Source organism: Mercurialis annua, linkage group LG7 (genome assembly GCF_937616625.2).
Source record: "Mercurialis annua linkage group LG7, ddMerAnnu1.2, whole genome shotgun sequence".
NCBI lineage: Eukaryota > Viridiplantae > Streptophyta > Magnoliopsida > Malpighiales > Euphorbiaceae > Mercurialis > Mercurialis annua.
The window spans coordinates 46,489,442-46,629,960 of NC_065576.1; the positions used below are offsets into that span (position 1 = coordinate 46,489,442).

General features: G+C 31.3%; 17 protein-coding genes and 1 long non-coding RNA gene across 27 annotated transcripts in view; 7 read left to right on the plus strand and 11 right to left on the minus strand.

The window, feature by feature from the left end:
• Positions 1 to 15,450: 15,450 nt before the first annotated feature.
• Positions 15,451 to 22,193, minus strand: LOC126655858 (acyltransferase GLAUCE). Its single transcript, XM_050350196.2, has 2 exons — positions 21,639 to 22,193; positions 15,451 to 16,543 (listed from the first exon to the last, which is right to left on the minus strand). Exons 1-2 carry the CDS (start codon positions 22,080 to 22,082, stop codon positions 15,656 to 15,658), a joined length of 1,332 nt encoding a protein of 443 aa, XP_050206153.1. The 5' UTR covers positions 22,083 to 22,193; the 3' UTR covers positions 15,451 to 15,655.
• An 8,365-nt stretch (positions 22,194 to 30,558) lies between these two features.
• Positions 30,559 to 33,607, minus strand: LOC126655862 (uncharacterized). The gene is made up of 3 exons (XM_050350203.2): positions 33,060 to 33,607; positions 31,975 to 32,374; positions 30,559 to 31,112 (listed from the first exon to the last, which is right to left on the minus strand). Exons 1-2 carry the CDS (start codon positions 33,494 to 33,496, stop codon positions 32,110 to 32,112), a joined length of 702 nt encoding a protein of 233 aa, XP_050206160.1. The 5' UTR covers positions 33,497 to 33,607; the 3' UTR covers positions 30,559 to 31,112; positions 31,975 to 32,109.
• A 1,053-nt stretch (positions 33,608 to 34,660) lies between these two features.
• LOC126655861 (uncharacterized) lies at positions 34,661 to 37,604 on the plus strand. Of its 2 annotated transcripts, XM_050350202.1 has the most exons (8): positions 34,661 to 34,835; positions 34,924 to 34,995; positions 35,581 to 35,692; positions 35,778 to 35,945; positions 36,538 to 36,669; positions 36,754 to 36,835; positions 36,922 to 37,032; positions 37,141 to 37,604. In XM_050350202.1, exons 2-8 carry the CDS (start codon positions 34,935 to 34,937, stop codon positions 37,213 to 37,215), a joined length of 741 nt encoding a protein of 246 aa, XP_050206159.1. In that variant the 5' UTR covers positions 34,661 to 34,835; positions 34,924 to 34,934; the 3' UTR covers positions 37,216 to 37,604. The 2 variants fall into 2 exon arrangements, with proteins under 2 accessions (XP_050206159.1, XP_050206158.1); XM_050350201.2 differs by having other exon boundaries at positions 34,662 to 34,995.
• A 417-nt stretch (positions 37,605 to 38,021) lies between these two features.
• On the plus strand, positions 38,022 to 40,786 carry LOC126655860 (phosphoglycolate phosphatase 1A, chloroplastic-like). Its single transcript, XM_050350200.2, has 10 exons — positions 38,022 to 38,355; positions 38,463 to 38,530; positions 38,612 to 38,704; positions 38,945 to 39,016; positions 39,152 to 39,223; positions 39,406 to 39,465; positions 39,661 to 39,811; positions 40,111 to 40,210; positions 40,361 to 40,464; positions 40,547 to 40,786. The coding sequence occupies exons 1-10, from the start codon at positions 38,094 to 38,096 to the stop codon at positions 40,651 to 40,653; spliced, it is 1,089 nt and encodes a 362-aa protein (XP_050206157.1). The 5' UTR covers positions 38,022 to 38,093; the 3' UTR covers positions 40,654 to 40,786.
• A 725-nt stretch (positions 40,787 to 41,511) lies between these two features.
• LOC126655859 (CMP-sialic acid transporter 2-like) lies at positions 41,512 to 48,214 on the plus strand. 3 transcript variants are annotated; one of them, XM_050350199.2, is made up of 14 exons: positions 41,512 to 41,787; positions 41,873 to 41,989; positions 42,954 to 43,010; positions 43,330 to 43,407; positions 43,583 to 43,627; positions 44,020 to 44,079; positions 44,189 to 44,311; positions 44,426 to 44,503; positions 44,747 to 44,816; positions 45,404 to 45,511; positions 46,126 to 46,259; positions 46,407 to 46,565; positions 46,631 to 46,679; positions 46,772 to 48,214. In XM_050350199.2, the coding sequence occupies exons 1-13, from the start codon at positions 41,623 to 41,625 to the stop codon at positions 46,634 to 46,636; spliced, it is 1,200 nt and encodes a 399-aa protein (XP_050206156.1). In that variant the 5' UTR covers positions 41,512 to 41,622; the 3' UTR covers positions 46,637 to 46,679; positions 46,772 to 48,214. The 3 variants fall into 3 exon arrangements, with proteins under 3 accessions (XP_050206156.1, XP_055959690.1, XP_050206155.1); XM_050350198.2 differs by having other exon boundaries at positions 41,514 to 41,787; positions 46,407 to 46,486; XM_056103715.1 differs by lacking the exon at positions 45,404 to 45,511 and having other exon boundaries at positions 41,513 to 41,787; positions 46,407 to 46,486.
• Positions 48,215 to 51,705: 3,491 nt separating this feature from the next.
• LOC126655631 (probable E3 ubiquitin-protein ligase ARI8) lies at positions 51,706 to 59,106 on the plus strand. Its single transcript, XM_050349873.2, has 15 exons — positions 51,706 to 52,154; positions 52,363 to 52,487; positions 52,570 to 52,675; positions 52,797 to 52,887; positions 54,066 to 54,238; positions 55,351 to 55,455; positions 55,586 to 55,674; positions 55,837 to 55,944; positions 56,115 to 56,205; positions 56,302 to 56,391; positions 57,453 to 57,500; positions 57,699 to 57,770; positions 57,873 to 57,972; positions 58,047 to 58,173; positions 58,377 to 59,106. Exons 1-15 carry the CDS (start codon positions 51,981 to 51,983, stop codon positions 58,645 to 58,647), a joined length of 1,770 nt encoding a protein of 589 aa, XP_050205830.1. The 5' UTR covers positions 51,706 to 51,980; the 3' UTR covers positions 58,648 to 59,106.
• Positions 59,107 to 59,494: 388 nt separating this feature from the next.
• Positions 59,495 to 66,341, minus strand: LOC126656308 (gamma-tubulin complex component 2). 3 transcript variants are annotated; one of them, XM_050350844.2, is made up of 23 exons: positions 66,113 to 66,339; positions 65,893 to 65,998; positions 65,553 to 65,739; positions 65,324 to 65,379; positions 65,186 to 65,231; positions 64,869 to 65,006; positions 64,388 to 64,519; positions 63,646 to 63,729; positions 63,466 to 63,564; positions 63,260 to 63,351; positions 62,871 to 62,943; positions 62,649 to 62,801; positions 62,433 to 62,552; positions 62,246 to 62,299; positions 62,013 to 62,096; positions 61,845 to 61,919; positions 61,630 to 61,758; positions 61,299 to 61,424; positions 61,113 to 61,220; positions 60,568 to 60,630; positions 60,363 to 60,437; positions 59,842 to 60,035; positions 59,495 to 59,752 (listed from the first exon to the last, which is right to left on the minus strand). In XM_050350844.2, exons 3-23 carry the CDS (start codon positions 65,646 to 65,648, stop codon positions 59,629 to 59,631), a joined length of 2,121 nt encoding a protein of 706 aa, XP_050206801.1. In that variant the 5' UTR covers positions 65,649 to 65,739; positions 65,893 to 65,998; positions 66,113 to 66,339; the 3' UTR covers positions 59,495 to 59,628. The 3 variants fall into 3 exon arrangements, with proteins under 3 accessions (XP_050206801.1, XP_050206800.1, XP_050206802.1); XM_050350843.2 differs by having other exon boundaries at positions 65,186 to 65,234; XM_050350845.2 differs by lacking the exons at positions 59,495 to 59,752; positions 59,842 to 60,035 and adding an exon at positions 60,071 to 60,280 and having other exon boundaries at positions 65,186 to 65,234; positions 66,113 to 66,341.
• Positions 66,342 to 67,741: 1,400 nt separating this feature from the next.
• On the minus strand, positions 67,742 to 71,736 carry LOC126655260 (putative metallophosphoesterase At3g03305). Its single transcript, XM_050349367.2, has 4 exons — positions 71,213 to 71,736; positions 70,193 to 70,434; positions 68,337 to 69,911; positions 67,742 to 67,930 (listed from the first exon to the last, which is right to left on the minus strand). The coding sequence occupies exons 1-4, from the start codon at positions 71,505 to 71,507 to the stop codon at positions 67,814 to 67,816; spliced, it is 2,229 nt and encodes a 742-aa protein (XP_050205324.1). The 5' UTR covers positions 71,508 to 71,736; the 3' UTR covers positions 67,742 to 67,813.
• Positions 71,713 to 73,438, plus strand: LOC126655262 (ycf20-like protein). 2 transcript variants are annotated; one of them, XM_050349369.2, is made up of 4 exons: positions 71,713 to 71,815; positions 72,039 to 72,112; positions 72,191 to 72,378; positions 72,937 to 73,438. In XM_050349369.2, exons 3-4 carry the CDS (start codon positions 72,194 to 72,196, stop codon positions 73,370 to 73,372), a joined length of 621 nt encoding a protein of 206 aa, XP_050205326.1. In that variant the 5' UTR covers positions 71,713 to 71,815; positions 72,039 to 72,112; positions 72,191 to 72,193; the 3' UTR covers positions 73,373 to 73,438. The 2 variants fall into 2 exon arrangements, with proteins under 2 accessions (XP_050205326.1, XP_050205327.1); XM_050349370.1 differs by having other exon boundaries at positions 71,731 to 71,815; positions 72,940 to 73,438.
• A 168-nt stretch (positions 73,439 to 73,606) lies between these two features.
• LOC126655261 (protein FAR1-RELATED SEQUENCE 7-like) lies at positions 73,607 to 75,799 on the minus strand. Its single transcript, XM_050349368.2, has 3 exons — positions 75,678 to 75,799; positions 74,369 to 74,955; positions 73,607 to 74,006 (listed from the first exon to the last, which is right to left on the minus strand). Coding segments are annotated over exons 1-3 (807 nt in total). The 5' UTR covers positions 75,679 to 75,799; the 3' UTR covers positions 73,607 to 73,787.
• A 4,235-nt stretch (positions 75,800 to 80,034) lies between these two features.
• Positions 80,035 to 85,255, minus strand: LOC126654893 (AP2-like ethylene-responsive transcription factor BBM). Its single transcript, XM_050348890.1, has 9 exons — positions 84,789 to 85,255; positions 84,039 to 84,660; positions 83,819 to 83,901; positions 83,472 to 83,480; positions 83,286 to 83,374; positions 82,970 to 83,043; positions 82,845 to 82,895; positions 81,575 to 81,651; positions 80,035 to 81,109 (listed from the first exon to the last, which is right to left on the minus strand). Exons 1-9 carry the CDS (start codon positions 85,027 to 85,029, stop codon positions 80,301 to 80,303), a joined length of 2,055 nt encoding a protein of 684 aa, XP_050204847.1. The 5' UTR covers positions 85,030 to 85,255; the 3' UTR covers positions 80,035 to 80,300.
• Positions 85,256 to 95,786: 10,531 nt separating this feature from the next.
• LOC126657320 (phospholipase A(1) LCAT3) lies at positions 95,787 to 99,975 on the minus strand. Its single transcript, XM_050351989.2, has 11 exons — positions 99,611 to 99,975; positions 99,049 to 99,140; positions 98,788 to 98,915; positions 98,482 to 98,617; positions 98,345 to 98,396; positions 97,986 to 98,086; positions 97,689 to 97,868; positions 97,250 to 97,407; positions 96,729 to 96,783; positions 96,421 to 96,474; positions 95,787 to 96,117 (listed from the first exon to the last, which is right to left on the minus strand). Exons 1-11 carry the CDS (start codon positions 99,828 to 99,830, stop codon positions 95,938 to 95,940), a joined length of 1,356 nt encoding a protein of 451 aa, XP_050207946.1. The 5' UTR covers positions 99,831 to 99,975; the 3' UTR covers positions 95,787 to 95,937.
• A 736-nt stretch (positions 99,976 to 100,711) lies between these two features.
• LOC126655953 (TMV resistance protein N-like) lies at positions 100,712 to 106,099 on the minus strand. Its single transcript, XM_050350367.2, has 5 exons — positions 105,476 to 106,099; positions 103,104 to 104,217; positions 102,731 to 103,009; positions 101,639 to 102,616; positions 100,712 to 101,546 (listed from the first exon to the last, which is right to left on the minus strand). The coding sequence occupies exons 1-5, from the start codon at positions 105,937 to 105,939 to the stop codon at positions 100,923 to 100,925; spliced, it is 3,459 nt and encodes a 1,152-aa protein (XP_050206324.1). The 5' UTR covers positions 105,940 to 106,099; the 3' UTR covers positions 100,712 to 100,922.
• Positions 106,100 to 113,255: 7,156 nt separating this feature from the next.
• LOC126655258 (TMV resistance protein N-like) lies at positions 113,256 to 118,819 on the minus strand. 2 transcript variants are annotated; one of them, XM_050349363.2, is made up of 5 exons: positions 118,307 to 118,819; positions 116,079 to 117,180; positions 115,715 to 115,990; positions 114,666 to 115,628; positions 113,256 to 114,004 (listed from the first exon to the last, which is right to left on the minus strand). In XM_050349363.2, exons 1-5 carry the CDS (start codon positions 118,777 to 118,779, stop codon positions 113,396 to 113,398), a joined length of 3,423 nt encoding a protein of 1,140 aa, XP_050205320.1. In that variant the 5' UTR covers positions 118,780 to 118,819; the 3' UTR covers positions 113,256 to 113,395. The 2 variants fall into 2 exon arrangements, with proteins under 2 accessions (XP_050205320.1, XP_050205321.1); XM_050349364.2 differs by lacking the exon at positions 118,307 to 118,819 and adding an exon at positions 117,435 to 117,628.
• Positions 118,820 to 119,704: 885 nt separating this feature from the next.
• On the minus strand, positions 119,705 to 121,327 carry LOC126655259 (60S ribosomal protein L38). The gene is made up of 3 exons (XM_050349365.1): positions 121,169 to 121,327; positions 120,276 to 120,459; positions 119,705 to 119,929 (listed from the first exon to the last, which is right to left on the minus strand). The coding sequence occupies exons 1-3, from the start codon at positions 121,310 to 121,312 to the stop codon at positions 119,907 to 119,909; spliced, it is 351 nt and encodes a 116-aa protein (XP_050205322.1). The 5' UTR covers positions 121,313 to 121,327; the 3' UTR covers positions 119,705 to 119,906.
• A 678-nt stretch (positions 121,328 to 122,005) lies between these two features.
• LOC126657358 (agamous-like MADS-box protein AGL103) lies at positions 122,006 to 122,870 on the minus strand. Its single transcript, XM_050352031.2, has one exon. The coding sequence runs from the start codon at positions 122,663 to 122,665 to the stop codon at positions 122,039 to 122,041; it is 627 nt and encodes a 208-aa protein (XP_050207988.1). The 5' UTR covers positions 122,666 to 122,870; the 3' UTR covers positions 122,006 to 122,038.
• Positions 122,871 to 127,577: 4,707 nt separating this feature from the next.
• On the plus strand, positions 127,578 to 136,321 carry LOC130014458 (endoribonuclease Dicer homolog 2-like). The gene is made up of 22 exons (XM_050352156.2): positions 127,578 to 127,853; positions 127,922 to 128,099; positions 128,198 to 128,311; positions 128,847 to 128,981; positions 129,333 to 129,417; positions 129,518 to 129,582; positions 129,953 to 130,093; positions 130,200 to 130,328; positions 130,412 to 130,541; positions 130,629 to 130,743; positions 131,307 to 131,505; positions 131,618 to 131,778; positions 131,948 to 132,166; positions 132,294 to 132,517; positions 132,622 to 132,899; positions 132,999 to 133,417; positions 133,518 to 133,621; positions 133,821 to 134,017; positions 134,096 to 134,305; positions 134,820 to 135,230; positions 135,332 to 135,610; positions 135,889 to 136,321. The coding sequence occupies exons 1-22, from the start codon at positions 127,795 to 127,797 to the stop codon at positions 136,231 to 136,233; spliced, it is 4,197 nt and encodes a 1,398-aa protein (XP_050208113.1). The 5' UTR covers positions 127,578 to 127,794; the 3' UTR covers positions 136,234 to 136,321.
• A 733-nt stretch (positions 136,322 to 137,054) lies between these two features.
• LOC126657465 (uncharacterized) overlaps positions 137,055 to 140,519 on the plus strand; it is a 4,478-nt gene continuing 1,013 nt past the window's right edge. Inside the window, exons 1-5 of one of the 3 annotated variants that reach the window (XR_007633336.2) lie at positions 137,055 to 137,205; positions 137,634 to 137,694; positions 138,441 to 138,545; positions 138,810 to 138,918; positions 139,114 to 140,519. The exon at positions 139,114 to 140,519 is cut by the window's right edge and continues 1,013 nt beyond it. This is a non-coding gene — a long non-coding RNA (uncharacterized LOC126657465). Of the gene's footprint in view, positions 137,206 to 137,633; positions 137,695 to 138,440; positions 138,546 to 138,809 lie in introns of all 3 variants that reach the window. The other 2 variants (XR_007633335.2, XR_007633334.2) reach the window with 2 other exon arrangements.

The window sequence follows — 140,519 nt, forward strand, 5'->3', positions numbered from 1 at the left end:
AACCTCTTTTCATTAAGAAAAAAAGTTTAAAATAGTTCTTCATTTTTAACCTAAACTAATTAGAGATTAATTAGAAATGGATCTCTAAATGAAGGACTATTTTAAACTTTTTTTCAAATAAAAAGAGGTTAATTTAGTGCCTCGGATTAGAGGTGAAACATAAACACATACGTCAGGGTATAAATGAACTTTTTCCTAGGTCAGGGTATAAACAAAAAAAAAGTTCAAGGTGGGTGATTTTTAAGTAATTAAGTCTTCAAAGAATACAAAAATACAAATAAAGAGTTATAATAATTAATGTTAAAAAATTTTAAAAAAGAATAATTTAATAAAAATATTTATAAATTTAGATATATTTATTTTTTTAATTTATATAAAAAAGAGCTAAATCGACAATTAATTCAAAATAGAGAGAGTCATATATTTAAAACTTCACCTAGGGACTCGGTTTATCTAAGACCGGCCCTAATTGAATGCAATGGTTTTATGAAACTTTGGTCTTTTTCTATAATGAAACTGAAGTTTTCATGTCATTGTCGGCCATGATTTTGGCTATAGTGACTATGAGGAATTCGAGTACCAGCCTATGCTTTTGTCCAACTAATTTTTTAAAAGCAAATCAATCCTCGTAATACTTAGTCCAAATCCAACTAAATTAATCAACATTTGTATATTTTTAAACTAAATAGAAATGAAATTTAAGAAATAGTTTTTTTCGGTTTAATACATAATTTGACTCCTAAACTTGTATCTTTTTATTCATCTAACCTCTAAACTTAATGTCTTATCTATCAGACATCTGAACTTATTAATAATTCTATTTGACCTCTAAAATTAATAAATAAATAAACGTAGAATCTTTCCGTTTCCACATGACACTTAAAACACTCTATACAACTGCGTACAAAGAGATCCAATGTTTATTTATTTGTCAAGTTTGGGGATTAAATAGGATTATTTAATAAACTTAGAGATTCGATAGATTAGACGTTAAGTTTAGAAATTAGATGAGTAAAATGGTACAAATTCTAGGGTCGAACTATGTATGAAGCCCTTTTTTTCAAACCTTCAATTCTTGGTTTATCTTAGAATTTAATTAAAATATTAGGTACAAAATCACAACCAGACTTAAATATTTAATTTTTATATCACTTTAAATAGATACATGTTAATTGCAGTTTTACCATCATTTTAATGAGCTGTTATAACTTGATTAGTTTAATTTACAGATGATATAATAGACTCGGTCTCTTGAATCGAATTTATCAGGTTGACTCGATTTTTCTATTACATTTGTTTTTTTTATATCCTCATTTGGAGTGACTTATTGGACTCCAGTCACTCCACTACCTAATCAAAATAGATAAACAGAAATACTAATCACAAGACGTAGATGAGTTGGTAAGGCGTTTTTCTAATTTAAATGAGGTCGTGGGTTCGAACCGTACTCATGTATGTAGCCGTTTAAAATTTTGGGCCAGAATTTGCATCCCGCAAAGAACCTACACGGTTCGAGTGGGAATTAGTCTGAATATAAAAGATTTAAAGGTGTCATAGTTAACACCTGCTCAGAAAATCTCATAGACCCTGTACCAAAAAAATAGATAAATAGAAATAGTATTATATTTTTTTTTTATGGATACAGAAATACTAATTTTATTCTTTGTTGTATAATTTTATCTGTTTTTATTTTATGTTAAGAATTAATACTAATAATCATTTTATCTAATGAATAATCAAATAGTTTTATTTTTTCAAATTTATTTTTATTTCAAAAGGTAATTAATTTTTTTAAAATAAATGATTAATAATATTAAGGATGTCTAAATAACTAATTTAAAATAATGAAAATCAATAGAAATAATCAATTTATTTACTAATTTTAGTCTTTGTTTGTATCTTTATGAAAATGAAAAAATATTTAATTTTGTTCTAATACTTTAAAACCCCCGACCTTTTAGCCCCTTTTCAATCTTACCCTGACATTGAAAACGTATCAATTTTACCCTATTTTACATTTTTGTGTTTCAATTGTATCCTGAAATATTAAATTAATGTCTTTTTCATTTGGAAAAAATATAAAAACATTCTCCATGTCTAGCATATATTAATTGTATATTTTTAAAATTTATTTAAATTTAGTTAAATTAATTAAGAATTTAAATTAATGTTAATTTGATTATGGTTTTTAGTTAGTTTTTAAAAATAAAGTATTTATTTGTATTTTTTTAAATAAAAAAAATTAATTTCATCTTTAGATTTAGTTAATTGAATGATTTCATCATTTAAGTGAAAGAATTAACAAAAATTAAAAAATTAGAGTACAATTGAAAACAGGAAATTTAGAAATGGGTAAAATTGAAAATTTTTTAACGTCGGAATAGAAATTAAAAAAAGTCTAAAGATGAAGAATTTTTGAGTGATTAGCCTTTAATTGTCTATGATACACGAGCTGTAGATAGGAGGGTTGTTTGGGAGCACATTACAACCCTAATTTAAAATAGCTGAGTTCAAGCAATAAAACCTTTTTTCTTTATCTCTTTCAAAAAAATATATTCTTTATTCCACGTATCAAATTATTTGCTCAACTTGATGCAATTCATACTTGATATGATAGTTTGTTCTTTTATTTCTAATGAGAAGGCAATAGTTTGTTCCTCATATTTCTTAGATAAAATATTCCTACTTGTAAAGCAGGCCATAGGCTGGGTGAGTCCATGAAGCGGTCCGGAACCGACCTGATCAAATCCGGTTCGGAATCGGTCAAATCCGGAACCGGACTAAACCGGCCCTAAACCGCCGGTTTTAAATTTGTTGAATCATGAACCGGCGATTTCAGGTCGAAATCGGCGGTTCAAGGGTCGAATCCGTTGATAAAAAATATATATTATATATTTAAAATATATATTATATATTTAAAATATAATATATTATTTTTGCAATAAAATATATGTTATATTTGTTTTAGTTAAATTTTTGGTTAATATTTTATTTTAAAAAAATATTATTTTCTTATAATACTATTTCCGTGAGTTATTTTATTGTTAAATTATATTTTTTTGTAATTAAATTTTAATTTTATTCTCAGTTTTTTTAAACCATCCTAAACCGAAACCGGTACCGGAACCGTCCGGTTTTGAACCGCCATGGAACCGTCTCTTAGACGGTTCTAGACCGGTTCCATTTTTTCTTGAACCGCGAAACCGTCGGATTATGAACCGTGGCCACCTCTAACTACTTGAGAGAATCTATCTCCTTTGATTTTAAAAGGACACAATTTGATTAATGCTAATACTTAATACTTTGAAAATGAGTGAGCATTAACTACTCCATCAGTTGAGGGTATTCAGAACTTAACTAAATTTGTTTCAATTCAATTTGGTTATTTTAATTTGGTTTTATTAAAAGTTAACTAAATTTTCTATGTTCAAAACTGAACCGGGCTAGAAAAAAGAATTTATCGGTTCAATTTAATTTTTAAACAACTTACAATTAATGGCTAAAGTAGCACATTTACTTCACTTAACCAATATTTTACGTTTGGAGAATGTGTCGAAAACTTAGCTTTTCGGACACAAAACTCTTAAAATAACACTATTACGCCTCGTATTCATATCCAAGTGTCTAATTTTTCCAAATCCGTCGTATCTTTGCTACCTAGGTGGATATTATTATGAGATTAGACTGAAGTAGAAGAATCATAAATACATCATTCGAATGAATGAAATTTGTCATCAAATATTTTTTGTATAATTGAAACTGCCCTCAAGACCGGGCTTAGAACATATGAGGCACTGGGCGATTTTTTTAAGGCTCCTTATAAAAATATCAGTTTTCGTCGAATTGTTTTTAAAAAAATACGTTCATTTTATTTTTTTCACAAAAATATACTCTCTTTTCATATAATTTTTTTTATAAAGATATACTTTTGTTAAATAATTGGTACATTTTAAGTGGATCGTCGATAGATTTTTGATAAAGTTTTATAGATTTTTAAAAATGTATTTTTGCAAAAATAAAATTGAAAAGACATATTTAGCGTAATTTTTTTTATTTAAAAGCTTAATACATAAAGATTAACCTTAAACAATCTAAAATATGTAAATTATTTGTTGTCTCTTAGGAATTAGTACTACAGTTTTATTAATTTTTAAAATAAAAATTACAAAACTAATTTATTAAAAGAATTAATATACAATAAATATTAGAACATCTATCCTTAAAATAATCAATAAATATATATATTATCTAAATCTTTAATAGTATTATATTTATTTTTTTCAATGGATCCCATAAAATTATGGGGGCCCTGCGCCATTGTGGTTGGATGCTCGCCCAGTGTCCCCATTGATTTAGCTTTTCAGTGAAAGAAAAAAAAAGGATAATTTTAAAGTTATTCCACTTAAGTTTATACTTCTGTCTCTCAAAATAAAAAAATTTCTATTTCTAGACACAACACCTCAGTCTTAAACAACTTGTAGCAAAAATTCCCCCAAAACAGCTTCTCCACAAATGTCACAGTTAGATTATGTTTGATTTGGTTGGGTGAGGGACGTTAGATTTAGTTAGATTAGGTTGGTTTGATTTTTGTTATTGATTTTAGAGGTTTTTTGGGCATTTTTAAGAAAATAAAGGGTCTGGGGTGGTTTTTTGGGCATTAATTTATGCAAATGAGGTTTAGTTGATCATTAGGTAAATATTAGAGGGTTTAGCGGCCGATTTTAAAGCTCAGGAGGTTTGGTGATAGGAGGCCCTAAGTTAGAGTGCCATAGGTAATTAATAGCCAATAGGTGATATAGGTAAGAAACTTTTGAGCTTTTTCATTGTATTTAAATACATTTTATTCTAATCAACATGGTGACTGTATAAAAACACTATTTGAGTTTGATTCTTAAAGTGATTTGATCTTTCAAAGAATATATCCATTTTATATTATTATTTTTCAAAAATCAATGTTAAATATTGTTTAAAATAAAATAAATCTGATTTTTGATTGGTTAAATCATTACAAAATAATTGTATTCAAATGTTTTATTTTTAATTTTTAATTTTATCTTATAGCATGTGCTTATTCTTTTAAAAATAATAATACGGAATCCAAAAATATTATTGAAAAAATAATTCATATATATTTTAAATCTTCTATAAAAATCAATGAAAATTAGTAAATATATTGAAATAATTTATAAATATTTCATTGATTTTATGTATTCAAGTATAGTTTTTTTAATTTATAGTATTAATTTTTAAAAACTCGCATTTATTTATTTAAGAGAGAAGGTTTCTCAAATCTAAAACTAAATATTTTAAGAATTTACATTTCTTGAATTGTTAAACTGCCCGATTTAGAGTTTAGCTTAACACACTAATATAGAATTTAAACTAATTATTTTTTATTTAATTAAATCAAATATATTTATGTATCTTTAATTTTCATATTTAATCACCTAATAATCAAGTTTATGGCTAATTTACCGGTTAGTAACAACTTTTTATTCAAACATATATATATATATATATATATATATATATATATATATATATATATATATATATATATATTTAACCCTTAATTTTTTAATGATTACAAATTGACCTAAAAAAATTTAAAAAATCTTAGACATAGTTCTTTAAATCTCTAAAAATGTCAAATCAACTCGTGAAACTAACTACATTATGTACGACGTTGTTGAAATCAAGTTGTGAAGCAAGTAGCTAGAGTAGGCTCTCTTTTGAAAAAGAAACTAAATAATGGTGAAGGAATTTTTTGAAAAAGAAATCAAATTGTGAAGCAAGTAGGCATAGGCCACTAAGGCCACTATAGAGGCCTCATTTTTATATGGGTTTAATATTATAGTACTAAATTTTTTAAATGTTTTATTAATTCTTATTATAATAGATGTGATTTTTGTTTTAAAATTTAATCAGATTTTAATAATTAGGAAATAAATTTCAAAAGGCCTTTTTTGTGATAGGTGTTGTAACTTAAATAAAAAAAATTAATTAAACTCTTTAGCAAAGTAATATATAGTTTACATAATATTAGGGCCTAATCTATCTATTAATCTATCTAATAAAAAAAAGTAACTTGCACTATGTATATTTTTATTTTATTTTATTTATAAAAATATATTTTTTATAAAAAAGAACATTATAAAAATTACTAAAAATCTATAAAATATTTATCAAAAATCTACCAAAAATCTATTAAAAATTTACCAATAATTTATCGAGAGTGTTCTTTTGTAAACATATAGTGAAAAATAACTTATTATTATGACGAGTTTATTTTTACGAACAATTTTATAAAAATAAATTTTTTATGAAATATTTTTTCCATTTTAAAATAGTTGTCGCTTTAGGGAAAAAAAATTATATAATACTTGTCACTTTATAATACTAAAAAAGTATTTATTGCTGTTTTTACATATATATCCCTCACTCATTCATTGAAAGAAGGCTTAATTACTTAAAAACCACCCACCTTGAATTTTTTTTTCGTTTATACGCTGATCTAGGAAAAAATTCATTTATACCCTGACGTATGTATTTATGTTTCATCTCTACCCCGAGTAACTAAACTAACCTCTTTTCATTAAGAAAAAAAGTTTAAAATAGTTCTTCATTTTTAACCTAAACTAATTAGAGATTAATTAGAAATGGATCTCTAAATGAAGGACTATTTTAAACTTTTTTTCAAATAAAAAGAGGTTAATTTAGTGCCTCGGATTAGAGGTGAAACATAAACACATACGTCAGGGTATAAATGAACTTTTTCCTAGGTCAGGGTATAAACAAAAAAAAAGTTCAAGGTGGGTGATTTTTAAGTAATTAAGTCTTCAAAGAATACAAAAATACAAATAAAGAGTTATAATAATTAATGTTAAAAAATTTTAAAAAAGAATAATTTAATAAAAATATTTATAAATTTAGATATATTTATTTTTTTAATTTATATAAAAAAGAGCTAAATCGACAATTAATTCAAAATAGAGAGAGTCATATATTTAAAACTTCACCTAGGGACTCGGTTTATCTAAGACCGGCCCTAATTGAATGCAATGGTTTTATGAAACTTTGGTCTTTTTCTATAATGAAACTGAAGTTTTCATGTCATTGTCGGCCATGATTTTGGCTATAGTGACTATGAGGAATTCGAGTACCAGCCTATGCTTTTGTCCAACTAATTTTTTAAAAGCAAATCAATCCTCGTAATACTTAGTCCAAATCCAACTAAATTAATCAACATTTGTATATTTTTAAACTAAATAGAAATGAAATTTAAGAAATAGTTTTTTTCGGTTTAATACATAATTTGACTCCTAAACTTGTATCTTTTTATTCATCTAACCTCTAAACTTAATGTCTTATCTATCAGACATCTGAACTTATTAATAATTCTATTTGACCTCTAAAATTAATAAATAAATAAACGTAGAATCTTTCCGTTTCCACATGACACTTAAAACACTCTATACAACTGCGTACAAAGAGATCCAATGTTTATTTATTTGTCAAGTTTGGGGATTAAATAGGATTATTTAATAAACTTAGAGATTCGATAGATTAGACGTTAAGTTTAGAAATTAGATGAGTAAAATGGTACAAATTCTAGGGTCGAACTATGTATGAAGCCCTTTTTTTCAAACCTTCAATTCTTGGTTTATCTTAGAATTTAATTAAAATATTAGGTACAAAATCACAACCAGACTTAAATATTTAATTTTTATATCACTTTAAATAGATACATGTTAATTGCAGTTTTACCATCATTTTAATGAGCTGTTATAACTTGATTAGTTTAATTTACAGATGATATAATAGACTCGGTCTCTTGAATCGAATTTATCAGGTTGACTCGATTTTTCTATTACATTTGTTTTTTTTATATCCTCATTTGGAGTGACTTATTGGACTCCAGTCACTCCACTACCTAATCAAAATAGATAAACAGAAATACTAATCACAAGACGTAGATGAGTTGGTAAGGCGTTTTTCTAATTTAAATGAGGTCGTGGGTTCGAACCGTACTCATGTATGTAGCCGTTTAAAATTTTGGGCCAGAATTTGCATCCCGCAAAGAACCTACACGGTTCGAGTGGGAATTAGTCTGAATATAAAAGATTTAAAGGTGTCATAGTTAACACCTGCTCAGAAAATCTCATAGACCCTGTACCAAAAAAATAGATAAATAGAAATAGTATTATATTTTTTTTTTATGGATACAGAAATACTAATTTTATTCTTTGTTGTATAATTTTATCTGTTTTTATTTTATGTTAAGAATTAATACTAATAATCATTTTATCTAATGAATAATCAAATAGTTTTATTTTTTCAAATTTATTTTTATTTCAAAAGGTAATTAATTTTTTTAAAATAAATGATTAATAATATTAAGGATGTCTAAATAACTAATTTAAAATAATGAAAATCAATAGAAATAATCAATTTATTTACTAATTTTAGTCTTTGTTTGTATCTTTATGAAAATGAAAAAATATTTAATTTTGTTCTAATACTTTAAAACCCCCGACCTTTTAGCCCCTTTTCAATCTTACCCTGACATTGAAAACGTATCAATTTTACCCTATTTTACATTTTTGTGTTTCAATTGTATCCTGAAATATTAAATTAATGTCTTTTTCATTTGGAAAAAATATAAAAACATTCTCCATGTCTAGCATATATTAATTGTATATTTTTAAAATTTATTTAAATTTAGTTAAATTAATTAAGAATTTAAATTAATGTTAATTTGATTATGGTTTTTAGTTAGTTTTTAAAAATAAAGTATTTATTTGTATTTTTTTAAATAAAAAAAATTAATTTCATCTTTAGATTTAGTTAATTGAATGATTTCATCATTTAAGTGAAAGAATTAACAAAAATTAAAAAATTAGAGTACAATTGAAAACAGGAAATTTAGAAATGGGTAAAATTGAAAATTTTTTAACGTCGGAATAGAAATTAAAAAAAGTCTAAAGATGAAGAATTTTTGAGTGATTAGCCTTTAATTGTCTATGATACACGAGCTGTAGATAGGAGGGTTGTTTGGGAGCACATTACAACCCTAATTTAAAATAGCTGAGTTCAAGCAATAAAACCTTTTTTCTTTATCTCTTTCAAAAAAATATATTCTTTATTCCACGTATCAAATTATTTGCTCAACTTGATGCAATTCATACTTGATATGATAGTTTGTTCTTTTATTTCTAATGAGAAGGCAATAGTTTGTTCCTCATATTTCTTAGATAAAATATTCCTACTTGTAAAGCAGGCCATAGGCTGGGTGAGTCCATGAAGCGGTCCGGAACCGACCTGATCAAATCCGGTTCGGAATCGGTCAAATCCGGAACCGGACTAAACCGGCCCTAAACCGCCGGTTTTAAATTTGTTGAATCATGAACCGGCGATTTCAGGTCGAAATCGGCGGTTCAAGGGTCGAATCCGTTGATAAAAAATATATATTATATATTTAAAATATATATTATATATTTAAAATATAATATATTATTTTTGCAATAAAATATATGTTATATTTGTTTTAGTTAAATTTTTGGTTAATATTTTATTTTAAAAAAATATTATTTTCTTATAATACTATTTCCGTGAGTTATTTTATTGTTAAATTATATTTTTTTGTAATTAAATTTTAATTTTATTCTCAGTTTTTTTAAACCATCCTAAACCGAAACCGGTACCGGAACCGTCCGGTTTTGAACCGCCATGGAACCGTCTCTTAGACGGTTCTAGACCGGTTCCATTTTTTCTTGAACCGCGAAACCGTCGGATTATGAACCGTGGCCACCTCTAACTACTTGAGAGAATCTATCTCCTTTGATTTTAAAAGGACACAATTTGATTAATGCTAATACTTAATACTTTGAAAATGAGTGAGCATTAACTACTCCATCAGTTGAGGGTATTCAGAACTTAACTAAATTTGTTTCAATTCAATTTGGTTATTTTAATTTGGTTTTATTAAAAGTTAACTAAATTTTCTATGTTCAAAACTGAACCGGGCTAGAAAAAAGAATTTATCGGTTCAATTTAATTTTTAAACAACTTACAATTAATGGCTAAAGTAGCACATTTACTTCACTTAACCAATATTTTACGTTTGGAGAATGTGTCGAAAACTTAGCTTTTCGGACACAAAACTCTTAAAATAACACTATTACGCCTCGTATTCATATCCAAGTGTCTAATTTTTCCAAATCCGTCGTATCTTTGCTACCTAGGTGGATATTATTATGAGATTAGACTGAAGTAGAAGAATCATAAATACATCATTCGAATGAATGAAATTTGTCATCAAATATTTTTTGTATAATTGAAACTGCCCTCAAGACCGGGCTTAGAACATATGAGGCACTGGGCGATTTTTTTAAGGCTCCTTATAAAAATATCAGTTTTCGTCGAATTGTTTTTAAAAAAATACGTTCATTTTATTTTTTTCACAAAAATATACTCTCTTTTCATATAATTTTTTTTATAAAGATATACTTTTGTTAAATAATTGGTACATTTTAAGTGGATCGTCGATAGATTTTTGATAAAGTTTTATAGATTTTTAAAAATGTATTTTTGCAAAAATAAAATTGAAAAGACATATTTAGCGTAATTTTTTTTATTTAAAAGCTTAATACATAAAGATTAACCTTAAACAATCTAAAATATGTAAATTATTTGTTGTCTCTTAGGAATTAGTACTACAGTTTTATTAATTTTTAAAATAAAAATTACAAAACTAATTTATTAAAAGAATTAATATACAATAAATATTAGAACATCTATCCTTAAAATAATCAATAAATATATATATTATCTAAATCTTTAATAGTATTATATTTATTTTTTTCAATGGATCCCATAAAATTATGGGGGCCCTGCGCCATTGTGGTTGGATGCTCGCCCAGTGTCCCCATTGATTTAGCTTTTCAGTGAAAGAAAAAAAAAGGATAATTTTAAAGTTATTCCACTTAAGTTTATACTTCTGTCTCTCAAAATAAAAAAATTTCTATTTCTAGACACAACACCTCAGTCTTAAACAACTTGTAGCAAAAATTCCCCCAAAACAGCTTCTCCACAAATGTCACAGTCCTCTTTTTTGTTTCCTTTTAGAAAATTGTACCAATCACAATTTTTTATTTCTTTATTTATATTTCAATATATTAAAATCATTTATTTTGGACTACTTTGGATAAACATACTTAATTAGAAATATTTATCAAAAATCAAATCAAACTTTTTTGACTTTTTAGAGTTCATTGAGAAAAAAGATATTTATTAAAATTAAAATACAATTCACGAAATTAAATACTTTGTTAATTAAAAGAAAGTTTGTTTGAGGGAATTTGACCTCTAAAAAAATTAAATAAATGACTACAGTTGAAATCTATGTATTGAAATTAGATGAAAATTGACATTTTTGATAGATTTAGGTATAAAAAAAATTCGGAAACATTAGTTATTTTTAGTGATGAGGTCTTGGTGTTTGTAAACTCACTTTATTACTTTAGTATCTAAATTATTATTACTTTAAAATTTAGAAATGTATCAACTAGTGTTTCGTTCTCAGTCGCCAATAAGGATGAGCAACGGTCAGTTCGGTAAAAATTTCGGTCACCGAACCGTATTAACCAAATTATATCAAAACCGTATTAACCAAACCGAAATATTACGGTTCGGTTCGGTCGAAAACCGTAATATTTTTTGTATGGTTTTTAGAAAGAAAACAAATACAGTTTTTTAAAAAATAAATAAAAAAATGAAAAAATTTAACCTAGAGAGTACATGTGCTTTAAATTAAATCTATATTTATCGTTTTTTATTATAAAATTATAAAATTAAACAAGTTTAATATATAAATGTGAATATATGAAAGTTTAAAACAACGTAATTTTAAAATACGGTCGGTTCGGTTATTACGGTTATTTTTTTGTAAAAACCGTAAACCGAACCGAATAGTCAAAATTATAAAAATTCGGACCGTAACTGAACCATATTTCCAAATTATATTTCGGTTTGATTAATTCGGTTCGGTTCGGTTTGGTTATTCGGTTTTAACCGTTTAATCTCACCCCTAGTCGCCAATATTAAAAAAAACGATAGATATAAGCATATTTGGGTCCCTATATTTGTTCTGTTTTTTAAATTAAATTTGTACAGTTCAATTTTTCAATATCGAGTTATTCTACTTTTAACTTTATTAATATTAGATTTTTTTCGTCACAACAAGTATTAACGGTGTCAATTCCATCCCGATGTTGAAAAGTTGTCAATTTTATCCACTTTTGAATTTTCCGTTTGCAATTGTAGCCCAAATTTTTAATTTTTGGTAATTTTTTTATTTATATGATGAAATTATGCAATTAACTAAGTCTAAAGATGATATTAATTTTTTTTATTCAAAATGTACAAATAAGTCCTTTATTTTTAAAAACTAACTAAAAACCATAATCAAATTAACACTAATTTAAATTCTTAATTAATTTAACTAAATTTAAATAAATTTTAAAAACATACAATTAATATATGCTAGACATGGAGAATGTTTTTAAAATTTTTCCAAATGAAAAAGACGTTAATTTAATACTTCAGGGTACAATTGAAATATAAAAAAATAAAATCGGGTAAAATTGACAAATCTTCAACGTCAGGGTAGAATTGAAAAGGGGCTAAAAGGTCGGGGGTTTTAAGACATTAGGCCTATATAAAATTAGGAATACATTTTTTATTGATCACAACTTTATCCCTTTTATCAAATTTAATCCAACGTTTAAATTTATACATTTTCATCTTTTTTAAAAACGGAAGGTTCAAGGTAGATATTATAAAGATAAACGTCTAAGTATATAGTTATATTAAAAGCACTATTAAACCGAATAATCCATCTACTATATGAAACAACAATATAAATATAAGATTCAAAAAAATAAAAAAAAAAGATGAATTCAAGTGGGGAGAATTTTCGATACTATTTTCATTTTTTGAACTTTTATTTCAGCTGGTTCCGCTGCAAACATGCTTCAACAATGTGATCAGAATTTTGATTCATCGAAAATCTGAATTTAAACATCGAATAAGGGTTAAAGAATTTTAATCTAACTAAAAATTAACAGAATGAATCTGATGAGTTTACATCATTCATAAATTTTCAAAACATAGCTAATTTTCAGCGAATTTTGATCTAACTAAAAAATTTCAGCGAATTTTGATCTTACAAAAAATTTGAATTTTATTTCAAACCTATTTATGGTGTACCTCTAATAATTAGGAACATCATTGCTAATGTATATCACGTACATCCACAATGAAATGTTCTCAGTAGGTGGATAATTTAAATTAAAACATACAGTTGATGGACGGAACTGTAAAAAAATGTTTGGATCGATTTGATAAATAATGAAGTAGGGATTTAAAAAGACAGAATAATCCTTTATATTCACTGTTGTCAATTTTTTAATTATATGTGCAATTTGAACGTAAATTGCAATTATGTTTAAAATTTTATTTTTTTTGAATTCAAATTCTTGTGTCTACTATCATTTACTATCAAGTTTTAAAGATCAATGATATTAAAAAACTAAATTTTTTCAACTTTTTGAAAATTTTTAGAAACCTTCAAAAAGTTGTAAATCTATTCAAATTGCCTTATTCGCTGAAAATCTATCCAATTTTTCAAAGTTAATTGGCTATTTTTTAAATCGAGTTATCCAAATCATGTGGATCCCAATTAATAATTCTTTTTCTTTTTAGTTTTAAAAAAGCTTCATACATTCAATTGTTATTGTAGGCATAATTAAATCATTGTTGAAAAAATCAATAGATTTATTAAATTTGGATAAATTTACAATTTTTAAAAGATTTGAATATATTTTCAAAAAGTCGATTAAGGCTTATCTTTTTGACATCATCAAGCTAATTTTAAAAATATTGTCCAATTTTTAAAAATAATTATTATACAAAGTTCTGTCGTAATTGATAAAAGACATAAATATTTAGATTACAAAAAAAATTTGACTCAAAAAAGTACAAAAATATTTTATGTATCAATATCTATGATCAAAATAACAGATATATCTTTAAATACAAATAGATAATATGATTTGTCAACTTTATAATTGTGATAAATATATCCAATTCTCATTTTAAATCTATTTTAATTATCTTAATATTTCATGATTTGGTTTGATTTTATGAATGACTTTTTGACCTTTTATTTTAATTTAAAAAGGTAATGTGTGTTTTAATAAGAACTATGTTCTAAAATAAAATTAAAATAAGAGTTGAATATATTTATTGTAAATTATAAAATTAACGGATCAGATAAATTATAAATTATTTTTAAATATATATTTGCCATTTTGATTAAAAAAATGTGGATACATAAAACTAGTGTACCTAAAAACAATATAAAACTCCAATATAAATCCATATCTTTAATTTTAGTTAGTTACGTTTATGTAAATTGATCTTTAAATGCATGATGAAAATGGGTAGATAATGGAGTTGTCAAATTCAAGAATTTGTTCTAATTTTCCTTAGTGTAGTACAAATGAATAAAAGTTATAATATAATTCAAGTGAATAAAGATAAAAGAATAATTAAGAATATTATGTCGGATTAAAATATCACATGGGAAATTCAAAGAATACATGAATTTAAAATTAGTAATAGTTAAAGTATAATTTTGCACATTAAATTTTTATTGGATACTCAATTTTACATAAAAGAAATATAAATCCAATTTAATACATACTCATTTTCTCCCATTTATTATCACTTTTTATTTTCACACATATTTTTTTTGATGATCTATTTTCACACATATTATAAAAATACATTATATATTATAGATATATTTCCGTTTACACCCCTCATTCTTATATGATATAGAGAAATGTATCATTAATTTGACTCATTAAATATTTATATATTACACAAATTAATATTAAAATAAAATAAAATGTTAATAACATAAAAATGACATTTTTTTTTGCGACATCAAAATATATATATAAAAAATGACAATTAAAATGAGATAGAGGGAGTAATTTACTATTGTATGGGTTCTTTAACAATACAAACATAAGTTATTATGTGGTAAGTGAGCCATAAATGTAGTTAAGTAAGCTAAAAATTATTATGTCATAAATGCTAAGTTCTCTATCAAAATGTATATATAGTTCATTTTGTATCAAATTAGACATTAATTTATGTTTAATTTACTCATTAAACTTTTATCAATTATGTAATATTGGTTGAAAATTGGACGATCATGAGCAAACAAATTGTTTTATTTGAGACAATCTCGAGCAATCTTAGCTAGTTAATGTTTGCATATGATCAACTTAATTTTGCAAGAGCAAATGTGAGGGAAAACATACATTGGTGTATAAGTTTATACATATCTTTATATTGATCGAAAAGTTTCAGATAATATTCATAAATAAGATACACAATATATGTAAGTCAATAAATATTTATTACATTGACATAATATATAAATAAAATTCTCTCCAAATTGACCAACCTCGAACCTTTCTTTATTGTCACATTATCACAATAATTAATACAAATGTATAAGCATATACATATTTATAGTGTCACTTATTATATGTGCAGATGCAAGAAAAATTGAGATATTTCAAGCTGATAAAAACTTGCGGAAGAGTGTTTGAAACTTGTTCATTTGCTTAGTAGGCAAGGCAACTAAAACATTGACACCATTTTTGTCAATTGTATCTGGAAAAAATAAGATGATGTCCTTTCTATGATACACCAAAGGACAACTATACTTAGGGCAACCCCATGGATACTCCACTTCCTCAAACCCTAATTTCCACCACGACGATACTAAAAACTCCCCATTTGGAAATCCTTTGTTTATCTCACCCCAATCGATCACGGATTTTGCATACTCGTCATTCATTCTATTCGCACCTTCAGAAACCATCTCCACCAATCTCGAAAGTGGCGCTTCTTCGAACTCTCTACACTTAGCACTTGCATAAGCGGTCAACACCGCGTTTCCGGTATATGAATCTGGTAACGGAGGAATCAATCTTGACCTAATATTCACCGCGTAAAGAAGTGTTGATACCCTTTCGAGATTTTGATCATCGTCATACGATAAGGCCTTGCACCTCCAAACATGAGCCGTTACCGCATTAAATCCGGAAACCCTAGCACCGGCATTGGTCTTGGCTCTCTCTTTGAGACTAGTAACGTCCTTGGAGGTTAGCCGAAAAAACTCGAAGTCGAGGGCTTCTTTGCTGACATCAAAGAGTACTGGAGCACTTGATTCTTGACCTAGGGTAGGGTTGAGCTTGAGAAGCTCTGGATGGGGAAAAGTAACCCGTGGAGGTGACCGAGCCGCCAGGAGCTGGCGGTCGTTACATGGATTGACCGCTAAAGGCTTGTCGGCAGCCATAGCCGCTAAGTTTTCTAAGAAGATTTTGAAGCTTATTCCATCAAATGTAGCATGGTTGTTTGATACTCCCATAGCGAACCCTCCACATTTAAATGATGTTACCTATATATATCCATCATTTATTCATACATAGTTTGATAATTATAATAGGCAATTTTTTAATGTTGGATTGTGATATTATAATTTATTTTAATACTGAAACAATATACAAAATTCAATTTGTGATTTCAGATTTTCAATTTTACATAAGATGGAATTATGATAAAATCATGGGATGTAGATGGACAGATTTCATCGCACATATAACTATTAATTATCTAATTAGTCAATTTTCAACACATTAGAAGGAAAAAACTTTCAACATAGATTTATTTTGACCTTTCAATTTGAAACAAATGGTCAAATAAGCTCAATTTTGAATAATAACACTTTGAAAATAGGCGTTATGGCTCATTCAACCTTTATCTGCAAATGTACTAAAAATTTATTGTTGACTCGATTCCAATTCCTCCATTCATTTTTTGCCACCTCAGCAAAAGGGTAAAATGAGTTAAATTAAGTAACTTGTGAGTGTTTTTGTTAAAAACTATAAGTTTATCCTCAATTAATATTTTACGCCAAATTAAGAGAGCAAAATAAATCTTTGTTGAAAAAACTAATGTATTGAACTATTAAATTAGACAAACAATTTAAATTAAGATTTAATCACTAAAAAATTCTCGATCTTTTAACCTTTTTTCAGTTGCACCCTGACGTTACAATTTTGTCCAATTCACCAAAATTCGCACCTTTATTTTCCAATTTCACTCTACACAACTAAATTGATCCTTTTTCACTTGGAAAATATCAATTTGATCCTTTACTTTTATTGTAATTTTTAAAAAGAACTTAATATTATAAAAAAAAATGAAAAACCCTCTTCTCCATAAATAAAAAAATTAATAATAAATTTTTATTTACCGCCACACTTCTTCGACCTTACTGCCTTTTTTTGACTTCGATGTATATTCAAAATAATTAATATTTTCTTATTAATGAATTAATATACGCAAAAGTTTAATTAATTTTATTAATTTTAAATAATTTTTTTGTAATAAAATTTATCTTTTAAAATAAAATTTCGTTTTAAAAAATTTGTTTATCTTCCTCGTGATGAACCTGAAGACGAGTTCGTCACGAGAAAAACGAACAAGATCTGGTTCGACTTCCTCGTGCCGAACGGGTTCGTCACGAGAAAGACGAACGGGTTGTCGATTTTATTTTTAAATTAATTACATATATTTTACTAAATAATTTATATTAATTAAAAATTTGAATATATTAATTGTTTTGAATATATGTTGGAGTCGGAAAAAAAGGTGCCGATGTCGAAAGCGTGTGGCGGTGAAATTTAATTTGATTTTATATATTTAAATGAAAATTAAATAAAATTGTATTATTAATTTTGAATTTGTGGGGAAAAAGACTTTTTTTTATTTATTTTATAACATTAAATGCTTTTTAGAAAATAAATAATAAATGAAGGACGAAATTGGTATTTTGTTTAGTGAAAAGGGATCAAATAGTTTTTAAGGTGGAATTGGAGTTCAAAGGTGCGAATTTGGATAAATTGGACAAAATTACAGCGTCGGCATGCAACTGAAAAAGGGGTTAAAAGGTGGAGGTTTTTTTGGGGATTAAACCTTAATTTAAGCATATTGATTCAACTTTTATAGGGACAAAAAATTTAGTAGATGACTAAAAATTATAAAAAATCTTATTAATAATATTAAATTTTCTATAGACCGAGTTCAGGAACCAGGGAACTAGTCGGTATTAAAATTTTAAATTATAATCCCTCCGTCCCATTTTATTTGTCCTATTTTCTATTTTTTCATGTTCCAAAACGATTGTTACAATTTGATTAAGAGTGTTCATTTTAAGTATTGATTGTGTAATGTCATATTTACAACAAGTTCATGAGTATTTACAATAGAAAATTTTTAACTATCACTTAATTTTTTACTATTAATTTTTCCATATGATTAATGCAACATTGATTTTATTGAACAAATGACATGCTGTAATAATTGCGTGGAATATTTTTTCTTTGAATATATACACATACCATCCTCTTTTAATATTTGGACAGAGTTTATTGATTAATGTGTATAATGGACAAGTGTGTTTGACTACTCCATATTTTCAATATAAAAATTTATACTATTTTATTACATAAAAATGATCTTTCATGATATTTAATGCTATTTTCACTACATGGAGTACATTTATTTTTTTCCAATATATAAATGCACTCTCTCCGTCTCATAAAAATAGAAAAAATAGGCATTTTTTTGTTTCCATAAATATAACCATATTTATTAATAATTTAGAATAAAATTATTAAACTACCTTCATAATTTTATTGCATCAGTATTAAATGCAATAACATCATAATACTTCACTCTTAAAAAAAATTAAAAGGCATTATAGAAATACTTGAATATATCAACCATAATTAATGATTTTTTAATTCTCGTAAAACCACTACTTTTCTATCGTTATGAGACGGAGAGAGTAAATCATAACTCAATAACCAAAAAAATATGATGAAGGGTATAAAAAAAATGTATCAATTTTTTTTAATATGTATAAAAATAGAAATAGGACGAACACAATGGGACGGAGGGATTATATCTTTTGATTAAATGTTTTCTAAATTAAACTGTCTTTTTTAGTCCATAAACTCAGAAAATACGTGTCTTCGCGTCATTTGATAGATCATTATTAGAAATTCCATTAGTTATTTAGCATATTTTTAACAAGTGTTTGCTATTTTTGGAGCGTCAATGGCACATTCTTAAAAAAGGACTTAATACTTTTTTTATAAGTTTAGGGACCAAAAAATAAAAAAAAAATTAATTGATAAAAATGTATAGTTTAAGGACCTAATAATAAATTTATTTTTTAATTTAAATTATAAAGGTTTAAATAGCAAGTTAAATTAGGTATTTAAGTCATGAGGTTGATTATACTTTAATTTAATTTTGGGTTATTTCCATAAAAAATCACGACCTTTACACAGAGTTTTCATTTTAATCACAACTTTTAAAAGTTGGCATTTAAAGACTATACTTTTCATTTTATTTCAAATCTATCATAAAATTAAAATCCGTTGTATTTTTTCTGACGAAAAATCACTGATTCTACATACTCTAACCGAAAGATAATAATATTTGATGTCGATTTATAATTTAGATTTTTGATTAATAGTTTAATGAATTTAGTTAAAAAAAATATACTAAAATGATAGATTTTCTTAAAAAAATGTCATAGTTTTGTATGGCAATTTTTAAAGATCGTGATTAAAATAAAATTTCGTGTAAAGTTCGTGATTTTTTAGGGAATTAACCCTTTAATTTTTTTAGAGCAAATTACTATAACACCCCTCATATTTGACATAATTCACAATTTAGTCCCTCTTGTTTGAAAATTGAACTATATAGGCCCTCACTTTTATTTTTGTCAACGATTTAGTCCTTCTGTCCATTTTGGATGTTAGTCAACGAAGTCAACAAAACTATATGGTCCCCCACATTTCTTTTTGTCAACGATTTCACCCCTCACTTTTATTTTTGTCAACGATTTCGTCCTTCAGATTTGATAATTAATTTACCTACAAATCCTTTGACTTTGCTGACTAACACTAAAAATGGATGGAGGGAATAAAATGTTAACGAAGTCAAAATGAAGAGTCACATAGTTTAGTTTTTAAATAAGAAGGATTAAAGTGTGAATTATATCAAATGTGGGGGATTTCATAGTAGTTTGCTCATTTTTTTATGATCACGAAATTAATTTCTGTTAAAAACAAAGCGGTACTCCAATGCGAGGTTACCACGTGTGCATGGCCATAGCAAATAAATGGAGAACATGTACGTTGCAATCTCTCATAAAAGTTTTGATTTACGTAACACCCATTTTAATAAATGGAAATACGTGGCTATCTCTCAATTTTTAGTAATCATACAAAAATTAAATAAAATTTTGTATCCATTTCAGAAGAATTTAAAAGATAATTGACTTAAGTGACAATATGCCCCCTAAACTTGTAAGCAATATGCAATTAACACATAAATTAACTTGGTGGGTAAATCAGTACACGAACTTGGTGATTATGGGCAATTTGCCCCATTTTGGCAATTGGCCCCTTTAATTTGTAAGTTAATTGTATCTTAAACTGGCAATTTGCCTCATAAACTTATAAGTTAATTTGCCAAAATGGGCTAATTGCCCATAATCACCAAGTTCGTGTATTGATTTGCCAATAAAGTTAATTTATGTGTTAATTGTCCATTACTTACAAGTTGAAGGGATAAATTGCTACTTAATTCAAAAATAATTGATTCTCAAGATACCTAAACTGTCATTAATTCAATTTAATGATGAAACTCTATTGTTTTATTTTAGTTATTAATTTTTAGAAATTCACTTTTAACATGAGATTTTCCGGTGAAAAATGCATGCATAACAATTAATATTTGCTTACTTTTATATGAAAATTTATGAGGTATGCATAATCTCATTCAACCGGAATACTAATGTATATATGATAAATTTCAAGCAAAAATAAGTAAAACATATTGCCATGTATGTATTTTTTGTCCGGATATCTGATGTTGAAATGAAATTAGAGTGTAATAATTAAAATGAAATGAATTAAAATTTGATCACCAAAATAACATACAGTAATAATTTAAAGGCTTAATGTTTTAAAAAAATCTCTGACTTTTCATTCTTTTTTCAATTCTACCCTAGTGTTGCAAATCAGTCGATTTTACCCTATTTTGTATTTTTTCATTTCAATTGTACCTTAAAACATAAAATTGACCTTTTTTTATTTGGCAAAAATTCTCTAAATTGATCCTTTTTGCATTAGATTAACTTTTTATATTAAATTGACCATTTTTGAAGAATTCTTTTGAACTTTTGACAAGTAAATAAAGGTCAATTTTATGCTTTATGGTACAATTGAGATTAAAAAATGCGAAATGGGATAAATTGACAAATTTTCAACGTCGGGGTAGGATTGAAAAGAGAATGAAATGTCGGGTTTTTTTAAGACATTAAGCTTAATTTGAATACCATAAAAATCAATTACCCAAATTTGATGTATATATTTCGCAAACTATAGTTAGTTTCAACAAAAAATAATTACCTGAATAATGCATAGGGGTTGATCATCCTTGTCAAGGATATCCAAACTCTTGGCAACTAGCTGCTCAAATGCAGGATTAGGATAAACCAAGTCTCCAATCTCTTCCAGTGTACATTCACTAGAAGCCACCACAAAACCAGCTCCGGCGCCGTTACAGTACAACTCTAAACGACCAGTTAGATGGTTCGTCTTCAGTCTTCCGGCCAAGAAGTCATAAGGAAATAATAGCAATTTCTCGATAGCACATTTGAGTATCTCGGGTACAACACGAGGGGGATAATCTTTATGGGACGCGAAAAAGTGAAGTGTTTGGACGTGGAAGTTGAGCACTTGGTCGATGTTCGATAAAAACATCGATTTTTTCTTCACATTTTGAGGCGGAAAAACTAGACAAGCATCTTTGATACTGACCTTTAGATTTTCGAGAAGATGAGGGGGTTTCATTATTATATATATCGCGATGTTTTTTTTCGTTTTAGGGTTTGAGTTGAACAAGCTACGTATATATAATAGGTGACATACATTATATGGTTAGTTATAAGTTTTATATATATGTGTGTGGGTATTAATGATTATGGATAGGCCAAATCGTCAAAAAAGGACACACCGTTTATAAAAGTTTTATAAAAATCCAAACCAATTTTATCTAATTTGTCCTAAAACGCATGATTTTGTTTCAATTTTGTTCAATTATGTAATTTTGCTCATGTGACGCTTACATGGCGCTGATGTGGTATGTCACATGAGTAAAATTGTGTAATTGGACAAAATTGAAACAAAATATATGTTTCAGTACAAATTGGATAAAATTAAAAAAATTGGACTTATAAAATTTTATGAATAACCCTTTTTGGTAGTTGGCCTTATGGATATTGAGCACTTGTGGTGAAAGCTTTGTATACGTAGAGGAAGGTTTAATGAGTGGGGAGGGGAAGCCACTAGATGTAGGTAGAAGTTGATGTTAATTAAAAGCAAAATGAATGTATATTCGATCTATTGAAGTTTGACTTATTATACTCCATTTGTTAGTGCCAGTGTAAATTCGAAGTTTAATTCGGAGTATTAATTAAACTTCCAATTTAAAAATTATATTAAAGAGTTTTTCAGTTTTGTGATACCATACATTAAATTTTCGATTGATCACCCATTAATTACGAAAAATAATAGGATTAATATCAGTGAAATATCAAACATTTGCGGGTTTTGTCAGTTATAACCAAATCTTTTAAAATCGGCTAGTTTAGCCCATTTTGAGATATTTGAAACATTTTCTAGCTATTCATGAAGAAAACCAAAATATTTATCATTCGTGAATAGGCAAAATTAGCCGATTTTAATTGATTTCTATAAGAGTTTTCAAATATCCCATATCATTCAAAACCATTTGTTAGTGCCAGTGTCGGCCCAGTAGAGTGCTTTCGCCGTTGATGTTCTTTGATAACTTTAGTAGTTGATGAATTCGTCGAGTTATATTATTTGTCAAGACTTTTATTTGAAAATTCTTTCAATTAAAGTTTTCTATTTCTTTTACATAGGATGGGGAGCGATGAAAATACAAGTAACTTTGTAAGTTGTGTGAGTTTTCTGTTGTTAGTTTAAGTGTTTAACCCATTCATGAATGACAATTTTTTTAATTTTATTTATGAATGGCTAGAAAAGATTTCGAATATCCCAAAATGGGTTAAACTAGCTGATTTTGAAAGGTTTGGTTAAAATTGACAAAACTCGCAAACGTTTAGTAATTTATTAGAATTAACTCAAAATAATATTGTATACTATACTAATTGATCATTTTATTTTGCATACATCACATTTCATCAACATCTAAATATTAATTTAACATTTTTAATTCTTTATATTTATATGATTGAAAAACATAAATAATTAGCCAAATGACTAAAAAAGGTCAAATTTTATAAAAGTTTCACAAACGTCCAAACCTTGTTATTTTATCCAATTTGTCCTGAAACGCATGATTTTGTTTCAATTTTATCTAACTACACAATTTTTCTTATGTGGCGCTGATGTGTGACATGTCACATCAGCGCCATGTAGGCGCAATTGAAACGAAATCATGCGTTTCAGGAGAAATTTGATGAAATTGAAAAAATTTAGACTATTGTGAAATTTTCATGAAAGGTTTGGCTTTTCTGATCATTTGATCTAAATAATTATTATCTTCTTTTCTCATTTATTTATATTCATTAATTATAACTAATATGTCATAATATAATTTAGTTTTGAGCAAATTACTTAAAGGTCCCTGAAGTATATCATAATTAATAATTTGGTACCCCTTGTTTCAAAAGTCTACTTAATGGTCCCTCAGTTTTAATTCCGTTAACTGAGAGATCCTTCTATTAATTTGAGGGACCAAATCATTTAACAGATTAAAACTCGGGGACTAAATTGTTTAAAAGTGAGGGACCAAATCGTTTAATAAAATTAAAAGTGAGGGACCAAATTGTTCATAAAATTAAAGGTGGAATATTAAATCGTTTGAAAATAAGTGTCGAAATTAACGGAGGGACCTAATAGTTAACAGAATTAAAACTGAGGAACCATTAAATAGATTTTTGAAACAAGAGGTACCAAACTGTTAATTATAGTATACCTCAGAGACCTTAGCGTAATTTACTCTTTAGTTTTACTATAATATAAATAGTAAATGTAATAAGTACATTAATTACATTAATGATATATGTATATTTTAATATTTTATTAAAAAGATAAATTGAAAATTATAATACAAATAAGGAGATATGAAACAATTTTTTATTTTTTTTTAATAAAAAATATATCAAAATTACAGTTTTTTTTGAACAAAGGGTCAACGCAGCCCCCTGAACTTGTGACACGGGGTCATCTAGCCCAATTTATACTTTTTTGAGCAACTAACCCCAAAATTCTTTATTTTTGGGTCAAATAATCCAATAATTTATATTTTTATTTTAAAAAACAAATTTAGGATAATTATTTCGCAACAATTAGGGAAGTATTTAATTATTTTTTTGCATCTCTCACCTCCGATTTGTATTTTACGCGTTTTAAAAATATAATTATGGGTTACTTGACCCGAAAATGAAGAGTTTTGGGGTTAGTTGCTCAAAAAAATATAAATTGGATTAGATGATCCCGTGACACAAATTTAAGGGGTGCGTTGACCCTTTGTTCATTTTTTTTTGTCAAAGATAGCCTACTCTAATTGTTATTGACATCAAAATTACATATACTTTTTTTTTATACAAAAGCACAAAGCAAACAAAAACAACTAAATAGATCATCACTTTTTGATTCGATATAACAATATTGTATGTATCATGTCAAAAGAAATGTATATCAGTGAAAACAAATTTTCAACAATAGCTTAACTTCATAATATCATAAAAGTGATTTAAAGTAACTAATAAAAGAAATAAAAACAAAATCACATTTTTAACCTAAATTCCTAAACTCATAAGAAGCACTCCAGAAAATGATAAACTCATTATGACACACAATAAAATATACTAGTACATTAAGACAATAAATACGCAATAACGATAAAATTATATTATTATGTTTTGCCAATTCATCTATTTTTATTAAAATTTATAAATGTAGTACGTAGTATTACTAATTATATTTATTTTATATTAAAAATAAATTATAAGATGACATACTAGTTTTAATTAAAACATAATAATTGAGAAAAAAAAGTTATTTTTCTATTTTATGTATATATTATTATCTTATCAGATTTGGAGAATACATATATTTTTTTTATTACTGAAGAATACATATATAGTGGTATAATGTGTAAAATGCCAAAATAAAATGATCGATTAGTATAATATGTCAAACCAAATGGAGTATGCAGTATGTTATTTTTCTTAATTAACGACTGACTATCGAAAATTTAACGGAATGATATTTTAGTATAATATCTCAAAACAAATAGATATTTCATTGTAATTTTTTAAATATCAAGGTCTAACTAGTATAATATGTCAAGTTACAGGGATTGAAAGTAATTATCTCATTTGTACATTTATAACCATGACTAAATTGATATAAATATTTTTAAAAATATTTTTAACAGTTCGGTCAGTCAATTTTGCAAGTCTGACAATTATGAATCTTTTTATTATAACATAACTATTATAATAGTAATATACAACTTTTAAAAAATTAAATAGATAATTTCTTAAAAATTGTTGATTTTTTTCAGTTATGGACTAATTTACAGTATCATAAAAATAAATTATCAAACTAAAAAATATATTATTTTTATCAATCAATTTCTTTATTTTTTTTACTTATTACTTGAATATAAATGATCATAATTTACAAAAGGTCTAATCACTTAAAACTCCCTCACATTTAACCCTTTTTACAAATATATCCCGACGTAGTAATTTCTTCAGAGTTATCCTAATTTGTATTTTTATGTTTCAACTGTACCCTAAAGCATTAAATTGACCTCTTTTCACTTGAAAAAAATTTAAAGTAATCCTTCATTTTTTAGTCTATATTTCAATTAGACTTTAATATTATTAATAATATAAAAAATAAAAAAATATTTTAAACCATTTTATAACTAAAAAGAAGTCTATTTAATGCTTTGGGGTACAATTGAAACATAAAAGGGCAAATTAAGGTAAAATTGAAGAAATTCATACGTCAGGATATATTTGCAAAAAGAGTTAAAAGTGAGAGGGTTTTGAGTGATTAAGCCTTTAGAAAATTGATGTACCATAATACCAAAGCTATTTTTTTAAGAATATTTTTCTCAATTTGATCATAAATATGAATAGATAAATTATTTTTCCTTAATTAAATGACTATCAATGACACATTTATTATCAGCAAGAAGAAGAGGGAGCATCATTTATGTAGTAGAAGTAGTTGAGTTACTAACTTTTCATACAGAAGTTCTATGACTTTTGGTAGTGATGTTAGTTTACAACTTCTTTCATGTGATTAATGCATCAAACTAGCTAGTTGGGGGTGAACATCTTGTCGGCATCAAATCGAATTAACCGAATTATATTGCCTCTTTAGCCGAACCGATCAAATGAACTAAACTAACCGAATTATTAAAATTTTAAAATACAAAAACCGAACTGATCGATTTAGTCGATTAATTTGGTTAATTGATATAAATACAAAGAGTAATTATAAAAAAAAACAATTTATTAATTCGATTAACCAAATTTTAAAAACTCTTAACCGTGAATTGCTTCACTTTCTTGATTTAAAACGAAAATGAACTAAAAAGGTTCATAAACCAAATCAAACCGACCAAAATATCAAATTAACCGAAATCCTTAACCAAATTTACTGAACTAGATTAATTAATTCAGTTAATTCAATTTCGGCTAATATTTTCTCAACTAGAGAACAACTACAACATGCAGAATTATACATAAGAATGGAAACCTAGAATTAGCGGCTGTATAAATTTGGTTTATGTGGTTTATAAATTTTTGAGAGCTCATTTTTTAGTCAGCTAATATTCGAAAAAAAACTTTTAGATTGTCAATATTGCACCAAAAATACTATCTCGTCCAAAGTTCATACCCACATAACCCATATATGAACAACCTTACCTAAAATTGCTCTTTGATGGGGTTTCTATTTCATCCCCCATTTCTTATTCCATGTCTTAAGCTAAAGACAATTTCGTAACACAGCTCATATTAGGTATTCATTGAAAACTCTAGTTTGACAAATTTATATTAGAGTAAATGTTAATGTCATGGGGATATTAGGACAATTTTTATGAGTTGAAAAATATGAACACTCGTTATGTTGCACAATTTTATAAACTGTGGTTCAAATTAGATCCATTGTTCTAAGAGATAGTAATAGCTAGGATTGTAGGAGAGCTAGTGGTCGATGCTGATTATAGTTATTAGTGCCATAAAGTTAGGTTCAACCACATATTTTCAATGCTAATTATGATATACCTACTACCAATTTCTATCTGCATATAAATTGCATTGGCAACCTCAACATTTAGCCACACTAGATGGTGACTAGAGGGCCCGAGGGTTGTGAAAGAGTTGGTCTATTTGTGAGTTATTTGAGATTTGCTCGAAAAATTTGAATCGGGCTCAAATATTAATTACAGAAGCTCACGAGACTCGCAAACCTACACGAATCTCTTATCCAAATAAAAATAATAATTTACCTTTTTACCTTATTGGTGTTTTATACCTTTAAATTTAGAGATTATTTTCCAAATATATGTTTTGGATAAAGTATTTACAACATTTTAACCCATCTTTTCCTTTTATCCTACGTTACCCATCTTTTCCTCTTACCCTCTTATCTTTTCCTCTTCTCTGTTCTCTCTCTTCTTTTCTTCTTTTTCATTTGATTTTCAGTTTATCTCCTCCGATTATTTTTCCGTTTGTCTTTTCTGTTCATCTTTCCGGTCGCGCTTCCGTTCGTCTATTTCCGATGGATTTCTCGTCGTTTCCGACCGTTTATTTGTTCGTATTTTCCATTCGCGCTAGTCCGTTCGTCTCTTCCGTTCGTGCAATGGATTTCTCGACTCGTTTTTATATTTGTGTATTTTTTTTAGTTTTTTGTAATGATTTGAATTTTTTGTAAATAAATTATTGTAGATCTATAATTTTTTGTTTATAAAATTGTTCTATTATTCATATAATTATTTATTTTGTCTTCTCTTATTCATAGATTTATTTATTGCTACTGATTTTGTAAAGAAAAAATTGATTTATGGTGCATTTGTAGTAACTTTACAATATATTTACGTTTTAGTGTATTTTTGGTGTATTTATAGTGTATTTCTGCCGTATTTAGTATATTTATGGTGCATTTACAATATTTATGGTGTATTTGCAGTGTTTATGGTGTATTTGCAGTGTTTCATGGTGTAAACCACAAAAAACACTACAAAATGCCATAAATACACTACTTATACATTATATATACACTACTTATACACTATATATACACTACTTATACACTATATATACACTATTTATACACTATTTATACACTAATCTTACACTATATAAACACCATAAAAACACTATATATACACTACTATTACACTATAAAAAAAAAAAAAAAAATTCCAGAAAAAAATCTATAAAAAATAAAAATTAACACTATATATGCACTATATATACACTAATCTTACACTATATAAAAAAACTGTCGGTCGGTTCGGTCGACCGAACCGAAAAACCGAAAACCGAAATTGGAAACCAAAAAAAAGATATTTTTAAAATTAAAAAAACAAAAAGGTATTTTTCGTAAATAAAAAAAGATAAAAAAGAAAAATCAAAACTTGGCAGGTAAAGGTGTAAATAAGTTATCAAAACATGTATTTCAGGAAATTACCACTTAAATTTATGTGTATCATAATAATGGGTTGAATTTCATATTTTATAGTGAAAAAAGGCCTAATTACTTAAAAACACCCAATCTTAAACTTTTTTTTCGTTTATGCCCCCGACATAGAAAAAATTACCTATTTTGGGTTTTTCGTTTTCACCTCTACCCCAACTAACAATTGATAATTTAAATACTTTAAGGATAAAAATATTAATAACAACTAAATAAAAGGGTTATACCATATCTTTTTTTTATTTGGAACAATACAAAAAAGTCCATCTTTAGAAATATTCAAATAAATCCTACTTAATTGTTCTTACAAATTTTATTAAAGAATTATTTTAAAAAAAAAAAAAATTCCGACATAGCATCATACTCCTACTCCGATTACAACCCGTCACTAATTTTTTTCGGTCCTCATGCTCCTACTGCTCTTCCTCTTTCATAGAAGGAGAAGGAGTTCATACTTTTCCGTGAAGAAAATCGAAAAAAAATTAAAATATTTTATTTTACGCAAACTTTATTTTTTTTGCGGTTTTAGATTTAAAAAAATTATTGATAATCAATATAATTTAAATAAGTATTATTAAGGAAGAAGGTGTTTTTGTATAATTAATAATATTAACATCTAATTAGAATATATGCTAAAAATGAAGGACCAATTTAATCTTTTTTCAGATGAAAAAAGATCAATTTAGTACTTCGGAGGTAGAGATGAAAACGAAAAACCCAAAATAGGGTACAATTGAAATTTTTCCTAAGTCGGTGTATAAACAAAAAAAGTTCAAGGTGGAGTATTTTTAAGTAATTAGACCGTAAAAAAATTAAATGCTTCAAATATGATAATGTTTTAATAGTTATTCTTGTTCTCTGTTGAACTCAAGTAGTTTAGATGTCATACGAGCTCAAACTTAAAAATTTAAGTTCATTCATTTTCGAGTTCAAATTTGTATCACACATTCGAGCTAGAGCTCAAAGTTGGCATAATTCGGACTCGACTCAGCTCAACTCATTTACACCCCATGACTCCAACTGATTCATAAATTATGAATCTTATTTTCCCTAGCTAGTAATTTCCAACTTAAAGGGTGTGTTAAAAGAGTTGGTTGCTCCATTTAATAAAAGGCTTCAAATGCAAGCATTCAACATCAGCACCGTCCTCTTATTCACATCCTACACTTATTGCACACTACATAAGTTATGATCATTTTCCTCAAAAGCTCTCTTTCCTTGGTGAGGGAGCCAAACCTTTAACCTACAGTATGAAGCTCTAGTTTCGAATTCTACACTAAATAGGATTTTTTTAGATTCGGAAGTGTAAATTTTTCAAACCGAACCGGTCAGCTCGGTCAGTTTTTCAGTTATTTTGGTTCGGTTTACATTAAAACTGAACTGTATTTTTTAATGTCCAAAACCGACCGACAACAAACATTAATTTTTTTTTATAATATCCAACCAAACCAAATTTGTTGGTTCAGTTCGATTCGTTCGGTTTTTGCACACTCCTTACCGACACACTCATAAGGGAAGTACCAAACTTACACAATTGCACAGAGCAGAGGAGATATATCACAACGAGTTCTATTATAAATTTAGAGTTCAAAAATTTGCAGCATAACATTCTTGTAGATACATATATGGCCATGTTTGGTTCATAAAATGGAATAGCATGGAATAAAATAGCTATTCCATGAGGAATGGAATATCTATTTCTTTACTTTTTGAGAGGAGTAGTTATTCCACAAAATCATGGAATAGCAATTTCATGGAGTTACTATTCCATGAACCAAAGTGGGGAATAAATATGCAATACGGAATAGCTATTCTATTCCGGGCCTATTCCATGAACCAAACATGGCCTATGATATATCATAAGCCAGATATGTAAGTATCAAATTAGAGTTGCTACCTCTCTAGCAAAGCTTCTTCAAACATCAGCCAAATCAACTCATCGCTCTCCCACTTTATTAACAATAGCATTAATAAATAAGACCTATTTTCTTCAATTTCTTTTATTTTTTTCCTCTTTTTTGATTCAGACCACAAGAAGTTAATTCCTCCGTTTTTGATGCATAGTCCAGAATCTATCATTGACATGTCTGTATTATGTACATCTCAATCCTGAAAACCAAAACCAAAAATAAAATTTCTAACCACATAGAAAACACTTTCCTTCGTTGCATACACGTCGAACAACTAATATGATGCAGCATTGAAATTCAAGTTACTTTTCTATAATTAATCAATAACTACTTTGTAATTTTGATAACCGTTCAATCTTGAATAGAAAAAAACATTTTCAAAATCATAGAAATCAGATCATGCAAGCCCTTGGGTTACTAGTTATAAATGAATAGACATGAGCTTATTTGCAGAATATTTGCAATCCTTATGACGAAGTCAATACACTCCATTATGCATATTAGGCAATGATTGTATCAGTAAACTAGGAAGTACTCTCATATGAACTAAAAAAATATATCAATGACACATGACAAGCACCATATATCAAGTCATTCAATTGCTAATTCGTACCCATACTTCACCGTTGCACCGTGATTTAGGCTGAGCTGGACTTCATCTATAAGCTACATGTACATGTATATGTCTACAAATTTTCTCTATGCTCCTTGTAAAAGGTGAAGTAACAGACCAATTTGTTTGAACTTCATTTCTTGGTTTATATTCAGGAAATGTGGCGTAGAATTGTCAAGTTTAGATCATCATACCAACATTTGCAAGGGAAAAACCCGAAACAAAGTGAATTAACTCTAAAAACCAGACCAACAAGCAAAAAGCCATTCTGTGTCACCTTATTATTAAGCCTCAAGGGCCAGCAAATTATAGGACATGGGATGAACAAATCATTGTTCTTATTTTAATGAACTAACATGCAAGTTTAAAGGAAATTAATTAGGAATGCATTCAGTTCATAGCAAATAACTCATAAAAGAGTATAGAAGATGCCTTATAAATTGAGTACCTTAAGCACGCACAAGATGTTGCCATTCCAAGGCATAGCTCTAACTTTCAAACATCTTCCCATCAGGATTCACTAGATTCACCACCAGCAGAAACCACGCATGCTTATCAAGAGTATAAACAGCAGTCGAGAACCTTATAAAGCTATATCCCCATTCATCTGAACTTTAGCAATATTTTCTTTTCGCGCAGCTCTCCTTTTGGTCTGGATTTGGTGCACAAATTCTCTGACAATCACATGTAGCTTCGGAGCAACCACACTCGGTGAAGAGACATTCAGCCCTGCTTTTCTCAGAGCTTGTGCCATATACGTTTCAGCCTTTTGAAAATGAGGCGGACAGAGAGCAGGGACAATTGAGCTCAACACTATCTTCCCACAGAGGACACGCCTTCCCTGTACACTGAAATACAAAAGCTACTTCCACTTAAACTACAAGAATGATGTGTGACACTGATAACATTCTTTGACTTATGAAATGTGTTATTTAAGTTACCAAACTTTTTTTATCAGCAATCAATAGAGACACAAGAATAAGCTGCATGTTACAATGTACAATCGAGTTCATGTAGAAAGATGTTAAAACATCAATTATTCAGCAACAGTCGATCATCCACAATCGAAACAAAATCAGATTACGGACAAAAACATCATTCCAAATTGATAGAAAAATCAAATTCTACACAATTAATTTAAGGAATGCCAGAAAGTTCCACACTTGAAGCCTCAGTATTAAAAAAAGGTAGTAATAAATTCTCAATTACATATAGGCTTCTGCATTGTGGATCTTAAAGTTCCAAATAGGGAAAATGTATAGAAACATGTCTCCCCATATCATCATAACTACTTCACTCAATCAATGTTTTCTGTTTTGGAAACATGTCGGACACTTGGTGTTATGGACATGAAACTTCAATTTTAACACAAGAAACCTTAAAATAAGGTCGTCTCTCCATGTCCGTATCCAAGTGTCCTGTTTTCCGTGTCCATACTACCTCCTAGCAACCAAGAACTTTATAGAACAACACAATACAAACTCGACTGATTAAAAAAAACATAAATAAAATATTAAAGATTAAAATAACAACCTTTTAGCGACGAAAGTGCAGCCTTTATACAATTTTTGTTCAGAATCAAGAAGAATATGAGAATAACAAAATTTCGTCAATGCCATTGGTGTCTCTTCACACCCATTAACCTCGCATTTCCTAATCCCTAATTGATCATCAAACCCTAATTTCCCATTATTCAAATCCCCAAAACCATTATTTTTATTATTATTATTATTCTCTTTGAAAGGGCTTTTACCATACTTCCAATAATACTCCTTATACTTAGTTCTAAGCTCCTCCATTAATGCCCAGTAGTGAGTTCTGTAAATCTTACTGAGTTGCTTCAGTCTGCGGGATCGGCGAGTCACGAGTTCTTCGTGAGTTAAATGGGACGATGATGACAGTGCGACGTCTATTGATGAGCCGTCCATTGTTATCGGCTCCGATGGAGGTTGCGGTGGCGCGTTGGCCATTGACTGAGTTAATAATTACTGTGTGTGTGAGTTGACACAGCGAGTTTTTGGGGATTTTTGATTTTAAGAGAGGAAATTTGAAAATAGTGGGTGATACTTTTCAAAATTTTAAAAAACTTCCCCAACAGATGATATGTGTTTGCAATTTAGTCCTCTTATTTTAACTTTATTTCATCTGGCATTGTTTTCTATTGATAATTTAACACTGTTTTTTATTCCTTTTTTTGAAAAATAAAACTTATTTAAAATACTATAAATACACCCCAAAACATCAGCAAAAAATAAAAAAAATACCGAAAATGGTATTTTTAAAATTAAAAAGATAATTTAAAAATAAAAAAAATATGAGTAGTAATTATTTATAAAAGATGAGTAATCTTATAATTATTTTTCAAATATATGATATTTGTTTTGAGTAAAATTACTAATGAATTAAGCAGGAGTTGTTAAATCAGCCATTACAAATTGATGGATCAAACATATGATATTTTAAGAAGAGTTTCATATAACGGTTGTGTCATGTCATTTTTATAACAAGCTAATGAGTATTTGCGATAAAAAAACTTTAATTATTTTTTATTTTTTATCATTAAATATTTGACTAACGACTCATTAATTTATTGCACAAATGACATGGCACAATTAAAAATGGATCTCCTCAAGTTCAAAATTTTCTCCATTTTTTTTAAGTTTACTTAAATAGATGACATATAAGTAAAATGATATCTAATATAATAATTTTTTTATCATTTTACTTATGTGTCATCCATCTAAATGGACTTAAGAAAATTAAGTAATTTGAACTTGATTTCCGGTACAACCGTTCTGTTATATAATTACTCCCTCGGTTCATAATATTTGTTATATTTAAAAAAAATTATTGGTCCATAATATTTATCACTTTATAATATTAAAAAGGCATTAATTGTTATTTTTTTATGTTTCTCTCATTAACTTATGGAAAGAATATAATAAATAAATAAAAATAATAATTATAAATATAAATAAATTTTAATGTATAAATTAAAATATATTAATTGTTTTATATTTTTATATAAAATTAAATGCGATAAAGATTATAAACCGAAAAAATTATTTTTAGACTTATCCCTCAAAGCTATACATAGTTGACAAAACTAATCAAATCACGAGTGCTTAAAAAATTTACATAAATTATTCAATTTCTAAAAGTAGAAACTCTCAATTAATTCGGTTGCTTCTTTTGCTTTGAACTTGATGAAAATCGTACACTTTTTTGGAACAGACAGTCTGAATCATTAACCAGACACAAAAAATTAAAGAAGAAGTTTGAATTATCGAACAGAACCAGTCTGATTAGGTAAGCTTCTAGTTCAAACAAAATCACAACACCACACCACCATTACAAAACTAAACAAAAAAAAACTAAGTACTTTTTCATGTCCTAGTATCAATCAAAATGAGAAAAAGAAAAGTTGTCCATGATGATAATATCATCATAGATCTCGACTGTTCTTCAGGTGACCCAATTCTTTACAATTTCTGCTATTCTTTTTACCCATTTTAGAGCTTGTTATTTTAAATTTTGAAATAATATTAAAAATTATAGCATTACCCAACTTAAAATTTACATTTTGTCAATTTTATTGATGTTGTAAACTTTCTGTACAAGTTTACCCATCTTAGAAAAAAATTCATGGATCTTCCACTATTGCTGAGTTTTATAGTCTTGAGGTGTTGTTTTTTGATAATTCTAAACCTTAAAGACTCTGCCTTCTTTTAATGGCTATATATTACAGTTTACAGTCTTGTTTTGTTTTATTGCTTTCTTTTGTTTCAAGAACAAGGTTTTGCTGTCTAAAAAGATGGAAGCTTTATATGACTATTATAATTTATAAATTGTAGGCCACAATTGGTATTGCATTTAACCTGTCTAGCATGGATATGGACACGGCGAAATGGTGTTAATTTAAGGTTTTCTGTGTAAAGATTGATGTTTTGTGTCCGAAATTTTTCGAGATGTTTTCATAATGGGAAATGTTGATTGAATGAAGTCATGCTACTTAGCATTTATATATATACACTGTTGTGCTGTGCTCTTTCAGGGGACAGTGTAGTTCAGCCTTCCAAACAGCGTAGTCGAAGAAAGAGGATTGTTAAACAACCGGATAAAGCGAAGGGAAAGCTGAACTCTACAGTATTTGACTTCCACTTTAAGTAAGTCGGTATCTTCAGTTACGAGACTGGCTAGTCTTTTACTTTTGTTTATGATGTTTCCAGATTATCTCTTTGGAATGTGCAGATATTTGTGGAGCAACTTCCCGGAAGAAAAGAGGACGATCTTCACATACTTTGAATGCATATGGTTTTATTACTACATGACTGCATCGTCAAATGAAAATGTGCTCACTTGGATCAGGGATAAGCACATTTTTTCAAAGAAATATGTTATTGTTCCCATTGTTTACTGGTATATATTTTCCTGTTTGCAGTTTTCTTGGCCACTTGACATCTTTAGTTTGTTGCCGTCAAGAGTTATTAGAAAAATTCATGTCAATGAGATCTCCGTCTCTCTAAACAGTTTAAGCTTTTCAGGTTGTTATATCCTTTGACATGGTACCTATCAAAAGTCCGGAGTTTGAATCCTAATATCTATGATTGGTTAAGTACATTAGCACAAATTATCCATGCTTTACACTTGTTAAGCATTCACTTGTGAGCTATGTAGCACGGACACAGAGAATAAGTGTTATTTTAAGATTTTCTATGTTAAATATGAAGATTTGTGCCCGTAATGCCAAGTTTCCAACACGTTTCCTAAACAGAAAACACTGATTGAATAAAGCATATGTACTACTTAGCTGTGAGACATGTCAAAGACGATAAAATGAAACCAATGAGCTTTGGCTCAGTGATATTGGAGTTGTGTACAGAGCTGTAAGATTGCAAGCTCGAAATTTTGCAGGAGCCCGGAAAAAAGAAAAAGAGCCTAAGCTTATAGGTTGATTGTTTATCTGGTAATGACATTAGACTTTAATGTTTGATATGTTTCTCATCATTAGGAGCCATTGGAACCTCTTGATCTTATGCAACTTTGGTGAGAGTTTAGATTCGGTGAACGAAACTCCTTGTATGCTGTTACTGGACTCGCTTCAAAAGGCAGGGCCAAGGAGGCTTGAACCAGCAATAAGGAGGTATGTACTAAACTTTTGTCCAATTCGCTGTTTAGTTTAAATATAAGTGTTAAATTGAGAATTTAAAGCATTTTTCTTCGCCAGGTTTGTATTGGATATTTTCAGATCTGAGGGTAGGCCTGAAAGTAAGAAGGCAATTTCAAAGATTCCGTTGTTGGTGCCCAAGGTGACTACAACACAACACTCGGATAATTTCTAGATACAAGTCCTTGGGTGTTTGCTTATGTATGTCTTTCTATTATATCATTTCAGGTGCCGCAACAGAGAAACAGTGTCGACTGTGGTAACTATGTTCTTTACTTCATAAATTTGTTTGTGAACGAAGCTCCTCCGAACTTTAGCATGAAGGATTACCCTTATTTTGTACGCTACTGCTGTTTCCATCATGTTTGCTTAATGAAGCTTGGTTTTTTTAGTAAATCCCGGATTGAATATTCAAGAATTGAGTGCTTTTTTTTGTCTAAAATGCAGATGAAAGATGACTGGTTTGATCTTGAAGGTTTTGCACACTTTTGTGAGAAACTGAAACCCCTCGAGGGGGTATAAAATATTGAAGTTCATACCAGGAAGAATTTATTGCTACCGTAGATGGTCGCACATTTATTATACAAAATTACCATGAAAATCAAAGTGGAAGAAATGGGAATAGTTCATAATCTTATATTTGTTGTACAAGAGTTCGAAGTGCAGTTGAGTGTTATGATCATATATGCTGGAAGAGTTTGTAGCTAGAAGATTTTAGTGCATTATATAAAGCACATCAGTTCTTGAATTTGACAGCATAATTAAGTTTACAGAAGCTAGAGGAAATTTGATCGTGTTGAACTTCATTAGAAAGGTATTGAGCAGAAATGTATAATAGTTATTAGGCAGGACAGACATGTATGAATTTTATTTGTCATTCTTGAATTGAAAAGAAAGAAAATGTTGAAGCACCTTTTATTTCTTATATTGAAGTTACTCTCCTGCTCAAATTCCTGAGAAGGTGGGTTAATATTAGGGTGTAACCGAGTTGAGCCAGTTCGCGAGCTACTCATAATTGACTCGATTAATATCGAGTCGAGCTGAAGCTCAAGCTAGTTGAGTTTGAGCATAAAAATATTCAGTTTGATAAGTTTACGGGCCTTATTGAATACTTATTACCGATTATCAAGTCGAGTTTGAGTCTCAATTATTCTACCGAATTTGAGATCAAGATCCTAAAATGAGACTCGATCGAGTTTGAATCGAATTGGATGATGAAGAAGACAAGTCCTTCCAATTCCATCCACACAAACTACCCTGTCAGCAACATCCAATACAGACAACAGCTGACCCACACAACCCTTCAAACCCATAACCACCTCAAACTAACAAACTAAAACCATGCCCACAAACTGAACTCTTTAGAACAAAAAAAAGATCACAGCCAAATTACCAGAGAGATGCTAAGCAGAAGAGCTCTAGCCTCTTCCTCAGTATTAGCACCAGCTATTGTTTCCTCATCCATTCCCAAATTCTTGGGCCTTAAAAAAATTTCATTTAATTCATACTCCTCACCAAATATCAAATGGAGCCTTCATTTTAAGCTAAATTATAGTAAAAGTAGAAGTATTTCAAGAATGGAGACTAGAGCCTCTGCTCAGCCTTTGAAGAATGCTGATGAGCTTATTGACTCTGTTGAGACTTTTATCTTTGATTGTGATGGTGAAATAACCAAAAAGATCCCTTCTTTTTTGGAAATTTGAGTCCTTGGATTTGTTCTGTTTAATTGGTGTTTGATGAATTGATGATTTTTTTTTGGTTTTTTGTAGGTGTTATATGGAAAGGAGATAAATTGATTGATGGAGTCCCTGCAACTCTTGATATGCTTCGTTCAAGGGTTTGTTTGTTTATAAATTTATTTTTTCATGGATGAATTTTGATTTTTTTTAATTTTGGATCCTCAATTGTTATTTGGCAGGGCAAAAGATTGGTTTTTGTAACTAATAACTCCACAAAGTCCAGGAAACAATATGGTAAGAAGTTTGAGACACTTGGTCTAACAGTCAATGAGGTTAGTTTTGATTTGCCATTTTTTACAGTCATCTGTTTTCGTTTACACTTTAGCATTTCAATTACTGTCGAGTCAATCCAAAACCCTTAAATTGCTTAGATTAGAAGTCGGTATTGATTACATTTGGGATCAACTAATCGATTTACGACCCTATACGTGAAAGACGGTCATGCTTGTTTTGTTTTCGGATTCTAGTGAGCTCATGTTGAATTAGACTAAATTGCTATGTAAATGTTTCAGGAGGAGATTTTCGCATCATCTTTTGCAGCTGCTGCGTATTTGAAGTCGATTGATTTCCCAAAAGAGAAAAAGGTGAGCAGCTTTTACTATTCGTAGAAGTTAAATTACAGATGTGTTACTGGAATAATCAGTCGATTATTATGCTTATATTGTTGTTAAATGGTTGGAAGTGGCCGATGAAGGACTGATAAATTGGCGTGAATTTAGGTTTATGTAATAGGCGAAGAAGGAATCTTGAAGGAGCTTGATCTAGCTGGATTTCAGTACATTGGTGGACCAGTAAGTATGAGTTCTAATTCCTATTATGTTGCCATTTTATGTGCTAAGGAGGTATAAGACATTATTAACTTAATGCATTGGTGATGAGTTTATTGAGCCTGTAGTTTTGTTTTCTGTGAGTGTGACCGAAACTTTAGCACACCCGGAATATGATTTGTTAATGTTATTCTATACATATGCAGGGAGATGGTGATAAAAAGATTGAATTGAAACCTGGGTTTCTGATGGAGCATGATAAGGATGTAAAACTTCTATACTTGCTTCATTGTATTTTTTCTGGTCACATTTTTCCTATTCTCTCCCGGAACCTGGCAGGCACTTTATTTGGTTTTCGTAAAAAAAAAATATCACAGCTAGACCGGAAATTGAAGGGGGAAATGTACTTTATCTTCCCAAAAGTTTAAGCATGGTAAAGAAGTTTCTTTTTTGTCATTCAGGTTGGCGCAGTTGTGGTTGGATTTGATCGTTATTTCAACTACTACAAAGTCCAGTATGGAACGCTATGCGTGAGGGAAAATCCTGGATGTCTCTTCATTGCTACAAATCGTGATGCTGTCACTCATCTCACGGATGCTCAGGAATGGGCAGGTACTCATTTATCCTGCCTAGGCAATCTTTATTTGACATACCATTATCTCTCTCAAACAAATACTATCATCTTTGAAAATCAAAATTCAGCAGTAGAAAAACTGGCATTTTTGCAAATACAATTGCATGCACAAGGAGATAAGAGATCATTCCTATATCTTATTCATCTTGTCGCTAAAAGTTTGAAATTAAATGTAATTCTAAAATAATAGTGAGAACATTTCGCTGGCTTCGCAGACATCATTTTCCCTTAAAATTCTTCCTCGGTTAGCTGTAATCTGTGTTTATGTTTATTTCAGGTGGTGGTTCCATGGTTGGTGCTCTCGTTGGATCAACTCAGCGGGAACCTCTGGTTGTGGGAAAGCCCTCGACTTTCATGATGGATTATTTAGCAGACGAGTATGATATATTCCTTATTTATATTTTGTCCTCTCTTCTCCTCTTAAAATCGAGCTGTTCACGTATGCTGCATTGTTTGCTTAGTCATGGTGAACTGATTTTTTTATTTTCCGGAATGTAATGCTGAACGTTCCGCTTGATGAATTGCAGATTTGGGATTCTCAAGTCACAGATATGCATGGTCGGGGATCGATTAGATACTGATATTCTGTTCGGACAAAATGGCGGTTGCAAAACTCTTCTCGTTCTCTCAGGTAAGTAGCCAACTGCAGCATAACTTGTGAATCTGTAAACTCGAGTCTGTCTGCCGCTGATTGAGTGTTTTGTTCTTCACAGGTGTGACTTCCTTGTCAATGCTTCAGAGCCCTAACAACTCCATTCAACCAGACTTCTACACAAACAAAATTTCTGATTTTCTTTCTCTGAAAGCTGCAACTGTATGAACATTCATGAACAGTCTCTCATATTTTTACACAGTCGAAAGCAAGTTCAATTCATGTTTATGCTTTCTTGTAGAATAAGTGAGTACATGTATGTTTTATCTGCTATAATTGCTACAATGGCAGTTCTGTTTCATTTCTCGGAACCTATTTTCTATGTAGTCTTTCAGAAATGTTCTCGGAAATAAAAAAAAAGGCGCTGTAATAAAGCACTCGACAAGTTTTCGCGCAACATAAGGGAATACCAATGAAATTCATTTGCTCATCATTAAGAACATTTTTCCAAGAATGTGTAAATTACTTAACTTTATGTTAGAATTTAGAAATCAAATGAACTGATTAGTTCATTTCATTTTTCCGAAAAACAACAAAAAAATTACTAACTTGCTGTAAATACTGACTATTTCTGCTGTTCTTCAGGAAAGCAAAGAACAAATTTTTGTTTACACCCAAATTTGACTTATGATTAATTGATAAATTTTCGTATTAATAATTTTAAATATCATGTCTACCCATGATTAAGTATCATTTAAAGGTTATTAATTTATGGCTATCTTTGGCAAAAAAAATAACAAATAAAATTATTAATACGAATCAACTGAAAATTATTATGGTTTGAGCGTCTGAGCGTAATAATTTTATTTATTAATACGAATCAACTGTTAACAAATAAAATTATTATGGTTTTTATTAGAGCAAATTACGCTGAGCGTCTGAGAGGTATATTATAGTTAACAGTTTGATATTTTTTATTTTAAAAGTTTATTTAATGATTTTCAGTTGGTTCGAAATTAACAAAACTAAAATTGAGAAACCAATAAATAAACTTTTAAAATAATGATATACGTCAAAGACCTAATTTAGTCTTTTTATTACTGTTATGTTAACTGAAACGTCTCTCTCTGATTCTGATCAAACCAAACCAAACCAAACCATTTTTGATCCCTGTGATCGTCGCCGGAGAGGTTAAAAATGATAGAATGCACCGTCTGTCACTCACAAATATCACCGCCGTCGACAGCCAGCTCAAAATCCATTGTAAGAGCATATGATAGACATAAAAATGAAGTTTCTTCCAAAACGAGAGCACTTAACATTCTATTAGTTCTCGGAGATTGCATCTTCGTTGGTCTTCAGGTATATTTTATTTTCTTTCATTTTGATCTTTTGAATTTGTGTTTTTAGCTGGTTTTGCTGATTTGGATTGGATTTTGTTGATCAGCCTGTGTTGGTTTATATGTCAAAAGTGGATGGGCAATTCAATTTTAGTCCTGTTAGTGTGAATTTCTTGACTGATGCTGCTAAAGTTGTTTTTGCTCTTCTCATGCTCTGTATCCAGGTAATCCAATCCACCTACTTCTAGGGCTGTAAACGTGCCGCTCACAAGCGGTTCGGTGTTTGGCTTGATAAGAGTTCGGCTTGAGCTCGTTGTTAGTTTAATTTTTAAATGAACGAGGCCGAGCTCTAATTTATGTTTATTGAATTAAACGAATTGAGTTTGAATTTAGTGTCGTTCGGTTAGATTATGTTTATGTTTGGCTGGCTTATGTTCATATTCAGCTCGTATATGAGCTTGCAAGCTGGCTCGATTAGGAGCTCGTGAGCTAGTTTGTATATCAGCTCAATTACGAGCTTGTGAACGGACTCGCATGGAAGTAAAACTACATAGTTTTTAGTAAAATAATCGAGCTTGGTTCGTGTTTGTTTGTTTAGATGCTAAACAAATTTGGTTCGTGTGCGTTGATTTAAATGCTAAATGGGCTCGAGCTCAGTTTGTTTAGCGCCTAAAGGAAGGAGTTCGAGCTCGGCTCGTTTAGCATCTAAACAAACAAGAGCTGAGCCCGAGCCGAACATGAATATTATAAAATTTAAATGAATTGATCTCAAACTCGGTATTCAAAGCTCGGACAAACCGAGCCGAACATGAACACCTCATTCATGTATTGAGCCGAACATGAACACCTCATTCATGTATCGAGCCAAACATGAACACCTCGTTCATGTAACGAGCTGAACATGAACTTTTCAAAAGCCTGGTTCGGCTCGGTTTGTTTACCGCCCTACCTACTTCCCTCTTTTTTTCTTCCTTTCATCAAAATTTATGCCTTTTCTTTTCCATATTCCACAATGCAGTGCACCATAAAAAAAAAGTTGCATTCTTTCTTTGTTTTTCTTTTTGGGTAACTGAAACTATCTCCAATGCTTTCCATTAACATGTGCAAGTCACTATCGTTTTGTGGTTATTGTTTTAGGTAATCTAGTGATGATCTTTTTAATACTTATCTTGTTCTGCTGATAAATAGGCCAGATGTAAAAAGACCGGGGGCAAACCTCTTCTCTCTGTTTCTACCTTTATACAGGTAAGAAATTGGTTGGGATATATATCGGCATTTCACTTATTGTTCATTGATTTTGCAAATGATAATAGTTGGAACTCTTTTTGAAATTTAACTTCGAATTGTTATTAGATGGTAGCGTTATTTCAATATGCCTTTTTGTCGCTTGATGGTGCTTTGCACATCTGCATGATAAACTAACTTCTGTTGTGTTGCTTCTTTTGTTGAATTGTGTTCTGTCGTAAATGGTGTTCATTGATTTTGAATGTTCCCAGAGTATTATGCATTTTGAGCATAGTAAAATTTTCTGAATTCAAGATATTCTTGCTTTTCCCTGCCGCAGGCTGCTAGAAACAATGTGCTTCTTGCTGTTCCAGCTTTCCTCTATGCTATTAATAACTATTTGAAGTTTATTATGCAGGTAATAGATTTTGTTTAAATTTTCATATGTGTTCTTATCATGATAATTTATTATTTACTTCTTCGGGATAGAGCTGCGTTTTTGTTTTTCAGCCACATTCACTTGAATTTTTGATTGGCCGCTTGCAGGACAGTTCTTTCTGGCATTTCTAATTTTACTGCTTTTTACTCTGCAGCTGTACTTCAATCCTGCAACAGTGAAGATGCTAAGCAATTTGAAGGTACTTTACAGCATGGCACAGATACGGAATATTTGGATCTCAACTTCATAGGCAGGGATTACTTTTATGACTTGTCAAATGCATTATATGCTTTCAACCATAGCTATTATTTATGAGAAATATTTACTTGTGCTTTCGTTGTGCGAGAATTCTTCCATAGGCTAGGTTATGATTCATGTCATTTATTTTTGCAATAGAGTCTGGTCTGGGCTTATTTGATACCGTCTTTAAGTAGGATTTGGAAGAAACTGATATTACTAAGATGCAATTGTCTTTTTGCTAAGTATATCTACTTCTCTTTGCAGACTGAGAAAAATCTACTTGATATTCTATTTTTGAAGCTTTCCTTGTTAAGTCCTTGATGACCACATTTCATTGTGGATGTCGTTCAGGTTTTGGTAATCGCTGTCTTGTTGAAAACAATTATGAAGCGACAATTTTCAATCATTCAGGTATAGGTCGAAATTCTGAGGAGAATTATTGGCTGGAACTTGACATCATCAGAAGTTATGTGTATAGCCAACCTTCTTTTTGATCTACTAATTTATTATTTTGCAACAGTGGGAGGCTCTTGCTTTATTGCTCATTGGAATTAGTGTGAATCAGCTGCGATATCTACCTGAGGGTTCCAACGCCATGAGTCTCTCAGTTGCAACAGGGGCATACTTGTATACCCTAATTTTTGTAAGTGCCTTGTCAAGTTTTATATATATTTGTATTTCTTGCCATCAGCAGTATTCTTAAGGATTGTGCTGCAGAATATGATGCAAAGAAACTCATTTTTTGGACTTAATGCAGGTGACTGTTCCATCATTAGCTTCAGTCTACAATGAGTATGCTATGAAGAGTCAATTTGAGACCAGCATTTACCTTCAGGTGATTTCTTGTACTATGTGATCCTGTCTATGTTTTCTCCTGAGATCTATGTCTTTGGTAGCTGCTCAACTTGAAGGAAATTGAATTTATGTGACGTCTCCATGGTTATTATTAATTTTGAGTTTGATTCTGTGCGGCTTTAGATTGCTCTCATGTCCTTTAGCAATAAACTTAGTACCATAGAAACTTATGTTATTTTGCTTTTGAAAGCTCTTTTTACCATTTAATAAACTCTTTATGCAGAACCTCTTTCTTTGTGGTTATGGTGCAATATTTAACTTCCTAGCTATCCTAGTAACTGCCATTTTCAAAGGTATGAATTTGTAGTTCGCTATTTTACAAATGTTGCTAATTATTGTGAACCATCCACTGGCTTAAAACTTTAGTTCATGGCGTCTCTTGATTTGAAATCTTCTTAGTCTTAAGTTGGCTATGATAATCCGGCGAGTTTCTTTATTGTTTATGAGATTTATGCATTGTCATTTTATTGTTGCCTATGGCAGTCATGAAACGTCCTGCATTTGATCATTATGGTATTTTATTTAATGATTTGTGGATTGTTTTCTGTTAAAACTGATTCACAACTTAAGCCACGTGTCTATGGTTTAGTTGTCGATAATTCTCCTGTGCTCTTAGAATCCTATCGTAATCAAATCAACTTAGCTGGGGAAGATATCTGTATGATATCATCCAAGTGTTGAAATTACAAAATGGGATCGTGTTGGGGTATATATTTATTTTCTTACAGCTTATTTTCTGAGCTTGTAAATGGGTTGTTAATAGAAATTACTGCTGAATGTAGCGTATTATGTAATTTCAATGATGTATGCTATATCTGTAGATGATTTATTTGTATGCCGGTTTGATTTCTTGCTGAAGTTTCTACTTATATGCTTTTAGGATCTAGCAGCTTGGATATCCTGCAAGGACACTCAAAGGCTACCATGCTTTTGATATGCAACAATGCAGCACAAGGAATATTATCTTCGTTCTTTTTTAAATATGCAGGTGATTGTGCCATGTTCAACTTTCTTTTTGCCTTATTTATTATGATATCTTTGTTATCAAGTGTCAATATATTTAATTTTTCTAATTGCTAAGTTTCTTTCCAATTTTTATTGGTGATTTGTACTTGTAGCAGAAACATTTGAGAGAAATGGTGAGGTAGAGTTATCTATACATTTGAAATCAATAGAATAGAGTAACAAAGATGCCTACATTACTGACGGCTAAAGAATGGAACACTTGAACTGATACACCTCCTCTAATTACTATGTTTGTTTTGAGGTGATAGTTGTGAGTCTTGTGACGGTTTTTGAGGATATAGTAATCGGAGTTTTAAAATTTATTCTCCTTGTTAAATATGTAAGGAGCTGGATGCAACTGTGTCTTTGTAACTTGGTAATGATAAATAGGATTAAAATGAAAAAAGAATGGGAAAAACAAAAAGGTGGTGGAAGTCTTCTGCAGATCAACTGTAGAAGTCTCCATGGTCATCAGCTGCTAGATTTTTATTTTTTCATTAAATAGCTGACGAAAAATGCTTAAAAACTGGAAGAAGTTGATAGAATGGCCTCGACGAGCATTTTGGCTTCATCTTAAGATCTGACTTTTTCTTGCAGACACAATTTTGAAGAAGTACTCATCGACTGTAGCAACAATTTTTACCGCAATAGCATCCGCTGCACTTTTTGGCCACACCCTGACTATGAATTTTGTTTTAGGAATCTCTATTGTGTTCATCTCCATGCACCAGGTAACGGTCAGGCTTCCCTCTATTGCCCTACGTCATTATATTACACACTTTTCTCAACGTTTACATATAAATTGATAGCAAAAGAGATGCTACTTTATTCTTTGAGAATTGGCATATTTGAAATTTCTTTGTCAACTTTGTATCCAGTTTTTTTCACCACTTTCAAAGGTTAAGGACGAAGAACCAAATGGCGGTTTAGAGACGATGGATGGTCGAAACAATCGCAGGTTACTGCTGTCTTCTTGCTTCCATCCATTTCTCATTTCAAACAATCCCCTGATTATGTTGTCTTATGTGTGTCCTGCAGTGAGTTTTAAATTAACTTTGAGAAAATTCCGTGATTGACTAAAATCTGATCCGTACTTTTCCAGGTCTAAAGATGCAGCCTTCATAAATATGACGGTTGGAGCAAATGAGGATGTAAGATCTTTCTTTTTACTGCCTACTATTTATCTGTGTATGACTTTGATTGGTTCAAACATGTTCGAAAAGGTCATATTTGTTTTCTTCAGGCTAGTCACCGAGTTGAACATGACGATAAAGCTCCGCTCCTTCCTGTCTAATGCACACTACTGGTTATCGAAACTGAGAAGGATTACCAGCACACTTACCATAACACAGTAGAGTAATAATGTAAAAAGATAACACTATAGAACACCAACTCTTTGGATCCAGCATCAGAGGCGGAGGCCATGGATGGATCTCCGCTGCTTCTGTCACGGGAGAAACTACAAATTATACTCATCTGCATACCTGCTAGAGAAGCTATATGTATATATATATATATATATATATATATATATATATATTGTTACTGTTTCTTTTTAAGAAGGTAGCTGATCATATTAGATCACTATGCAAAACATCCAGAATAAAAACCTGAGGGGTTGGAGAAAAATTATTGCACGCAACTGTTGCGCCATGTCATTCGTGCAACAAACCGATAGTGCGTTAGCCATGTGGAAAAAATCATAATAAAAAAATTAATAAATGAAAGATTCCCTATTGCAAATGCTCATTGGCTTGTTGTAATTATGACATGGCACAACCAATGCATGGGATAAACACTCGGAGTTGGAACCACCGAATAAGAACAGCCATAGACCTAGTTGCTCTAGCAAAGATATGAGCTACTTGATTCGCTAACCTACAAACAAAAGCAAACCTACATGAAGTTAAAGCTTTAAATAGAGACTGACAATACACTACCGGACCAAATAAAAGAAGTGTCAACGTTCGAACCCTGTAAAGTTCGAACAAGCAACTAAGAGTCGGATTCGATAAGAACATCAGCACAATCCATATGCTTAAGCCAACTTAAAACCTCCTGTCCCGCATACTACGTCCTTTGCGGATTTAACGGACCACAAATTATGCAATTTTTAGCTTCAACCACTTGACCTGCAGAATCACGCAAAACACCGCCAAAACCTATTGCAGTAAATGGCTGTATAATTACGGTATCCATCATACATTTAAGCCATCCTGTATCCGGAGGTGTCCATTTCTTAGTCGTATGAGCCTTGCCACTGTCAGAATGAGTCAAACCTGGAAGTTTCATACATTGACATTGAGAAATTAGAGACCTGCTGATATGCATAATCTGAGTTATGAGATATGAATATTGTGCCAAGTCAATTTGTTCCGACGTTGCCAAAACACAGAAGCAATGACAGCAACCTTGTTCGCCCTCTCATTCTCGTACACATCATTGTGTTGGATAGTTATACAATATAATCGTTGCGCCATGTCATTCGTGCAACAAAAAATTGTCTGTTATGTGGAAAATTGAATGATAAAAAAACAAGCAATAATTAGAAGATTCTCTATCGTAAATGCTCATTGACTTGATGTAAAAATGACGTGCCGCTAAACACTCCATTTTGTTACTTAATACAGGTTGTACAACTCTTTTATTTATGTAAATGTCTCGGATGTCCTTACTAAAATATTCATTAGTTGTGCGGCACATGCATCTATAATTGCCACGTTAGGTGGGTTAAATAAGATGGGTTAAAAAAGAGGTTTATATAGCATTAATTTGATGGCTGAATACATAATTTGACCTATGAACTTCTATCCTTTTACCCATCTAATCTATAAATTTAACGTCTTACCTATTAAACTCTTGAACTTGATAATACATAAACATTGAACCTCTCCGTACACAATTTCTTTTACAATGTTTCAAGTGATATGTGGACACGAAGGAGTTCAATATTTATGTATTTATCAAGTTCAAGGGTCAAATCGGATTATTTAACAAGTTCAGAGATTCGATAGGTGAGACGTTAAGTTTAGGGGTTAAATGGGTACAAAGGTACAAGTTCAGGGGTCAAACTATGTATTAAGTCTTAATTTGGCATAGAGACATGTCATGCAAATTGCAATCGGTGAATGATTCACAATATATGTAGTGATCTAGATTTATATAAAAAAAATCTCGGTAATACACTGGCATTCTCATGAGAAAATGAGAATCCTGAGATAGAGGTGTATTGTTGGTTTTTTGAAAGTTCAAGGATTGGATAAACAGAAATTTGAAAATACAAAAATCTACCGAATAAAAAGTTTAACTCATAAATTCAAACTTATTTTATCATTTTCCACGTGATAATTGTAACGGCAATTGAACATACGCGTACATATTCAATTCCAGAAGAACCTACTAAATCAGATCCGTGAAGTATAGAGACCTATTGAATATAAAACTTTTAAAAAGGACCAAATAAATAAAATTATAAAAATACAGAGGTCTCAAAGTGCATTTGGCTTTTTAATTTGGCTTAATTACTTAAAAACCACTCACCTTGGACTTTTTTTTCGTTTATACCCTGACCTAGGAAAAATTCATTTATACCCTGACGTATGTGTTTATGTTTCACCTCTACCCGGGGCACTTAATTAACCTCTTTTTATTTAAAAAAAAGTTTAAAATAATTCTTCATTTTTAACCTAAGCTAATTAGAATTTAATTAGAAATGAATTTTTCTCTAAATGAAGGACTATTTTAAACTTTTTTCTAAATGAAAAGAGGTTAATTTAGTGTCCCGGGGTAGAGATGAAACATAAACACATACGTCAGGGTATAAATGAATTTTTTCCTAGGTCAGGGTATAAACGAAAAAAAAGTTCAAGATGGGTGGTTTTTAAGTATTTAAGCCATTTAATTTTTGTATTCATTCGAATGACATATTATAATGAGACGAGGAATAATACTTTTTGAGAAGTTGTAACTTTTTAGTGTATTTATCCCAACAAAACGAGGCCTTATATCTTATTTTTGTTACATATAATGGCTTTAATTTATTTCTTCACTCCAGTGTTAAAAAAGTCGGACCGGATAGGACCGGCCGGTCGTATTGCTTAAATCGGAAACCGGCCAGTGGTCCGAACCAAAAACTGCAAAAAACTTAGAATTGAAGTTGAACTGAATTGGATCGAATCGAACCAAAAAATTATATTGAACTGGTGATTGAATCGGTGGTTAAACTGGTGAATCGTTGGTCGAATTGTATAAGAAAACTAGCAACATAAATCGCTAAATACCTATCTATCGCTAGTTTTATATTTTTTTAAATTTAAAAAATTCACTGAATTGTTGAAGCAACTGTTGAACGGATTGAACCGAAAACTGATGGACTCGCCGGTTTGGCCACGTGGTTCGGTTTTTAAAACAATGCTTTTAACATAAAATTTCTTTGGTTTAGGGTATATGTTTTCATTCTTAAAAAATGAATAATAGTTTCTTCCAACATCAACTTTCTTTCATTCCTTTCCCATCTTTCTTTACATTTCGTATCAAACCCAAATGAATTGACTTTTACTTTGTCAAATAATTAAGTAATTTATTTATTAATAACAAAAATGAAAGTCTCACGGTTTTTAATTTACTCCTTTTTATCCTTTTTTATAACAAAATAGCCGAATGTGACTAGAGCTGCTCAATGAGTAAGAAATTTGCTTGGCCGGTCCAAATCCGGTTTGCTTGAGTCGGATTTGAACTTTTCATTTTTTTTGTTCAGACCGAGTTTCTTCTTTAATCAAAGATAGAACTACAGTAGATTAATTGTTAACGGCCGTTAATAAAATTAGTTAGTACTATTATATATTTATTTATGTACAATTTTATTTTTTATTTTTAATTAAAATTCAATATAGGTCATTTTATATCACACCTAATTATTGTATGTCCTTATATATTACAACTAATTTTTTTATATACACATTAATATTTTTATAGATCCTTAACGTTGGGTACAAACTCGTACAAATTCAATTCATGTTCCAAAATTAAATAATAAAGCTAGACTTAAATTTCTATGTAAAAAATAAGAGTGGATTGAATGCGGCCCGTACTAGTCTAATATCCGCCTATGATCAAGTATAAGGACAAAGTAGTTCTGTGTGAACTCAACCCATATTCCTAATCCAATAAATAATAGATACTTTAACTAACAAAATTTATATGACCGATCACTCTTCATTAGATTTTCGATATACTAATAGATATTCGATATGCTAAACTACATTCCCAATTTTCCACGGGTCATCCATGCCCTTAAAAAAGCTCAGGCTTATGAGCTCTCCATATTACCGGTCGTAATTAAAAAGATTCACAAAAGAAACCAAACACTACAAGAAATATTAGAATCATACTATAAAATATAAATAATTAGTTCCATCCAATTTCTTACCGACAAAAAAAAACTTTAGATCCAAATTAAAACAACTTTAATAAATGTTTTCAATTCCAAATTTTTGGTTGTAAAAAGTAAAATAGAAGGTATGTTACCATCTCAAATGAATAAGAAGTGTTAAAATGAACGAGAAAGTATGTCTAATTGAACATTGTAGGATTTATTTTAATGAAAATGAAATGGATTTTTCATTTCAAAGTCATGAAAATGTGGCTTTAATAACAAATTAATTAATTTATAGATTATATTATTCTCCGAACAACAATTGATAAGACAAAACAATATTTATTGTTTTGACAAAATTATTTAATCCATATCTATTTCTTTTTATCAATAATCAAAGATAATTTTGTTAAAATACTTTTTTTGAAAGTATTTAAAATATTCTCTTTACGTGTTAATGTTTTATCCGTATTTTTATAATTGCTATGTTAGGTAGTACAAAAAGACAAGTTAAAAAAGATGATTTATATAGAATTATTCAGTTTTATATCTGTCAGTTATTTATTGTTGTTCTGACAATAGCATCATATTTATTTTATTTTATTAAATATAGATATATTTAAACAAAAATATATTTTTCTATTTTCTAATAATAATATAAAAAATCTTTATATTTTTAAATTTCTACTAAATATTAATTTATTTAGATTGCAATTTTTTTTATTATTATTGTAGAAAAAAATAATATTATATCTTCATAACTTATTAATTAATTAAACAAAAAACAAAAGCATTGCCACCTCTCTCTCTCTATCACTTTCCACTTTCATTTCAGGAAAGTCTCTCATTTCTCTGCATTTCTCCCATTTCCCATTTTACCCTTCTTCTTCCTTTTTTTTCCCTCTCTAATTTACTATCCTACCCTCAGCTATATCATTCACCTGAACAAACATTTCTAACCGATTCATCCATCTGATCATTTGTTTTTGTTTTTGTGTTTGATAATTTTATATATCAATCAATTTATAAGAAGTTAGGGTTTTAATTTGTTTTTATAGAATCAAAAACCGCCTCAAAAATGGACTCGGAGGATGAGTTTGATATGCAAGACGCCGCCGCTGAATCCGCCGAGGACGATTTCTACAGCGGCGGAGATGACGCCTTTGACAGCGATGACGCCGATGTTGCTGATTATGAATTCATCGATAACGATTCCGATGATTCTGATGACCTCATTTCTCATCGCCATCAGGTATTTGTTTTTATCCTATCGAAATTTGAATTCATTATCAGTAATTTATTTTTCTCGATGTTGTTTATGAAACGTTGTCGTTTTTGTTACTCGATTGTCCATGAACAAACAATAATATCGTAATTACTGCATTTTAAATATGTTTGACTATAGATTTGGTTTGTTAATTCTTTTCTTATATTTTTTGTTGAATTTTGTTTGTTGTTAGCAAAACTATACGGTTTTGAGTGAGACGGATATTCACCGGCGTCAAGAAGATGATGTTATGAGGATAGCTACTGTACTTTCCATCTCAAAGGTTTCAGCTACGATTTTGCTCCGTTATTATAACTGGTACTCCTATGACTTAGCCACTCGGTTTTTTCGTGTGTGATTTGTGTTCGATGCAGCATTTACGTGTGCTATGAATTTGCAGGAGCGTCAGTAAAGTGCATGATGAATGGTTTGCCGATGAAGAAAAGGTTCGTAAGGCTGTTGGCTTATTGGAGAAGCAAGTCGTTGAGTTTCCTGATGGTACAGAAGTAAGTGATCCATTTAATATGAGACCTGTTTTATAATTATAACTTCCTGAAAAATGGGGGTTTTCTTCAGTTCATTGACTGAAACTTTATACTTACGCTACGTATCTTCCAATTATGACAGATGACTTGCGGAATTTGTTTTGAAGCCTATCATAGCGATAAGCTGCGTGCTGCTGCTTGTGGTCATCCATTTTGTAGTTCATGTTGGCAAGGTTTGTGCCAACATGTCCTTTATCTGATATTTCCTGTTCTTGAATTCTTACTGAAACTCGGTAAAATTAGAATATCTCAACAGTTTCAATTCATGGAAGCAAATGGCTATGTTATTTTTCATGCTATTATGGATACTATTAAAATGCTAGGGCAACTATAGTTGTTTTTCTTAGAGAATGACTGTGACAGCCAAGTCATCAGTATATTAAAGTGCGAATTGTATGAAAATTGCAGCTACTGAATCTTCATTGGTAGGTTTGTCTTATGTTGTAATATGATAGTGAGTCTTGATGATTTTTTATGCTTGTAAAGTGGTAATCCAGGGATTGAAGTAGATTAGTTTTAACTTCTCTTCTCGGTTGGCATTATGACTGCATGAATTTATTGGAATTATAGACCAAAGCGTTCCATTGGGGTGAGATAGGCATGAAGAAAGTGAATAGTTGCAGGATATGTGTTGGGCCATGCTGATGTTACCTATTGAATGAAATGAATTAATTCTTTGGCTACTGATGCACATACCAATTGACCATCCTCTCATGCTTATATATTTTTGCATTTTAGCTAATCTGTCTCAAATAGTATTCACCTAACCTTCTAGTCTATTTTAGCTAATTAGTGTTATACTGCACGAGTGGTGCGGGGCAGGAAGAAAAATAAGATGAGAGATGTCTGAAGACATGCTTGTGTTCCTTGTTTCTAGCTCGGTAACAATTATCAGCCTCGATTTTTTGAAAATTATGAATGTTGTAAATTGAGAATTATGAATGTTGTAAATTTGTATTTACTTTAGTTTCAGCAGCAATTATAGCAGAATAAACTTTGTTGTGGACTGACAGTACTGTAGTTCTACATATACTGCAAACACGTTTTGGTTTATGTTGATGACTGACAGTACTGTAGTTCTACATATACTGCAAACTCATTTTGGTTTATGTTGATGACTGACAGTACTGTAGTTCTACATATACTGCAAACACATTTTGGTTTATGTTGATGACTGACAATGGTACTAGCCATGATCTGACATGGTTCACTTTATACACCTTAAGCTATATGTTTATTATCATTTGTATAGACATATGTGAATCTATTGATATTTTCTTATAATTGTCTCATTTTCTTGGATGAATTGATACATTTCCTTTGAGTCCTTATTTCTGTTTTTTCCCTATAGGATACATTAGCACAGCCATTAATGATGGTCCGGGATGTTTGATGTTGCGCTGTCCTGATCCATCTTGCTCTGCCTCTGTTGGTCAAGATATGGTTGATGAATCGGCTTCTAATGAAGACAAAGAAAAATATATCCGCTACTTCACTAGATCCTACATTGAGGACAATAGAAAGGTATTTGGCTCTTCTGCAATTTGAAAGTCTCATTCTCTTCTTGATAAATTTTTGTATTTATAGATCTTGTCTTCTCCTTAAAGAGAACGTGTTTTCTATGGAATGTTATGTCATTGTTAAGGGAGTAACATCTTGTTTAATCCGATTTTTTTTATCATTGATGTTATGTTTGCGTAGTAGTGAGAGATTGGCCTTAGTTGATGGCATTTTTTTCAAAATTGAAACCTAAGATAGTTTGACATTATTATAATTTTTGTGTCTAGTTCTATCAAACTTCAATTTAATTATCATTTGCTGGCTCTTCTTTGCTGAATGCTCCCTTATTATGTTTGAGGTTTCCTATGCACTGTTTACTAATAGTATGCCCATATATGTAATAATTTAGTAGGTATCTAGTAATTAAGAAACTTTTATGTTTAAAGAATTGATTGTTTTAATGTTTCTTAGTTTTTCCCCTATTATGTATCATCCTGCAATTTTCATTTATGGTTGGTGATCTAGCTGGTTATGTATTTTGTCTTGAATTAAACTGATTATCATTCTTGTGCTGATGCATGACAAGGATGATTGTCCAAATTTAACATTTAAAAAGAAATCAGTTTTAGGCATTGAAGTCGAGATTATACAAGTTGGGATGTTTAGAGTGGGTGGATGGTGCTCTTATGTTGGGGATAAATCGAATTTAGACCACAATGATTAGTTAAGATAGTAAAATTATTGTTGGAGACTCACCTACCATCTTGAGCTTTTAGGTAAGGTTAGGTTATTTGATTGGTACCCCAAGTTGGTTAATTAGTAATATTAAGTACAAGGTGAGGTGGGCCTCTGTGCTTTTTTATTCACGTTTCAAGTCTAGTGGGTATTTGCGTGCAGCGCGTGGGAGTATATTAAAATTATAAAACTATAGTTGGAGTCTCGCCTAATGATTTGAGCATTTAGGTGAATTGGTTATTTGATAATATCAATCCTTTTTCCTTAAAAAAACTCATTAACAATTTTGTGATTGTCTAAGCTGTTCATTACATTCTCGGGTTATAATATGCTCGTAATTGCAGGGAAGATTTGGTAAATATCATTTATTAACACACTTGATCCTGATTGAAATTTTGTAGACCAAATGGTGCCCTGCTCCAGGATGTGATTATGCTGTGGATTTTATTGTTGGCAGCGGAAGCTATGACGTCACTTGTGGCTGTTCATATAGCTTTTGCTGGAATGTGAGTATCCTTGAATTGGTTTTGGATATGATTTCTTCTCTCATGCTCTTATATTGTATAAAAGTAGTCTTTCTATGCGCCCAGTATTTCTTACTTCTATTATCATTTTTGCATGAATTTAATATGTTAGTGTACTGAGGAAGCTCACCGTCCTGTTGATTGTGGCACTGTTGCAAAGTGGATACTGAAGAATAGTGCAGAGTCCGAAAATATGAATTGGTGAGGGAACTTATTGTAGGAGCCTGTGATCTAGTTTCAACAAAAAACATTAATTGATTTTTTGTTATAGTAGTTGAAGTAATTGGGAACTGAATACAAGTTTTGAACAATGTTGCAACTTCTTTATGCTTAATTTTTAAATCGTTTATGTGGTTATTGCAGGATATTGGCTAATTCCAAACCTTGCCCAAAGTGTAAGCGACCAATTGAGAAAAACCAAGGCTGTATGCATATTACCTGCACACCACCCTGTAAATTTGAGTTTTGCTGGTAAGCTCATGAACAAACTCTACTTTGCATACCTGGTGATATACAGATTCTAATTGCTATTTTTCAGTACAATTTGATCAAATAATGTTTTTCGCTTATAAACTATGCTGTGATCAAGTTATATACTTGCTTTAGTTTGGTCCATATTCATCTAGTAATGTACGGTGCAGGCTTTGCCTTGGTGCATGGTCGGATCATGGAGAGAGGACTGGCGGTTTTTATGCATGTAACCGATATGAGACAGCAAAGCAAGAGGGAGTGGTATGATAAAAAATCCATTTGTTGATCTTGATTTGCTTCTTGTTTGGTGTTGTATTAATTTTCTGTAGTTACCTTTTATTTTTCTCCTATTTGCAGTATGACGAATCCGAGAAGCGGAGAGAAATGGCAAAAAACTCTCTAGAGAGGTATACTCATTATTACGAGCGATGGGCAACCAACCAATCAGTAAGTGGTCTTAATTGATCAGCTTTGAAATAGCAGCACAACCTCACTTCCCCCACTGTATTTTCATTTCTCTTTGTTTTTTGAAAAATTAGACTTCATGATTTCATTTAGCATTTATATGCGCTGCTTTTTACTTAAATTTTTCCTGGAAATCTCTTATATATTTGCGATTTTTAATGTTTGGGAAATATATGTTTAGGACCATGATATATAGGTTGAGTTTGGTTACATGGGCATAAGTTATTTATCAAATATGGACATTTGAAGTTGGAAACCGAGGCATTAGGCACTAACAAGGAATGGTTTGCATGATTTTAGTTTTTATGCCATTTTAACAATTCATAGTTCTTTTTTATGGAGTTAATGTAAGTATTTATCTTTGAGAGGAGCAGTAGTTTTTATGCTATCTTCATAATTCTTTGTTTTATTTGATGGAGTTGATATAAGTATTTTCCTTTGAAATAAGAGCGGTATCTGTTGAATATAGAAATAATAAAACTATAGTTGGAGCCTCACCTAACAACTTGAGCCAAAGTTTTTATAATTGAAAGGTCTAGAGTTCAATCTTTGGGAAACTCTATTTAATAAATTAAATATTGGAGTAGAAAATTCTGTGGGTTTCTAGTTGTTCACGCTTCAAATCTAGACAGAATGCATTTTAGAACCTTGTATTGAGGCTCTTTCTTTTTCTAACTATCGTTTGCTCAATTGAAAGTGTTCGTCTATCTGGTTGCTTTGTCATGTTTTTGCAAGATAACACTTGGTGATATAAAGATGCATGGAAATACTTCAGGAATATTTTCTAAGAATCTTCATAACATGTATTGTATTGCTGATATCTACTTAACAAGGCTTATGCAGCTTCTATTGTAATCTTTATTTGGAAAGTGGCATTTTCTGGAGTAGTCATATTTTTTATTTTATATATTTCTGAAGTAATATTATTGTTCTTTTTATTGTATTTTTATAACTCTAAATTGGCGCTCATGCATTACATTTTTAAAAGTTCTGTATGCTTAACAGTTTCAAGAATTTTTCTGACAGTTTCTTTCTCACTGCAGTCTAGGCAAAAGGCTTTGGCAGACCTACAGCAAATGCAAACTGTGCATGTAAGTAGAACTTTTCTTGTATGTAATGTATATATAAACATTTCACGCCTTAGTTTTCCAAGATTGATCTTACCATGTAGCATCTTCTTATGCTTTATAGTCATGTATATTGTATCTTTTAATATCATATATTTGCATTTTGCAAAGTAGTATTCTATGGTTTTGCAACTTAAAGAGTGTTCTTCCTTCTTTTTGTAGCTTGAGAAGCTGAGTGACATACAGTGTCAACCTGAGTCACAGCTGAAGTTTATAACAGAGGCCTGGCTACAGGTAATCAAAACCAATTGTACTACAGGATTGCAAATTACTTTTTTTATTATTAACCAAATGAACAATTTATTTCTTTTCTCATCATCTTTGTTTTGCTCTCAGATAGTTGAATGCAGGCGGGTTTTGAAATGGACTTATGCATATGGATACTATTTACCTGAGCATGACCATGGCAAGAGACAGTTCTTTGAGTACTTGCAAGGTACATTGTCTTTTCCATTTCAGAGCATGAGTTTGGTCGTTCTGTTGATTTCTGATTACTGAGCCACTACACAGGTGAGGCGGAGTCTGGGTTGGAACGTCTCCATCAATGTGCAGAGAAGGAGCTCCAAGTTTATCTCACTGCAGAGGGACCATCAAAGGATTTTAACGAGTTCCGCACCAAACTTGCTGGACTGACCAGGTGATTTTGAATAATGCTGGATTTTTTTTTTGGTTGCCTAGTTGGAAGACTTGCACAGTTTATCTTTCAAGGAGAATCAGGAACCCAATCCATTTCTATCCAAGGAACATAAAACTTGATGCTTTGTCCAATGTTGCAATATTAAATTGAGATTGTTGTTGCATAAACAAGCATTAACCTTTTTTTGGGGTGAATGACAACAGTGTGACTAGGAATTATTTTGAGAACTTAGTCCGGGCTTTAGAGAACGGTTTATCAGACGTGGACTCTCACGGGGCCTGCAGCAGGACCGGTAGCTCAAAGAGCTTGGGTGGGAGCAGCAGAGGTAGAGGCGGAAGAGGCAAGGGCTCAACATCTAGGTCAAGTGGCCCTAGCAGAAACATTGACGATCCCGGCCACTGGTCATGTGAGCATTGCACGTTTGCTAACTTGAAGAATGCCACCCTTTGCGCTATGTGCCAGCGTCGTCGTTAAATCTTAATTTGTGCACAGATCAGCATCATGCATGCGAGTTATCAGGTTTTACCTCATTGGCTGCAATTGGATTGGAGAAAATATTTATAGCATTGCCCAAGAGGTGAAGAATAAAGCTCTGTCGATCTCTAATCTCTAAGACCCAATGGCTGCAGTGGAGAATGGAAAGTATGAAGGGAAGGGGAAGTAAGAATTCACGTCTTTCGGCATTTGTTTTCTCGAATCAGCTGTAAATAGTTGTTGCCATTCACGGTGATCTGAACTTTGTGTTGGTATGGGTAGTCAAGATCCATCCAAGTGTATTCATCTGTAATCTCGACAATCATTTATGTTGTTACTTACAGTTTTACAGCGTACTTGAAGCTCTCAAGTGCTTTTATGTAGTGGTGAACGCCTGGGGCTGGTAGGCTAATGTATTTGCCTCGTCTAGAATGAAATAAATATGTTGTACAATTTTAACTTTCGTGTCGAATATCTATGGTTAGTTACCTTTCTATTTTATCCAGTCTCGATTACGAACCGGTTTGAATTGCTAATTTATGAAAATCACTTGCAGATATTTTTACAGGTCCATCAAAATTCGTATCAGGATAGGACTTTTGCGTTAAGGGCAAGGTTTTATATCCATGGATTGTATTCCAACCTGGACTATCATCAATATTTTTTAAATTATTTATTAAATTTCCTCCAAAAATAAAGTATTTATTAAAAATTGAAGAGTAATTGAGGTACGAATTAAATGTTTGGAAAGAGATGATAGTTTGAACGCCAATATATATATATATATATGTATGTATGTGAAGTTGTAAGCAGATGTTAACGCATCACCAAGCAAAACAAAGACACAACACAAACAGACTGTATTACAAATTTGGCAAACACTCGGAAAACAAAGATCAACGATTCAGTTTGCTATAGGCGAACCTGCTATATCAACAACACTCGCAAATGTTAAAGCTATAGATAGACTACGCAAATTTACTAATCATTTTGTACGCCGAGGATCCACTGTGCGAGATGAGTTAAATATGGTTCTGCTTGGGAATTACTGCTCAGGATTGGTCTGAGCCTTTGAAGCTCGGAGTTGAATTCTCTTTCAAAGTTGCTGCAGAATATGCGAGGAAATGTGTAAGAGAGAGAGAGGGAGAGAGAAGAGAGATTTATGTATGTCACATTCAGTTACTTCAGACTTACAGTATTGACTCTGTAACAGTTGCATCTCGAGTTCCTATCTTCAATGCTCGAGATGATGTCGATTGCCTAGACTTGTCTGACCCAGATGAGACATCAGAAGTTTCCTCTAGCTTTGGAATATCAATAGAAGATGAAATCAACCACTGTGTAGCAGCTGCATATTGCAGGCACATAGATTTCAGCCTCTCCACCTTCTGCAAAAACATTTGACCAAGTAAAACAAAGCACGCAGAAAAACAAATGATTAGGGGTTTGCAAAAACTGACCAAAATCAAAAAATGGTTCGGTTTGATTTTGGACATTAAAAACTTCAGTTTAAGTTTTAACGTAAACCAAACCGAAAACCGGCCAACCGACCAGCTCGTTTGAAAGATACAATTCCTCAGAAATTTGGTACAGTTTGGTTTTGGGAAAGATGAAAATTTTGGTTCAGTTGGTCCTGTTTACAAATGAGAATCACAAATTCAAATTGAAAAAGTAGCTAATGAGGTTTGGGAACTAAAAAAAGGGCCAAAACAAACCTTGAGTAGTTCAGGTGAAAGAAGCAAACATTCTCTGAGACATTTATCAAGGAACATATCATGAATTTGAATAACCTGTCCACGAAAGAGAAAGCCAGACATAATAAATGAAATCACAGAGCTCTATCAAACATAATTCATTCACAAAAGAGTTGCTTAAATATTGCACATCAAGATATTTGAGAATTTGATTAAGGTTTCATACCTCGTCTATGCTTTTTGCAGTCTGTAGTCTTTTAGACATCAGATGCCAATTAGGTTCAAGAACCTGAGCACATGAACATTCTTTTGTCAAGAAAGACAAGCTAACTAGATCCTCAATGATAATTTAAACAGAATTATAATATAGAAAAGAAGAAAGCCAAAGTCCAAGATGAATGTAGAACAATGTGATAATTTGCTTAAATGTTACTATAATGTTTTCTTTGCTCATTCCCTTGTTGATAGCTTCCTGAAAGACTAGAAACCGTAATGTAGGTTTCAACATTATTTTCCAAATAGGATGCACATTAAAAATTGATAATCCTTTTCAGTCAGTCAGAGACAGTTTAACATCCAAGAACGGGGTGAATATAATTAGTTAATCTTCAAGATGTAAGGAGTATATTCAAGTGAACTCTTGCATGGAACATGGGTCTTCAATCAGTAACATGAATCGCAAATCACAGAAAACACATGACAACTATTATAGTTCAAGCGAAAAAGATAATTGTACAGAAAAATAAAAAAAATTGATTAAAAAAAACCTGCCTCAAATGTTAGATAGTGTAGAAAGCTATTAATGAATTTTAGCATGCTACGACAAAGCAGAGCTGATCTAGTGATGGCAGTTCCTCGCATGTTAAGGGCTCGAACTCCCTGGAAAAGAAAATTACAAAAAGATAAGTAGAGAAAATTGTGGTTAATCACTTTGCATAAACATGTTTTTAACCATACTTGGTGCACTTGCCAAGCCCCGCACAGCTGACGATCCACATATTTACAGTGGAAAAGAAAGCGGAAGATCAACTGGTATTTCGTTAAGGCTTTTCTTGAGATAACAATAGACATTGGCCATTGGATCTGAAACAAAAAAATCAATGATTTTTTAGCGTTTGCTAAAATCAGTAGGTTTTATATAACATCCAAAATCATGCCACAAGAGTGATGTAAAAGGGGTATGACCAACATACTTGAAAATGCACTCATGTGGGTGCCAGGCTGCCAGCCCAACATATGCAATTTTCATTAAGGAAAAAAAAAAATCAAAGTCATGGGAGAAATTTACCTTGTAACTCAAAGAAAATGTCTCAAGACCAGTAATGCTAATTGTCTCCTCTATATCCTTGTTATCAGAAAAAGCTCTTGTTTCAAGATCTTTCAGGACGCCTAAAGATTTAAGCAGAGAAGATCTTTCCTGAAACAAAAAAATCAGTAGGTTTTATTGTAACTTTAACCGTGATTCTTTAAAAGATAAAACAAAAGAGAATATAAGTTGCTTACCACACAACATGTCAAGTCCTCATGACATGGATCTACAGCAGCCGCTGTAGTACGCAAGGCAAGGTCTAACAGGGACTAAAATATAAAGAAAAATATATTCAGATCGGTTAGCTTGAGCATGAATAAGATCTTTTTAGGCTGCTTTTCATTTTCGAAAAAAAAGGAAACCTGTAATTTCTCCACTGAAATCTCATCAAGCTTTTTTGCAAGCTCATCTCGAGCTATATCCATGAAATGAACCAAAAAGTCACCCTGAAATAAAGTAATTTGATTAAGTTATGGAAGAAACTAAAATAAGAAGAAAGCAATAGGTCTTTCCATGACATAATTAAATATTCATCATAAAGGAGAAAACAGTTCAAGTAAAGTACCAATTTAACTGATTAATACAAAAAAAGAACCTGATCAAGAAGAAGATAGTGCTTTATAGAATGCAGCTTTCCCATGAGGTCATACTGCAGCATGAAATACCATTGTTTTAGGAGTTAGGCACAACAGATAGCAAGTTCAGACATTAATATGAGAAAAATCAAGTACCACCGGACAAATGTGCACTAAAATTAGTAAGTGATATAAGCTAATACTTACTTTTTGTTTAATGAGATTTAAGAGCTCGCTGCTGGCAAAATCATAAGCAGTCTTAACACAATCAAGATAATGATGGTTTGAGCCAAAGCTCATCAATTTGGAATTTTCCGAGGGAGGAACCTATATAATTATAATTAATTAGCAAACAAAAATCAGCACAAGAAGGAATATTTTCTTTAAGCAACGCGAATAAATAAGGCATATTGATCAGGGAACCTGAACATTGTGCCCACATTCTCGCATCACATTCAGGTATTTCCCTGTAGTCAAAATTGTTCCAGCAAAGTTTGCAAGGAAGCTAGGAATCCCTTCTTTAAGGCTGTAACGTTGCCTCCAATACTTAGCATCATAATCTTGTGTAAGGCTCTCCTATAAAAGAAACAGTTTAGCATCTTAAGCAACTACAGAACACCCATCATCCTGAAGAAATCAACATACCTTTTGAAGATATTTGTTCTCAGCAATAAAAAATTCACCATAGGGATCATCAATGATTCCTTCATAGACCCACCTACAATTATTTTTTGTTTTCATGTGTAAGATATTCAAAGTGCAGAAAAATGCTGTCACAAAAAAAGAGCAGAAAATGGAGATGATGCTCAAAACGGCAAGTTTTCAACTAAAAAAAAAAAGAAAAGACAACCTAGCATGTCTTATTTCCGATAAAAAAATTGTACCTAACAACTTCCACTTTTCATAAAAACAAAATTTCAAAATAACACTGCATTTTGGGAAGTGCAGAGTCTGCAGACATAAATTTTAAATGTAAAAGGACCTATGAATATGGACAACAGACAAAAGATTAAGCAACATAATTGCACAGATACCTCTCTAGTATGTTAAGGTATGCATTGCTTGCACTTTGCGTCATCTTCTCTAGCAAGGATCTCACTGCATTATCACCAGCCATGGCCTTAGCCTGGATGTAGCATTAGCCAGATTATTAAGAGCAAATATAAACTATAGGAAGAGTATGATCTATAGTGGAAGTTCACTGGCAAAGAAATCACAACGTTAACATACAACACTATACCTGGCCTTGTAGAAGATTAAGGACAGCGGAACCGGTAAAATTATTTGCTGAAGCTTTCTTTACCACAATAGATAATGCTTGCATGGAACTCATCATGGGCTGAATCACAACATGAAATCCTCCTGAGAAAACATCTATAAAAGGAAACTTGTAGATTTTGGACAAATTCAAAAGTCTTACCTGACAATAAAACCACAATCCTTGTATGGAAAGTCTTCCAAGTCGAAATTGGTGTTCAAGCTGGGCCACCATAGCTTGATAATCCTGAAGTATAAATTGGAATAAGAATTCATTTTAGGAAAAACATTCATACTAGTGTGGAAAGAGTGAGCTTTGAACTACTCCGGCATATAGTTCTAAAAAATACACATGAACTTTTCATGTTTTATGCCAAATAACATATCTAGGACTAACTAATTTGAGACGATAAGCTCGTTCAAATTTCAAATTATCGTTATTTGATGTTTCATTCATTTACTGATAGTAAAAGATATTATGATGTTAAAATGAGAGGATGGCAGGCTCTATTAGACTTTGTTAAACTGAAAAAGATTTAGTGATAAGTTTTAATGGTTGAAATTACTTTTGAGCTTTTAAGGCCAGAAATTCAGATATGGACGCAGACGACCAGCATAGATTTTTCTCAGGTTCATACTCACTCATGACTAAGAAAAACATGTGCACACGGCCTACACAATATGAGGTCCCACATTTACTTCTTCAAATGGTCAAAATATTCACATTGGTGGGATGAGGAAATGCTCTACTTAAAACGAAATGAAACAGCACAGACGAATGAAATGCATGTGAAATTCAAGAGCATAACTTTGAATGGGAGCAACGAATACACGACGCAGCAATAAAAATGAATACAACATGCAACAGCAGCAATGCAGCATGAGTTATTGTAGAAAGAACCTACAAGAAGAAGCGCCCTGAGCGCGGCAGCAAAGGCATGGTTGACTACGCCATTCTTGAATTGCGACCTTGTCTCAACAAATTGGTCAACCAACAGATAGCTCTTACATAAAGGAAATATTCGTTTAGCCAATTCCTGAAATATTATATACAAATCCATTAGTTCAACAATTTTGAGAGGCTTCTACTTCAAATAAACATGAAACAGTTAAGCCGATATTGCGCATGATTAAGTTCTTTAATTTCTCAAGGGAAAACCAATTTATTCCTCTTTTATACTGACTGAAATAGAAGCCAATGCTAAATAACATACAATAATAGCTAAACGTTATTTACTCACTAAAATCTAATATTTTATTAAGCAGAGAGAATCCAAGAACCAACAAGAAAAAAGCCAAGTATAGCTCTTCAACCAAACTAAAGAGGAAGTAAAATGTTCTCTGATTCAAAAAGTAGAGAAAAATATGCGTAAAGGGTATTTATACCTGCAAAGCCAAATCCATGGAAGCATCAACCTGGAAAGTAATATCATCGCCATCGTTTCCATGAACTTGCTTGATAGAAATATACCGCCCTTCAATTCCAACCAAAGCAGACATGAGATCATCAATGACGATAAGTTCCTATACATAATAGAAGGAAGAAGAACAAACTGTGAATTACAATACTTGAACAAAATTCCAAAAAGAGAACAAATAACTTGCATAAATATGAACCCGAAGTACATGGCTTCTCTAAGAAACCACATTGTATTATCGTGAGCAAAAAATACTGGGAAACTTGCATTTAGCGGGAAACACACCTGGACAGCAGCATCGTAACAGCCAATGGCGTTCTCCAGTCTAGAGCTGCTTAAATTAAATAAATACACACATGATAATTATTAAAATGAATAAAATAATTTTGTATATATAATTGATATGAGCAATAGAATTATTACCTAAAGGAAAATCCTTTGGTATCAGCAGCAAGCCTTGAGGAGGTTCCTTTCGTCTCCTATACGCAAATTAGAATATCATAAATATCAAATGAAACACCCCCGATATATCTTTCTAAATTGTAATTGATATCGAAAATAGAGTCAAAGATGGTGATGTTACTGTATAATTCTGCAAACGAATTTAGTAAGGCTTAATTTCCATAAAAGGAAATGTATTTCAAATCAAAACCTGTAGAAGATGGAAACGACCGGTGAGGAAAGGCCTCTCGACATTCCAACGAGGAGTTGATGGACACGACGACGACGAAGTCGAAACTGTTTCCATCCTCTCTTGCTTTTTTTCAAATAGCAGCAGAAGCTGAATCAATTTCCCCTTTTTGTTTGGCTACTGTTGTCTTTTTTAAATTGAATTTCGGCTGATAAGTTGAAATAAAATAAAATAAGTGAAACAAATTATATTCAGATGCAGTGTGAGGTCAATAAGCATACATACTATTAATTTAATTCAATAAAATACAAATAAAAAAATATCATCATTATAATTTTAATTCAATCAATTAAAACTAAACCTGTTAACCGCTGAAATTAGCCGCTGCTGCCGTTAAATACTGCTTTAAGTCACCATGTTGAAAACAATGCCGACCGGAAGACACTGCCGGCAACTTCAAATTTCATCTAAAAGACAGCAAGCACATTTTTCAAGGATTAATTTGGTAAAACAAGTGTTAGGGAAAAAAAGGTATAAAAAATATAAAGCAAAATATAATGGCGGTGCTTAGAGAACACTACCGGAAACCTGCCGCCGTCTGCCGCCGCTGTTGCTGCTGATGCTTTGAAAGGCTGCCTTTTGATTGGTTTTGCGAGTTAATTTCTGCTGCTAAATCTGGTTCTTGAAGCTAATGGACTGTTTTTCGAATTGAGAATTATGTTCTTCCGATTTATATGAATGCTGTTCTTGAATCTATAAAGTGTAATTTTTTTGAAATGTTGTTTTTCCGCTGCTGATTAGAAGTGCCTGCTACAGTAATATGTTAATCCAAATTTAAAAGGAACCGAACCGGAAAAAAAATACGATTTGTAAAATCCGATTTTTCTGATTAAAAAAAATCCGATTTTATCTTTTCCTCAATTTTTATTTTAGGCTGTGTAATCGGTCGGTTCGGTCGACCGAACCAAAAAAAACCGAAAACTGAAATTGGAAACCAAAAAAGGTATTTGTGAAATTAGAAAAGAAGAAGATATTTTTCGTAAATAAAAAATTAGAAAAAAAAAGTCAAAATTTAATTGGTAAAAGTGTAAATAAGTTACCGAAACATATATTTCAGAAAATTACCACATTAGAATACACAAATATAATAATAAAAAAAAACTACTATAAGCACTTTTCATTAATTAGTATAACATTTTGCAAATAAATAATTTTTGAAAATAATTTAACTAGACTTTTTTTATAAAATGCACGATTTAAGTAACCATTTGTCATTTCCAACCTTTGTCCATCGTTAAAAAAAGTAGTCATCTGTCATCTTAATTGGCAATTTGCCCTTAACTTGTAAATATTTTGTAATAGAGTTAATTGACCATATCAGCAACTTTATATCCGATTTGTCCATAAAATTAACTTATATGTTAATTGGTATTGCTTACAAATTGAGTTGGCAAATTGTTATTTAAGTAATACACTATAAATTGTAAAATATGTAAATTAGTTTAATAAAAATAGGGAAAAGTACATAATTTGTCATCTTTTAAAATCTATTTATAAAAATATGTAAAGTTTTAAATTATTATAGTTATAAAAATATAGTTATAATACATACCTAAAACAATTGAAAATTTCAAAAATACATTGTCAGAGTCTAGTGACCATCCGCCAAAATTTGGCTGTAGATTTTTTTGGTCAATAGGGATCAACATTCAGTTAACATGTGGTATGTTCATTGTTGACCTATGGATTATTGACTGTATTTTATGAGTGTTTTTAAATGTATATTTAATTTTATTGGCTGCTATGTATGAGTGTTTTTTTAAGTGTTTGTAGTATGTCTTCTAGATGTTTTTTGTGCCTTTTTCCGATGTATTTTCGGCATACTATTAGCAAAAAATAAAATTAATTTTGGTTTATTTGCACTTCATTTTATGTTTCTTTAAATTCGGTAGTTCTGTAAATATATTTTTTGCAATACCTCGGAAAATTAATTTCCCGTTCCAGTATATATGTAATTTTTTTCCCTGATAGTTCTGAAAAAATCCCAATGAAAAATGTAAAAGACATAATTTTTATTAGGAAAATAAAATAACTTCAAATAAGAAAATTCTTATCGCAATATTATTATTATTGCATGCAATATAAATTTATATATATATTATTTTTAGTAAATAGTTATTTCAATTTCAATCATTTAATTTATGAATCAATTTCATATAAATCAACTTATCTCCTCATAATTTATTTTAATCCAAAATGTAAGTTACAGTAGATGTTTTTCATTAAATCCTCCTGGTTTTGTATGCTACATAACCCAACAGTAAGGGAATCGTAAAGCTATACACCGGAAAATGGAGCAACGGATTCATCTCATAAGCTTTCATCAGAACTCTGCAATTCTGTTAAAAAAAAAATGCAACTCATTAATTTGGATTCCAAAACAACACAATATATGAATTTTCAAGAAATAATATATTACTTCACCCTCACTTGACATTGACAAGTTATAAGCTATAATCTAAGTAGCAAGCATTCTTCAATCAATCAACGTTTTCCATTTTGAAAACATATTGAAAAGAACGTGTTGGAAACTTGGCGTTTCAAAAACGTGTCGGGAACTTGACGTTTCGGACACAAAACTTCATTTTTAACTTTGGAAACTTTAAAATAACATTGTTACGCTTTGTCTGTATCCAAGTGTTCCGATTTCCCGTATCTGTCGATGCTACAAAGGCTATAATGCATTTACTTAATACTTCACACAGCTTAATTACAGTAATGAGTTAAATATGAGTTGAACTTTACCATAAAATGCTTCCAACAGATTGCCAAGCAAATCACCAAGAGAGCCTTCCGAATCCACCTTGCACCAAAACCGAATTTCGATCTTCTATCTCCATGCTTATCATATGTTCGAGATTTCATACTGTTCCGACATTCATCGTCGTCTTCTTTTTTCTCTAGACGTGATCGAAATTGTTCCTTGAACATAGCTTTTTCAGCTGCCAATGCCGCAGCAACCATAATCGAAAGAAAAACCACGAAGAATAGATGTGGAAGGACAACCACCATTATATCTGGGGAACCGATATAGTTATGTGTTTTCGTGTTGTTGAATGATCTTACTACCCATCCCATGTAAGTCATGTAACCCGTTTCCTTTCCATCAGTGAAAACTTGCCCAATGAACCAGGGGCATACCAAAAGGTAGAATAAGTACACCAAAATACCGAACCATGCTACGGGAATTCTGCACAGGTCCTGTAAAACCCACAATATACCATGTAGGAACCTTTTTTCAACAATAAAAGACGTGTAAGAGTACTGCTTTCTCGAAAACATGAGAAGTTTCGGAATAAGCAGCACAAAGAGCATTACATATACAGCAACCCAGAATAAGGGGTAATACCAGGCAGCCCATTGGCACCCCATGACAAAAAATTCCTTCCATGTCCATGAAAGCTTAGCTCTTCGACTGTTCTCCGAAAATGGCCTTAATTCAGTCAATGTCGATCTTCCCATTATGTCAATTGTTTCTATTTGCAGCCAAAATCTATCTGGAGATGGATCCGCAAAGGCTTTACGATTCCAAGGAGCTGCATAAAATTCTCCCCTGGACGTATCCTCGGTAACCTTGGTCATGGGTGTTTCCAGGACCATGTTCAAAGTTCCGGGTTCTGCGTCATATATCCTTGCCACAACAGACACAATTGGAGAAACAGAAAACACAAGAGCTCTAACTGTTTCAGAAGATGAAGGGACCAAATGTTCACATTCATACTTCTGATGCCATGAATATGTAGACATTGTCCGCGAGTCTAACGGAAATGTTGGCAGTACAATGGTTTTTCTGGCTCCTGATTTGAAATCAATGTCCAAATACGACACATGACCTCTATCAATAGCCATAATCCGCATGGCTCGACTCTTCCTCCAATCACCCATCTCCCACTCCCAGAACTCCTGAGGCGACGGGACTCCAAATGAACAGTTTTTAGTATTTCCAGAAGGTATTTGGTGGATATCAAATTGGAAAAACTTCTGTGAGGACAAAAATTTATCACTGGACTGATGGTGTCGTTTTAAATTCTTACCAAACGTACTATGAAGATGTCCGCATACATAGGCTGATAACGAATTATTAAGGAACGTATCTTCTAGACTCTTCCCAGATTCTGAATATGCAGAGAATGATAGCGGAAAGTGTCCAAAGGCTATCTTAGATACAGGTTTTTTTGCTTGAGAATCCCAATGTGATAGTTGAAAATCTAGATCAGTTAATAGTTGGTCAGTAGGATGCCCGAAAAGATTTGTTGGGCCTCGTAAGCCAACAGACATTGTAGTGTCTAATCCAACAAAAAGATGTTTGCGGGCACCGGTCTGGACAATAAAACAAAAAGAGACAGCAATGAGAGTTATAGAGGGATGTATCGTTTCATTCCTAAACACAGCTCCATAATTGGAAGTTCAGCCTCATCTGAAATATGACCATTAATGTTTCAAAGTAAGCAATTCATTTGGTATCAAGAATGAAATCGATGTAATCAACTCCAGGGAATGAAAATCTGCTACTTAAATCACTAGATCAAACTTAACAGGCTGACACCATTCATCACAGTGATTGTTCGAAAATAAAATTTATTCTAAAGATAGCGACTGACCTCGACTGTTATGCTGTTTACTTTTCCTCTTCTTCCCAGCTGTCCGTTAATGCTGTAATTTGAAAAGAAATCAAATGAACCACCAACATTAGGTACTCCAAAATTATCATGGTTACCTCTGAGGTCATAGAATAGGTTCTTGTCAAGTCCGCTTCTTTTCACAACATCTTCCATTGTATTTTGGTACTCAAGCCACTCATCTTCATTTTGTTTCATCGTTAGCAAGTCTTTGCTTTTCCCATCTGTTAAAGAGAAGAAAAATATATTTTGAGATCAATTTATTCATCACTCCACAGTAAAGGTTATTCACATTGAGAAAACAGGTGATCCACTGATCATTAAACTATTTATAGTATAACAAAGATCCATAGTGATTTTGATTTTTATCCATATGGATATTCCAGTTTTGATTCGAAAAAGCGATTTGAATGATATAAAGCTCGGCTCGTTTAGCATGTAAATGGACGAACTCGTTTAGTGCCTAAACGAACGAACACGAGCTCGGCTCGTTTAGAATCTAAACAAATAAAAATAAGCTGAACACGAACCAAATATGAACATTATAAACCTTAAATGAACCAAACATGTACATCTCGTTCCAAGTTCAAACGAACACGAGTTAAACACGAACCGAATATGAACATTATAAACCTTAAATGAACAGAACATGAACACCTCATTCAAAGTTCAAACCAAAACGAGCTGAATACTAACCGAATATGAATATTATAAACCTTACATGAAACGAACCTCGTTCAAAGCTCGAGCGAACCCTAGCAGTACCTAATAACAAGCTGAACATGATCACATCAAAGTTCAGCTCAGCTCGGCTCAACTCGGTTCATTTACAGCCCTACATATATCTACAATATGGCTATACTTTGCAAAAAGTAGTCCCATTTTTATTGTGCTAACCATAATTGCTATTAAACATATCATCACATCCACATAATCCAATCAATTCCTACTTCCTACACTCTAAATTCCAACAAAACTAATAAAAGAGACTACAAATCAAACCTGTGAGATCTCCGGTTATGAGAACAAGACAAGGATTAATCATTTGAAGAGCAGGTCCAATGATCTTCTTAAAATCTTGAGCTCGATCAGGGTGGTGAACACTGAAATGAAGATCAGAGAGCTGCACCACCCATATTACTGATTCTGGGCCGCCATTAACTTCAATCACTTTGCTTTCAAATTGCACTAATTCTTCCACTCTGTGATGTATTTTTGCAGACACTAAACTGGTGGGTACTGTACAACAGAGACATAAACACATCAAAAATAGAATACCCATATCCCCCAAAATCATGGAAATTGTTGTTCTTTCATAGTTTTTATTGATTAATTGAAAAATTTGGAACTTTTTTTATGAAAAAGTTTGGAACTTTGACTCTCTGCAGTTTGTTTGGTAGATGAAAGACATAAACTTTTTCTGTTAGTGCCACCTAGGATGCCACGTCAGTAATTCTTTTTACAGTTTAGTAAATTTTGCTCTTTTTAATTTCGTTTTTTAGTATTTTCGGGTTTTGTAGTTTACTGCCTCTTCACTCCTCCACCTCACAAGTGAAGAAGTAGCAGAGAAAACTGTAAAGATTAAAGCTTTACTCTCATTTGCAGGTTAGGGTTTGCTCTTATTTTCTTGAATTTCTATGTTTATATATTTTTAGCTTAAGTTTAATTTGTATTTAGAAATCTTTATTGATAAATTGAATCCTTAAAAACTGATCTTGTCAAAGAAATTGAATTATCCTTGAATTTACATGTAATGCTCAGAGTGAGACACATATGTATAACTATAAGTATTCAAAGTTTGTAATTCAGATTGTAATGTCTTTTCCAGGACCTAGAGTTTTTACGAGACATGCTTAATGGTCGAAAATTCGAGCCAGCATTGAGGAAAGAGCGAAACTGAAGGTTTGAACAATGATCTTGCTTTGAGATTGTTTAGATTGTTCGAATTTCTAATCCTTTTGGTCGAATTTTTGCTTATAGTTCATGGCATGCCAAGTCGGAGCAAAGATGTTGCTGCAGTCGCGTTTATGTGTAATAGAGAGTGAAGTCTTTGAAAGATCAAATATATCTCTTACAATTTGTGCTATGCAGAAGTGGAGCACTGAGTTGAATTATAGTGGACAGTTATCGAAGAATGGCGTAAAGTCTGCCTCTTTTCTTAACAAGAGGTATGCTTTTGAACTTTTTATAGAGGTAGTTTGTTGAAAGGCATCTATTTCGTGTGTATTCATGATGGTAACATATTACCGAAGTGTTTTATTTGTGCGAGAACTTTCTTCTGCACATTTAGGCTAAGTGAAATTATCTAGTTGAAACGGTACATCTCCCATTGTTTAATAATTCAATTTCCCCAGTTTATTCCGTTAATGGCGTAATTTAAACCATAGTATTGTTTCTGGTTTGCAATTATTTCTTCAAGTTTGTTTCAAGATGTTCCTTTGCACCATGTGTGAAATGAGTCACCTTTCATGGTTTATCATGAATCCCATCATTTTAATGAGACCATTTTCAATTAGTTTATCATGTTCATAATAGTGTTTATGAATCTTATTTTCTTTTACTTTAAGTCAATGTGATGCTGGCCTGATGCAAGGGCTTGTGATTCTAAAACAACAACATTTCTGTCCTATTATAGAAAGAATTTTGCCTCCATAATTGCAGTCGTATCCTGAGATAGTTGATTTGGCATAATGGAAGTCGGGTCATTTGTTTTTCTTATCGCGCAGCAGATTTCGGTTGCGACAATATGATTGGAGAATACCCTTTGCATTGGACACAGGGGGGTTATCTGGAAATGGCGGGGAACAGAATGGTAACCGTGACGAGTCTGGTCTAGGTAGCACTCGGTTGGGAAGGATAGTGAGTGCAGGCGGCAGGCAGCTACTGCAGAAGCTGAATTCGGCGAGAAAGAACTTCCCGATGAAAGTATTTCTCATTCTGTTGGGATTTTACACTGCAAATGCGTTGGCTACAATTCTTGGGCAGACAGGTGACTGGGATGTATTAGTTGCAGGAGTTGTGGTTGCTGCCATTGAAGGCATCGGCATGCTTATGTACAAAAAGCCGATTGGGAGGTTGCAGTCTTTCGTGGTAATGATTAACTATTGGAAAGCCGGTGTGTGCTTAGGTCTTTTTGTGGATGCTTTTAAGTTAGGCAGTTGAGCTCTTTTTCTCATCAAGTACTTCATGTTTCACTTTTTTTGGTTGTATTTGCATTGACTCTATCAATATTTGGTGCAATAAAATCAAAAGTGAAGGATTCCATTGTTAAAAATTAAAGAAAAGGGATTATAATGGAAGAGAGAAGGAAGTTGTGGGACTGTCAGTGCAAATTAACTCATATCTCCAAACTTCAACGTTCAAACTACAGCCATTTTCACATTCAGATGCAATGTGTTAAAATGGAAACATAATTCAGATCATTTCATTCAACAACATGAAGAAAACTGTATACAGAACTGCCAGTCTGCCAGTATTCAAATTTGCATAATTACATTACACTGTAAAGAAAAGGGGATTAAAAGTTAAAAAAAAAAAAAGTAAGTTGAGAAGTTAGATCTCCACTATAATGACACAGCTATCTTGAATTCAGGTTCAGATTCAATCTTTTAGGATCCTTCGATTCGGATTCAATCTTGTTTACTTTATCTACTATGTACTGTACCTTTTCTGATAGGCCCTGTGTGTGCTCCTCAATGTGGTTGAATAAAAGGTTTATGAATTCTCTAAGGGAAGCCGATCGTTTTCTCTCCGTCGTTAGCTCCTGAGTTAGTTCACGGATTCTCCTGTCGTCACTCTAACAAAATTCCAAAAAGAGGAGAAAAATTATCAGTTAAACTATCAGGCTCTGTGGAAAGCATAATATCTTGTTTTTCTTGCTTTCTAGTCCAACATTTGATTTGCAATTGTTAACGCGAATCGACGGTAATTAGGCTGTAGCTATTGTTCATTCATAAAATTTAAAAGATAAATAAAATGCGTAAAAATGCTTTATTGTGGACAAAGCAGCACTGGTTGTACACATATTATGATGAGCACAATGATCTAGAGCAGCCAAAGTTAAAGTCTGTCACAGATATGAATTGTTGGAAGTTGGAACCTAATCTCAATGTGGTGCATGATGCAAACTCAAAAGTATCTATAGAGACGAGAGCTTACCGGAACTTGGGAGATTCGTCCCTTTTGAAATACGCTATCATTTAAGGGATGTGTATGATCTTTTATCAAGTTACTAATAAACCATTTCCCAGAACTCTGCTTCTTTTTGAATGAAACCCTGGCTTTGCATCCCACTCTAATAGAACCACGAGCCTTCGGTGATCTTACATATGCCGTATCATTCCTACTATTGGGTCTCTGAAAACCCTCTCTGCTACAAACGAGCGTTTTTGAAACAACAACCCCATCAAGTTGGGAGGTGCGGTTAATACGGGTGATAAAACCCATCCGCATGGCATATTTACAGTAAAATTCAAGTGCGGCTGAATGTGAGTCAAATTCCTGACCTACATATGGTTCATCTGATGGTGGCTCGGGTTGTGATACTGCTTCATCGACATTACTTCCGTTCTCTAATTCTGGTTGAGATACTGCTTCGTCACCATTACTTCTGTTCTCTAATTCTGGTTGTGATACTGCTTCGGCATTACTTTCCTTCACCCTACCATCATTACCGATCCGAGAACTGCTATCAACTGAATTATTTGGTACTTCACCCGAAATATCTGTACTACGTTCAGAATCCACTGTGACAAAAGAAAAACAAATCCAAATAAAAACAGTGATAGTAAACCAACACTCATATTCTACACAAAATTAGTCATTTTCGCTCGCATTAAGGAGGCAAACTGCAAAATTCCAGCTGAAGCAAGAAGATACCATTATCAAAATATGGTTATAACTCTTTAGTACCATGTTAGAAATCCATAACCAAGGTAAAGGAAGAAAAAATCAAATAGCTTTGATCCATTAATGAAAGTTTTGGCAACAAAGTCTAGCACAATATGTAGCACGGACACATATATGGGAAAACGAGACACTTGGACACACACATATATGGGAAAACGAGACACTTGGTCACGGACACAGTGTGTCAAAAATGAAGTTTCGGACGCATTTTCGAAACAATGCTATTTTAAGATTTCATGTGTTAAAAATAAAATTTTATGTCCGAAATATCAAGTTTCCGACACATTTCCAAAACAAAAAGTTGATCGAATAAAGTGTCCGCTACTTAAAGGAATTGATCAAACACATTTACTCTGCAATCCAAAATAACATAATCACATTACTAAGACAAACAGAGTCTAAAACTATAAATAAAGAGCACAATTCAATTTTTATATCTGTTAGATAATATAAAGATTCAATCTTTAATTTGAAACAACAATAAAAAAATTGGAATTTTTGTACTTTATCAAAGCGAATTAATACGAAATGGGAGTTAATAAAGGAAATAAAAGCTTACTGATATCATGTGAGGGAGAGTCAGATCGTGAGTTCAAAAAGAAAAATTTTCTGTTTGGTTGATGGGAAAATTATTTGATGGGAAAAGAAAAAAGTAGCAGCATTCGCCTGCAGTAAGTTACGGAAACACGTGAAAATGCAGGCCGTAGACTCATCAGACAATGGATGGTCCAGATTCAACCAAATTTGTTTGAGAAAAATCGCACTAATGGCATCTGGACTTTTTAAAATCTTATTTTAATATATGTACTTATTTATTTTTCATTTGAATGTCAGAATTTGTTTATTTATATTGAACCAGTACAACAATTTTTTTCAAATTAAAATAAAAACAACATAAATTATCCTTTAAAATTGTTAAAGTAAAATTAAAGTTAATTACTAATAATTATTAATTCACTTGTTTCAATTTTTTATGAATTTTAAAATAAAGATAAAGATAATTATAATTCTTATTTTTATTTTTATTAAATTAAGATATATATAAAATTTACTAAATATATATTAAACTAGTGATATAAAATAAACCCAAACTAGCCTATTAGACTAATCATCAATAGGTTTTAACCATTTTTTACCATTTTTTTTTTCAATTTTTTCCGGTTTTTTCACCGGTTTGGTCTAAATATATTTTTCTGAAAATAAAAAAATTTATTATAAAGGGTCCAATTTTTGGTAGTGTTTATTAAGAATATTTTAAGAAAAACCAAATATTAAATGTGTTTATAAAAAAATCTCACTTACAAAAACAAATTTTAAAAACTTTATATTTACACTTTTTATATTTATATCTAATTCTTATATAAGTATAAAATATTCTAAACATTAAAAAATATTTTATTCTACGGTTTGTAATTCATCTTCCTTTTGTCAAAATTTAGTTTTTTTTTTTGTTAGACTAATTTCAGCACGGGTCTAATGTAATGATTGTTGGGCTTCTGCGTTAAAATTATGATTTCAATTGTCTTTCTCCTATTTTTATAAAAGTCACCTAAAAATAAAAAGACAATTAATACATGATATTATAAAAGTTACAACCGCTTTCTCATCATTAGAAAAAGGCAAGCATGTATCAAGGTATGTAATTATGTTTGAATTTATTTGCATTATAAATCTTGCAAGTATGTGTTGGTGTTAAAATAATTTACTTATTTTTTAACTTAATTGTTTTTTATTCAAATCTTTACCATTTTAAATTAACTCCTAATAATTTAAAACAAAAACAATAATCATTTTAAATTAAAATTTTATATAACAAATTATCCCCTAAATTCTTTTATATATAACAAATTAATCTCCAAATTAATTTTTTAATAAAAACATTAAATATTTTTAAATTTTTAACAAAAAATATTAAAAAAATTTAAATTTTTTTATAGACCCGTGGGTCCTCAAGAACAGATCCGTGGGTCTGTTCTTGAAGAAGATCTGTTCTTCTTGAAGAACAGACTCAGGTCTGTTCAAGAACAGACCATGTCTGTTCAAGAACAGACCGGATCTGTTCTCTGAAGAATAGATTCGGGTCTGTTCTTCAGAGAACAGACCGGCCGTCTGTTCTCTGAAGAACAGACCGGAGCTGCTAGCAGCAGCTTTCTTTTTCCGGCGAGGAGAGTTTCTCCTCGCCGGAAACTTAGAAAAAAATTTAATTTTTTTTTGAAAAAAATCTAAAAAGGCCCCTGAATTAATTAGGTTTAAATTATAATTTATTAGTATTTAAATATGATTAATTAGGGTAATTTTTAATTAATTAGTAACCTACTCTCCAATTAAGGTGCCACATCAGCATAAGGGTCTTTTTGTACCGGTTTTGACAAGTTCAGGATAAAAGTAATCCGGTTTTTTCAATTTGGACGTTTTTGATACTTTATGCCAAGTTGAGGGGGTAAAGTGATCCTTTGTTCACAATGTTTTAGTGAAAAACGATTATAGGCTATACAATAAAGCGCGAACGAAAAATTAAAATATGAATCTCTTATAATAAGGCTATGTTGGATCTTCAGGCTATGTTTCTAAGTACATTTTAACTAGGCTTAAATGCATAAAAAATCACCAACTTTCGCGTGTTTTTGGTATTTAACATGAACTTTTAATTTTGGCATAAAAATACACGAACTATCTGATTTTTGCAATAATAACACGAACATAATTTTAGGCGTAAAACGACACCGTTTCTCCCCTAAAACGGCACCGTTTTTGCCTTAAAACGACATCGTTTTTTGAAAAAAAATGCAAACTTGGTCTTATATGCAAAAAATTGATAGTTCATGTATTTTTACGTCAAAATTAAAAGTTCGTGTTAAATACCAAAAACACGCGAAAGTTAGTGATTTTTTGTGCATTTAAGCCTTTTAACTAGCATCATATTATTTCTACTATAATAAACTCCAATATATTACTAATAATAAAATATCTTTAATTTCTGAAAATATGTATCGAAAAATAAAAATTCATAAACTTTAAAATATTATTTTAATTTAAACAAAAGATTATAATTTATTAAAAATAAAATGTTTTATAGTAATTAACTAATTATTAAACTAGTATACTATATATAAAAGCACGGATGGGAGGGGACATGCAAATTTACTAAATAATCATTTTCAGTTTACTACTAAATAAAGGTTTTATAGTAATTAACTAATTAGTTATTTAATTAATCACTATTGTAAAAAATAGTTTTTAGTTTTTAGTATGTAAAAAATAACTAAATTGTCTCCAAATTAGTAGGAATACCTATCTTTTAGTTTAATTGAACTACAAAATTAAAATACTGTATTTGGTCAATATAATATTATTTAAATTTCTATCTTATTATTTTTAAAGATATTATTAATAAAATTAAGTTAATTATTTAATTATGGTTATTATAAAACCAAAAAAGAATAAATTCAGTATGGAAAAAAAAATTAATAACCGAATATATTATATTTACTTTTAGAAAAATTCTTAACTATTTTAATATTAATTATAAATAAAAAATTAATATAATTATAATAAATTTACTAATATGTTCATTGAGAAGTTACGTTACGAGCCACGTGCATAGCACGTAATGCGGAACTAGTTTATTTAAAACCGTCAATCTATTTAGGAGGAAGAAGTGGGGTTTTTGATATTTAGGTGTCTGATAAGAGGGAAAAATTCTGATTTAGTGCCTCTTTGGAATTTAATTTCAAAAGAGTGCCTCGACCCACGCGTTCCGCATTGTGGGAATGCGGAACACGTGGCGTTCCGCATTGCTACAATGCGGAACGCCTTGATTAACTGATTAATTACTTAATCAGCTAATTAAGAAGCGTTCCGCATTGTAGCAATGCGGAACGCTGCTCCCCAATAATTGGGGAGTATTTTTTGACTCTACTTTATTTTTTTTATGGTAGATTAATTTTTTCCTTAATATTAATGACATCCTAATTTCATAGTATTTTATTTTACTGTTACTCACGTCAATTTTTCACGGCTAAAAATCATTTTTTTAATCAAATTATTTTTTATCCTTGTTTTTTTATTGCACAGAGAATAAAAGGAAGCTATAACTGTATTTTTAGAAAAAACATAACCATCGTCAGAGGCAAAAAGCAAAAAACATAACCCAACAAATTTGATTGATGCTATGCCATAATTTTTTTGAATATAACATCTGGTTGTTGGTTCCGTCATATCATAATCATCATTATAGAGATTACAACGGTTAAAATAAATATGGTAAGTAAAAATAAATAAATATAAATGAAAAAGATTTAAGTTGAATAATTTTATTGTTTAAGGAAATAAAAAACCAATCATAAAGAAAAGTAGAGTCACATGTATAAATGATAAATATAAATAGAAATGACTTAAGTTGAATAATTTTATTGTTTAAGGAAATAAAAAACCAACCATTTAAAAAATATAGAGTCAAATGCATAAAGGATAATCATTTATAACCGTTTGTTAAAATCGTTGGTTAAATAAAATTAATATTATATTATTTGTTAAAATCGTTTTTTATAATAGTTTGTTAGTATTATTTTTTATTTCATTGCAATGATTGGATAATTTATTACCCAATCATTGCATCTCACTAATGATTGGGGAGATAAAAGTGCTCCCCAATCATTGGAGAGAAGCAGTGTTCCGCATTGCTACAATGCGGAACGCTGCTAATTAGCTGATTAAGTAATTAATCAGCTAATTAAGGCGTTCCGCATTGTAGCAATGCGGAACACCACGTGTTCCGCATTTTCACAATGCGGAACGCGTGGGTCCAGACACTCTTTTGGAATTAAATTCCAAAGAGGCACTAAACCGGAATTTTTCCCTCCTACCAGACACCAAAATATCAAAAACCCGAAGAAGTGTAATAAGAAAAAAGAAAATGGAAAAGAAATCCAATCTTTGTATAATAACTATCGTTATGCAAAATTACAAAGTCTGGTGTGCTAAACAAAAACACTTCACTATTCCGAGGATCTACTCTCCATCCATATATTCGAAGTTCCCCCCAACAAAAATCACTAGAGAATTAATTTTCCAATCTCTCATAGCTGAACTTCATCACTTACATATAGAAAAAGAGAAAAATCCCATCATCTTCCACAAACCATCAAATTTCATTGTTTTTATGTATACAATTCATCTCTGTTTATGAATGGTTCCACACTGTAAATGTCGAACCTCCATGGCAGATATTAGACCTCTGACCAACAACCGGAACAGCAGCCGGCACCCAGTTATTGCAGCTTGAACTCTGATCATTCGCAGACGACGACTGCTGCGAGTTAAGATAGTATAAGTTTCTTGCTTGATACGGATCCATCATATTCTCATAGCCATTCCCTTCGTTGTCATTACTATTATTCGACATAACTGTCGCTAAAGGAATCGCATAACCGCCACCATGGCTGCCGTATTCACCTCCATTGCTGTACATTACTGAGTTGGAACCGGAACTGTGCTCCATGGAACAAGATTCCATACTCATTAAGTTGTGAACAACGGAACTCGGCTGAAAGAAATTATGGATGTTCGTGTTTGTGTTCGTGTTTGTGTTTCCGAGTTGAATCTGATGAATGTCTTGAAAACTGTGGTCTGTTTCGGTGTCTTGTTCTTGCTTGCACCAGAGTCTTTGTCCGTAATTCGGGTAATGGAGGGTGTAATTAGGTTGTTGTTGTTGATGAAATGCGAGGTTTGGCGGCCAGCCGTAGGTATTGATTCCGTCTGTTAGCTGTGAAGTTAAGGTGTCCGTGTCCGGTCTGTGAATGTGATCGATACTGATGTTTTGTGCTTGCTCTACGTCTTTGAGTCGCTTGGCTGCACCGCCGATTGGTAATGTGCTGCTCTCGAGGATGGTGTTAACGTCATATCGGCTCATGTCGAAGTTTGTGACGGCGTTTAGGCCTCGGAATTTTATGGCTGCTATGTCGTAGGCTTCTGCTGCTTCCTCTTGAGTGCCTGCACACATTCGTTATCTTTATATACTATTGCAGCAATATCTCATTTGCATGTATAGTGGATTGAATATTTTTACGGTTATAAATGATACACATATTTGTACAAAGTGGCTAATGATGTTTTATCTGTTATATTTTGATAACCGAAATTATATTTTTCAATCATCGAAAGGTTATTTAATCAATTCCATGAATGTTTATTTATGGGACCGATAGATTACTGTGTATCCAACTTTACTACGCAGACAATCTGTCAACGGAAAAAATGATTATAATAGAAATTGATTGAATGATGTCTCGTTGTTGAAAAATAAAAGTTCAGTTTATCATAGGTTGGTATCCATTATAAAAAGTGTATAATTCATTAATGTAAAAATATTTAACTAGTGCATACAATTTAAGAAGCTAATAATGGTGGGATCGAGAAGCATAAATTAGGAGAGCAAACAAGAGAATGTAAACTTACTGAAAGTTCCCAAATAGAGGTCTTTGTTCCCGGCAACTCTGCCAATTCTTGCCTGCCATCTTCCATGCTGATGGTGTCTGTATAATTAAGGTATATATAGATCAAACAAATTGTTGGTTCTTAAACTAAAAACAAAACAAAAAGATGAGTGCCCAATTTAATCAATAAATTAGAGTTTACATATTCATAACTTTAATTTGAAAAAAAGAAGGAAAAATCAAGGTTATTGTCATATATCTACACCTTTAGCGTCATTTTCCGATTTAAACATTTCTACCAAACGTGCCACCGCACATATTTAACCTTTTATCTTTGACCAAAAGGTCAACGCGCCCCCTAAACTTGTGACACGGGATTATCTAATCCAATTTGTACTTGTTTTAGCAACTAACCCCAATACTCTTCATTTTTGGATCAAATAACCCCATAATTTTTATTTTTATTTTAAAAAATGAATTTAGAATAATTATATTGCAATAATTAAGAAAGTATCTATTTACTTTTTTTGCATCTTTCACCTCCGATTTGTATTTTACGCGTTCTAAAAATACAATTATGGGGTTATTTGACCCAAAAATGAAGCGTTTTGGGGTTAGTAGCTCAAAAAAGTATAAATTGGATTAAATGACCATGTGTCACAAGTTTAAGGGGCCCGTTGACCCTTTGTTCTTTTATCTTTTAATATAAAAGCAGAACTTTTCATTTTGTAATGTCTACTATTTTGGTCATTCAAAATTGCAAAAATGACATTATTTTACGAAACAAAGCGGTGCCGGTCTATAAAATGAAACATTTATAAAAATTGGGGATGCGAGGTGAGACGTTTAGTAGATTGTGTTTAAATAAAAAAAACGCAAAAGGTAGGGATATTTTTTTGACAATAACCCAAAATCAATTGTGATCCGATAATTTTGAATATTTTACATAATATTTTTACCAAGTAATTTTTTTTAAAGGATTAATTTACTCTGAATAAAATGAAAATACTTACTAATAAATTTTTTATTAAAGAAATATTTCCTTTTTAGATTTTTGGAGATTATTAAGTTCTAGTTATTTTCAGTAAAATAAATAATGTTATTAAATGAAATGAAATTGCTAGTTAATTATAAACTAATAATATTACTTTTTTGATAAACTTGAGTAGATTTTCTTGAATTTTTTTATAATTGGTTTAATTATGAATTCATTTGTTAAGCAATTATAAATTACTCCTTATCATGAACCCTTTAACACAAATTTACAGACAACGGTATTTGATTATATATACCTGGTGACTCCTCGATAAATGGATGCACCCCGAGAAAACCCACTACTCTTTCTGCGACGACATAACATTAATTAGTGACGAGAGTTGAATAAAAGGTATTAGAAGACAACGGCATTTGTAAGTACCTTCGCAAGGATGCAACATATTCTTGTCTTGTCATGTGCTTCATTTCTTCTACCTCTTTTTCATAGTTGCTAATCTGCCATATTATCAGTATACAAGACCCTTAATTATAGCTTAATCCTCCAATTCTTCTCTATTAGGGCACATAATCCCCAATAATGGGGTTACTTTTAGGGAGCACAAGAGCTTAAATTATGTAAAAATCCAAAATTATCTCCACTAATGTTTTGCTTAAAATAACGGCGTACCAATGAAATGGCAGACAAAATTTGATTAAAAGAAAGCACAACTTTTAGTGACGAGAATTAAATATCGTACTGGGAAATTCGTCGTTGTAGAGGTGCCCCAGTATTTCAGTGCCGCTAAATCGTATGCTCTCGCTGCCTTATCTTCTTTATCATAACCACCTAATCAAATCAACAAAAATTAAAAAACAGAACTTCAAAATAAGATTAAAATACTTTTATTTGTACAAGAAATTTCAAAAGTTAAAGAATCATTTACCCAAATAAACTGCAATGAGATTGATCAGAGAGGCCCACATCAAGATATTGTAAACATCATGCATTCAAAAAGATAGCAATCAATGTTAGTTATCAAAAATTGAAAAAGGACTTAATTTTATTATTTGTATAGAATTCGACTATTTATTCGATCAACATTTTGTATTTTAGAAACGTGTCGAAAATTTAAGCATTGCTGACGCGAAACTTCAAATTATGTATAGAAAATCTTAAAATAACATTATTTTTTCGTATTAGACATTCATATTTGTGTCTAAGTGTTCTATTTTTTCGTATTTATGTTCGTGTTACATCTTTGAGTATTGTATAAATAATGTAGACCCATACCTTGCCTTCCTTTTCGAGTTTGTCCTTCTCTTCTGCAACTATTATCCCACAGATGAGCTTCATATCTACCTGTCCATCTATGTCTGAAAAACAACAAAACCCTCAAATTATTACCACTTATTGCCAACTCAAAATCATGTAACAATAATAGGAAACAATCAAAGTACTACCCGAAAAATAATCTAATAACAAATATTCAGTGATTATAATGAATGAACACCTTGTTACACCACGGTATATCGAAGTTCTTTGTCCGAAAGTGTCAATTGATTTTCTTGGAACTGCTTCAATAGCACCAGTTTGGCTATCAACACCACTTGTCGTCGTCGTTGTAGTCGTTGTCATTGCTGCTGCTGTCGTCGTCTTTTGTTGCTTGTTATTATTATTATCAGAAGAAGAACTATGATCTCCACTATTATTACCATCTCCATTTGCTGCAAGAACTGACTGTGACCCAGTACTCATTGAAAGAGACAAGCTTTGTGCACCACCGCCGCCATTAATGTTCTTATTAGTAATCTCTTGTTGTTGCTGTTGTTGTTGTTGTGTCACAGCCGGTTGGTTTCTTAACCAAGTCTTGATCATTGACAAACCAATCGAACTGTTATTACTGTCACCATTATTGTTTGTTTTATCATTTGTTTGCAAAGAGCAGTTCTGAAACATGTACTGATCTCCAGTACTTGTGTTATACATTGGTGGAAGCTTTTGTTCATGATTAGAGAATGAATGAACTCCAAGAAAATTTTCTAACTTGGGTTCTTGATTTTCACCAAGGTTTTGAGTGTTGCATGAACTTCCCATAAACATAGACAGGTCTGGATTTGTTTTCATATTCCAATCTGTCAAACAATCCAAAGAAAACAAATAAAATCATTAGTCAAAGTCATTTTTAAATTTTTTTAGTGCAGTGGGTGTTAGGGTTTCAGTACTTTTTGTGTAATATATGTTAGTTTTATGGTGCACAAACCTTGAGAGTGGTGGTTTCTGAAAGCTTCGGGCATGCCGAAAGGAGCAGAAGTCGAGTGAGAACTAAGATCGAAGCACTCGCCGGAGACATGGGTGCCGGAGATTTCATCGGAGTGGAAACCTAAGCGATGAGACTGTGTGTTTTGAGAGTGATGATCATCTTGATGATGATGATGATCAGATGGTGATGGAAGTTCATGTGGGGAAAGAGAAAAACCTAACCAGTTACTCATTGATGACATAAATTTGTGTTAAGAATCCAAAAATGGAGTTTTTTTTTTTTGGTTAAGGAAAATATGAAAGGAAGATGTTATTTATAAGTTCATGCATGAAATAAAGAAAAGAGAAGAAAAAATGAAGATGAAAAATGGAGAAAAAAAATGGAAGAGAAACAGATATTTTGTAAATGGAAAAGAAGATGAAGATTCATATAGTGAGGTTTATTTTGGGAGTGAAGGGCAGTTGAATCTTTTCACTCTGCAATTCAGAAATTCAATACAGTACATGCTGGCTATCATGGGCACTTCTGTACTTTCGTATCTCCTTAATTTACATAGTTAATAGGCTACTATATCAACAATATTTTAATTTATAAAAAATTAACTATAAATACTGAAATACATATTAGATACTATTGAACGCAAACTTACTCGAGTCGAGTTCTACAGTTGAATTAATAATCTTTTAGTACGAATTAAATGACATGTGAATAAAAAAAATTATGAACATCATTTACAAATTCTATTTTTTTTTTCTTTTTAAAATCAATGGTAGCCTATTCAAATTTAACCTTGATTCTGCCCGTGTTGAGTTTAAATATAGCTAGAAATGTAGTTTAAATTTAAACTTGAACATTCAAGTTCAAATTTTACATCTGTTGAAGCTCATTTACACCATTAATTAATATAGCCCGATAATGCAATAAGATGTGTCCAAATTTTAAACTTAAAAAAATGGAATGAAATGATCAAATAATTGAAGATCGGCGATCAAAGAGGCGACCGTCCATTCAACCGGTTAGTTCCACCTCTGTATTTAACAGTTGCTTACAAAGTTTAGTTTAATAAGGAGTAAAATAATGTAAAGGTGCACGAGGAGCACAGCAAAAATTGCAGATTGCAATCCAAAATTAGGTAAGTTGAACTCATATTTGAGTCTACATGCATGCTTAAATTAAATCAACTTAAACAGGAAGAGGATGTACACGTGGGTATAAGTAATGTATAAGCATGTGATTTCGTAATCTGAAAACAAACACCTTTCAATTTTCAAAGATACCTATCCAATTTCATTCCATTGTTTACAACTTTACTCTAATTAATAGTATTCACATATGACAGCAGTAATATTACTATATAATTGGTCCAATATTTATATATATACTGAATGCAACAGTTGGTTGGTCGTATTATAAGTGTTAATTAATTTTTGTGAAATTACGTACAGCTGTGTGAAAAATGTGACATAGAGCGACGATAAACCCACACGCCCCCTCTTCTTAATTTCCTCTTCACACCCACACCCACACCTATTTATTCAGGAGACATAAGTCCTTTCACTGTCAGACTCATCTGCTACTACCACATTTACATTCATACTCTTTTAGGGTTTCATATATAAACGGCTTATTTACACCTGAGTTACTAGTCTTTGGACTTTACGGTAAAATTGTAAAATTAATCAGTTTACAACGATAAGATAAGATAGAAAAAATACTAAAAATTCTGAGGTTTTTAAAGTATTAGGCCTGTAATTAATTAAGAATAATAACCTCTATTTTTAGATCAATTTTTAATGAAATAGAATTATTACGGTCCTTAACTTGTTTACATCTTAAATTAATCTAAATATATAAACAATATTTTCCATTAATTGAAAAAATGGCTGAACTAATTATTTGATTTCGAATAATTTTTCAAACATTGAACTAACCATTTATGTTTTTTAGTACAATTATCAATTTGATATTCGTAGTTACTATTTGATTAATTTGTATCAATTCAGACAGAATTCTTTAGGACAGTAAAAAATTTAAAATACTTTTGAAATTATTCTACACATGATATAACTTGAAATTAAAATCTCTGATTAAACAATTCAGACTGCATCGATATATTAATATCTTTTTATATACTGGCAAAAAGATACTTAAAAACCGAACTACAATTTTTTTTATATTTCAATTATTATCGTTTTAGTTTTTATATTGAACTCAACTATATTTTTATATGATGAAGTTACTAATTACTGAATTCGGATAGATTGTTAATTGTCAACATGACCGGAAGAAATTAGTGATACTATCAAATTAACTTTGAAAAATTCTAACTCTATATTATACATCATTTTAACAGAGATAGAATCTCATTAAGTTCGTGGTAAAATTATCAAATTTTTGAATTTAACGTAAGTCAGTGACTCTATTCAGGCTCGAAATCGAAACCTTATAAACGCATCGGAAAATTTAGCCACTTGAGTTAGACTTCACCGGCATCTCTACATTATAGATAACCCTACATTATATACATTACACATAGTCATGGAAAGAATACCCATAACTTTGTCACATTCCATAATACATATATATATGACATTATTAAACTATAGGTTATGTGGTAGTCCTAATCATCAAACTGCTCCCCCGCCAGAAACGGGCGTCCCTTTTCTCTCTCTACTGTGCACTGCACATAACAATAATTCATGCATGTCTCATACTTTAATAAAAGAGGGGCAGAATCCTCTATGTATTCCATTATTCACATAAATATTATTCAAAAATAGAATAAAATTATTATTTAAAAATGCTGCACCCCTATAACAAGACATTTACCCCTGTCTTCAGGGTTTTTTGAACTTATATATATTTTTCATCCTCATTACTAATTTTTAATTATTGTTTTGTAGAGGGACAGATTGGAAGAAAATCTATTTTCCTTAATTCAATTCTCTCTTTTCAATGGTTTTGTTTTCTTTTCTCCTTTTTAGTAGTATTTGTTTTAATTATTTTTCATAACATAGATTTTACATTCCTTTTTCCTAAAATGTACTATCTCAATAAATAATTTGTCATATCTATATAACGGTGTTATTCACTTAACAGTTAACACCCATTTTATTTTAAGAAAAATATGTTTATCTATTTAAGATATAATACATTGTTTTCATATACTATAACTTTAAGATTTTATTTGAGTGATTCATTATTTATCAAATATATTTGAAAACACGACATGATCTTTTTATATAAAACATTTAAAAATATAAAATGTCTATTCTTGAACGAGACGGAATGAGTAATATAAAATAGAGATAGATATTAGCTTAATTAATTAAGATGCATGTACTATATTTGAAGGTAATGGTAGAAATTAAAAGAAAGTGATTGATCTCGAAAAATGCAAAGTAAATTTAAGAATAGAATAAGCAAAGTTTGACCGTCAAGAAAGCGAATCAAAGACGGTAAAACCACATGGCCTCAAAGTTGTCGATAATTATTATATCTTACTGTAAAAACTCACTCTGTCTCGGTAATCTAATCAAATACTATAATTTATCATGCCCAACCCTCGCCCCAGCTCTCTATCTTAGACAAAAATAAAGTTGTTTAAAGGCTGTGACTCTTTGACCCAGTAAAACCTTCTTTTAGGGTTGCCCATCATATTTATATTTTAACCCTAAGTCCAATATAATCTTAAACTTTCACCACTTGCCTGCATTTTATTTCTGGAGCCATATACATATTTCACATATAGAGTTGGTATATAAGGTTCTCTCGTGATTCAAGTGAGATCGCGGGTTCGAACCATATTTATGTATAAAGCCATTTAAAATTTAGTTTAGAATTTACTTCCCGCAAAGAACCTATATTGTAGAGAAAAAAAAAGTGATTGGAATTTTCTGAAGAAAAATTATTGATATCAGTTTACTTAGTTTTTAAAATAAAATTATACTTATATGTTCACAGTGTATATCCTTACGCACCTGAGTCACGAAAAGGGGCTGCCTACTTGCACTGCACACTGCACATAATAATAATAATAATAAGAATAATGTATGTGGTTTTGATGACGTGCCTTCTGTCTAGTCTGAGACTTAATTTGCCACCCCAAATTAGAATGCCATGTGGATTTCATGACAGTTCTACTACAAGCAACATATATATATTTTTATATACTATAATATGGTAAAACTGAAGATAACGATCGATTGCTGAAAGGGGCAAAGATCATACTTTGATTTCCTACGTGGCATATATATATGTTAGGTCGTAGAATAACAAAAAAAAAGATATTTCAGTAACAAAAAAAAATTCTCAAATTTAAGGTATTTTTATAACTTAAATGAGATCGTAGATTTAAACTGTATTTATATAATACAAAAAAAATCCGATTGAATATTTAAATATGGTATTTCAGTTAAATAATATCTATCTAGAACACTTTGTGTATATTACCCAAAAAAAATAAGAAAATTAATTAATGGACTGACAGTTAGGAGTGAAAGTTCTGGTTGACATGAACAAGGTATAAAACATAACTGTCCCAGGTAAACTTGATGAATGGCTACCAGAATTATGGTACCTTTTCTGGAATGACAGACTTATATTATTTGGAACTTACGTTCAAATATTATGTTCAATATATACACAAAAATACTTTTTTATTTGGGATACATTTACATATTCAATTTCATAATGTATATAATTCGTGAGAAATGATATGAACAGAAAAAACAAATGTGCCAACCCATTACATGCACTCTACTAATTTTAATATCATACTTTAATAATAAAATATTGGCATAATTAATAATTATTTTTTTGCATTTAGAAACATGTTTCTTTATCTATTTCCGAATGATTCAATTGACTTCCTCCTTTTAAATTGTTTTGTCATATTAAATTGGCATTATTCGTACCGATGAGCTATAGCTCAATGGTAGAAGCACCGAGCAGCGTTATACTAAAATTATGGATTCGATTTTTTTCACATGCGCTCTCCTGTTCTAATAATATTAAAAAAAATTATTCATTAATTTGGTATAATTTCTCTTTAGAAAATTTATGTAAGAAAATTGAAAAAAGAAGTAAGGTGCAGGGTATTGGGCCCAGAGACATGGGTCATTTAGAAATGAACGTGTAAGGAAGTCCAGTCACACATGCAGCCCATGCACTCCATTCTCCTCCACACCAAACTCTGCAGACCTACCTAATCTAGTGGGCTCCATTTCTATCAAAAACTACCATGTTGTTAGCATAGCATTTTTATATTATTATAAAAATTGAGAATTTTTGTTCAAACTACTACTAATTTTTGTTAATTAACTTCCTCCTATTATATTATAATAAATCTACTAATTATTTTATAGTAATAGTGTATTTTGGTCGGCATTGATTAAAGATACAAATATTGATTATAAAAATAATTTTTAAATTTTGAATATTATTATAAAAAAATTAAATTAGACATAATTATAAAAATTAAAAATAATTGTAATTTACAAAAAAAAAAGCAAAAATTTAGAATTAAAAAGTAATAACCACTTATATTTTTCTTAATTTTAGCTGCCATTGATGGCAAAAAAATTAATTTTGATTTCTTTGTTGTATCCAATCTCAATTTTATATTGTATCACTAATAAAAATTGAATTATTTTATGTTTTTTGAAAATTCATCAATCATTGAAAAAATTCAATATTGAACAACAATATATGAAGATGTTTCAACAATAAAATATGATAAATCTTAATTAGATGTGATTATTAATTTTGTAAATTAATTTTATTTTTTTATATTGATATTTTGATGAGGTATTGTCACTTTTTATAGAGAAATTTATATAAATAATAATCAAATTTAACTTTATGATTGAATATATTACAGTATTTAAGGTTGATATTTTTATTTTCTAATATTTTTATCCTTATTTTTTTCGGCTTTTAAAATTAAAGATATATTAATCATTTTATTCCTTTTTCATTAGCACCGCACGTATCATTATTCTCCTCCTTCTCATCTATTTTTTACATGTTCTTTTTTAATTTGGGCATCATTTGAACATTATATTAAAAAAATTACTTTGAAACTTCCAACATATATTATAATTCACATTTTGACTCTTCATTTTTGAAAATCAAACGATATGGTCTTCACTTTTATTTCTGTCAGCAGTTTAATAATTCCGTCTATTTTTGATATTAGTCAATTGAGTAAACGGACTAAATTTAAAATTAAATTTCAATTTATATTTATATTTTTGATATTTATTAATTTTAAGTTTTTTTGAAAAAAATGATAACTTTTTAAATTGAATTTTTTAAATTTTTTAAATTAAATGAATTTAAAAGTTAAAAATTTAATAACTAAAAAAAATATTAAAAATAAGAAAAATAAAAATTAAATAAAATTATTTTTGGTAAAAAATTTGAATTTCATAATTTCAAAAATCTATAATTTATAGTTATATTTGTGTCAAAAATAATTTTAAAGATTAAATTGAAATTTATTTTATTTTTAGTGAAATCTCTTAACTCGGTTGACTAACATAAAAAATGGACGGAGTAATTGATATAAATAAAGTGGAGATCCTTATTGTTTATTTTTAATTGAAACAGACAAAGATATGCACGACATTGACATATAAAAAAATATCATAGTAATTTATTTTAATTTTAAATTTATCTATGATTATTTGTAAATCCGGACCTAACATTTAACTAATCTCATTTTTTTTTAAAATCTACCTCTATGTTTTTTTTAAAAAACTTAATCTCAATCGGGACTGGAATCTATTTTAGCTTAACAATAGTTGCGTCCCTCTATGCATGTAGTCATACACGAGCGGAGGAGCAGCCTTGGTGAAATCACTAATCTTGTCTGTTTTTAAAATTTTGCAGCAATTGCACCCCTATCCATGCATTTTCTATAATTTCTTCCTGAAAAAGAAAATTAACAAGAGATTTCCAAGAAAAGTTAAACTTTTTTTAAAGCTCCATCATCATATTTTCTTTTTGCTCCCATGCCTATTCTTTCATTTGCTATTCTTATATATAAAGACTTTTTATTAAACTATATCATATGTTTTTAATAGTATATTAAGTTTGTATTGTATTGAATTGAATAAGATCAAAATGTTGCAACACTCTTAGTTTGTCTCTACTATCTCAATCCTCTCAACTCTTTCTTTATACTACTAATTTTTAATTTAGCTCAAACCCCCAAAATTGAGTTACAAATTGTTTGGGATTCAAACTTTCTTGACTTGTACTTGGCCATGTTTTCTTTCAAGAACCTTGTTGGAAACATATCAATTACATCAATAAACTCAAAAATAGTCATACTATTTCTCCAAGTTGTGGTCTTCCACTTGTGCTGCTTTAGACATGTTCATTGGCCGCGAATAAGTCGCGCTCATACCATACAAGTCCAAACCCGACACGGCCTCACTTCGGGCTTCATATCTACTATTTAAACCCGATCCATATCCAATTTGAGCTTTATCTTTACTATTCAAGTTCGGTCCATGTCTTATTTGGCCTCACATGTAACATTTAAGCATGACTCGCATATTATTAATAAGATTATTTTTTTTTTGAAAAATATCCAAAAAAATAAATAATTATAAAAATACATATTGACATTTTTTACAGATAATTGCTTGGCAAAAAAAAAAACCATTTAAGAACGTATAACTTTTCATAAAATACTTAAACTCTAAACTTCAACCACCAACCCCACCACCTCCGGCTCCGACCACCGCCCATTACCATCAACCACCACCTTTAACCTCTAGCCACACCAACACCTTAAAATTTAAAAACTAAACCCTAAGGCCATGTTTGGTTCATGGAATATGTGCGGAATGGAATAACTATTCCGTATAGATTGACAATCTTTTGGTTTGGTTCATGGAATAGGTATTCTAAAGAATTATTATTCCATGATTTTGTGGAATAAACACTCCACTCAAAAACTAAAAAATGGCTATTCCATTCCTTATGCAATAACTATTCTATTCCATGCTATTTTATTCCATGAACCAAACATGACCTAAATCTTAAATGTTAACCTCTAAATCCTAAAAAATATACCCTCAATCCCAAGTATTCTTGTAATTGTTTTCATCTAAATTGGCATTTTTACAAATATTTTTAGTCAAACAATTATTGTCCCAAAAAAGTCAACTAAGTATAGGTACAATTACTTTCACTTTTTAAGTATAGGACGTAAATTTTTCTAATTTATACGGCTCATGCCAGACTTTTTAAACACATTAGAATTTATACAAGGCTTAACCCATCCTTAGATTACTGCATTTTTCACTTTTTTTTATTTAGTCCCTAATCTACTTTACTTCTTTAGTTAGTTCATGCACTTTTCACTTTTTATTAACTGGGTTCCTCTACAATCAAATTTTGCAATAATTTAGTCCTAAAAAAGTAAATTAGGGACAAAATAAACAAATAATGAGACTTTAAAAAAAACTAAGTAAATAACAAATTTACAAAGACTTGGACGAAAACAGAAGCATAGGATCTAAATAAACAAAAACTAACTAACGAAGTAAAATAAATCAGGGATTAAGAGTGAAAAGTACAGAGATCTGAAAGTGAAAATTAGAAAAAACTCTTTCTTTTTAAAAATAATATGACCAAGACATGATTTTATTATTATAATATCTATTTTTTTATTATCTTTTACTATAAACATTTTTATCTACTTCTAACCACCACCTGTCACTTTCTCTCTCTTTCTTCTTCATTTTGTTCTCTGTTTTTTCTTTTATTCTTTGTTATCTCTCGCTCCGCCGACGCTCCCTCGTCCTTTCGTATTTAATTTTATCAATTTTTTCTTAACTCGTGGTGTTTTTTACGATTTATTTTAACTTCTAAACCTAAAAAATTATCTTAATTTTTTAAATTTTTTACATCTCAAAAAAATGATTTTAAGCTGAAAAAAAAAATTTCTACTGAAAACAGTGTCTAATTATCGTGTCATTATCACTATATTATCATGTCGTTATCATAACACGACAAAAAAAAATTGTAGAAAAAAATGTTTGATTATCATATTTTTATCATAGCATTATCATGTTATTATCATAACATTAGGCCAAACGCATATTTGGGTCCCTGCACTTGTCGTCTTTTTTAATTTGGGTCCCTGCACTCAAAAACATCCATAGTAAATCCCTGCACTATCAAAAACGACCATAATAAGTCCCTCCATCTTATTCTGTTAGAGAGTGAGTCACAAACGCTTTTCTTTGAGACTGGTGATATTTATACTATACAATTTTTCCAATTAGATCCTTACACTATAATTATTTGCTAATTGGATCCCTACACTATAAATTTTAATTAAAAATTTTTATTATTCAAAATTTATCAAATTATAATTTTACTAATTAAATTATATTAAAATATAATATAATTTTTAATATACACATTAAATAAAAAAACATAAAAAAAAAACACTTTCATTTTACTATCATTAAAAAAACCCTACACTTTCGTTGCTGCATACTCTCACCACCGCTTGATCTTCTCAGTCAATGCCTATCATCTCCAGTTCTGTCTTCCGCCACCACCACTGCAAAATGTCTCCATCGTCTCAAGCAAACCCACCGTCACGAGCAAATCCATCGACCCCAGCTTTGTCTGTCGGCTCTACCATCATCTTCAGCGTCGTTTACCGGCTCCAACATCATCTTTAGTGTCGCCTTCCTCCTTAAACATATTATTTTGCAAAACGGTGACGGCTCCGATGAATAACAGTGGCCGCACAACGGGGCAACAGTGGCAGAGTGTAGGGATGGGTTAATTTTAGGAAAGTTAGGATTATTGTTTTATTTTATTTTAATAACAATAGGTTTGTCTTCTCGAAACTAATAAAAATTAGGTTTTGAGGAATTTTTTTAAATATATTTAATATTTTTTATAAAATTAAAAATTAATTATATATTTGAAAATATTTATTTTAATTTAATTAATTAAAAAAATTAAGATTTTAAATTAGATTTTAAAAAAATTGTTAATATTCGGAGACAATTTTAATATTTAAAATGCTAAATATTAAAAATAAAATTAAAAATAAAATTATTAATATTATTTGATGATAAAAGGACCCAATTTGAATATTTGTTAGTGTAGGGACTCAATTTCCAAAACAATTAGTGCGGGACCCAATTTGAATATTTGTTAGTGTAGGGACTCAATTTCCAAAACAATTAGTGCGGGACGCAATTTGGATATTTTTTAGTGTAGGGACTCAATTTAAAAAATAATGACAATGCGGGGACTCAATTACACATTTTGCATCTGTTAGTTTTTAACGTCATCTACATTCCGTTTACTCGCTTACCGATAGAGACTTGAAATAGATATTTTTGATAGTGCAGGAATTTATTATGGATGTTTTTGAGTGCAGGGACCCAAATTAAAAAAGACGACAAATACAGAGACCCAAATATACGTTTGGCCATAACATTATCATAGATATTATCATAATGTTATAATGTTATCATGACATTATGATAATATCTATGATAATGTTATATGATAAAACATCATTTGATAATCATGTGGATATACATATCTACATTATCATATCGTTATCATAACATTGCAGTATGATAAGTAGAAGATAACGAAGTATGATAAAGTTATGGTAATTGTATGATAACGTATGTAAAAAAATAAATTACATAAGAATTCATGATACCAGTATGATAAAATTATGATGACCAGATAATAACACAGTAGATTATAATTGTTTTAAGTACCCAGATTAGAAACATAAATCTGGGGAAAACGTGAGATATTTTCTGTAACTTTTCCGTGTTGAGATAAAAAGTACAAATATTTTTATTTTTAAGGAAATACGTAAACTTCCCAATTATAAAAGCTCAAGTCTGCATATAAAAATTGACCTTTTACAGGTTCGGGCTCGAACGGTCTTGAGAAATAAAATAAAGGACGGGCCTAGGTGGGCTAGACAGGTACCCAAAAATGGTTGGGGATTGCTGCTTAATGAGCTAACTTTGAGGTTTTTCTAGTTTGCCAAACATAACTATGTCTTAAAATGAATTGAATACAGTATCATATTTACAACACACTGAAACTAATACATACATGTTTCAACCAGATATATTCACACCTTCACATCTGAAATTGAAGCTGCGTCCATTACTCTGCATGTTCTTGAATGCTTACTTTGCTTCTGCTCAATCCCCAACCATTTCTGTATATATGAAAATACAGTTTTGTCTCGTAGTAGTCCGCGATGACTAGCCACAATTCCTACTCTGTCAACTGCATCAAATCCGTCCGCCTGTGCAATATAAACATGCTTTAACCCAATTCAAAGAGAAAAACAACTAATATGGAGAAATTAATGGTTGCATTAGACAGTTTACATCATCGTCGTCGTCATCATCGTCGCTCCAATGCCCCAGAACGACAACATTCAGTGGTTGCGAGAGAATGTTAAAATTAGGAGAAGGTTGTGACAAATTATTTCAATCCAATCAAAAGATATGGACAGACAAGATGATCATGATTATGGAATGTTAGGAACTACCTTAGCTGTGAAAACATAAAAAAAGAAAAAGAAATGAAAGGTCAGAGCAATTACCTTAGCTGATTCTGCAGGAACAGTCCCATCTCCATCCACATAAGAATATAGGGGCTGAGACAAATAATATGTTCGAGAAAAACATAGGTCATAAGAGAAACAATAAATTTAAAACTAAAGGAACAAGGACTGCTCAATCAGGACAGTTTGATATCAACTTAAGTTTCAACAAGAACAAAAAGACATTATTTTGTTTAAGATATAATGACAATTAATCAGAATCAGGGTTAGGAAAATGATCTTATGAAGGATTCTTAGGCGATAGCTATGTTATAATTCATGTGACTATAGGTAAATTAACCACTCACCACAGTATGACAGACTTCAGATAAGTCCTCAATGGGAGATGCCTCCGTACCATATCTGCATCAGATGCACAACCAGATCAGTTTCGACAAAAAAAGTAATCGCAAATTTAAGCTAGTACCGCAGGACAAAAAATAATATATCATATGAATGCAATTTATGCTTCAGCGTCTGCCTTAACCATATCATATCATGATTTACTCATGACCATTGAAGGGTATGAAGTGAATCTCTAAATAAAGGAGTCATGTATGCTTACGCAGTAGTCCCTGGCTCAAGTTTCGATTGTTTAGGAGCTATTCAAAATTTTGTGATGCAGTCATACAAGAATTACTACCAGCTTAGCGCATTCTATCGAACATAACAACACATTTTCCCTACCACTTATTTGATTGGTTCGAATGGAGACACTTAATTATCACAAACCATTTAGATGTCCACAAATATTGCATGTGTGGACCAGTTTCTTCCAATTATTTAACCGTTAACTCAAGTTGTTCCAGAGATTATTTCTCGTACATACCGAACATCAAAAGGTGTATCATTTGATGTCCCAAAAATGTTATAAAAAGAAACTCCTTGTGGCAGTTTTGCATGATTCAGAATGTGGCGAGTGCCAGCAGCCCATTTGAGAATGTAAAAGTTGAAGGGTAGAGAAACTTTGTTTCCATCATAGTTTAACTGCAACAGAGACAGACCTAAAATATTTTAGGTTGCATATTATCAAAAAAGCGCAAAAATGCCTATCAAAGTACATAAGAATGTAAAACAACAAATTGCATATCATAAACACAAATGATATATTTTCCTTTTGTTTCCCTTCTTATTTGTCTATTTCGTTCTTATTTTTGCTTCATGTACAACTTGCACAATCTAAGATCGGAAGACAGTGACTTGTAATTAAATGATCAAATCTAAGCATGTCTGCAAGAATTTCATGAGACTTCAGACAAAACAGTTACCTCATTATTCCTCAATGCTTCTTGAAATAGAGCGATACTGTCATGTGGACTATAAGACTCCAGCTTAACTGAAGTTTCTTCATCATCTGATTGCTTCCGCCAAACCTGAATTTGCGGTTGCCTTTCCCACTTGAAATCTGGATTTGGTAACATTTCATATATTGATGGGCACTCAATAAGCTATATGCAAACGGAAAAGCATATGCATGTAAGTCATTTGAAATGTCACCAAATATCGGTATAATATCAACATCGTAACTAGATAACCAGCAAGAGTACGACGAAAAGAAAAATTACCAACTGATGCATTGTCCACCTAGATACAAAGAAGTTGCTCTCAAAGCCTTCAACAAATTGCAACCCAGTTAACAGCGAATCGTTAATGCATCCAGGTGCACCTGTTATTTGAAGTCAAGCTTGGGTTGATAAGGTTTTGCAATGGAAGGATAAAAGAAAAGGATGTATAAAGTAGTGGTAAAATTAAATTAATAGTTAAACGGTTCATTAAGGAACGGACAAGGTCTTATGAACGACTGATAATATTTCTCAAAGAACAAAAGTTAATAGTGGAAGACATATTTTCAGGCATCTATTATCCTTATTAAATAATATTGATTAATTACTCTGCATCCATAACATGATGGATTCCGTCATACCTTGGAAAGGGCATCCAATACAGATCCACTTGTTCACTAACTTGGAAAATACCTGACAAGAAACAAGTTGAAATCACCGTACTTTAGTCGATGATGTTTAGTGAAATTTCTTCAGTCAAGAAGAAAAATATGCGTACATCTGTATGAAGTGACATGAAACATGACACCAACAGTCCCCCCATTGAATGTGATATTACATTAACTTTTCTATGCCCAGAAGCTTCATAAGCCGTTTCGAGCTTTGCTTTAAAACCTTCCATTAATTTGTCAATTCTGCCAACAATAGGGAATATTTACGGACCTCGTATTGACTAAGGATTATATGCGATAGAAAAACTTTCTACATTAAAGGACACAATCACGTCTATTTAGACTTATCGCAATTCGATTCACATGACAAATATACACGAAAAGAATACAAATGTATGTGGAAAATACCTTACCTATTGCTTTGCCGGAAATCATAACCATATCCAAACAATGTGGTTCCTTTCTTATATCCACATTTTACAAGCATATCAATCATATCGTGAAAATGATATACCTCCGTCAAATGTATCAATTGCACAAGCTGGAACATACAACAAAAAAAAAGTTTAGTCTTTTGGATTGAAAAAGGCTGAAACTTTAATACGTAAGTAACAAATAGCAACATGACCAATTACTAAGTTTAAAACAATGACCAACAGCGTTTAAAATCCTACCAATGATGGATCTAAAACGTCAATTGCATATAGTCCATGATCATCATCCGGGACCACAATTTCGGAGCTGTCATCCAATACTTCTGTATAACCTACAAAAAGAGAAAACTAAAGAACCGTAGAGGAGACGACTACTTAACGGAATGTAATGATAGAAACTAAAAGAAAGTAAACAAGTAGTAAATCCGATAAACATGCTGCAATTATATTAGAAAGTAGAACTTAAAGCATTGGATATATAAGTTAAGCAAATTCTACTATCAAGATCACACATCTAAGGATGACACTTTCTCCTAAGAATAATTATACAACACAACAGTTAATGCCACTCAATCGTTCGTATAACAAACTAATGAGGCGTTTAATGATAAAAAAAATAAGTAATAATTAAAGATTCCTATCGCAAATAGACATTGGCTTGTTGTAAAAATACGTGCGACAACCCTGTGAATCCAACTAAGTACTAGAAAAGCAAACATTACAATCGATAAACCAATCAACATGCATAACTAGAAACATGCAAATTTAACATAAAAAACAGAGAGATGAAGAGAGATTATACCAGTGTTGGGATTATATAAAGACCAAATTTTCTTCTTGAACTCATAGTCAGCCAAAAGAATCCGTACCCAAACCCGGGTCTCAAACCTGGAGTTTTTCCTCTTCGAATGCAGAATGGACCCTCCAATTCCGGACACTAGTAGAACCGGGTCACAGTCAAGGTCCGTATCATGCAGAGTCTGATTTCCAAAACAGGGGCAGAAACTGAAGTTTCTGAGCATGATGAGTTCAACCCGAATAAGAGAATTCGGGTTTGGGCATCTGCGTAAATGACAGTGGCAAACTGGCAGAGAAGCTGGCAGTGGCAGGTATCTGGAAGGTGCCGTCACTTGTAACTGTGGAGTGTTTTTAAAATACTAAAGTTTGCAACTTCACCCTTAAACTTTTTGTTTATTATTCTTCTGTTAATTTTTTTATCAGCTTCTTATACATTAATGATGCTATAAAATGACAATTGATGTTTTGAATGGACAGAATTGGCAATGTAATTAGAGTTCAGGGGGGGAAACATAAATAACAGAAAATATTGAATGAGATTCTTGGTGTGTAATGGTGACACATTGGATTTATTTGTGAAAGTAATTGCCACTTATTGAACTATTACACCTAACTGTTTTGCTTGTCAAAGGTGACCATTGACTAGTGGGTATGAGTATGACTCGTATATATCCGTTAAACCGAACCGAACCTAGATTATCGTATTTTTGAAAATAAAACCGAACCAAAATTCTTGAGAAAATGATAATTTTTCAAACCAAACCGGTCAGTTTGGTTCGGTTTTTCAGTTCAGTTAACACTAAAACCTGACTGGAACTTTTTATACTCCGAACTAAACCAACAAACCAAAATTATTTTATAATATCAAACTGAACCAAATTTATTAGTTCAGTTCGGTTTTGGGTTTTTGCTCACCCCTATTTATAGGTTTCATGAACACACTAAAATAACGAGTGAAAAGTTATTGGTTTTTTAACAAAAATGAATGGTTCAAAATGACAAGAAAATGAAGGTTATACCAACCGCTAGTGGATAAATTGAAGGGTATAAAAATAGAATTGGTATATGCTAAAGAATTATGCTTTTGCTACTTATTTGGACAACATACTAGTAATTGATAATGACATTAAATAACAGTTTGCTAAATAAACAACTTCAACTCTTGATTCTTATTCTTTTACATTGCACAAAAACTTATCGAGACCTAAATACGTTTGTTTCCGTTTTCGGAAACACTTTTACAACTCTAGAACTTTATATTTATAATATATTTACGTAAAGATGTTTTCGTGCAACATAGCTTATGCTCAAGACAATTAATCTGCAGTCATTTTTAACCTTTTTGAGTGGAGTCCGTTACCACCACATTTGTCGCTGCCATTGTTGATGGCTTCTTCCGGTCTACTACTTTCATCATGGCTTCTCTTGCATATATCAGAATCATTATGAGAGGATAGACCCAAATCATCAAAATTTCTATGACATTGAATTAGTTCACCAACATCATGATCATATATTATGCGTAGTCCGCAGCGCTTCACCTTCAAACCATTTGAGGAGATTGACGCCTTGAGGTTTCCACACGATTCCCACCAATCTACGCAGCTCAATGAACTGCGCGGTATGAAGTTGAACCAAAGCTGCTCTGACCTGATATCCACATCTTGAGAAATATGCATTGATGGGCGACCTAGAAACAGAAGTTCATCTGGCGTTACCCATGCATGTAAATCGCAGAAAAGTGTATTTCCTTCTGATGATGGAAGCACATCATGGCCTTCAAAAACAACACAAATTGCAAATCCCATCCATCTATCAGTGAACCAATGTTGAGGCAACTGCAATTCTAATGATGAACCCATTTTCTGATAGTTGAACCACTCGGGAACTTCATTTCCAGCTAAACACATCGACACGTGAGACCTTGGATTGAACAGCCCCTAAAATAAGCAAAGTAATAAATTCTGTCAGAAAATTAAAATTCTGTATGAAAAATTAAAAATAAATAAGAACGTTAGATGTGCTGACCAACCTGAGAGCTGTGCCTCAGCAGGAAATGCAAGTAACTGGTCAGCCTGGCAAATGCTGAACAGTTTTTGCCTTGAATCTCAACCAACTCTATCCGATTAACAAATGTTAAAGCTGAAGCTTTCGGATCATCTTTTTCCAATGGATTTGGGAAATTTCCTTGTGCAGTCAAACCTTCCGCACTTAGATTTACAATACTCGACGAAAGATGAGGCAATGACTGAAGCCTTTCACAATTTGGAATGCACAGATTTGCCTTTTTGCAGTGTCTTGTAACAGTTTTCGGAACCAAAGTCCCCAAGGAAGAGCAACCATCTGTGCTTAGGTATAAAATACCAACCGGAAGAGTTGGCAATAACTGCAGTTTCTTGCAATTTTCAAATCTAAGATCATCAAGTTTAGAAAGTCTGCAAATGCTTGTAGGAACACTAATAAAATGATTCCCGCTTAGATTTAATGTCTCCAGAGATGGGAAGCAGCCCAGATCATCGGGAAGTGCACCTTCTATGATATTGCAGTAGCTTAAATCTAATGTTTTCAAAGAACTCAGAACTGCAATAGAAGGCATAAAATCCATCAAATTTAGAGTCTTCCTTGGCAAAAACCATGAAGGGAGGATAAAATCCCAGGGTTTAGCTGATGCTAGTTGTTTTTCAAAAATTCCACCAATGTCTATTTTCTCCAAACAATTCATATCCCGTAACCTTTCAGGCAAGTTTTCAAGTTTTGAGCAGCCATGCAGCATAAGAGTCTTAAGAGACTTCAAATCGCATATGCTGTCAGGAATCCTGACTAGACTTTTGCAGTCCTTCAAGTTCAGTAACACAAGCCTTTTCAAAGTTCCAATTGATTGGTGCACCTCATATAATCTTGTGCATCCTTCCAGATTCAGCTTTTCAAGATTTGGGACATCTCTGAAGTCAATAGTCTTGATTAAGTTAACGGAATAACTCAAATCTATAACCTTTAACATCTTCAGAGGCTGCAATTCATATGAATAAAGTACATTAGAATGATTGAAGATGGAAAATTTAGCATCAATCATGAATTTAAAAGAGTAAACATATCAACCGTGAATTTAAAAGAGTAAACATACTTTGATTCCCTTCCATAACAGTTCAATGTTGCTTGATTGCAGATGGAGCTCGACAAGTTTGTCTGGCTGGAATGTGGATGGAAGAGATTTGAAAGGATATCCTTCCCAATCAAGATATCTTAACTTATTCGAAAGATACTCCAGGCCGTCAGAGAACTGTAGATTTTGAAGTCTGAGCAATCTCAGCTTTCGCATACTCTTAAAAGCTTTAGCACTCAACTGCTTTTCACTTTCCTGCTCACATGAGTCTAGCACAATTCCCTCGATCTCTTCTGTTCCCTAAAAATAACCAAGCAATGATTTACAGTCAGGTTTACAGTCAGGAAAATGCAGAAATCTACGGTTTTACATTCAAAAAGTACTATGACCTTACCGTATTATTTGACAGGACATGATGGACATCCTTATAAAGCCACAATCTGCTTCTCTTTCCCGGTTCTTCATAGCATGATCTACGAACAATTTCTCGACCCAATTCTTGGAGTAAGTCGTGCATCCAAATTCTATCATCTGAAATAGTTATAAGAGATTTACTGAGAAGAACTCTTATTCCAATCTCTGCATAGAACCCACAAGCTTCCAGTACTTTGATCACGTAATCTTTATCCTCTCCTTTAAAGAAACAAGCAATATCTAGGAAAACTTTCTTCTCTATTTCGTGCAATCCATCAATACTAATAGAAAGCTTATCTAGTATTTCTTTGTTGGGAATTTCCTTCAGCCTATCTAATGCACTTAGCCACTCATCTACAGATTTATCAAACAAAAATGAGCCAAGAACATCAAGAGCTAATGGAAGACCACTAGCATAATTGACAAAGCTATTAGCTAGCTCTACGTACCCATCTAAAGGATAATCACTTTTAAAGGCTTTTGAACAAAAGAGATGAAGGGCTTCATAGCAATCTAATCCTTCGACCCTGTAAATTCTTTCTATACCATGACATGACAACAAATGTTCATCTCTGGTTGTTATGATTATTCTACTTCCACTTCCAAACCAATCACTCATTCCTGCTAACGACTTTAACTGCTCCAAATGGTTAACATCATCAAGAATGATAAGGACCTTTTTATGCCTCAACCTAGATTTGATCTCATTCACTCCACCATGAACATCCCAAACTATTATGTTTCTGTCCATTAGGATTTCAGAAAGAAGTTGTTCCTGTAAGGAAATTAAACCACTTCTCTCCTCTAATTCTCTAACATTTGCAAGAAAACAACTCCCTTCGTATTCACAGGATAACTCCGCATACACAGCTCTAGCAATGGTTGTCTTACCTATACCGCCCATCCCACAAATTCCTACAAACCGAACATCATCCGCTTCCCCTTCCCCTATACCTAAATGTGAATACATCATTTCATCCAATCTTGAATCTATTCCAACAAAAGAATTCGATGGACCTGAGAATCTATGACTTGATTTTCTCAATTTCATTAGTACCTCTTCAACAATTTCTTCAATAAGATCCGACTCATGCCTGTAGAAGTTACAATTAAGCAGTTGCAAGTTATAAGCTTTTCCAAGTAGGACTACCATCATGTTTCTTTTAAGGATATCACACAAGAGATTAAGTCAAAATTACTGCTTGCATTTCAGTCACATTAAAGTTTTTCTTTTTTTTGGTAACATGGACTCACTCCCCCGAGTCAAAGCCCAAGATCACCATCAAACCACGGAATGTGGACCACCGCAAGCCCACATACCTGGCAATTACGGGCAGTGGCGGATCCAGAAATTTTTTCCAGCCCGGGCTAATTGAATGTCAATAATACATTTAAATATCATTTAAATAAATTTTATATTGATAATAACGATATTAGATATTTTAATAGCAAATAATTTATAGGAGATTACGCTTCGTCCATTTTTTAAAAATTGTTTTTACGAACATGTTCTTATCATTTTTTTTGTTTTACAAAAATATGTTTTTTAAGCTTTTTATTTTTGTAATAATATGCTCCTTTACAATATATTAAAAAACTACCAATAATATATATATATATAAAGCACATTTTTGCAATAAGAAAAAATTACTAAGATTATTAGAATAAATAATTTTGGGTTGAAGATATTAAATATGTTCTATATTTAAAAATTGAGCATTAAGTTAGAAAATAGGATAATGAAGTTGGTTAAAAAATGTGGAAAACTAATTAAAATTTGATGAATAGTTAACAGAAAAATAATTGTGAGAAATCTTAATTGGGTAGGTAATGGGCAACGCTGTTGGCATCAATCCGGTTGTACTTAAATTTGCACAGTATTAAATTAAATTTTAAGAGTCATGGGCTTTAGTGTCGGTGTTAAGCCCATCAGTCCCATTAAACCTAAAAAGATTGTCCCCTTCCTTCTCTTTTATCTTTTCTTCTTCAGCAGATATATTTAAGCGCAGGCAGCCATGGCTGAAGCTCAAAATTTCACGTCGACCTTCATCGTTCACACCTCTGATTTTCGATTTTTCTATTTCAGCCCGTGCTCTGGCCTACCCTAGCCTGAACGTAGATCCGCCCCTGATTACGGGCCATATTAGCCAGCAGTCTAGTCCCACACCACTCTATCTACTAGAAAGGGCGTAGCGGGAGTTCCACGACCAGACTTGGACCACTAGACCAAATCCGTGCACGAAAACAATACTTTTCTAAAATAAATAGATAAAACAGTAATTTTGACCTCAATTATCCCTTTTTTTACATGCAATCAATTAGCAGAAAAATGAACACAAATAAAATTCTAACCTGTCCTGAATATCCCATCCACTGAGGTTAGCCATTGCAGTAGCTGCACCTCTCCACTGCTGCACCTTCCAAATATCATCTCTAAAAACCTGCTCATGCTTACAAAACGAATCACCAAATTTCCCGGTTTGTTTTCTCACCTCGGCCGGGTCCACACTGTAGAAAACCGGCAAGACTATCTGCCCCTTGGTTTTCATGCAATGAAAAATCTCCACAAGCTCGTCTAAGCAGCTAGACGAAGAAGCGAAATTCGTAGAGAATATGACTACGGAAACGGTCGAATTTTGGATTGCTTTACTGATTTGTTGGCCGGGAATGATTTCCGGTGATTGATTCCGGTTGAAGGTGGTGATTCCTTTTTGAGATAAGGCGGCGTAGAGATGACTGGTGAAATTCTTGGCGGTGTCTTCGCCTCTGAAGCTGAGAAAAACGTCGTATTTCCATGGAAGAGCAAGAGCAGACATTTTACTGGGTGGCAAGAAAATTAATCTGAATTGAAGAAAAAATGGACTAAATTGAAAGAAAATAATTAATGTTGGAAGAATTAATGAATGTTTTAAGATTTGGGCATGGTATTAAATATAGAGACAGAGACACGGTCAGTTCATAAAATTCAAGTTGACGCGTCAATTGAAATTGGAGTGTGGATTTTGTTTGGTAAGAAGTTTGGAATTTTTCATTGGGTTACGTTTGCTTTTTTAATTCTCAATTAGACATGTTTTTCCAGTAAAGAGTCGTTCCGGTCCTTAAATTTATAAATTTGACGGATTGACAGTTTAATTGTAAACTCGAGCCATATTTGCATATATTTTTAGAGTAGGTAAATGGTAAATTCAATATTTTGTGTTAATTCTTTTATACTCTTTTAATAATTTAATTGTATATGAAGTTTTTTTTATTTAATTCAATCCATGAAATGATAAATTTTATCGTCGATTCATTCACCCAATGGAGACTTATTATATTTTAATTGATTAAAACAAATTAAATGATCTATATCCTTCTAAAAATTAATTTTTCTTATAAATATTTTATAAATTAGAGAGTAAACAATGTATTTAACGGTGTGGTTAGGGATGTGATTATTTAATAGTTTCATGATATAATAATTTGTTGAGAATATATAATTATAAAAAAATTATATTAGCATTTAAATGTTATGTACTCTCTTTATTCCGTAAAAATCAAAAAAATAAAGCTATTTTTTGTACCATAAATATAAAGAAAAATAGTTGTTTTTAATACTAAGTTATTATAATATTCTTAGACTTTACTCATATAAACATTAATTAAATTATTGTTTCAATGTGTGACCTTATACATATATTGTGGCTTTAGTTTTATAAATCATTGATTGATATTAATTTGCTTTAAAAGTTAAAAGAATAATTTAAAAAATTATCATAAATTAAGTACAATAATCAACTAAATTCTTAATTTTAGTAAAAGTGTAAATTGCAATTTTAAAGAAAAAAAATCAAATTGATTAACTTGATCTATCATATTTAATTATTTGCATTAGTATTATAAAATAAATAATATGAATTAACTTAATATAATTAGGATATTTTAATTTGAATTATTTATTTTATAACAAAGAATGTATGTTAAAAATGAAAGGAACTTATCCTTCCGAAGACTGGTGAAATTCTTGGAAGTATTAGAAACACATTACTCCTTCCGGTCCATAATATTTGTCACATTTGGTCATTTCACATAAATTAAAAAAATAATAAATATGTCTTGATTTGTGTATAGTTTTACTAAATTGTTCATATTAATTACCACTTGTTTTATATTTGACTAGTTCTTTTAACCTTACAAAGTATCTATTGTTAGGGATAATTTTGAAAAATAGCAATTAATGCTTTCTTGAAACTCTAATGTGACAAATATTATGAACCAAAAACAAATATTATGAACTAAAAAAAATTCTCAAAGCGATAAATATTATGGACCGGAGAAAATATATTTCTATAATAGACCAATTGACGCGGTGATGGTTTTGAATTGAATTAATTGATATTTGAAAGGAAAAATAAAAGCTTTAAGAACAATTATTTTAAGGCCGCGTCAGTTTTATAATCAGCAAAAAGTATTTACGATAAATAATTATATTTAATTATGATTTATTTCTTAAATATTATATGATATTGTACATTTCTTATTAGTTTATTCTATGGATAATAATGCCCCAACTATTGAGTGAATATTATTCTGGCTTTCAATATGTAGCCACTTTCAAGATTCAGGTTGACGCGTTGAAGGAATACTGTAGTTTGAGGAGTGTATTACATATATCGATTGTATCACGTTATATTTATAACAAGCTAATGAATATTTGCGATAATTTTTTTTAATTATAATTTAATTTTTTTACTATTAACTTTCTGACAGTTAATGTATCATTGGTTTGTTGTATAAATAACAATTCTGTGCAATAATTTTTTTAGTTGGAATGTCATTTTTTTCTTTTTAAAAAAAAATCTATTTTTAGTGTTTCAATTTTTTATCTTAGTGTTTTGATGTATTTTTTATATAATTGAAGAGGATGAGCACCTGTGGAAAAATTTGAACTTACAATCTAGCAATTTGCTGTTTAGCGTTTACATTATTTGAGTTATAATTTATTAGTTTTAAGGTCAAATGACCAAAAAAGACCAAACCTTCATGAAAGTTTCATAAAAATCCAGACCTTTTAATTTTATCCAATTTATTCTGAAATGCATGATTTTGTTTCAATTTTGTCCAATTATGTAATTTTGCTCATTTTGCGCCTACGTGGCGCTGATGTGGCATGTCACACATCAACGCCACATAAGTAAAATTATGTAGTTGGACAATTTTTTCAAACTTTTCATCCTCTAATCCATAGTCGTTTAATGCACTTTTTGTTGTTGCAACAACTATATTGTTTTGGCCGTTTTAAATGACCAATACGACATCGGATAAGGCATTTAGAATATAAATGACACAAATATAAAAAAGTAAAGCTTTTTTATGCTAAAAAAATAAAAAAAATTGGGATGTGTGGCGTCACGCCTTGTAGAATGTTCCTAAATAAAAAAAAATCGAAAGAGTATGATATTATTATAATAATAACTCATAAAAAATAATTTTATTAATTGTTTGATAATTAAAAAATAATCACTATAAAAAATACAGTACTTAGCAACAATAATTTTACAGCTAATTTTTTACTGCTAAAAAACATTTGGCATCAATAATTTTAAAAGTTGACGTCATTAGTTAGTTCTAAGCAGCATTTTACAGCAAATTTTATTGCCAATTACTTTAGACAATGTTTAATTAGCAGCCACATGATATAATTTTTTTATTGCTATATGTTAATAGTAATAATTTTAGCACTATTAGCAGCATTAAAATTTACTGCTAATTTTAGTATTCTTAAAAGAAACTCTTCAATATACTTTTAAAAATCGAAACACTAATTTAAAAAAAAGAAACTTTAATATTAAAATGAAATTATAAAAATTTGTTACTATCTTTTTTTTTATCAAAGATAGATATATTGAAGAACAGGATTAAAGTATAATAATAAAAAAATAGTCTTTTAAATACCCTAATCTCAAAATATACGAAGCAAATGATAATAATAAAAAAAGAAAAATTAAGTCGAAATCCCGCTAATCTTGCCATTTTGGCATCTAACACGAAACTAAGTTCTGGTTGGAGTGTCTAAATTTGAAACTTGATCTATTATGCTAAGAAACCGGTTGAACTTTTAAGTTTTCAACCTTTGCAATCATGTTATTTAAGAAAATCTAAAAGATAGAGATTTACCAATATAAAATTAAATATTAAAATAAATAACAAAAATAACAAATAATATAATATTGAAGAAAAATTTCAATATTTAGAGGTTCGTGCATTTTAAGAAACAAGAAATTTTTAATATGCAAGCCAAAAAGACTTTAAAAATTTATGTTCGGACCATAGAGTCTTAACATGCAACTCAAAAAAATCAAGAATTAAACATGATTTTTTAAATGCTTCAACGATTGAACCTGCAAAAGAACACAACTTACTCCAATAATGGAGTAATTATTGAAGCAAACCAAAATAAAATAAAGAAAAAAAAAAGCTGGTGGAGGAGATGGTTTTCCGGCCAAAATAACCGGAAAACCACCTTCTCAAACTAAAAATCTAAAAAGTGTTTAGAGAGAAGATAGAAAGCGTTATTTTTTAGAGAGAGAATGGGTTCGGCAGGTCATTGTACGTGGAGACCAAGAAAAACGTAGCTCTTGACTTAGACACTATTTTCTTTTCTTTGGTAAGAAGTTTGGAAGATTAGTCTTGGAGTTTCCTCGACTTTTCATTTGCCTAATTTGTTCTCAATTTGGCACGTTTAACATAAAAACAATAATGGAAGTTTATGCTTAACAATAATTAGATTAAGCATTTCCATAAGTGAAATGTTCCTACAAGTATAGGATATAACTTGAGGTTGAACCGAGTTGAACCAGATTAGAAAAACGTACTAGACTTTAGAAATCATGGTCATGAGCAGATATGTCAATTCTATACTAAAATTAAATTATGCAAAGTTAGAAGAATTTGAATTTAATGTAAACATGTTCGTGTCATGAACATATCAATTCGCTTATAACATGATTAACTGTTTGTCTAAATAAATTATTATACACACTTAATCCTTTCAAGACAATTGTACATTTTTAATTTAAAACTATCATAATAAATTTATATATTGTCAAACAAATAAATAAATTTAAACATGTCACTCAGATTTATCTGCAGGATCAAATAAACCCTCAACATTCAGAAAAGTTCAAATATGTCACTAACATCTTGAAAAATGAACAACTAGATCCTCCGATTTCGACAATCAGACCTCCAACGTCTTATTTATAAGTTAAAATGGAAACGTGAGTGTTCACTTTTAAAAACGTTGAAGGTATATTTGAATTTTTTTGACAGACTGGACCATGAAAAATAGTGTCTAGACTTAATGGTGGTTATGGAATGTGGCCTTCAACAGGTGATTCCCACTGAAGTTTGATAATGATTATTGAAGGAGTCATCAGATTTGAATGAGAAAATTCAAAACCGAGTTTTCAAATATTACTTTCACTTGTTTAGTCATTTGATTAAAAAAATAAAAACTACTCATAAGTCATAAGATTAAGTCCTGCATAATACTTTCATTTTAACTACTATTTTTTTTTTGTTGCAAAATAAAATTATGCAAGTTCCAAAATAGGGGATCGTCGTGATATTTAACTGAGAAAAAATTATACATAATAATGTTTGGATTATTTTGAATCTATTATTTCAAGTTTGAACATGATTTTGGATTATTTCGCTTCTATTATTTTAATATTTGAACATGATATTTCAAAATAAATATTTTTAATTTTAAAAAATATATCAAATAACTGTTTTTATCTATTTTTCATACCAGAGTGCTAAAAGAACCATATTTATTTAATTTTGGTTGTCATTTGGAGAGAACAAAATAATAAAGAGTTTATATCATTTCATGGCTCCTATCAGGAAAAAATGAGGGTAGGGTCACTAGGGTGCTTTATGCAATGGAATTAAAATAATATATCAGAACTCTAGATTTAAAATTATTTATGATTTTATAAATATTTTGGTAATTAAAAAAATACTCAAGTTTTTTGATAATTAGGAGATGGGGGAGCGCTTGTGGGAGAAATCAATCCCGCAATCTAGCAGATTGCTGCCTAGCGCCTATACCGTTTGAACTATAACTGATTGGTAAAAAAAATACTCCAGTTAAAAGCACATGTTGATATGCTTTTAATAAGTTAAATTACTAATTAAATAAATAGTATAAAATAATAATTTATAGTAATAGTTTAGACCAAGGCGGATGCACTTAGAGAAGGGTAGGGTCCATCATCCAAACCAAAAAGAAAAATCTATGTCTTAGACTGCTAGTATATGTAATTATCAAATAAAATTATGGCCCATGTCCATCAAAATTTTAAATTTTCTAAATTAACCAAATATGCCTTTAACATAGATAATGAATGTTAGTAATGCAAATTAAAAATTATAAATCATTGAATATAAATAATATTTTTAGTTGAAAATATTTATTGGTAAATTATATTGAGTAATTATAAAAAAACATTTGAAGTTGATTAATAAATTTTCAGCTTTTCTATTTTCCGATTTAACATATGAACTAATTCTTATTCAAAAATATTTTAATAATAATATAAAGATACAAATTTTTAAAGAAAATAAAAAAAAATTCTTCTGGCTAATTTTAGAAAATTGCTGAAAATTTAAATTATTTAATATTATATATTGAAAAATATATACTTGAAGTGTCAGTAACGATATAATTATTTAACATTTTATAATATGAAAAATAGTTCATGTCAATTATAATAAAATATTTTGTTGTCTTAATTGGTTAATTAACATAAATATATACCTATATTATTTTAATTTTTTAATACATATATATATGGACCCCACCATATATAATTTCTAGATCCGCCACTGCTTTATACACAAATGATATAATTAACCTTTTTCCAATTAAAAATTTAAATTCATATCTCTTAAAAATTTAAGTGCATGCGAGCCGTAGCCAGTTTTGGCTCAGTTTTCCTCAGCATCTTCTAGAAGTTTTGGGTTCAATTTAGCTACAAGCCAATAGGTTAGATTTTACTTAAAAAGTAATTTTTAAAATAATACTAATAATATAACTAATCCCTCTTAAGAGCATCTCCAACAAACTCTTTAAAAGTGTTTAACTCTATATTTTAAAGAGTTTAGCACTAAAATAGAGATCCAGTGAACTCTTCATAATACAAATTTTAAATAGAGAGTGAGTTTAACTCTCTACATGTGAAGAGCCAAACTCACTCTCTATTTCTTATCTTTTTAATATAATTTCAAATTTAAAACACATGGATTATCTTTTTGTTTCCAAAAAATATTTTTTTATATTTTTCTCAACATAAAATATATAAAAAATAAAATTACAACAAAAGAAAATAAATATAGCAATTAAATAAATTAAATTTTATTAAAAAAATATAGTAAAGTGCTATATTTTAAAGAGTCCATTGGAGTAAAATTTAAAATTCTACTCTTTATATAAAAGATGCTCTTTATATTCAAAAATATGGTCTTTATAATGGAGAGCACCATTGGAGATGCTCTAACCTCTACTAAGTACTAACCATGTCTTAGTTACAAAAATCTAATAGCAGAGTCAAATTATTCAAATATGAGTTTTAAAATTAAATCTCTCTCTTTTTTATATATAATAAGCAAAATGCAATCTTTTATAGAAATGAAAATCATTTGTGATGAATCAATTTTATTGCTGAAAAATTAAAAAGAAAAGGAGAGAAAGAACACATACTATAGAAAATGTTGCAATAAATTAAGATGAATAAACAAAGTTTCTAGTATGGTTCCTTCTCAAAATTTCTAGTGCATATGTCGATTTAGTTTGGAATCGACCGTAACCGACCGACAAAAGTTTGTTGAATTTTTAAAACAAATCGAACTATAAGTTTGTATTATATCAAAGAGAGAGAGAAATTCTAATCTATATTAATACTTTTAATTTTCTTATTCGTTTTTTTTTTTCAGTTTTTAAAGTATCCAAACCGAAATAAAAACTGAACACCGAACTTCTATACGATTACAAACCGAACGAAACCATATTCATTAAATAACCAAATCCTATTTCAATTCGGTTGGATTCAGTTTATGGTCTGATTCGGTATTTGCATTGACTTCTCAATGAAACAATAACTAAAGATGAATATATTAAAACTTTTTTTAACAAGAATAAAACTTATTATTTTGAATACATAATTAATTACAACTCGTTTAAATAAAACAAACTTAATCCTTGAATAGAATTTAGAGCGGTAATAATCTTTAGCTCTCAGAATCCTCAGTCATTCTCATTCTCTTATAAGACAATTTATTAACCAGGTTGCTACTTTCATTTTCACTGCAGTCATCATGCTTTCTCTTGCCTCTATCAGCATTAAGAACACTGATGAGACCCAAGTTCTGAAAAGGTCTGCTGCATAGAATTAATTCGTCGAGATCGCGACTAAATATAGCACGAAACCCGGAATACTTCACTCTCAACTGCACAGAAGAAAATGTCACCTTCAAGTTGTTACAAGCTTCCCACATATCTAAACACGTTAAAGAGCTACGCGGCATGTAGCTGAACCAAAGTTGATCAGATGCGGGATTGCTTGAGTCCATTGAGATTTCAACGGCAGAGCTACCGAGAAAGAAATCCTGATCCTCTGAAATACATGCATTCAAATTGCAGACGATGCTGTTTGTATCTGAGGAATGCTCGTGGAATTCAAAGGCGATACAAAATGCAAATCCCATCCACTTATTAGTCCACCAAAATGGAGGCAACTGCACTTTCAATGAAGATCCTGTTTCCTGATAGTTAAACCAACCGGGGATTTCACTTCCGGCTAAACACATGGATATCTGAGAGCTTGGATTAAATAGTCCCTGCATCGACATTAATAGCCACAATGTTCAGTTATAGCTTCATAAATCTAAACAGAAAAGTTGAAAGAACTAACTCCATGTTTGGTTCCCGGAATAGAATAGCTAATTTGGGATTGATTCTTAAGATATCCGCATTATTATATTTTTTCATTTTGATAATGAAGCTTTAATTTGTTTCATTTTAGTTACTAAACTTTAATTTCATTTCAACATGAGGTTTTTTCGGCCAAAAATGTATATATAACAATCGGTTTTTGCTTATTTTTACCTGAAAACTTGTCATGTGCGCATAATTTTATTCCAATGGAAATTATGCATACTTGGCAAGTTTTCAAGTAAAAATAAGCAAAATTCGGTTGTTACATATGCATTTTTAGGCACAAACTCGTTGAAATAAAATTAAAATTTAACAGCCAAAATGAAACGAGTCAAAGTTTGATCATCAAAATGAAATAAGACGATAGATTTGGATATCCTCATAATCAATCACCTATCTTTTTGGAGAAAACTTATTTCATAAAAAATGTAGAATTATAATTCCACGGAATTACTATTATTTATCTAAAATTTGAATCAAAGCAAAGCTTATATTCTTTAATAATTTTATGAAGCAAAACATCACATTAGAAGTTCATTAGCAATTGGGAGAAAAGAGGCAGACCTGAGAGCTGTGCCTTAGCAGGTAATGAAGATAACTAGTCAGCCTGGCAAATACACTTGTGTTTTCACTTTGAACCTCAGTCAACTTCAAGCAGCTTACAAATGTCAATGACGAAGAATCCGAGGTGGGGTTTTCTTGGGACGTTAAACCATCCACACTCAGATCTAAAATACTGGATGAGATATCTGGTAACAGCTGAAGCCTCCTGCAACCGTCAACATAGAGATTCTCGAGTTTGAATTGTTTGCTGATGCTTCTTGGTAGCAAACTTTGCAATGCAGTGCAACCATCCATACTAAGATATAAAATACTTGACGGAAGATTCGGAAACGATTGAAGCTTCTTGCAATCAGCAAACCGCAAATCTTCGAGTTTCGAAAGTCTGCTAATGCTCGAAGGTATGCTAAGAAAATCATTCCCACTCAGGTTGAATGTTTTCAGAAACGGGAAGCAGCTCAGATCATTGGGAAGTGCTCCTTCCATTAGATTGCAGTAACTTAAATTCAATGACCTCAACGACCGCAAGGATAATATAGAAGGCACTGTCACGGCCAATGGATTATGATCTTTCTTCCACGGCAAAAACCGTGAAGGAAGAAGAAAATCCCATAGCTTATTCGATGAAAATTGCCTTTGAGCAATTCCACCAACATTGAGCTTCTCCAAACATGCCATATCACCCAACCTTTTTGGCAATTTCGCAAGTCTCGAGCAGCTTTCCAAATTAAGAAACTTAAGGGACTTCAGATAACATATGCTATCTGGCAGCATTGCAAGGCTTCTGCAGTCCTTCAAGTTCAACGAAACCAGCTTTCTCAAAACTCCAATCGACTGATGAACATTGGAAAGTCTCGTGCAACCTTCAAAATTCAAACTTTCAAGGTTAGGGACCTCCTTGAAATCCATAGTCTTCAGTAAATTAGCAGAGTAACTAAGATCAATGACCTTCAGCATCTTTAAAGGCTGTGAAGAAAAATCTAAAAGTTAGCATCAATAACTTAAACAAAACTATGCATTCAAGGACTCGGGAAATTAGTTAACATACTTACTTTGATCCCCTTCCACAAAATTTCCATGTTACTACAGCGCATATGGAGTTCAACAAGTTCATCTGGCTGGAAAGTAGAAGGTAAATATCTGAAAGGATATCTATCCCATTCTAGATATTTTAACTTATTTGAAATATAAGAAAGGCCTTGTGAAAGATGCAAATTTCTAATTTTGAGCAACCTTAGATTTTTCATCTTCATGAAGGCCTCAGGGATCAATTGTTCATCTTCATGTTCGCATGAATCAACGACTATGGCTTGAACTCGTTCTGTTCCCTGAAAAATGAGCACATAAAGAAACAACAATCAGTTTCCCCCTATAGACTGAAACTTGCAATGTTAGCAAGAAGAGTAAATTATTTACCGTATCGGTTGATAGAACATGGTGAACATCCTTATAAAGCCAGATCCTACTTCTTTCTCCTGGTTCTTCTGGTGATTCTCGCCGAACAATATCTCGACCCATTTCTTGAAGTAAATCGTGCATCCATATTCTCTCTTTCGAAATTTTTATGAGAGACCGACTGACAAGAACTTTAATTCCAATGTCTGGATACAAACCACAACTATCCAATACTTCATACACATAATCTTTATCCTGTCCATTGAAAAAGCAAGCAATATCGAGGAATAGTTCTTTCTCCATTTTCTCCAACCCATCAAAGCTTATAGAAAGCTTATCCAAAATTTCTTGATTTGGAATTTCTTTCAATCTATCCAATGCACTTTTCCACTCACTTACAGATTTACCAAACAGAAAGGAACCAATAACATCAAGAGCTAATGGAAGGCCATTGCAGTAATTCACAAACTGAATGGAGAGCTCCAAATAATCCTCTGCATGAAGACCATTTCTAAAAGCTTTTAAACGAAAAAGCTGAAGGGCTTCGTCGTGACTCAATCCTTCAACTCTATAAATTTTATCTACTCCATGGCATTTCAACAAATGTTCATCTCTACTGGTTACAATTATTCTACTTCCCTTCCCAAACCAGTCATGCATGCCGGCTAACATTTTTAGCTGATCCAAGTGATTCACATCATCAAGAATGATAAGAACCCGCTTCTGAGAAAGCCTAGTACTAATCTCATTCATGCCACTAAAAGAATCGCATAAAGTTATGCTCCTATCCATAAGAATTTCGGAAAGAAGTTGTCTTTGCAAGTGAACTAAACCTCTCCTCTCCTCAACTTCCCTAACATTAGCTAAAAAGCTACAACCATCAAACTGAGAAGATAATTCCTCATGAACAAATCGAGCAATAGTAGTCTTACCAATCCCGCCCATCCCACAAATCCCGACAAACTGAACATCATTCAACTGTCCTAAATCCAAACACATACTCATTTCCACCAAGCGCGAATTCATCCCTACGAAATTCTTAGCTGCACTTGTATCTAAACTTGATTTTCTCTGCCTACGTAGAACTTCCTTCACAATTTCTTGAACAAGCTCTGACTCATGCCTGCAGAGAACCAATAACTAGCATGGTCACGTCACCAGACAACAAGCAGCAAGATACAATTTAGCTAACATGATCAACAATATATGTTAGACTAAAGAAGTAGTTGATTATCAAATTAAATTGAAACATATAAAATTAAATGCTAAGATCAAGATCAAGAACAAACCAAAAATTATAAACCAAATGAACAATTAACCAATACCATATTAAAAAAAGCTAAAAAAAAATCCAAAGAAGTAAAACAATGAACTAACCTTGAAAAGATGGGATTAATTTGCTTGTGATTTGGTTACAATTGTTCCTTATATAATGGTTTATTGATTTAAAGATTAGATTTTTGATAGAAAATTCAAAATAGTCAACCATTCATTAAATTTCGCGTACAATTTCCTGTTGGAAATTTGGAATCATCGTCGGTGGTGAATTATTCAGGGAAATTTCATTTCTTTGTTTGGGCGCGTAGAAGACCAAGACTTTTTGTTCTCACTAAATTACCAAAAGACCCCTCTGATATTTACTTATTCCAAATTTAGTCCTCGATGTTTTCACCATATAAAATTGGATAAATTCATCGGTATTTTACTTTTTCAATTTTTTTTATTTTAATGTCTGACTTTTTGTTGTTTTTCTTATCGGTATTTCAACTATTTAAAAAATACATCAAATGAGTTTTTATTTATTTTCCTACTGGCAAATAAGGCTAAAAATTATTTTAAAATCTATTGTAGAAGAGATAACACAATATTTTATTTTATTTTTGCAAAAATACATATAAAAAATCTAATACAAATCTATGAAAAATCATACTTTATAAGAAAAAATAAAAAAGAAGTCATTTTTGTAAAAACAAAACATATTCTTATAAATATTTGAGTAAGAAGCGCACTTTATCACTAATATGACTTATCGATTTAAGTAGAATATAAAAAAAAAATATCTTTTATCATATGAGTGATCGAAAAAGCGGCTAAACACACTTGTTGGTATATTCAGAAAAACTGAAACACTAATATGGAAAAAATGAAAGTTCAGACACCAAAACATAAATTTAAAAAAGTTCCGAAACCATTGATGTAACTTTTCCTATAAAAACTCATAAAGATCAGTTAAAACTAAATGAAATTACCTGTCATCGGAGTCAAAGCCGGCAAGATTAGCGAATTCAGTAATCACAAATCGCCACCGTTGAACTTTCAGTAAATCGTCCTTAAACCTAACTTCATGTTCAGCAAACGCTTTACCAAATCCTCCGGTCAGTTTCCTCACCTCCGACGGATTCACATTATAAAAAACCGGAATTACCATTTGCCCCTTCATTTTCATGCACTTATGAATCTCCGCTAGTTCATCCAAACACCACGACGAAGAAGCGTACGTTCTTGAAAAAACAATCACTGCAATTCTTGAATCTTGAATCGCTTTTAATAGCTCCTGAGAAATCGTTTTGCCTCGCACCAGTTCTTGATCGTCCCGGAATGTGATCATTCCTTTTTGACATAAGGCGGCGTAGAGGTGGCCAGTGAAGTTTTTCCGCGTGTCTTCGCCTCGGAAGCTGAGGAATACGTCGTATTTCCATGACTGAACTGAAGAAGATGACATGATCGGAGAATTATTGCTTGTAGCTTGTGATAAGTGTTTAAAGATTGTATATATTCATAAAGTGGGAGCCTACCGAACGCGTTTATGAAGAAACTTAGTATAATAGTGTAGTATTTTTAAGTCTCAGGTCAAGTCATGTTTGCCTGCCAAGTTGGTTACTTTTTGTTTGACATTTCTTATGAAACCATTCTGCTACTGACTGTTCAGTTAGAAAATGGATCGAGAGAGCGTATCAATTATGGGAATTTCCATGCAATTACATCTTAATCCAGCACAAGAAAAGAAGGAATTTTCCAAATGGAGCATTCGGAGAAAAATCGGTGACAAAAACCTTGGTCGGAAAGACGGTTTCTTCTAATCGGGGTGACTGAACTTTAGGCTTTTTCCTAGCAATTTCGATCATTAATTACATATGTGATAGTGAAAAATTTAAGTTTGGCATAATTGTTCATCGAGCACGTACGCGATAATTATCTCAAACCACAGAATAGCCTCCCGTTATTGAAAAAGATGGAAATTGAGCTATGATAACCGAAATATAGAAGCTAAAAAACAAATAACCGAGGCTGGTTGACCCTCTTCTCTGTAGAGGTAGGTCATGAGAAAAGCTAGTGTGTTCCTAAAGTTTAGAATAGTAATGCATATTAGACAATCTATATTTGTTTATAGCTGATGAATCCCTAATGATCAAGTATTCATGGCTAAGAGCTTCAATTACAATTTTGAAATACTAGTGTGAGATACAAGCAAACCAAAGATAATACTGTCAGTATTATAGTCTAGCTCTGAAACTAATTTATCAGCCATTGATCTACTGATTCCATAAACGATTCCATTTTTCAATCCCGAAACTTAGGGCCAAGGGAGATGACATTATATCATTTCCCAGAGAAGTAATAATATTTTAGTCTAGCAAAACAAAAAATTGAAGCTTAACTTTAGTATTTTACTTTGGCCAATCATTTTCAAGTCTAAAAATCCATTCCCAAAAAGCTACTACATAAATCCAGAAATAGCATAACATCTAATTTAAGTTTAACCAAAATTAAGACAAGGAAAAATGACATAAAATATAAGATCCGTCCAATTCCCACAAGGCCAAAAACTCAAGTTTGTCGTTTGTTTCTTCAAATGTCTGTAACGCTCAAACCTACAAATTGAACATACGCAAACAGATAATTAGAGGCCGCCTCAAACAAATTACTACACTGCCTACGTAACACAAGAACAGAAATACAGAAATGAAAAATAGCGAAGCCACATTTTTACAATTTTAAATTATAAATATCAAGTTTCAAAGTATACGAAGCATTTCTTAAAGCAAAAAATAAAATTTGAAAAATTTACATGCAATATACGACACTGAAAAATCAAAATGTTAAATTTGCAAATCCACACATCTCTTGGATCGAGTAAGAAGAATCAACCAAATCTACTACACTTTTATAATTGTGGATAAAATTCATTCTGATAAGTAATGCATACAAGGACTATACCTGGTGGCAGAGATTGCTTCAACTTATCGGCCTTCTCAGAGTCGAAAACACAGAGTGTGTAAAGATACTTGGAGCAGCGAACCTTGAACTTCACCACATCTTTGCTTTTCTTGATTTTGACAGAACGAGCATCCTTCCTTCTTGCTGTAAGAAGGAAATCTTTGATTTCATGAATTTGCTTCGGCTGTCAATCAGAAAGCAAACAGAAATTCACTTAATCCCTTCTCAAAAAATCTAATCAGCTACTTCACAAACAAAACATCAAACAAACAAATTACAGGACCGGAAGTTTCAGGCTGACAGAAACGCCATCAGAAAATCATAATCAAGCCAAACTATTAGTCTAAAAAAGGGCATATTTAACTAATTTGTCTGGTAGGTCTTTAAGCTTTCCAAGTTTAATTCGAATTCAAACAGCTACATTACATGCTCAGGATTAGATGATCCGAGCTTCTGACTACAGAAGTAAATAAAACGCAGTGCTAAAACAAATTTCTGTAACACGAAAGCAAACTTCAGCTGAGTTTAACAACATCAGATTTCAAACTTCACTTCAAATCCAAACACATTTGAAAAAGATTTTAAACATCAGTCACGTCATTAAATGCAATTAAAACCCTAAAATGTTAATCCATTACTGAATTAACATTCAAATTAACTAAACTGTCGCATTAGGTTTAAATCAGTTCAGCTTCATCGTCTCGCACTCCTTACTTACAACAGTGAAACCATACGACTTAATTTAGGGAAGCAAATAGATTCTACAAGTAAACAAAAACAAGATCCTAACTAATTTAGGGTTTTCAAAACTTAAATTGGCGATTAAACAGAAAAATCCAAGCAAAATTAATACAAACACAATAAATTTAAAGGTGAAAATTGGAGATTAGTACCATTTTGTTGCTCCTCCGGCTGCTTCTTTTTCGATGTAAAGAGAAGCTCTCGAATGGAGGCTGCTGCTTCTGTTCTCTATATATGTGAGTTCTGTGTTCTTGACCTAAATTTTCATTCCTGTTTTTCGTGGGCTTTTGGTCCATTGTTGTAATTTGGCCCATTTGTTTCTGTCCTTTAAAACTAAAGGCCCAAACCAAGAACCCGCTTATTCTGGGGAAAGCTATGAAATATGAGTTAATTCTGAAAACACACACTTACAACGCAAAAATTCCTTCATCTAAAATATAAATTCTTTAACTTTTACAGTTGTATTTTTGCCTACAAAAATTACACTGTACATATAAAAATACGTCCTTGATATATTTTTAATATGAAATGAATATTTTTAGGTACACAATAACGACACTTTAGAAACAATATTTACCAATTTTTACGCCATTTTCTATAATTTTTCCATTACTTTTAGTAGGTCGAACGTGAGACTATATACACATAAATATCTAAAACACACTACAAAAAATTAATCAAACACGTCTCATTATTTATTGACTTTGTACATGAATAACGTGCTAGGCACAGTCGATGTACGTAGTAATTTTTCGTGTTTGATTTTGAATTAAATTTGAAAAGTTTAAGATATAGAAACTAAAACTGTCCTATAACATATTTGGTAATGATTAGGAATGTAATTAGCAATTTTAGTTTAACATGAAAAGGTAAATACCATAATTATAGTACGAATCAAAATTGAAGTCTCAATCAAAATTGAAGAACAGTCTTTGAAGTCTCAATCAAAATTAAGATTCTAGTTACACAAAACAAACAAATTATTCTAAAACTACTGCTAAAAAAAGCAATATACATAAAAGTTACTGATTCTTATAATCATCTAATTTAAGTTGCAAAAACTCTACAGTCTTAGCAGGCAAAGGAAGCATGTGTTTATCTTCAACAGCATTACTTAATCTCCGTAATCGCAACTCTAAATCAATTTCATCATCATCATCATGATTATAATTAGGGTTACGATTATCGAATTGAATTCGTTTTTTTCTCTTATTTTCAAACCCTAATTCTCCCTCAACCCATTCCTCCAAACTCTTTTCTTTACGTTCAATTACTTTCAGAACTTCCATTAAAGATTCCTCCGGTAAATAATCAAATCTTGCATCCCACGTTTCAAAACCCCTCTTATTCTTAACCCTATTCTTGATTTCTTGACCGTCAAGATTCGTCGCGTTCTTGTTCTTGATTGCCTGCAAATCGTATGGAAAATCCAAGCACTGTTTACGTACGAATTCCATCAAGATTTCATCAACTTTGTTTTTATCTTCAGGCCACGTGTCCACCTCGCCGTCGGGATCAAAACATACTAAACCGACCGGAACGCCGCACAGTATGGAAAGCTCTTCGGCTTTCTTCTTTAGGGTTAGTTTTCTCTTCTTGTAGATAGTTCGTCCTGATGAAGCAGGCTTAGGTTTTTCTTGATTCTCCATGGCGTCGCTGATTTCCTTTACTTTTCTTGACGATTGTTTTTGTTTCCTTTTTGCCTTTATTGTTTTAGTAGAAAGAAAATTAGATGAGATCTCTTTTTATATTGGTAAAATAGGGTTTCTCTTAATAGAATTAGGTTTAATATCTAATAGCAATAATTAAAGGGAAATATAGTTTTTTTGTCGCCAAAGATTTGAGAAAATATAGAAAGATTCGGTTTAGGAAATAAGTGGTAGTGTAGTTGAACTGTGAACATTAATAGAACTTTCAGAAAGTTTATGTAAATTCAATTCATTTTAAAGTGAAATATATATATAATTGAGATGATCAAATATTCCCAAAAATAAAAAACTTATTTGATTTGTTTATTACAAAAAAAATTATCAATAAATATTTTTTTTTAGTTTTCAATTTATATAAATTGTTTATTTAACTATCATTATGAATTTTTAATTTGGATAAACTATGAGTTTTATCAACGGAAGTTGGTACAAGTGGTAAGCGGCTTGATATTGGTTAAGCAAGATCTCGGGTTCGGGTCTTGTAAATGCAAAAAATTCCCGCTCACAGACTCACCCATCATGGCATGTGCGCGAAGCGGGTCGGATCTGAATTAGTTACGAAGCCCTGGGCTGGAAATCAGATAGGCAACTAAAAAAAAAAAAACTATGAGTTTTCAATTTGAAGAAATTACTTATTTGATTTTTTTTATTAAATAATTTTTAATAATAACTTTTTTTAGTCATCAAATTTAAATAAACTACTTTTTTATTTTGGATAAATCATTTATTTAATATGTATTTTTCAGCTTTTTTAATTATAATAATTATTAGTAGATAATTCTCCTTATTTTTAAAGTAAAAAAATAACTTATTTAAAAAAATTATAAGTTTCCAGTCCATGTAATAATCGATATCTGAACCTACTTTTTTATTGAAAAAATATTATTAAAAACTTATTATCATAAATTTCTAATTTAGATAAGAAGACAGCAGGCAATTGACCCTTTCTAAAAATTTATTTATAAAAGTATTTTAAAATTTCAAAAGTTACAGTTGCTATTTAGTTTTTATTTACAAAAATCTGAATTTAAAAATAATTTTGCCCTAAAACATAGCGTTCAACAATGTGCCCTCGTCGTGATCAGCAACATCGTCCTTCAGCTTCCACTAACTACGTCGTTCCGTCTAGCATCTATCTGATTCTGTTCTAGCAGAGGATGCAGATCTGCCGCAACCCAGACTCGCCGCAATTCCTTATCTGATTTTGTTCTGGCAAAGCAATGCAGATCTATAGCTAAAGCAACATATCACCGCACGCCGTCCTTCAACTCCGACCAGCAGCATCGATTTGTCCAGTCAGTCTGAGCAGCAACGACACGGGATCAGAACCACTACGTTCCACCGTCATTCAACACTTCTTCTAAGTCGACTATAAAACCACTAAAAAAGTTAGCCAATCGCCGCCTGTCAGCCCTGAACAATGCCACCTTCAGCCTCGAACCCCATCTTGATGACACGAACATTGTCACCTGCCAACCGCCGGCCCTTATATGTCGCCTACCAAAAAAATATTAAAAAAAATTAGTGTTTATAATAAATATTAGTGTTTATAATATTTAGTGTTTATAATAAATACTAAATATCCCACAACCTATATTAGTGTTTATAATAAATATTAAAAAAAATTAGTATAAATTTATGCTATTCACATAAATCTATCTTTTCATTCATTATTCTTTTATTATCTAATTACTATTTATATTATTAACTTTTAACATATTCAATTTAATCCAAATTTTTATTGCATAATCAGTACTGTGTCTTAAATTATTTAATTCAAGATACTTTTATTAAAAAATATAAAATAAACAACAATAATATATTTTAGTAAGGTGCACAACAAGTTTAAAAAATATATATTTTTAGTAAAATGTTAAAATAAATGGATGAGGACACATCTGTTCAAATATATAGCTATAGGGGTAAAGTGGTTAATGTTTAAGCTCAATATTATTAAATCTATATAAAACAAAATTCAAAGGATTTGAAAATAACAATAGTACTACTATAGAAAGGTTTTATGTAATGTTTGTATTAAAATAATATTTTAAATTAGAGATTCCCTTAGTTGTTAATGTCGTCTTTAACTCTGATTTTTCAAATTATTTGTTCCATGTCAGGTCATCGGGTTTAGTTTTCAAATTATCCCGAATTTTTTACAAATGTAACTGTTTCGTATTCAATTTAATGAGATCCGATGAATTAAAAAAAAAAACTCTGATTTTCCAAATTAAAGGAAGGTTGACTGGTTGAATAACCAATATCATTGGAATGGCACCAAATATGACATTTCCAAATATGATATTTAGATAAAAGAAAGGCAAAAGGGCTCAAAAACTACCGAGCTTTCAATTTTTTTTCAATAACACCCTCACCTTGTAATTTTGTCAATAGCACCCTATTTCGTATTTTTCAATTTCAATAGCACCCTAATTGAGAAAATTAGATGATTTGATTACTATAAGGATGAAAATTTTCAAAAGAACTAAATTTAAAGGTGAAATTATACTTTTTTCTACTTGAACACATTTAAACAAGTCCTTTTAACTTAAAAAAAATTCAAATAAGTCCTCGATAAATGAGTTTAATTTGATGATTTAGGGTGCTATTGAAATCGAAAAATACGAAATAGGGTGCTATTGACAAAATTACAAGGTCGGGGTGCTATTGAAATCCAAAAATACGAAATAGGGTGCTATTGAAAAAATTACAAGGTCAGGGTGCTATTGAAAAAAAAATGAAAGGTGGGTAGTTTTTGAGCCCTTTTGCCTAAAAGAAAAGTTATAGTACTTATCTCTTATAGTACTACTAAGTATTTACTACTCCCTCAGTTTGGTACACTATTTCACTTTTTTTCTTTCAAATTACATACACTAGATATTTATTTTATTAAATAATTATTTTATATATCTTCATTAATTCTAAAAAATATCCTAAAAATACAACAAAACTCACAAAAAAAAAACAAAAAATACCACTATATTAAATGATGACAAAATTCCTTATTTTTTATGTACTAACTCATTTTATCTTGAGGATATAATTTTTTAATATCCGTGTTTCTTAAACTGCCTATTAATTTAGAACGGAAAGAATATCATTTTTTGAAATTTTAATTAATTATTTTATAAATTATGTAAAACGTAATTCATAAGAACATATGTGATAAGGTAAACAATATTTAAAAATAAGTTACTATTTAAAATAGAAAATATTGATACAATCATTGAAAATATACTGAAATACGATAAGGCTGAGTTGTAGACTATGCTGTTTTGTTTTAGACGTTTTACGGCACAATTCGGTAGTGCAAAGCTGACTATCAAACGCGGCGTCCATAAAATAAAAAATCAAAATATTGTTACTACTGCACTGTCTAGATCAAAAGAATTTCAGCTGCAATTGTTGAAATTCCAATTGTAATAGATGGAATTCCGGTGCACTTGATGAATTCCAACAATTTTATAAAAAAAGTGGAATAAATCGAGGAACTCTTACATAATAAATAAAATAAAATTATTATGTAAATTTTATTCCTCATAATCAACATATTTCAACCATTACTCTTTCATAATAAAAAAAACAATTGTTATATAAATTTTATTTTTCAAATCCAACACATTTCCAATAATTTCCCACTTTAAATTTTTAAAATAATTTAAGAGCTGTTATCTGGGTATGTTTTATAGGATGTTGCGATTGATAATCAACTTTGCACTATCCGTGAAACGTCTAAAAAACGAACTAGTCCAGCCTCATCGAATTTCAGTATATTCTCAGCAATTGTATCAACATACTTTATATTCTATATTTCAGTAATGACATCTCATTTTGAAGACGATTTAATTATTATTTTCTAAAAACTATATTCTCAATATATAGATAAAAATAAACTAAAAAAACTTATTCGGTTCAAATAGAAATTAGCTCAGATACAAAAAGTTTAAGATTAATTATCGTCTCATAGGTACGTTAAATATACATGCGATTTCTTTTGGAAAATGCCATTTAACCCACCATTTTGTACCACCTTCATTATCTCTTCTTACGTGGCAATATTTAATTTGTCAAATTCACCTCCAAAAGTGTATATCTTAAATTCCAACTTTTAATTTATATACTCTTTTAATGCCATATAAGGTGTGTTAAAGAATGTGGGTTAAAAAAGAGAGTTATATAGCACTATTTTTTTTTTTTACAAACAAGAAGGCAAAAACCTCAACAATGTAATGCACATGCGATTTTTTAAAGGCTTAATCACCAAAAAAACCCCCACGTGTTAGTCCCTTTTCAGTTTCACCCTAACGTTGCAATTTTGTCAGCTGCACCCTAATTCGCACTTTTGGATTTCAATTCCACCCTCAAAATCAAATTGGACTCTTTTTCACTCGGGAAAAATTCATAAAAACCCTTATAGAGTACTCGTTTGAACTATTTTCCACACAAAAAGTTAAAAATGAATAACTTATTTTAACTTTTTCCAAATGAAGAAGAGATCAATTTAGTATTTGAGGGTGGAATTGAAAACCAAAGGTGCGAATTAGGGTACAGCTGACAAAATTGAAACGTCAGGGTGCATTTGAAAATGGGCTAAAAGATGAGGTTTTTTTTGGTGATTAAGCCTTTTTTAAAAATGCAAAACTAACATTCTCACATTAATTAATTGTGGCCGAACAACTTTCAACCTATAACTCCTGAAGTCTTAATTGATATCATTAAAATTTAATCTTTTACTATGGTTGTTCATTTTGCAAATGGATATTCATATATCCATAGATAGTCAGTATATATATAGACTAGAGTATATAGACTATTGAGTGTAGAAAAAGAAAAGAAACACATTGAATCATTTATTAATACATTGAATATTTGTCTTCACCAATCCAATCAATCAGTCACAATTTTCTCTTTTTTCCATGCACACTCCACTCTTCTTCTCCTTATATTTCTACCGGTTTTCCATTTTCTTATATTAAAGCCACTGTTCATAAGATTGCAGTGCTTGATTTCCTTTGCGGGTGGGTTTTGCCTGAAGTATTATTGGTGGCTGTTCAAGCTTTTCATTTGTGATGAACATGGAGCCTGTCGACATGGATATAGATTCTGAACCTCTTCCATTTGCAAGAAGGTAAACTTATTTTTCAACGTTGTTTAGTTTTCTCATTAAAGTTGCTTTGTTTTTGTTGGTTTATGCAGTTATCAGCTCGAGGCACTAGAGAAGGCTATACAGCAGAACACCATAGTGTTCTTGGAGACTGGTTCTGGCAAGACTCTGATTGCAATCATGCTTCTTCGGAGATATGCGCATTTTCTTCCCAAGCCTTCTCCGTTTATTGCTGTGTTCTTAGTTCCCAATGTTGTTCTAGTCAAGCAAGTATGCAGCCTGACTGATTTCTCCTCTCTTTGCTCATGTTTTTTCAAATGGTTTTTATGTGTGCACTTGTTTATTTGTTTGTGTTTTGTTATCACTAGCAAGCTGAGGCTCTGCAGACTCACACGGACTTGAATGTGGGGATGTACTGGGGAGATATGCGCATAGACTTATGGGATGTTGATACTTGGAACAAACAGATGGAACAACACGAGGTAGGGTTTTGTGTTGATTTTCTTTTGCAGTGGTTTGTGTAGTCTAATCGTCTTCTCTTTTGTTCCCGAGCCTGCGTTTTTTTGTCTAAATGGATCTTGTTCTGTTTCTTAGTGTCAATAGCTCACATTACTTACCATGTAGCTGTGGTTTTAGCTATAATCTTCAATACCCGAGTTTGTGCTAATATTAGATGGAAAAGTTTTTAATCAGCAAAGAAGTCCCTGTACCGACCGACCGACCCCTTATTAGATGCATTTTTATCATTGTAAGACTTAAAAAGCTTTAGTCTTGCTTATGTGATATCTTAAATCAAGAATTATGTGATATGCCAGTGCCACTTATGTAAATTTATGTAAGTATCGGTATCATTACTTCTATTCGTAAGGTAGACAGTTATTTATCTATTTGTGCACCGGAAATGATCCAAGTTTCCGTGACAGTTCTGATCTTCTTGATCGGTAGTGTAATTTGCATGTTTTGTATAGAGTGGTCTTTGCAAGGAGCAATAATGACATGTTTTGTTAACAATTTCAGGTGTTTGTGATGACACCCCAGATTTTGCTAAACGGGTTGAGGCATAGTTTTTTCAAGCTAGAATTGATTAAGGTTTTGATATTTGATGAATGCCATCATGCGAGGGGTAAACACCCCTATGCTTGTATTTTGACAGTGAGTTCTATCACTCTCTTTCCTTTTGATACTTAGCGATGTTGCTGTTGCATTTGTTGTTGCTAGCTGCCAAACATTTGATATCTTCAGGTTGAATCTGATTAAAAAGTGGAATGAGAATTGGTTCTTAGCATAGATGTAAATGAGCGTAAACTAAAACTACATCTTGTCATGAGGCTACGAACGTGTCATCTATGAGATTCCTATATATTTCTAGATTCATTCGAAGTTAGGACGATTATTTACTTGAATTTCGACTAAACAATTGTGCATTTTTAATAACGTTGCAGCTGCATCTTAGTCCCTCAGGATTGAAATTAAAACATTTGATTCATTTCAATACATCTCCAGGAGTTCTACCACCGGCAGTTAAGCTATGGAAATAGCGATCTTCCAAAAATATTTGGAATGACAGCTTCTCCTATTAAAACAAGAGGTATAGGCTTTTCGTCATATGTTTTTACTCGACGCTTATCATTTAATACTGCTAATAATGTTTATTTTCAATTTAAACATTCTATTTCTTCTTCATCTAGGTGCGAAATCAGAATTAGACTGCTGGAAAGAGGTTCATGAGCTTGAGAATATGATGCATTCAAAGGTTTGTTTTCTTTTCTTTTCTCTATTTTTTTCCTTTATGTGTTCTTTTTCAAGTCTGCCGTATCATTTCACGGAATGAAACTGATATACTTGAACATATTTTAATGAAATCTTTGTATCAGAGACAATGTTATGAGGAAACATAGTATCACCTGTGCAATTTTGATCATAAACTATTGGATATATTATATATATATATATATATATATATATATATATATATATATATATATTATATTTAGACATAACCTTAGACAACTTCTGCATGTAATTTATTAGATTGAGATATGCAACTCTTTTCATAGTTTTTGATTATTCTTTTGGTCGTTATTTATTTACTAACTTGCGCGGTTGTTTCTGATATATTGAAGGTTTATACATGTGCGAGCGAATCCACACTTGCTGAGTTCATACCATCTTCAAATGTAAAATTTAAATCTTACATGCATATGGACATACCATACGTGATTAAAGAACCGCTGGTTGAAAATTTGAAGATTTTAAAATCAAAGGTGAGTCATTCTTTGTAATATGTACCTGATGGCATAATAGTTTGTCTAGATCAGTTATTGCTTGCCTCATCAAATTCATTGATTAGAGATTTACTATACTTTCTAGTATTTTACGCGATTGAAGCAATTGGATCTCACTGATTCTGTGATGGATTCTGCATGCAAAAGATTATCGAAAATGCATTCTGCCTTAATGTATTGTGTGGATGTACTCGGTGTCTGGTTGGCGCATAAGGTAATGGCTAGTGTTATGTAATTTTCTCATCGATTCAATATTATCCGGATAATCAATATATTTAATTCGTGTTTCTTTAACAGGCTGCACAGATCTTATCATGCCAGGAAAGTAACCTTTTTTCATTGAATAAATTCGACATCACCGGTGAGAATATTGTCAAGGAATTCAGTTTGGAAGCCTCACAAGCATTCGCTAATTGTATCAGAAGTGGTATTTCTTTTCTAACTTTAGCTGCTTGGTGAGATAAAATAGTTGAAGCTCAACATTTGATCCTTTCTTGCTGTTATTTTTCTTTAGCCATGGAACGTCTAGGTCCAGATTGGTTTATCGGTGATAATGCTAAAGGTGCTATGGATGCGGGGCTGTTGACTACCAAAATCTTCTGCCTAATAGAGTCACTTCTAGAATATAGGTTTGTAATTTACTGTCTGTTGACTTTCATTATGTTTTCACTTTGATGCAATTATTTTTTTGTGTAGGCCATTAAACAACAGTAAAAATGTATCAAATAGCATTTAGAAATGATTGGTGCACATAATCTATCAGTCATAATTTCGGTCATTATAGTAACGAATATATAATGTTATCTCGTTAACATAAATGCTAAGTAGCATCACTTTTTTTGATGCTACTTAAAGCTGTTTCTCATTCTCTATGAATTAATGAAATCCTGGAATAAATTAAACTCGAACTTCTGTTGAGAAGCTAACAGATGTGTTTGCAACACCTGTGTTGTCTACCTTAAATTTCAGCTTCCAATAGTAATTGTTTTACTTTTTATGTATCACACATCGATTACATAGTAGATCCTACATCTTTTAAACTATATGTATATTAGATAATTTGACCTGACTCGATGAGCAGTTTATATTTCTACGGTTCATTTCGCACGTTAACATTTATGGTCTTAACTTCTTTTAATAATTTTAGCTGTGATGCAGTTTACTTATGTTGTTTCATTATTTTCAAATGCAGAGATATAATGGACATAAGATGTATAATTTTTGTGGATAGAGTCGTCACTGCTATTGTCCTTCAGTCTCTTCTTTGTGAGTTGCTTCCGAGATATAACAATGGCTGGAAAACCAAGTATATAGCAGGAAATAACTCAGCATTGCAGTCCCAGTCGAGGGAAAAACAGAACGTAATAGTTAACGAATTTCGCGAAGGGAAGGTATTTAGTATGCGGTCTCACATTTCTAATATCTATTTACTTTTTTTTTTCTTTGAATTGTGGAAACCGCACCATTGCTTGTGTTTTGAGAATAGAAATGATTAATGTTCAGGTAAACATAATTGTTGCGACACGCATTCTTGAAGAAGGGTTAGATGTGCAAAGCTGCAACTTGGTAGTTAGATTTGATCCTTCGACTACCGTGAGCAGTTTTATACAGTCTCGGGGTCGTGCTAGGATGATAAATTCAGACTATTTGTTAATGGTGAAGAGGTAATAATATATACTAATTCTTCTTAGCAGCTCTCTTAATCTTAAGCTACAAGTTAAAAAATCTTCAGATATTTTAATTTCTTAGCAAATTTTTTTAATTGGAATCAGTCATGTAATATATGTTAGCATCTGTTTTAATCAGTTTAATCTTTCTTGGATTTTTTTGTAGTGGGGATGTTTCCACTTGCTCCCGGTTACAGAACTATCTGGCTAGCGGAGAGCTAATGAGAAAGGAGTCCATACGCCATGGTTCTGTTCCTTGTTCGCCTATTAAGACTGAGCTCCAGGAAGACGAACTTTATTGTGTGGAAAGCACAAATGCATTGGCGACTCTTTCTTCGAGTATTAGTTTAATACACTTCTATTGCTCACGCCTCCCTTCTGACGGGTTAGTTTCACTATTTACAGTACATGCTGCTAACCCCTTCATTTATAATTGAACTGGCTAATTTTCCTAAGTATTCATTCTTGTCCAACTAATTAGCATACTCACTTTATATTTTTTTCTTCTTTAGGTATTTTAGACCTGCTCCAAGGTTTCTTGTAGACAAGGAGATGGAGAAATGCACCTTGCTTCTCCCCAAGAGCTGCCCTATACAAACCATTTGTGTAGAGGGTAACGTTAAAACAATAAGGCAGAAGGCATGCCTTGAAGCATGCAAGCAGCTCCACCAAATTGGTGCTTTAACCGATAATCTTGTACCTGATATCGTGGAAGAAACCATTGCTCAAGAATCTGGTACCGCATGTTATTTAAAGAACTTCGTTGCCCTAAAATCTTTGTAGAATATTGAAAATAACTCATGTAGTATTTTGTTCCGATCTTTTCAAAAACTGTTACAGGCACAGGGCATGCACCCTATTGTGATGAACAGCCTATATACTTTCCTCCTGAGCTGGTTGGTCAAGCGCTGCAGGAGTCAGGGGCAAAGTACTATTGTTACATGATTGAATTGAACCAGAATTTCGTTATCGAGGTTCCTGTTCACAATATAGTGCTTGTGCTGAGTAATGAGCTGGCATCGGATACTCGAAGTCTGGATATTGACTTGGAAGTTGAAAGAGGATCATTGACAGCCAAAATGAAGTATATTGGACAGATTCCTCTTCCACCTGATGCTGTATGTTACCTAGTTTTCTTTCCTTTTTCTTCTTCACTATTACCGCATCGAGTTATTTAAGCTCTTCTTTTCTCTTTTTGTCTCTATATTTTTTACCAGGTGGTTATATGTCAGAAGTTCTTTACTGTTCTTCTTAAGGTTCTAATGGACCGTAAACTGGATGAGATTTTGAAGGGATTCAAGCTTGGAAATAACCCTGAGGCTAATTATTTTCTGCTTCCGTTATTGGTCTCATGCCAGAATCCTACTATTGACTGGGAGTCTGTTACATCTGTGCTATTCTCATATGAAAATGCTCGGGAGGATCATAAGGACTGTCCTTTAAAAGAAAATGCACGCGCTATTCAGACCAAAAATGGTGTGGTATGCACATGCATGATTCAGAATTCTCTAGTCCATACGCCACATAATGGAAAAGTTTATTGCATTAATGGCACATTGGATCATTTGAATGGACACTCGCTTTTGGAGCTTAGGAACGGAGAGCGTAAAACTTACATGGAATACTATAAAAATCAGTACGTAGTTATTATTACAATTACTCTTTTCTCTCATTTTCTGTTTAGGTTATAAATTTTTGGTTTGTAATAAATTAATCTAACAGAAAAAAAATTGCAGGTATGGTATTAAACTGCAATTTGATCAAGAAATACTTCTTAGGGGGCGACATATTTTTCCTTTGCAGAATTACCAACAAAGATGCAGACATAAGAATGCAAAAGGTTTTAGTTTCTTGCTTGTTTTATTGTTATGAACAGAACAGGTTTTTAAGGCTTTTTGTTTCTTCATCTCGTCTAATGCATGCACCGACACCACGCTCTCTATTATGTCTCACTATGGGGTTTTATTGTTTGCTCCATATTATGGTTATGCATGTCAATTATTTTGTATTTGCTAAATTTTACATTCTCTGTTTTGCAGTTTCTCAAAATGCATATGTGCAGTTGCCTCCTGAACTTTGCCACATTTTTATGTCACCAATATCGATGAGTACCTTGTATTCATTTACGTTTGTTCCATCAATCATGCATCAGCTTGAGTCCTTCCTTATTGCTACCAATTTGAAGAAGATGCATTTAGATCATTCTGTGCAAAATATTATTATTCCAACCAGCAAGGTATTTATTATTTCGTCTTATTTATTTTGAGACTTAAGTAATGCAAGTCCCGTTAATACTGACAATACTAACTTGTAGGTTTTGGAAGCCATAACCACCAAAAAGTGTCAAGAGAAGTTTCATTTGGAATCTCTAGAGACCCTTGGAGATTCATTTCTTAAATATGCGGTTGGTCAACAACTATTCAAAACCCACCAAAGTAACCATGAAGGCCTTCTTAGTCTTAAGAAGGATAAGCTCATTAGTAATGCTACACTCTGCAGACTAGGATGCGACTCTAAAATTCCGGTAATCTTTGATTTTAAAGGCTGATTTAGTTATTCCTTTCATTTATTAGTTTTTCCTTTCTCATGGATGATTCTATACTATCTTATGATTTTTGTTTTCCATATGTTTAAATTGGATGAATCTATAGTCTTATAACACTTTGCCTTCATGAACTATTTTTGAATAGGAGACATACTTTATATATAGCAAAATCTTAAATCTGATGTCACAAATAAAGAATAAATTCTAGCTTACATTAGTTTGCAGCTCTCTCTAATTATCTTTAGTCCGCATAATTATTTTTCGCATCTTTGACAGTCAATTAATTGCAAAAACTTTACTGAAATGCATTTTATATTTTTAACAAATCAAAATTGATTGTAGTTAAAAAATAGAGGGCAATGAGCTGAACATATGTCATTTAATTAATATGAGTTGCTCTCTTTTAGCATACCACTTGCTTTATGGTCCTAAATTGATGATGCAATATTTAACTAAAACTACTGCTCTCTTTTGCTTGATCTGAAAATTTCAGGGCTTCATCCGCAACGAGTCTTTTGACCCAAAAAATTGGCCGATTCCTAGTGAAAATTCTGGAAGTTGTTCATTAAACGATGAGTTTCTTTCCAACACGCGAAAAATATACACAACAGGAATAAGGAAGTTAAAACAAAAGCTGATTGCCGATGTTGTTGAGGCACTTATCGGTGCTTACCTTAGCACCGGGGGAGAAATAGCAGCACTCTTTTTCTTGGATTGGATTGGTATAAAGGCGTGTTTTACTTTTATACCATATGAAAGAGGGTTCGAAATGAAACCGGACAAGTATCTCAATATCCGCCATTTAGAGTCGTTGCTGAAATACACTTTTAAAGATCCTTGTCTGCTAGTGGAAGCACTAACACACGGATCTTACATGCTTCCAGAAATTCCAAGATGTTATCAGGTATTTTTAATCGCATTAATGATCACACTAGTAGCTTCAATGTTATATTATTGACTGAAACACTACAATATTTCCTCAACTTCAATTCCAATATTGTGCAGCGATTGGAATTTCTTGGAGACGCGGTGTTAGACTACCTTATTACACTGCACTTGTATGAAAAGTATCCGGGGATGTCACCGGGACTTTTAACTGACATGAGATCTGCCTCAGTAAACAATGATTGCTATGCAAGTTCTGCTATCAGGGAAGGACTGCATAAACATATCCTCCATGCCTCTCAAAAACTTCACAAGGACATAATCTTCACAGTTACTAATTACAAAAAATGTTCTTCAGATTCAACTTTCGGATGGGACTCCGAGATAGCATTTCCCAAGGTCGATTTTCTAGCATTGCTGCATTTACCTCATTCTTTTTTTTTTTGCTATCTTTGTTGGTATACTACAATCAATCATGTCATAACTCTTATGTACTGGTTGATTTGGTTCGTTTTGTAAAATTTTAAATCATTGTAAATTTGACTCGGTTTGATTTTGGAGGGTAAAAAAATTTGTTTGAACAGAATGCATACAGCTATTCATACTTATTACGGTTTCAATATTCAGACTCGGCTATATCTCAGACATTCATTGACATTTTTATGTTCTCCTGACAGGTACTTGGAGACGTAATAGAATCTCTGGCCGGAGCAATATTTGTTGATTCCGGATACAACAAAGAGGTTGTGTTCAACAGCATAAGGCCACTTTTGGAGCCATTGATCACTCCAGAGACCATTAAGCTGCACCCCATAAGAGAACTCGTTGAATTATGTCAAAAGGAACATTTCGACAAGAAGAAATCAGTCGCTTCCCGCTGTAACGGCATGTCATCCGTCACGGTAGAAGTGGAAGCAAATGACATTCTCTATGCGCACACATCAACATCTTCAGATAAAAAGGTAGCTAAAAGATTAGCTTGTAAAGAGGTTTTGAGGGTCTTGAAGGATAAACTTTCCTGAGAACTTGGCATTTCTATGGGATTTTCTGTTAATATTCGACATTTGTCGGTCCTATAATACGAAATTAAAATGAGATTTTTATTCATCACTTGCTGCTAATGAGCCCTTTATTTCCTACTCATCTGAACTTTGTGAGCAATTGGTGATAACTGTGTGGAGCAAAGGGCGTCTGCAATCTAGCATGTAAGGGAGATGCTGTGAAAGCTGAGTGTAGCCAACCTAAGTAGCACTGAAACGGAAAACGCAAACGATACGGAAAAAAAACTTAATTTTACAAAATTAAATAAAAAATATTGAGATCAGAAATATATGGGAAAAAAATAAAATGCTTTATACCATGGAAATATTGATAACAACTTAAACATATTATATTGTCAGTTTCTTATTCTGACAGTCCAATATAGCATATGATAGAAAATTATTACAATAACATCCAGGTTTATTTATCGCTTTAACTTATAATCCTCAATGAACAGAAATTATACAAATTTAAGTACTAACATATAATTAACTCCCGCTAACCCCCGCTAACTATATCTCGGATAAAAAAATAATTCAATCGAAGTTTGACGATTCTTTTTTCTAGTTATCATTATTGGGGACCTGTATTATTGTTGGGCGATACAATACTGCATGAAAGAAGGGGGAAAATATTAGGGGCATATTTGAACTATTTCCCTTATTAAAAGAAAGAAGGGGGAAAATATTAGGGGTATATTTGAAATTAAATATACATGAGGAGCTAAGTTGTGCCTCCTATAAACATTAGGGGTACATATGAACCGTTTTGCTTATGTAGTTTATTACTTGTTACGCGTGCTGGGTTTTGATTGGTTTATGCGGTTATCAATCGGAAGCAGAACACCATCGTGTTCTTGGAGACTGGTTCTCGCTAGATCTGATCGCAGCTATGTCCATCTTCATCGCAGCTAGCTGAGGCTATGGCGACTCGCACAGATCGAACAACACGAGGTAGGGTTTTCTGCTCTTACTATTTCCCAATTTTTTTGTCAATTGCTATGTTAGAGTTTGAACAAATGAAAGTTTAGAAGTGGTTTTAGCTTTACTCGTCGTCAATACTAGTGTTAATTAACACAGAAGTAGTATACTGTATTAGAGCTTCCATTAGTAGTGTGCATAAACCGAGCAAAATCGAATAACCTAACGAACGAAACGATTCGGTTCGATTTGTTTTGGCATAATAACAAATTTAGTTTTTTGGTTCAGTATTAGTTCAAACCAAACTGAAAAACCAATTGAACATACTGGTTCGATTTAGTTCAACGACTATTAGCTCGAACTTCCATTAATCAATTGTGCATATTGAATCGTGTTGCAATTATATCATAGTTTTGTAGGTTTGAAATTAAAATATATGATTCATTTCAATACATCTGCAGGAGTTAATGGAAATAAAATATTTGGAATGGCAATCTCTCCGATTAAGAGTTAAGACAAAAGGTATGCTTTTGCTCATGTTCTTACTCGATGCTCGTCGTCTAGTTCTGCTAATCAATGTTTATTTTTAATTTTAACTTTCTATTTCATCATCATCTAGGTTTAAAAATAGAATTAGCATGTTGTATAGAAGTTTGTGAGCTTTAGAATAGGGTTTATTCAAAGTTTTGTTTCCGTTTCTCCTAGGATTATTTTCCCACAATATTTGTGACAAAAAGTTATATAGGCTTTTCGTTTTTTCTTTCAGGTCGTTAAATGTAGGAAGTTTCTTTATTGTGCTTCTTAAAGATATGTAGAAGAGATAGGGATTGAAGCTTGGAAATAATCCTATGATTGATTATTTTCTCTTCATTAGTGGGCTCATGCCATAAAGCTTCTATTAACCGGAAGTTTTTACGTCTATACTCTTCACATATGAAAATGCTTGGGAGGATCATAAGAACTGTCTTTTAAATGAAAATGCACGTGTTATTCAGACCAAAAGCGGTGTGGTATGCAAATGTGCACTTCAGAATGCTCTAGTCTACATGCTCCATAATGAAATTTTTTACTGCATTAATGGAACATTAGATCATTTTAATGGACACTCACTTTTGGAGCTCAAGAATGGAGATTGTATAGCTTACATGGAATACTATTAAAATCACATTTTATAATCATATTTTACCTTTTCCCCGTTTTCTGTTTGGGTTAGAAGTATACTATGCTATTGCTGTTTGTAATAAACTAATATAACAAAAAAATTGCAGGTATGATATTAAACTGCATTATGAACAAGAAATACTTCTTAGGTGTTGGCAGATTTTTTCCTTTTCAGAATTACCAACAGAGATGCAGACATAAGAAGCAAAAAGGTATTAGTTTCTTGCTTGTTTTTTCTTATGAACAGAAGAGAATTTTTTTCAAGGCTTTAATTTATTACTTCATCTTGTCTAATACATGTTCTGTCACCATATTCTCTCCCAACTATGTCTTACTCGGAGAATCGAAGTATTTATTAAAACAATTAAAACTGGGTGTTTATTGTTTGCTCACCATTTGCTAGCACTGTATTCAAGTCATGTCTATTTTGGTTACGCATGTCAATTATTCTAAAATTTATATTAATTGTTTTGTAGTTTCACAAAATGCACATGTGCGATTGCCTCGTGAATTCTTATTGCTATCAGCTTGAAGAAGAAGCATTTAGACCATGGTTCCCGAAATAATGTTATTCTAACCATCAAGGTATTTGTTCTGCTTCATCTAATTTATTTCGACTTAACTAATGAAAGTCCTATTGTCAGCCATTAATATTATATTTTTTTTTTCATTAGAAGTCTGCCATTTTATAGGATCAGCTGTTTTGCTAAAATCTTGTTTTATTATCAATAAAATATTATGTTAAAACTATATGTTTGGAATTATATTGACAATGCTTAGTGGTAGGTTTTGGAAACAATGACCACCAAAAAGTGCCAAGAAAAGTGTTATTTGGAATAACCCTTGGAGATTCTTTTTTCAAATGTGCTGCAAGTCGACAATTATCAAAACCCACCAAAGTCATCATGAAGGCCTTCTCAGTCTTAAAAAAGATAAACTCATTAGTAATACAACACTTTGTGGTCTAGGATGTGACTCCAAAATTCTGGTAATCTTTGCTTTTAACTATTTGTGAAATTATTCCATTTGTTTTTTCTTTCTCATCGATGATTTGATAGTGCCTTATGATTATTTTTTAATTTATGTTTGAATTTTTTTATTAGTATTTTAATGGACTATTTGCCTTCGTAAACTAGTTTTGAATACAAACTTTACATAGAACAAAAACTTAATTATGATGTCAGTAATCAAGAATTTTTTTCTAGTTTACATTTGTTATGAGCTCTTTCTAATTATTTTGCATTTTGTTCTACTTTTATTTTTAGTTTGCGTATTCACTCATTTAAATTATAGATTCTTTCACATCTTTGACAATCAGTGAATTGGATAAAATTTACTGAAATGTAATTTATTGTCCTAGAATATGATGTAATATTTAAATAAAACAGTGGCTCTCCTTTGCTTGATATGAAAATTTAAGGATTTCATCCGTAATGAGTCTTTTGACAAAAAGAATGGCTGATTTCTGCTAAAAATTGATGTGGCTAAAACACAAGAAAAAGATGCATAACAAGAATAAGAAATTTAAAACAAAAGCTTGTTGCTAATGTTGTTGAGGCACTATTTGGTCTTTACTTCAGCACTTGAGAAGAAATGTCGACACAATTTTTCTTGGAACATTAGGTATAAAGACAAATTTATATATATGCCTCATGAAACAAAATTTGAAATGAAACCTGAAAAGCATGTTAATATTTGTCATTTAGAGTCACTCCTAAATTACTCTTTTAGAAGTCCTTGTAAGATCCACGTGCCTGTAGTAATTTATCAGCGACTCTAAATGACCGATATCCACATGCTCTTTTGGTTCATTTCATATGGTATATATATATAAAATCTGTATTTATACCGATTCATTCCAAGAAACATTATGTTACATTTTTTCTCTAGTGCTAAGGTAAGCACGCAAAAAGGGCCTCAACAACATCAACGATAAGCTTTTATTTTAAATTTCTTGTTCTTACTATGCATATCTTTCTTTTGATTGAAAGAAGCTATTCCTTTCATGAGTAGCTTCCAAATTTTTTGCGGATGAAACATCAAAATTTTCTGATCAAGTAGAGGAACCATTAGTTTTAGTTAAAAATTGTATCGTCATTTTAGGACCATAAAACACATTTCAATAAAAAAATTATGGTTATTGGTTGTGAAATAATCTGTAATTTAAATGGCTGCATTATGCATAC

Coding starts and splice junctions, on each gene's coding strand:
- LOC126655858 (XM_050350196.2), bottom strand. CDS start 22,082: ATGAAACCCCCTCATCTTCTCGAAAATCTAAAGGTCAGTATCAAAGAT. Junction 16,544..21,638: donor AACCCCTATGCATTATTCAG/GTAATTATTTTT, acceptor GGATATATATAG/GTAACATCATTTAAATGTGG.
- LOC126655862 (XM_050350203.2), bottom strand. CDS start 33,496: ATGGCCAACGCGCCACCGCAACCTCCATCGGAGCCGATAACAATGGAC. Junction 32,375..33,059: donor TGCACTTTCGTCGCTAAAAG/GTTGTTATTTTA, acceptor TTTGTATTTCAG/TGTACAGGGAAGGCGTGTCC.
- LOC126655861 (XM_050350202.1), top strand. CDS start 34,935: ATGAGAAAAAGAAAAGTTGTCCATGATGATAATATCATCATAGATCTC. Junction 35,946..36,537: donor ATTGTTCCCATTGTTTACTG/GTATATATTTTC, acceptor TCTCATCATTAG/GAGCCATTGGAACCTCTTGA. Junction 36,670..36,753: donor CTTGAACCAGCAATAAGGAG/GTATGTACTAAA, acceptor TTTCTTCGCCAG/GTTTGTATTGGATATTTTCA.
- LOC126655860 (XM_050350200.2), top strand. CDS start 38,094: ATGCTAAGCAGAAGAGCTCTAGCCTCTTCCTCAGTATTAGCACCAGCT. Junction 39,224..39,405: donor TTCAGTACATTGGTGGACCA/GTAAGTATGAGT, acceptor ATACATATGCAG/GGAGATGGTGATAAAAAGAT. Junction 40,465..40,546: donor AACTCTTCTCGTTCTCTCAG/GTAAGTAGCCAA, acceptor TGTTCTTCACAG/GTGTGACTTCCTTGTCAATG.
- LOC126655859 (XM_050350198.2), top strand. CDS start 41,623: ATGATAGAATGCACCGTCTGTCACTCACAAATATCACCGCCGTCGACA. Junction 41,990..42,953: donor TTCTCATGCTCTGTATCCAG/GTAATCCAATCC, acceptor GCTGATAAATAG/GCCAGATGTAAAAAGACCGG. Junction 46,260..46,406: donor TGTTCATCTCCATGCACCAG/GTAACGGTCAGG, acceptor CTTTGTATCCAG/TTTTTTTCACCACTTTCAAA.
- LOC126655631 (XM_050349873.2), top strand. CDS start 51,981: ATGGACTCGGAGGATGAGTTTGATATGCAAGACGCCGCCGCTGAATCC. Junction 52,676..52,796: donor AGTTTCCTGATGGTACAGAA/GTAAGTGATCCA, acceptor CAATTATGACAG/ATGACTTGCGGAATTTGTTT. Junction 57,501..57,698: donor AGCAAATGCAAACTGTGCAT/GTAAGTAGAACT, acceptor TTCTTTTTGTAG/CTTGAGAAGCTGAGTGACAT.
- LOC126656308 (XM_050350843.2), bottom strand. CDS start 65,648: ATGGAAACAGTTTCGACTTCGTCGTCGTCGTGTCCATCAACTCCTCGT. Junction 65,007..65,185: donor GTTACGATGCTGCTGTCCAG/GTGTGTTTCCCG, acceptor TATTATGTATAG/GAACTTATCGTCATTGATGA. Junction 61,759..61,844: donor AGGACTTGACATGTTGTGTG/GTAAGCAACTTA, acceptor TTTTTGTTTCAG/GAAAGATCTTCTCTGCTTAA.
- LOC126655260 (XM_050349367.2), bottom strand. CDS start 71,507: ATGATTTTGGGGGATATGGGTATTCTATTTTTGATGTGTTTATGTCTC. Junction 70,435..71,212: donor CATAACCGGAGATCTCACAG/GTTTGATTTGTA, acceptor TCTCTTTAACAG/ATGGGAAAAGCAAAGACTTG. Junction 69,912..70,192: donor TAAACAGCATAACAGTCGAG/GTCAGTCGCTAT, acceptor TTTATTGTCCAG/ACCGGTGCCCGCAAACATCT.
- LOC126655262 (XM_050349369.2), top strand. CDS start 72,194: ATGGCATGCCAAGTCGGAGCAAAGATGTTGCTGCAGTCGCGTTTATGT. Junction 72,379..72,936: donor GCCTCTTTTCTTAACAAGAG/GTATGCTTTTGA, acceptor CTTATCGCGCAG/CAGATTTCGGTTGCGACAAT.
- LOC126655261 (XM_050349368.2), bottom strand. Junction 74,007..74,368: donor GACGAATCTCCCAAGTTCCG/GTAAGCTCTCGT, acceptor GAATTTTGTTAG/AGTGACGACAGGAGAATCCG.
- LOC126654893 (XM_050348890.1), bottom strand. CDS start 85,029: ATGTCATCAATGAGTAACTGGTTAGGTTTTTCTCTTTCCCCACATGAA. Junction 83,902..84,038: donor ATATACCGTGGTGTAACAAG/GTGTTCATTCAT, acceptor GTTGTTTTTCAG/ACATAGATGGACAGGTAGAT. Junction 82,896..82,969: donor TATGTTGCATCCTTGCGAAG/GTACTTACAAAT, acceptor ATGTCGTCGCAG/AAAGAGTAGTGGGTTTTCTC.
- LOC126657320 (XM_050351989.2), bottom strand. CDS start 99,830: ATGCTCAGAAACTTCAGTTTCTGCCCCTGTTTTGGAAATCAGACTCTG. Junction 98,087..98,344: donor TATTGGATGCCCTTTCCAAG/GTATGACGGAAT, acceptor TTCAAATAACAG/GTGCACCTGGATGCATTAAC. Junction 96,784..97,249: donor GATACACCTTTTGATGTTCG/GTATGTACGAGA, acceptor CATCTGATGCAG/ATATGGTACGGAGGCATCTC.
- LOC126655953 (XM_050350367.2), bottom strand. CDS start 105,939: ATGTCTGCTCTTGCTCTTCCATGGAAATACGACGTTTTTCTCAGCTTC. Junction 102,617..102,730: donor TGTTATGGAAGGGAATCAAA/GTATGTTTACTC, acceptor TATGAATTGCAG/CCTCTGAAGATGTTAAAGGT. Junction 101,547..101,638: donor TGCTGAGGCACAGCTCTCAG/GTTGGTCAGCAC, acceptor TGCTTATTTTAG/GGGCTGTTCAATCCAAGGTC.
- LOC126655258 (XM_050349363.2), bottom strand. CDS start 118,779: ATGTCATCTTCTTCAGTTCAGTCATGGAAATACGACGTATTCCTCAGC. Junction 117,181..118,306: donor GGCTTTGACTCCGATGACAG/GTAATTTCATTT, acceptor GGTTCTCTGCAG/GCATGAGTCAGAGCTTGTTC. Junction 114,005..114,665: donor TGCTAAGGCACAGCTCTCAG/GTCTGCCTCTTT, acceptor ATGTCGATGCAG/GGACTATTTAATCCAAGCTC.
- LOC126655259 (XM_050349365.1), bottom strand. CDS start 121,312: ATGGACCAAAAGCCCACGAAAAACAGGAATGAAAATTTAGGTCAAGAA. Junction 120,460..121,168: donor GCCGGAGGAGCAACAAAATG/GTACTAATCTCC, acceptor TCTGATTGACAG/CCGAAGCAAATTCATGAAAT. Junction 119,930..120,275: donor GAAGCAATCTCTGCCACCAG/GTATAGTCCTTG, acceptor TTCAATTTGTAG/GTTTGAGCGTTACAGACATT.
- LOC126657358 (XM_050352031.2), bottom strand. CDS start 122,665: ATGGAGAATCAAGAAAAACCTAAGCCTGCTTCATCAGGACGAACTATC.
- LOC130014458 (XM_050352156.2), top strand. CDS start 127,795: ATGAACATGGAGCCTGTCGACATGGATATAGATTCTGAACCTCTTCCA. Junction 129,418..129,517: donor TTCTCCTATTAAAACAAGAG/GTATAGGCTTTT, acceptor TTCTTCATCTAG/GTGCGAAATCAGAATTAGAC. Junction 133,418..133,517: donor ATGGAATACTATAAAAATCA/GTACGTAGTTAT, acceptor AAAAAATTGCAG/GTATGGTATTAAACTGCAAT.